Genomic DNA, 135,244 nt, shown 5'->3' with positions numbered 1-135,244 from the left:
AGGATGTATGCAAGAGACATGTATGCAAGACAGTTGGTTAGCTGAGTAGTTGTGTGGGATGAGGAGTCAAGAGCAATGATGCAGTTTTGAATCTGGGAGACTAGAAGGATAGAGAAGTAGATCCCGAGTTGAAAGAGCATGATAGTTTGCTTTCTCAATGATTTCAGTGCTGAGCTCTGTCTTTTTTTTTTTTCTCCTCCAACTCCTGCCCTCATATTAAGGGACTTCTACATATATATTGTTAGCTCCTCAAACATCCCAATTTCTTCAACTTGATCATTTCTTATTACTTACTTTTTTCACCGTGCCTCAATTACATATGATATTCTAATAATAATAATAATTACAAATTCAACCCTGGCCCTTGTCATCTTGCCATAAGTGTTTGCTTTCATTTTCATGAACTGCAAAATTCTCTCTTCTCTGTCTTGCAACCCATTGCTTGTTTTTCATTCTCATTCCATTCTCTAGTTCCTTCACCCTCAATTCTTTCCCAGGTCACATAATTGACTACGTTCTCCACACTTCCCATTTTGACCCCTTCATGAACCAGGTCAACTTCATTTTATCTTCTTCTCTTGCATCTCTTGCACTCTTCTCTTATTGCTGATTTTGCCCTTACTAAGTGACAATTTTGGATTACCAGTCTAACTCACAGTGCTGGTGATTTATTGAATTAATGAATGAAACATTTATTAAGCACTTGCTATGTGTTAAGCATTGTGCTAAGTGCCGGAAATATAAACAGAAAAACAAGATTGTTCTCAAGGAACTCATGCTTTAATGGGGAGACAGCATATATGGAAGATTTTGACATATTTTTATTTGTTTTGTTAAATATTTTCCAGTTACATAAGAAATCTTTCAATATTCATTTAAAAAAAATTTGAGTCCCACATGCTTATTCTCCCTCCTACTCCTCCCCTACCTTTTGAGAAGGCAAATAATATGATATCGAATATACATGTGAAAAAGAAACTAAAGAAAGTACTCAGAGTTTATTACTTCTCTCTCTGGAGATAGAGAACATTTTCATCCTGGGTCCTTTGGAATTGTCTTGGATCATTATATTGATCAGCATAGCTAAGTCTTCCATAGTTGATCTTTATATGTTACAATATTGCTGTTTTTATCCATGATATTCTCCTGGTTCTGCTCACTTCACTTTGTATGGATTCATATAAGATTTTCCAGGTGTTTCTGAAACCATTCTTCTTGTCATTTTTTATAGTACAATAGTATTTTTATCATAGTCATATAATACAAATTGCCCAATTATTCTCCAGTTCATGGACATCTGCATAATTTCCAATTCTTTACAACTATAAAAAGAGTTGCTATAAATATTTTTATACATATGGATTCTTTCCCCTTTTCTTTGATATCTTTGGGATACAGACCAATATACCAAACTGACTTCATTATCTTTCCCCCAAGTCCTCCTTTTTCCCCAGTTTTCCCTCTACTTTCAGGATCAGCACCATCCTCCTAATCAATTCAAGCTTGCAACCTAGGAGTCATCCTCAGCTCCTCACTCACCCCACATATCCAGGCAGTAGCCAAATTCTGTTAGTGTTCTATACCATCTCACATATGCCCCCTTCTCTCCTCAAACACTGCATCTACCCTGGGGCAGTTGCTCATCCCTTCATGATGTGGATAATTGAGGTAGTCTTCTGTCTGTCTCTCTGGTCCATGTCTCTCTCCACTACAATCCATTCTCTATTCAGCTGTCAAATTTATCTTAAAGACCATATCAGTTCCTACTCCCACTTCATTTCAAAAAACTCCCTGTTACCTTGTGAAATGTAGAATCCCTCTGTTTGGCTTTTTAAGCCCTTCAAGACCTGGCTACTTCCAGCCTTCCATTCTTCTTATACCTTATCCCTCTTCATGCCCCTTCTGATCTAGTGACACTGGCTTCCTTACTATTCCTTAAACAAGATGCTTCATCTCCCTCCTCTGGGATTTTGGACTGGCTGGTCCCTATGACACTCTCATTTCTGCTTCTTGGATTCAGCCTCAGATAAAAATCTCGCCTTCTATAGGAAGCCTTTTCCTATCTTCCTTATTACTAATGCCTTCTTTCTGTGATTACCTTTAATTTGTCTTGTATATAATTTGTTTGCAGATACCTATTTTTAAGTAGTTGCCACCATTAGATTGTGAGCTCCTTTTTTCTTTCCTTTGAATCTTGCTACTTGGCATAGTGCTTGATATATAATAAATATCAATAAATTCTTATTGATAAGGAAGAAGAGAATAAGGAGGAGAAGGGTAACTAGCTCTCAGTGTTTAGTAAAGAAAAATAAAGCTGTGATAGCTTGACTTAGAATAGCTCAAAAAAGATAACCAACAATGTTTTTTACTAAAATGGTTCTTCTTGTGCTGTGGAGCCCCCAAATAATCTGTAATTGAATAGAGGGAAGAAGACATAGGGTACTGTGTCTGTCAACACTCCATGGTTCTTACCCAGATTCCTAGCATTTGTATTCAGGGTTTTCTAAGCTAATAACCTGGTACCAAGGAACAATATCCATATTACCCAAGGATGCTTGAGGCAATGGAGAGGGCTCTAGAGAAGGAGTTAGGAGAGCTGCCTTTCTGTCACATCTTCACTATTTGCCAACTGGGCGATCTTGAGCAAAGAACTGCCTTCTCAGAGCTTTAGCCTCAGATCTATAAAATGAGAATATCAATGCCAACTGTGCATGGTGATTATGAGGATTAAGTGGAAAGATATATGTTAAAAAAAAGTACTTGGAAAAGTATAAAATGCTTTAGAACATAAGGTATCATTGTTATCATCTCCTTGAATCCATGAGCCCACCACGGGGTAGGGAGTCCCCAGAGGGAAAATCTGGGAGGGAAGAACCAGCCAGCCCGAAGAGTATGTATCTGAGTCACCAGGTGCAAAGCTTTAATTAATGTAGCAGCTGGCCCAGAAGCACAGCTGGGACTCACACAGCAGCCACCTAACTGGGGGTGGGAGGGGAGAATATAATCTATATTTGAGAGGAGAAAATCCCAGCATTTGTGTGTCTTAAGGAAAACAAGAGACTTTCTCTGGTAGGGTGCATTTTTAACCATAACTCTCTTAGACAAATGATGAAATCTGTTAGGAGAAATTATTTACATTTGCTTTATACACTAGAATTTCTTCTGGTGTTGAACCAATACTAACTGAGATAACATAGAGACCTCTGGAAAAATTAGGGAGTTCAAGACAAGGCTAGATGAGTTGGGTTTTTTTTTTTTGGTCTTTTGTTTTAAAGATCACATTAGTATAAGTCAAATTCTGAAGTAAAAGTTATTGATCATCAAATTCAAGGCCAAACAGTTTAAAACAACATGAGCACGTTTCTCATCTAGCAGCCTCCCCACTGAAGCTCTACCTAGTTTGTAGGCCATGTCAGTGATATCTTGGGATTTTTGTACTGCTAATGGATTTCTTTTATTTCTTTCTCCTTTCCTCCTATTTACACTGAAAATAAAATAATGAATCTGAGATCTCATAAAGTTCTCTCTAATTTAAGCTCAAGCTCCCCAGTGACTAAATGGGTATCTTGTTGATTGCCCCCTTTGCTTATCTCCTCAAGCTTTTCATATTTTTTACCTGAAAACCTCTCCTACTTCACTGAGAAGATTAGACCATTTGCTGATAGTTCTGTTGTCAACTTCTCAAATACTTTGACAACATCTTTCTTTCTTCCTTTATTTCCCTCTCCAAGGAAGAAAATCCTTCTCACTAAAGCCATTTTCTATATATGTCCTTTATTCTACCCCTTACTATTTCTTCTGTCAGATTCCCTCAATAATTATACCCTCTTGTTCTAATCTTTAATCTATTCTTATAATGCCTTATTCCATGCTGACTATATACACTTGAAGTTTCCCCTCAATCTTAAAAAATCCTCACTAGGCCCTATCATTCGAGGGCGAACTATCACCCTTTATCTCTTCTTCCTTTCACAGCTAAACTTATAGTAAATGCTACCTACTTTCATTGTGTTTACTTCTTGCATTTCTTTTAAAAATTTATATTGATATCTTTTATTTTTACATAACCTGGATTTACCCTCAGGTGCTTCTCCCTCCCACCATCTAGAAAGCCATCCCTTATAACAACTAAAAAAAAAAAAAAGAAAAATAGGAGAAAAGAAAAAAGTAATTACCAAAACCAATCAACATATTAGCTGATGTTATATACCATGTTTCACACCTATGGTAGAAGGAATCTTTTCTGATCTTTTTGGAGCAAGTTTGTTTTTTGTTTTATGTTGGGACATGGTGCCAAATAGTTCCCCTAGTTACTAGACCAGTTCACTATTCAACCAAAACTGCATTTAGTGCCTCTTTTTTTCATAGCTTTCCTACATTTGTAATTTTCCCATTTTATAAACTTTACTAATCTGATGGGTGTGAGATGGAACCTCAGAGTTGCTTTACTTTACATTTCTCTTATTAATGATTTGGACCATGTTTTCACATGATTGTTGCTAGCTTTGATATCCTCCTTTGAAAAGTGACTCTTCACATCCTTTGATGTATTGGGAAATGACTCTTATTCTTTTATTCAAATCAGTTCCTTACATATTGATGAGAGCTTTATCAGAGAAACTTGCTGTGAAGATCTTTTTCCTTTTGTTTCCCTTATAATTTTAATTGTATTGGTTTTGTTTGTGCAAAACCTTTTTAATTTTACACAATCAAAAGGATCCACTTTATTTTCTGTGATCTCCTCTGTCTCTTCTATGGTCATGCACTCTTCCATTAGTCGTAGATCCAGAAAGTAATTTCTTTCTTGCTTCTATAATTTGCTTATGATATCACCTTTTCAGATATCCATTTGGAGCTTATCAGATATGAGGAGTCAGTCTATATCTAGTTTCTCCCAGACTGCTTTCCAATTTTCCCAGTGCTGTTGTGTTTGTTGAATTGTGCCTAGTAATGATGCTCTTTAGCTTTATTGCAGTGCTTTTTTTTTCCTTATGTGTTTTGTACCTAATATGTTCTATTGATTGACCTCTCAATTTTTTTTTAATCCATTATCAAATCATTTTGACAATTACCAATTTGTACTATAGTTTGAGGTCCAATATTGCTAGATCCCATTCTTTCCCACTCCCCCCTTCATTATTTCCCATGAGAATCTTCACCTGCAGATAAACTTCCTTATTATTTTCTCTAGCTCTGTAAAATAATTCTTTGATGGTTTGGCATAGCATTGAATAAATTAATTTAGTAGTATTTTCATTTTTATTATATTGGCATGATCAGTGACATATGAGCAATTAATTTTTTTCCAATTATTTAGGGCTGTCTTCTTATTTCTGTAAAGAAAATTTGTAGTTGCATTCATATTATTCCTGGGAATGTCATGATACATAGATTCCTAAATATTTTTTAAAATCTGTAATTATTTTGAATTCATTTTCTCTATTTCTTCCTAGTGGGTTTTGTTAGTAATATAGAGAAATACTGATAATTTTATGAATTTAGTCTATATCCCAAAACTTCACAGAATTTATTGTTTCAATTAATTTTTTCATTGACTGTTTTAGGTTTTCTAGATAGACCATCAAGTTTTTTTTTTCAAAAAACTTTTTTTGATTATGTTTATTCTTTTGACTTCTTATCTTTTCTTTTTGGTTTCATATGTAGCATTTCTGGCATCACATTAAATAATAGTGATGATATTAAACATTCTTACTTTACCCTTGATCTTACTGGAATGGCTTCCAACACTTCTCTATTACATAGAATGGTTGTTCTTAGTTTTATGTAAATAATAATTATCATATTAAGGAAAAACCCATTTATTCCTATTTTTTCTGGCATTTAAAAATTATAAAGAGAAATTATATTTTGTTAAAAAAACTTTTGAGCATGTCTGCATAATCATGTAATTATTATTTATGTTATTAATATGACTTATTAATATGTTTATAGGTTTTTTACTATTTAACCCACTTTGCATTCCTGGCATAAATCCAATCTCATCATATTGTTTATAATAATCTTTCTGTCATATTGCTGTAGTCTGCTTGCTAATGTCTTATTAAAATTTTCTGTATCAGTATTCATTAGGAATATTGGTTTAGAATTGGGTTCCTTAACCTTTTTGTGTGTTTATGAGCCCTTTTCAAAGTCTGGTAAAGCCTGTGAATTTCTTCATTAAAGAATACCTTTTAAAGGGGCAGCTAGGTGGTGCAGGGGATAGAGCACCAGCCCTGAAGTCAGGAGGACCTGAGTTTGAATCTGACTTCAGACACTTCATACTTCCTAGCTGTGTGGGCAAGTCACTTAACCCCAGTTGTCTCAGCCAAAAAAAAAAAAAAAAATACCTTTTAAATAATTGAAGGAAATACTAAATTTCAATTAGAGGTTAGTGAAAATAGAGATGCAATTGTTTCCTATCCAAGTTCACAGACCCCATGAAATCTATCTATTATCTATGTAGCACAGGATTTTTGTCAGGATCAAATGAGATAATATTTGTAAAGTACTTAGCACAGTATTTGGCACATAATAGGTACTTACTGTTCATTCTCTTTTCTTTCTGTCTCAGCAAAATCTCTCATATAAGTCCTCTTTTAAACTATCACTTTAGTTCAGACCCTTATCAGTTTTTGTCTGGATTATTACAATGACTTCCTAATTGGTCTTTCTGCTTTAACTCTCCATATCTTAGTTTATCCTTCACAGTGCTGCCATTCATCATCTTCCTAGAGTACAATGTAATCTCAAACTCCAAAGAAATTCTCCAAAGAGAATTCTCTTTTAAATAAATATCCATTTTTAGCTCTAAAATCCCTTTATAACCTGGTCCCAATCTACCTTTTCAATTTTCCAATAGGTAATTCTCCTTGTTGTACTCCTGCCACCTGGTTTTTAGACATATCACTCCATCTTCCCTCTCTAGCTTTCTCCCATGGTTGGAAAGTCTATCCCTCTTTCCACAGCACCACTTTGCTTCCTCCTTGTTAGTGATTTTATCTTCCTTAAATTATTTTGTTTTATTTGTATTCATACTGAATCCTCCAAGTAGAATAAGTTCCTTGAGAGGGATGCATTTGCATCTCTATCTTTGTATCCTCAGATCCTAGCATTGTAAACTGATACAATATCAATGGTGACTTTTAATAAATGTTGAATTGAACTTAAATGGCATTTGATCTGGACTTTCAAGAATAGGTAGGATTTCAGAAAGGCAGAGAAAAAGCAAAAGGTATTCTGGGATGAGTTAAATGTCATCTTGTTGATAACTGGATTATCAAATGTTATATTAGATATAATATAAGAAAAGTATAAGTGAGCCTAGGTGGGGAAGGCCAGTGTTGCCACATATCTGATTCTGGGAGTCAAGACCCACTTTACTTTCCAAGCCTTCCACCCCACTGACTGCAGTGCCTCTGCTCAGTTTTGTTTACTCTGTCTCCCTAATCTAAGGATAAACCTAATAATTCTACTTTCACAATATCTCCTCTTATAGAACTTTCTTTCCTCTTATGCAGGAACAATATTGCTCATGCCTCTTGCCTGGACCGCTGCAAAAGTGTTCTAAATGGTCTTTTCTGCTTTAATTTTGCCCCTCAAGTGTATCTTCCACTCATTTGTTAAGATGATTTTTCTCAAATATCAGCCTGATCACATCACCTCCCTGCTCAGTGAACTCCAGAGGCTTCCAATTACCTCCAGGAATTGGATTTCAGTGAGGCAGGGCAGTGCAAAGTCACCTGCTTCCCTTTCTCCTCTGGAACCATCTGGGTCAGAGGACAAGATCAGGACAACTAGAGGTAGTAGCCTTTGTAAACTAAAGTCTTTTAACAGGTCTGAGGCAAGGCCCAATCAGTGACTAAGGCTAGGTAAGAAATGAGGCAGAGATGGCATGGTATTGCCTGTCTGATGTCATGGTCCTCTTCGAGACTAAAGAATAAACCACAAACAGTGGTAGCCCGTTGGGCAACACAGCTCCTTTCATTTTTCTTTCATCCTTTCCTCTCCCTTCCCATCCCCTCTCCTCTCTTCCCTCTCCCTCCTCTCTCCTTCCCTCCCCTCCTCCCTCTCCCTCTCCCCTCCCTCCTCTTCCTCTCTCTCCCTCTCCCTCCCTCTTCCTCTCTCTCCTCTCCTCCCTCTCCCTCCCTCTCTTCTCCTCTCCTCTCCTCTCCTCTCCTCTCCTCTCCTCTCCTCCTCTCTCCTCTCCTCTCTCCTCTCCTCTCCCTCCTCTCCTCTCCTCTCCCCTCTTCTCCTCTCCTCTCTTCTCCTCTCCTCTCTTCTCCTCTCCTCCCTCTTCTCTTCTCTTCTCTTCTCTTCTCTTCTCTTCTCTTCTCTTCTCTTCTCTTCTCTTCTCTTCTCTTCTCTTTTCTCTTCTCTTTTGTTCTCTTCTCTTCTCTCCCTTTTCTTTTTCTTTCTCTTTCCTTTCCTTTCCCCTTTCTTCTCATTTTCTTTCCTCTTTCCTTTCCTTTCCCCTTTCTTCTCATTTTCTTTCCTCTTTCTTTTCCTTTCCCCTTTTCTTTTTCAACTAGGTAAAAAAGTCAGTTCTTTGCCTCATTTCTTATTTAGCCTTAGTCACTGATTGTTCATTGGCTCAGTCAAATTGAGGCTTGTTAAAGACTTTAGATTTCAAAGGCCAAGGTTTCCTATAGCATACAGGGCCATCTCCAGTAATCCTGACCTTTATCTTGCCACTGGACTCAGATGGCTCTGGAGGGGAAAGTGAAGCAAGTGACCTTGCACAGCCATCCCTTCCTCAAATCCAATTTATTTGCATGTCTAGCATCACCTTTCTCATGTTATGGTCCTTTTCAAGAATAAAGGATAAACAACAATTACCTCCAGGATAAAACACCAAGTTTTTTGTTTTAAAGCTCCTCAAAATGTAACCTCTTTTTATCTTTCCAGCTTTTTCATACTCAACTGCTTCCACAAACTCTACAATCATCCACAGTGGCTCACTTGATTATCCTCACACACAGCATTCCAACTCGATGCTTTGGACTGGCTGGCCCCCATTCCTGGAATGCTCTGCTTTCCAACTCTCAGTTTCCCTAGCTTCCTTTAAGATTCAGCTTGCTATCTCTCCTATCATATGTGTTCCTTAAGGGTCAAAGCTGACTTTTTTTGCTTTGCTTTGTGTCCCTAGCACATATAGTGCCTGGCAAATGGTAATCACTTAATACACTGCTTGTTAATTGGGTGACTCACTAACTAAATCTCTGTAAAATCCCTGACAAGTTGTCATCCAGCCCCTGTATGATTAACTTGAGTGATGAGGTCACTCTCAAATGAGATAACCAATTCCATTTTTGAGGAGATCACATTGGGAAGTTCTTTGTTAAATTGAATGAAAACTGATTTTGTTGCTTTTATTTTAGTTCTTCCCTCTGGGTGCAAGCAAAATAAGTCTTATTTCTCTTCAATAGGACAGCCCATTTAAAATAAGTATGATCCCTTCAGTTTGATGAGTGTCTGTGGTACAAACACGCAGAATCACAGATACTAAGAAGATAGAAGAACCAATCCCCTAGATGAAAAGCTAGAGTTCTGAGTGGGAATCAGTTGCTCCTCTGGTTACCTTCCATAGAAGATTGCAGAGTTCAGATGCCAAGGGTTACAGGTTATGGTGGTTCTGGGCAGCAACAAGGGAGGGAAGTGATGCAATATATCACAACCACAGAGTCAGCAAGAGAAATGCCTGTCTGTTGTCTTAATTAGCAGCCTGTCCTGTTCTAGCTGCTGACTTGCAACAGCATGGAGCAAACCACACCACATCAAGGAGGCAGAGAGGGCACCTCTGATGTATACAAAGCATTGAGAGCACAATGCCTTTTAAAACTGTTTTTCCAGACTCAGGTGTCTCTCTGACCCACATGGTGGCCAAAATCTGACAATTGCTGGAGGGGCAGACTATAAAGGCAAGCTGAATTTTTGGGGTCAGTTAAATAAGTAGGAAGCTCTAAAACAGCATTATCAGGATTTTTTTTCCTCTCTTTCTTTAAAACAGTTTCCTCTCCCTTAATTGGGTCTCCAAGGCAATGTGAATAACATTGGCACCTCTGAACATTACTCTGTGAGAGTAATTATCCTAACAGGCCTAGAGTGGGGGAGGAGAGGCTGAGGCTGTCTTTGGGTTTGGAAGGAAAAGCCACATCTGATGTACCTGTTCTGCTTGGTCCTCTAATTGATTTTGAGAGTAATTACTGATGTAGGTTTTCTGAGAAAACACCTTGTCCACAGTTTGTACAGGGAGCTAGGAGGTGACTGATAAGAAATGGTTAAGAGTGAACACATCCCACTGTGGACATTATGAGTTCCTTAACCATACCAAAGTAAAAAGATCTGGGGAGTTTCTAGAGGTCCTAGAAAATCAGGAAGTGATTTTCCTGAAGTCATATAAGGAGTTAAGAGGCAGAGACAGCCCTGGAATTGTAGTCTCCTGATTCTTGGTCCTAGTTGTTTTGTCTTTGGCCAAGTATTGAGCTTCATTCAGATCTTCTGGCTTGGGTTAGACTCATTACAGAATAATAGAATCTCAGAATGAAAGAAGTGCTATAGTTCACATAGTCCAACCCCTTACTCAAAGCCTGAATCTTCTCTTCAACATTTACAAATGGTTATCTGGCCCTTTTGAGCTCATCTAATAATAGAGAACTCGCTACTTAATGAAACAACCTATTTCATCATTGGATGATTGGTAAGGAAGGTTTTCTTGATATGAAGGGGAAATTTGGTTCCCTGTTACTTCTATTCATTGATATTTTTGTCTTCCAGTTCTTGAATTCATGCTTTGCCATTTTTCCTCAACTTTTGTTGCCTAGTTAGATCCATATTACTTAATCTAGACTTGCCTGCCTTAGGGTATATACCTGTTCCTCTTTTAGCAACCAGATCAGACCCAGCTGAGTGATAGTACCTGCTGCATGCCTCCATCCTCTTCTGGTAACTGGTCCCCTCACCCTGGCACTGAATTTCTGTCTCTTAAAGTCTGATGTGATTATAGGAAACTTTTCTCCATTCCCCTTCTCTTTTTTCTTTTTCTCTTCTATCTTTTTCCTGCATTTTTTTCCTTCCCTTTCCCTATTCCTTTCTCTATTTCTTCTAATCCTTTATTTTTTCTACTTCCTTCCACTTATTGTCTCCTGTGTATGAGACACTGTGCTCAATACTAGAAGCTAAGAATGCAGAGAAAAAAATGAAAAATAGTTCTTGCCTTTAAAGAGTTTTCTGTTTCTACATGCAACATTTAAAAGATAAAAAGAATGAATATCATATAACAAAAGAATAAATGAATACAATGTATAACTTGATGATGGAACTAACATTCATAACTAGAGGGACTAGCAAAATCCCTCTAAACAAAGATCCTAATAGGCAGATATGGGGAAGGAATATATTTTAGGAATGGGAGTTGACTTTTACAAAGGCATTAGAATACTGAGTCTGGAGAACAGTAAGTGGACCAATTTGGCTGGAAAAGAGAACCTATGAAGTCTTTTCACAGGTTGGGTTTAGATGCACATGCAGTTTTTTTGTCATTTTATTTCCTGTTGACTTTGTAACCAGTTTAGAAGGTTTCAAGTTAAGACTGTATCATAGGCACCAGAAACCAGTTCACCTTTATGTAGCAGATATTGTTAGGCAACTGCTTTCCCCATAGGGTTTACTTTGGTTTTCTCATAGGGCAAAGTATACCAACTAAGCTCCAATGTGATCTGGGGATGTGGGGTCAGCTCAGTCAGTGAGAATTTTCTGAACATCAACCATGTGCTTATTAACACTATTTTAAGCATTATTAGGCCCACCATAGGAGACATGGTACCTGGCATCAAGGAACTCTCAGTCTAAATGAGAAGCCAAAGTTAGCTGCAATGAAATAATTAAAGAACTATGTGCTAAATATGCGATTCTGTTTATAAATGTAGGAAGATCTCAGAAACAAGATCCTAGAGTACCTAGTATAACCTAGAGTATATGGAAAATGTGTCTAGAAGAGGAAAGAATTGAACTAAGCTTGAGAGAGGAGGATTTGTACAGGTAGAAATGAGGAGGGCAGACATTCTAACTGAGGGAGCAAGAAGAGTAAGAACAAAAATTCAGGGATAGGAATGAGCCTGGCATATTCAAAGATAGCAAGAATACCATACTAGTTGGGTCAGAGATACATATTAAGGGGTAATGAAAAGTAATGCTCAATAAATAGAATTTGGCCAAGTAGAATTTGTGACAAGGAAAGGAATTTGGATTAATTCAGTAGGAAGCTATTTTAGATTCTATTTTAGGGAGTGATAGGATTCATGCATATTTTAAAGAAAAAATTAGTACGTTAGTAATATATGCTGGGTAGTTTAGAGGAAGGCAAGACTTGAGGCAAAGAGGATAAGAAAACTATTGCAGTTATTCAGGTATTGACTTGGTGACTATGTAAATAGAGAGGAAGGGAAGAAATAAGAAATGAGAAGAAATAAGGCTTGAAAACAATTTGTCTTTGTAATGAAAGAGAAGGAAAAGTCCAACTTTTTTAGTTGGGAAGAATAATGGTAGCATTGAGAGAAATGTGTTGGTTAGGGAAAGGGTTCCAATTTTGGGTAGATCATGGATATAACATGTTTGAATATAATGAATTTAAGGTAATATTTAGGTCACCCAAATGGAGATGTGCTGTAGGAAGTTGTAAATGTAGGACAAGTGTTCTTATTAGATAGGATTGGAGGTAAACTTTTGATATATTTGAAGCCTTGAGATTGGATGAATTCTTTCAGTGACTGAAGGTAGAGTACTTAATTTGGGGGATTATTCCTAGTTAGATTTCAGAAATAGGAAGAAGAATCAGCAAAGTTGTGATGATATCAATACAGCAAGTAAGTCAGAAGCAGGAAAGTTCAGTGTCTCGGAAACCAGAGGAAGAAAGTGTTTCCGTAAAGAAGGGATGGAGATCATTGCAGAAAGGTTGAAGAGGATTTCATGTCTGTTAACTAATGCTTTCCAAGTTTCCGTTTTCATACTGAAAAATGACTTTTGGGGGGAAATGGGGGGGCAGAATACTATTTGGGCAAAAAGTCTCTTCTTTCTGATGCTATCCAATGATAGCTGCCCCATTTCTGTTGTCTCCCTAATGATGGTTTCACAAGCCTTAGGATCGTCTGAATTTAGAGAACAGCAAATATCTGACCTATGTGCTGGTACATAGTTACAGCTTAGCAAGTGCTTGTTAACTGACTATCTCTATTCTGTCTTCCCTTCTTTTCTTTCTCCTGTGTATGCATCCATGAATCCCTGGTGCTCAGAATTGACAGCTAAGGGAGCCCAGGACCTTTACTCTTAGAAATTTGTTCCCTACCTTGCTTAAGTCTTAATCCCTTGCTTCTGACTCTACAATTGGTTGCTAAGGAAACTGGTTTTGACGTCACAGGATGAGGACTTCAGGTGAAGAGGCAGGAGCAGGTGAGTCAGTAGGAGATAAGAGATTTTATGTAAACAAAGGAAAGGGACTTTTCCTGTCATCCATATATGTATGACAAGTAGACAGTACACAAGATTTTTGCAGCTTTTGTAGATTTTTTTTTTTTTAAAGATGAAACAAGGTTATGATGTTTGTCATCTTCATGGTCACAGTGTGAGGCTGGCAGGGGTAGAGTATACCAACTTGATCTCTAGCTATGCAGACACTGTTGTTTGAGTCCTGTTATTCCATGTTGGATTGCTATTTAGATACAGAGATTGCATCATCCTTCATACGTATAAACAGGGAATCTCCAGGGCTTTGCCAGCTCCTCATTTCTCCACCTACAGTGTTGTTATGATGAACTATATTTAAACGAGCTGCCTGAAGCCTTCAAGTTCCAGCAACAGATGAATATTGTCATTTTTTGGTAATATGGAAGATGATGGCTTACTGGGAGCTGATCCTGCAATACTGAGGGAGGAAACAGCCTTGTGAGCTAAACAGAGAGCTATAAACAGAGTTTCCTAAAGTTAAAAGTCTTGTTTTCTTCCTCTTGAGCATCCACCACAAGTTACCCTAAGGATTTAGAGAGGAGATACAGCTGGAAAGAGATATATTTCTTTAAGACTGTTTCTTTTGCCGATCAGTTTGGGAATATTGTTGTTGCAGTGCTTTCAAGATAAACTCATCCAGGATGACTCACCAGAGGCCTTCCTTACAGGAGTATCTCAGGTGAGAGTGGGAGAAGAAGGGGTTGACTCCTCATCAGCAACCTCCCCTCCTCCTACAGCTAGGAATGTTCCCTGATAGAAGAAGGGCTGTTTTCTGTAGAAAGGTGTAGTGAGCAGAAAGCCATACTCATTCCTGGCAGTGCTGCTGACAATTAACATACAGAAAAGGCTGTTTCCAGGGAGTAGGCTGTATGTGCCCTTTTTGCTTAGTTACAACCCATCCTCTTGGCTGACAGTAAATTTTGCCTGTCCCTTTTCCTGGCCCTCCATCCAGGTGGGCTGCTTTAGCAACAGGGGACAAAACACAGGTAAGCAAAGGAAGATGCTTTGGGGAAATTTGGTGAAATTATGGGCCAGGAACATTCTGTTCCTCTTTCAGTCTGAGTGTTTCTATAAGGGGACAGGTTAAACAGGTTAAAGCTTCTGTTCTGTTGCTATGATTTGGGTCACATAGATGGGAAAGGGGTACATTATTTTGTTGGTTGGTTGGGTGACCTAGAGACCTTGTCTGCTTACCCTGGGAATGTCTAACAGGTCTGTGGAACTGACATCTCAGTCTTGAGCCTGTTTTATAATCACTGGAAAGAGAAACCAAAAGCAGTAGAGAAGTTTTTGCTTTTCAGGGATGTGATAGTTGTTAGTTTATGTGCCATGTGCTTCTGACCTCTTATTTCTGTGATCCATGTGCTAGTGATATTGGATAGCAGGACTTTAAGGAAACCAGGAGGTAAACCTATCAAATAAGGTACTGGGAGTTGTAGATTTTGTGTCTTAGCTAACAGTAGCTTTTGCTATTTCTACTTTATGCACAGAAAACTGAGGCATGGGAAGATAATGTGACTTAGGTATGATTACAGAGGAAGGGAATTGCCTCAGAGTCAATCAGACAGGCTGTTCAGTGGTCTTTGGGGATAGGTTTAATTTCTAGATGAATTTGGGTAAGTCATTTTTACTTCTCTGGACATGAATTTCCTACCTATAAAATGGGGTAGAATAAAACTGAGGTTGCTTATTTCACCTTTACCATCCTCAGAATTGAAAATGATGCCATAGGTTATCTAATATAATCTTCTCATTTTATAGATGAAGAAAAAGTAAGTACCTTTGATTCATAGTCACATGTAAGTGCCTGACAAGTGGTAGAACTGAGATTTGAACACAGTTCTTATGACTTCAAATCCAGGGTTATTTCTCTTTCTTTATGCTGCCTGTTAGGTACCCTATGCAAAGGGCCATTTCAGCAGGTAAAAAGCAAACTGGTCTTCCACAATGTTGCATAAAAATTGTTCAACTGATTCATGTTCCACAAGCTGAAGTTAGAACTTTATTTAGTGGCATTTTGTCTTTTGTGTTCCTTGACCTTTCATTTGTGTTCCTTTGACTATTCCGCTTCTTCATCTCAGTATTTTGTTACTATAATCCTACTTGGAATACAAGTTCCAAGTTTCATCAGCGCTACAAGCCAGCTTTACCTCCTTTTCAATATGGTTGGGAAATGCTGTGTCCAAGATGGTAGTAGTGGTAGCAGTCATCTTGGGCTGAGTCCTCATTAAGGGTTTCTTCCTCATGGTTAGCCAGAAATTTTAACATCAATAGCAGTAGCAGTCTCATGAGCAAACAGCATTACCTCCCTTTTTCTGAAATAGAAATTCCCATGATTCTACTTGGGCTATTCATAAGAAGACCCTTATGTTAATCATAGGGATTTTATTACTACTACTCCATGAATCCCGGGACTGAAGGAGACCCACAAGAGTTTTCTAAGCCTTTCTCCCTTTTTTTCTATTATTTTTAGTTTTTTTTTTTGGTCAGCTGGCTTTTGAGAGAGAAAGATAAAATAAGATTCTGTCGCAAAAATCTCCCTGAAAAGCTACCGATGGAAAAAAAATTGTTTACTTATAAATTCAACATACAAGTGAAACCTAATATAAACAAACATAAAAATCAGATTGTGTATAGTCAGTGCCCCTAAATATAGTCTATCCCAGTTTGGATGAAATTATAGGTCTGCTAATCTTCAGGCAGGATTACCTAAATCATCCCTAGCAGATGAGAAACTATCCTGTGGAAAGATCTGTAAAGTTATAGTTAACCTCAGCATTACATTTGAGAATTGAACATCGAGTCAGGACTCTTCCTTCAGTGGGACTTTCTCTTGCCATGTCTGTATCTTCATTTTGTTTTGGCCTTGTTGGAAACAGAGAACTGTTGGTCATCATGCTGAAAAGCTTTAAACTATTTGTGGCTTCTTTCTCCTTTTCCTCATCCTTGCCTCCCAAACTTTAATCTTACCTGCATCTCTTCTGAACCCCTTAATTTGTTCCATGGAGCCCTCTTTAATGGATGTGCCTAGAGCTCATCCTAAAACTCTGATTAGGGTCTGACCACTGATTGTGGAAAAGTAAAATTCTTGTCTTTTTCCACCTCAAAGAATTCCCTATAAATACATCCAGGAGAAGGGTTATATAGCAAGAGCAACAACTTCGTTGAACCTCTGTGAAGCTCAACTGTTGTCTTCCGTAACCTAGCATCATCTTACTTTTAAAAAATATTGTTGTTTATAAAATGTTTATTGATATATTTTGTTTTTACAATAATACATACATTGTATTTTGTAATGATAACAACATATTATTCGCATACTTTCTCTAGAGAGATATTCATTATAACCAACCTTTAAAAAGAAGAAAAAAAGAATTGATCTTTATAAGGAAGGGGAGATGCCTTCTCATAACTTTTTTTTAGGCCCAAGTTTGCTCATTTCATTTGATTTCATTGTGCTTTCTATTTTCATTGTGATTACATTGTTTTTCTGGTTTTGCTCACTTCACTCACTTCACTTTATATGAGTTCTTATAAGTCTTTTCATACTTTTCTGTTATAGCATAGTTATATTCCTTTATATTTGTATATCAAAACTTGTTTAGCTATTCCCTAATCAGTGGGCATCTATTCCTCCCATTTTTTGCTATTATACAAATCAAGATTTTGATGCATAGGACCTTCTTGTCACTGACCTCTCTGAGGTATATGTCCAGCACTGAAATTTTTAGGTCAAAGGGTATGGATATTTTTGATTACTTTCTTTGAATAATTCTAAATTGCTTTCCAAATTCCAAATTGCTAAATAGAATTAGTGCCTAAATAGTTGGACCATTTCACAGCTCCACCAACAGTGTATTAGTATATCTAACCCTTCTAACATTGACTATTCCCATCTTTTACCATATCACATCATGATCTTATATTGCTGTCTTACATTTATTTCACACTTCAACCAAACTAAATATTCTGTCCTCATTTTTTTTTTACATTCTGTATTCTCCTTTCTTTGTCTTTGCTCTCATAACTTCCTGTGTTTGGAATATCTTTTCTCTATCTTTTCATCTGTTGAATTTTTGCCCATCCTTTAAAGCCCAATACAAGTTTCACTTCACTCATGAAATATTTCCTGATCTCCCCAGTTGGAAATGATCTTTCCCTTCAGACTTCATATGGCACTCAGCTCTGTACCCCTCATATAATATTATATACTACAGCAATTTGTATTCGTGTCTTATCCTATTACTAGAACATAATCAGTGAGGGGATGGACTATGTTCTACTTAACCTAAGATCCTTTCTCTGTACTTATGTCATTGATCTATATAAAACATAAAGCTCATAATGTTTGTTGAATGAGTGATTATGTTGAGAGAATAAAGATAGCATGGAAACTTGGAATGAGGAGGAATATGATTAAGGGGAAAATTAGCAAACAGTATAGGAACTAAGTATACTTTTTATATTCTAATAGATTATATGTAATTTTCATTTTAACTCATTAATATCCATCCTCTATCCCTAGTAACACATGGTATTTTACATATGTGTATACATATATTATATACAGATTCACATATACTTGTCTTTTATTTTTTATAACCCTACCCTTAATTAAACCCACTAGGTTCTTTATAAAAATAGAGATAATAAGACCCTGAATATTTATATATTGAGGACTATTTTTACCTTGGAATTGAGGGGGTAGAGGAATTGTCTTGCATTGCCATGTTGTGAGGCAGATGGCCACAGATGGCAGTTGTGTAGAGGACAGTATGATCGATCACCAGGCAGTTGTGCTGGAAAATGAAGAAGTCTGAGCTCTCTGTTTTGGAAAAGGAAGGCAATCTCTTATAGGGACACTATAGAGACTAGTGGGCTGGGTAACTGGGGTCACTGGATCCCTGGTGTAGAACTGGAGGTGAGATGAAATAAGATGTGAGGACAGTGGAAGGAAGTGCAACCTTCCAGATGTTGGGGCAGTGCCTCATTTCCCCAATATTGGTTATATCTTTGTACACGTTTGCTAGATGTAAAAATCTAGACATAAGTTTAGACATACAGCTTGATGTTACTCACCATGACCTTAGATCCTCAAATCTATAGGCTCTATGAAAATTAGGACCAATGAAAATAAGAAATTATTAGGACCTTCATCTTTGTATTCTGAAGCTATGTTCTAGTTTTTTTTGTCCCATTCATTCTTCTCCAAAAGGAGGCCATCTTTATAAGCTAAAATATGAAAAATCTAAAGATTTCATACAACTACTAGCTCAGCATTTCACTGAAGCCAGCTGGCTCATACCGGATCCTTGATGGTTTTGCTGTACTTAGATGTGAGAGACTGTTCAGTAGCAGGTGACCAGGATGATGAGGAGACCTAAAATACTGCCTTGTGAAGATCAATGATATCTCTCTTCAAGTGTCTAATCTCTCAGCTGTCACATAGATAAGGAATTAGATTTTTTTCTCTTTGGCCCCAGGGGCCAATGCCTGAACATGTTCTATATAGATAGAAGTTGTAGAGAGTTAGATTTTGGAGCATAATTAAGAGAAAACATCCCAACAATCAGAACTTTCCAAAAGTAGAATGGGCTAGTTCTGCCATTCCCAGTGGTCTTCAAGCAGAGATCGGATGACCATTTGTTGGGAGGTATTGAAGAGGGGATTTGTGCTAGATGGCTCTTTCAATGAATGCTGAAAAGTCATGATTTAGATAGGACTGAACTCAGGCTGTGAATTTAGTCTTCATTTTTAGAATTAGTTCCCACAGTATCTGGGTAACCAGACCCCTAAACCTAGCCCATCTTCTTAGGGCCTGCAGTTCCAGTACTCTGAAGACACAAATAGATAGCTTAGTAAAAAAAAATATAACCACTCAGTAATGCCAACAATATAATTTATTGGATTTCAATTTTGTAGAAAAAATATTCTCTGTATGCAAAATAAAAGCAAAAGAAAGACAGATGAAGGGTTAAGGAAAACATGATGAGAAACAACAATATTTGTTGCAAATGAGAAATAAAATCTGATATTCCTCAATGTCTCTATTATTGGAGCTGGATCAACCCTGCTCTGCCAGACATTCCTCATGAGGAAGGACAGGGTTAGCAGAGATAACTTTATTCCAATGATAATTCCCAAACCTTATTTTAGCTATTGACTTTAACTTCCTCTCCCTTCAGACATTTTGGCTGAATTTTTGATGAATATTGAAGATATCTCCCTAGGGCGTCTGCTGTAAACATTTTCTGGTGTCAGTAAGATTTTTGCTCTCACACACTTACCTCAGGTGTCAGAAATCTCCATCTATTCTCCACTTGAACACTTCTAGGATGGAGGAGCTCACCACCCCAAGAAGAGGCCCATTTTATTTTCAAATGTCTCATATTGTTAGAGTTTTTTTTATACTGAACAGAGTTCTTTAATTTGAGGCCCACTTTATTTCTCAAGGACTTGCCCTGATGGAGGTGCTGATAAATGGCAGTTTAAAAGAAAGGCAATGGAGGACAGGGGAGAAAGAAAAGGAAGGAAATAGTCCACAGAGTAGGTGATTATTTCATGGATAATCAAGAATTGTCCATACTTCAATTACATACTTTTTCTATCAAATGTGCTCTAAAAAGTTAAATAAAAATGATAATAGAACAACTGTTATGGTGCTTCTACAGTCACAGTGGGGTCTTGAAACATTATTCTTTTTCCTTGTACTGTGCCCTATGGAATCTGGAACAGAGCATTTTTTTTTTTTTAGTCTCCCAGTCAGTAGTATCCTGCTGCCAGGTTAGCAGGTTAGGTCCATGTTAACTTTGAAACAGTGGAAATTTGGTGTGCCTTTGTTCAAACTGATGATAAAACAAGTTCTGAATGAAACGAATTCTCTGCCCCCTTCTTCCTTCTTTCCTGAGAGCTTCCTTCCTCATCTCAAAGGACCTCAACTTTGGAAACAGAGTTAGGCTGGAGGAAACTGACCTTTGGTGTTTGCTGTGAAGCACAAGGAAAGCTCTCCAGGAGAGCCAAGCTAGCTTTGTAGCTCCAGCATGGCCTGACTCAGCCACTGATTGTGTCTGTGAAGTTCTGGGTCCTTCCCATGTGTCTCTTGTCCCACTAACAAATGAAGGTTCTAAACACTAGGGAGGCAGGACCATGCACAGCCAGAGCTCTAGAGAGCAGCTAATGTCAAGCCTGTCATGCCCTACCTCTGCTTTGTGGTGGGTGGCCTGTTCTTATTTTGTGAATTCCTTTTTTAATTCTTTCATCACAACTATTGTAATGGATACTTCAACATCCTCAAATTAAGTTAGGACACCAGTATTTCAGATGAGGAAGCAACCAATATTTATTGAAGTTCCTATTATGTGTCAAGCACTCTGCTAAGTGCTTTGTGGATATCTATTTATCTTCATGATAACCCTGGGAGGCAGGTACTCTTGCTATTCCTACTTTACAGATGAAGAAATTGAAGCAGGCAGAATTCAAGGGACTTGCCCAAAGGCATATGGCTAGGAAGTGTCTAAGGCTAAATTTGAATCAAGTCTTTCCAACTCCAGGCCCAATGCCCTTTCCACTGCTTCATTTAGTTGATCGTAGGCACAGACATATAAAGAGACATAAGATGGGTCTTTACCCTTGAGGAACACATCATCTAGTTGAAAAGGAAAGACATATGAATGTAAAAAAAGTAATTCATAATACCTTGGAGTTTGTGTATAATGAATCTTTGCCTTTCTATATATCCTCCACAGAAGATCTACTCAATGACTTTGGTGCTAGGCCCCAAATTGATTTTGGTTTTCTTTTATTTGTGCAGGAGAATGGTTAGATGATTGATAGACTGACAAAGAAGGCCGTACATTTTAGAAGGATCTAGGGTTCTGTTTCACTATGAACTCAGTCTAGTGCAGTGCTGCCTGGATATGATTCTTTCTTAGTGTCATCCAGCTTGCCTTTGGAGTTAATGACTTCTTGATCCTTGGAGAGGGGGATTGAGAGGGGAATTGGGACTGGATCAATGATGTTATTCATATAGGTAATTCCTAGCAGAGGAAATTGCCCTATCCAACTCTGCAATCTATAGCCTTAGTTTAGGGGGTGGGAGGAGAGAGAATTAAGAAGTTAAGTGACATGACAAAGTGCATGCAGCAAAAAATGAAATCCTATAGCCTGATATTTCCAGTGATGGGGAATTCATCGTTTCCAAGGCAATCCAATCTACTTTTGAATAAGTGGTTATTAGGAACTTTTACCTTTTCTTTTCTGTCACTTGTTCCTTCTCTCCATTGCTTTTCTCTTAAATTTGTCTTTTTTTTTTTTGCATGATACTTTTTTTCTCAGAAACTTGAATATACCAATCATGCTCCCCATGCTCCCCACTATTCTTTTCCAGACTGTACATCCTTAGTTCTTTCAAGCAGTAATTTTATGGAATGCATGATCTTCTTATCCTCTTACAAATTGTACTGTTCTTCTTTGGGCATACTAGACTTTGTCAGTGTCATTTTTAAACAAATCTTTTGATCACAAACTCTGTTAATAACCATCAGGGGACTTTTCAGTGCCTGCTGCCTTAATACCTATAAGCATTTCAATCTGACGATGGATTTTTTTCATACTTCTTTACATGAACTTCTTTTCTCTTGATTGCCACAACAACTCCATGGGGTCAACAGAGCAGGAATTAATAAATATATTTTCTAAATGACATATGTGTTGTGGAGAGAAATTTCTTTCCCTTCCCAAGATCACTCACTGAATTGGAACTTGTGATGGAGCTATAATCAAGGAATCCTAATTCCAAATCTAGGGCGATTTCCACTTTCTGCATCATACTGCCCTGATGTGGCCTCTAAGTTTATGTTGTCAATATAATAACAAAATCCTACATAAAATAGAATATGGAGATACTTTTTTGTATTCTAAAGATTTTGTGTACTCTAACTTCTAGCTTCCTAAGCTCCATCAAGATATCCTTTTCTTTTCCTGACACCTAAGACACATCCTGGAATTCAAGGCATGCTTGCACATAACACCATAGAAACAGTCCCACATGGAGGGAAGCAAGATGGGATGGAGAAAGGAGATGTGCTTCCTCTCCACAAGTTGAGGATTCTCAGAGTCAGAGAATGCCTCCATTTCCCAAGTCTGTTTCTTCTCCCAAGGCTTCCTTATTAGCTTGACTACCATTAGAGGCCAGAAATGGGGTCTATAGCTTAGGGAATAATATGGGATAAGGAGTGTGGGGAATTCTGTATCTCTTAGGGAGGGGTAGGTATACAGTCACTGCTAGTCTGTGGTGTCAGGAAAGCTCATTAAATAGAAAGGAGCAGCTTCAAGGAGGTGGGCCGGGGAAGTCCTTTGTGGAGAATGAAGACTTCTAACTGCCCAGCCTACAGCCTTATATCTCAGCTCTCTGAATGAATCATAGAATTGTCATTTCTAGGCACAGTGAGGTCTAGACTAAGAAGAGCAATACAGAAAATCAGGACTCCCAAGCCCTTTGTTTCCTACTTTTGTCAAGACCAAAATGTCTTGGGATCCAGCATCTCCTCTCAAACTTACAAACTCTGACTCTTTAGGATCATAAACTCCAGGAATCTGGGGTCTTGGCATAACAATAGACTTAAATTCTTTGGCCAATGATAACCACAATTTATATAGCACTTTAAGGTTTGCAGAGTAGTTTATAGTCACATTTGATTGTAACACTAGCATTATGTGGTAGCTTCTCTTGGTATCATCTTTATTTTATAGATGAGTAATTTGAAATTGAGAGACATTAAGTATGACTTGTCAGTGGTCACCCAGTTAGTAGGCGTCTGAGGCAAGACTGGAAACCAGACTTGTCTTGAGTTTTTGTCTAGTGCTCATCTCTGGATTAAGAGTAAACTTGTTTTGGTGGGCTCTGGAGAAAAGAACTAGGAATAACAGATTAAAAGTTTTGAGAGCATATTTCAGCTTTGTGAATGGGGAAAAAAACTGTTCAACAATTAGAATTATCTAAAAATAGAATGAACTCTTTCTCAGGAGTTGAAAAGTTCCCCTTCACTTGAAGTCTCCTAGGTAAAGTCAGGATGTTACAGGAGAGATTCCTATTTAGTTATGACCAGAACTTGATGGTTCCTTCCAGTTCTGTGATTTCAGGATTCTGAGAGTAGTGGGAGTTATTGGGATTATTTGGGTGATTTATTTGGGATGGAAATATTGAGTGCAACATTAGTTGCACTGTTTTAATACTTGGGCTATTAAAAGAATCAGAGGAAGGCTTCTATACACTTGCGTTGTTTCTTTTAGAGGCAGATTTATGGAAAGACATAGACAAAAATACTGCACAAAGTGAGAAGGCATGGAGGGGTTTTGATCTGCTATTGATGGAGGTCATATTCATGCCAAGGAGATAATAGAGCCATTGAAATAAATCCATTTGTGCTACATTCCTAACCTTTCAAAGGGATGACTTGGAAGATCACTTTGATCTCCCAGGAGATACCCTTGTATCTATTGTCATAGGAGAATACCTTCTTTGGAAAAGACTTTGGATAGACCTAACATGACATTTCTTATCTCAAAGAGTCCTCTTCCCTAGTGGCCAGTTAGATTTCTCCCCCTTCCTTCAGAGGAGTTATCATTCATTCATTTTTGTTTCGTTTGTTTTGTTTTTGATTACTATAGTTGTATTTCAGGTATGCATGAAACAAATTTTGCTCATCTGTGAGGTATCTGCTGCCAGAGTTACTCAATTAGACAAAGAATTAGTGGGTCTTTTGGGAGACTAAAGTTTTGAAAACACCCACAGTATGAATCAACAGTGTGATGTGATAGCCAAGAAAGTAAATGTCATCTTAGGCTTCATTTAGATATGTTGTCTAAGAGTAAGAAGTCTTTATCTATGCTGCCTTGGTCAGAATAATCTAGAGTTTTGTGCTAACTGGGTTCTGCTATTTGAAAGGATTCTGATCAGCTGGAGAACATCGAGAGACATGTGAACAGTATGGTGAAGTTCAGGTCCTATGAGTAATGAATATTACGCTTGGAGAAGAAAAGGGTTTAGAGAAAAGATGCTAGCTAACTTTTAGGGTTTAATATTTGAAAAGTGTCACCTTTAGAGGAATTGCAGCAATTTTTATTTTTCTCCAACAGGTAGAACTAAGGACCAATGTGTGGCGAAGAGGTAAATGTAGGCTTGAGATAAAAATAAATGGCTTCCTAACATTTGGAGTTAGTGGGTTTATCTTCACTCAGGGGCTTCGATTAAAAGCTAGATGGAAGGATGCCTTAAAGGGGTTTCTTTTTCAATTAGAGATTTTACTTGATGGCTTCTGAAGTCCTGTCCAACTCTTAAATTCTCTCATTTTTTTTGGTGAACTAGCACATTCTTGGGAGGAACATTGTGGAAAAGCAGGCATTTGACCCTTCAAATAATACCCATCTTAGGTGATAGAAGGTTGTTATCATTGAAAGCAAATATCTGCTGGATTGAATTTGTTTAATTCAATGGTGAATCCACTTCAGCTAATTCTATACCTGATCCAGATGCGCTTTTGAAATAAAAGCTGATGAAGACAATACCTCATGGGAGAATAACTGCGTATATGCTATCTTCCCGAGGGAAACTGGAAAATGAGTCAGGACTACTAGGGAGGATGACAGTAGAGATTCAGTTGCATACATAATCTCTACTAATTTCTTTTGGTTTTAAGATAATGTCTTCAAAGCATCCAGTATTTATCTGGCTAGTTTTTTTTTGCAATTGTTGGACCTGAGATTATCAAGACAATTAATAGGAGGAATCTTCAAAATAGTGGAACCTCAGAGAAATTCTGAAAAGAATTAGGTCTATTAGAAGCATAATGGAGAATTTGACATTCTATTAGTTTTGCACAATACTTTCTCAAACAATACTTTTAGTGGAGAGAAAATAATCTTTGTTTTTTTCTAATATGAAAGTTCACTTTTTGATTAGGAAAAAGATTGAGTTTAATTTTGTAAAGAGCTGAGACACTAAGAAAAAAAATGTTATGAAATGTCCAACTGTTGCAAAAAAGTCAGATTCTCCCTCTAGAGTTCAGCCCAACATGCATTCTCTCCTCCTGATAATATTATCATGTGCCTGAAATTTTGCCAGATATTGATCACAGAGGTATTATTCTCTTATCTGGGAAAATCTTTTGCCACATCACTATGTCTCAAGTCAGTGGCAAGGTTCAGTGGCAAAGGTTAACATTTTGTAGATGAAGAAACTGGAGCCTAGAAGAAAGAGGCTTTCTATGAGTTACTTTTCCAGGTCTAGCGATGGTTAGTGTCAGAGGAGAAAGAAGAACCTAGGCTCTCTGACTCCTACCCTATACTTTCCTTTCTATTGAGTTTTTGCAAAAACTGCTATTTAGGAGCTCAGACTTTTAAACCACTTCTAGGAAACAGTACACAAATTGTAAAAAGTTTGTTTTCCACCATGTTCCTCTCTCATCCCAGCAGACTTACCCACAACTACCCCTAACTTCTAGGTGTTTAGCCCAAAGATGGTAGAAGTATTGGGAAGGGCATATGATTGATGAAGCATGAGACCAATGGACAAATCACAGGATCTCAGGGGTGGAATGGACTTTAGAAATCACCTAGCGCAATTTTCTCCCTTTACAGAAGACACTGAAGTCCAAAAGACCAGATCTCTCTAGTACCTAGTGGGAGTCCAAATATAATTAAAATTCAGATCCCCTATCTCCCTCCTGTGATCTTTATGGAATATAGCAAAGACTGTACAATACTTGCACAACCTTGTTATATTGCCCAGTCAGAGTGACTGGGAAAACAGCTGTAGTGTCTCTAACAGATATGATGATTCAAAAAGATGGCTGATTTGGAAAAGGAGTATAGTTTTAGATGTTGTCTGGTGTAATGTTCTGGTTAGCTCTTTGGAGATCCTCCAAATGGGCCATGGTTTCAGCAGAATAATCACCATAAGAATAGTCAGGAATAAAATCCAAAGTCTTTATTATCTCCTTCACAGTCTTTCTCTTCCATCTGGGGCCGAGCTAGCTTTCTGGGGGACCTTCAGATGGGCCTTAGTCTTCTTAGTGGAGGAATGCAGAAGGCAGGAGAGCCATCAGGATGGTGGGAGATGGAATATCTTCTCTTCCACTACTTGTTGGCTCTTGTATACCTTATTGTAATTACATCATTATAGCATACTGATGATGTGTGAACTTAGAGAACCATTACATCACCATGCTAAGTATTAAGTATATTTGTAAACTAGATAACCATTGTCTCATCAATTCCTCTGAGTTAACACCTTGTTTCAAGTATACTTTTCCAAAGTTCTGGCTGTCTACAATCTAGGATAACAATTTATATGTGAATGATGCCCTGAAATTTGCAAAAATACTTTTATCTCATTTGATATACATGACAGCATTGTAAAGCAATTTTTATGGAAGGAGAAACTGAAACTTAGAGAGGTAAAATGATTGCTCAGTCAGTATTCACAGTGAGTAATTGTTTGAAGTGGGATTCAAATGCAGATCTTTTAAACTCTCCATACAGAGCTCTATCCACTATACTCTCCTGTCATCTCTCTGAGATGACTGGTGTTGTGTTATCTAACCATAAATGTCTAGCAAGTATTTGGAAATGAAGCTTTTAAAAAGAGATCAGAGGTGGAGATGATTATTTGTATGATTAAATGAACACATTAAAAAATAGCCTGAATTGATTATTTTCTGAGTCTAATTCTGCTAACTGCTTTTGTGATGGGATTACAACTTGCCTTCTGAAACTCTTTAAGCCTTTAGGGGGACTAATTAGAATCACATTTCCACCAATGATGACCCCAGAGCACCAACCAGGTGATCTTTTTCCCTCCACATTCAGTGGATAGCAGGGAGAGAGTCAGGATGCCAGTGAGGGTGTTTTGATGAGTCTTCCCAGCATATCCTTTGGACACTTTAATTTTGCTCATTAGTTTCCAGAGGGGTTTAGTTGTGATTCCTGATTCATTCCAGGATTCTCTTTTCATATAGTATGAGACTGCCTACATATCTCAGAAAATTAAGAAGAAAAATGTTTTGTTGTGGAAGGAAAAATGTTGATGAAAAAAAACTTTTCTCACCACTTCAACAGTAGATACTCAGTGGCCATAGTGACCACATAGGCATAGATGATTGGAGCTATCCATCATAACTTGGGACCAGTCCAGTTGTCTCATTTTCCAGATGGAGAAATTACTTGCCTGTTTGTTGAACTATTAAGTGGCAGCTCTGAGATCATCAGATCTTTTCTCCAGTGCTGATCCCGCTGTACTCTTCTCTATGATTTTTAGCTTCTGCTCTTACTAATAAGTGCACTTATTCAGGACGTGTACTCCTTGAATAACTCCTGAGCATCCTCCATATATATATAGTATGTATCCCCATATATACAATGTTTATGGGAAGTAATCTTAGAGAAAGGCACTAGTATTGGGATTAGGGGATGAGGGAGCAGTGTAAAGATGTTCTGATTTGAACTGAATCCTGAAAGGAGTCAGGAAAGGGAATTGGGGAGAGAGAATATTCTAGGTAGAGAAGCCAGACAGTAAAAAGGCATGGAAATCAGGGTGTTGATCATCATATTGGAGGAATAGTGAGGAATGAAACACGGGGTGCATGGAGGGGTATAAAGTATAAGGTATAAAAAGACTTGAAAGGTAGAAAGAAGATAGGAGACAGATTATGAAGGACTTTAAAAGCCAGATGGACAGTTTTATATTTGATCCTGTAGCAAATAAGGTAACGATTGGAGTTTATTGAGTAGGGGGAGAATAACATGGTCAGATTGTACTTTGGAAGTTGAATATAAAATGGACTAGGGAGGGGAGGGGCTCAAACCAGGGAGACCAACCAGCAAGCTATTGTAATAATCTTTCAGTATTGCAGTTATTGCAATGATATTATAGCAAGGTGATGAAAACCTCCAACGGTGTCTTGGCTGTGTGAGAGAAGTAAAGAGGACATATATAAGAGTGCAGGCAGAAATGATAAGATATGACAATAGATTGGCTATGTGGGGTCAGTGAAAGTGAGGACTAAGGAATGCACAGTATCTGAGAGGATGGTGGAAATTTTGACAATGATGAAGGTGTTAGGAAGAGAGGAGGATTTTGAAAGAAAGATAATGAGTTCAGTTTGCAATATCTACAGGACATCCAACTTGAAATGCTCACTTAAATATGAAACTAGAAGTCAGGAAAGAAATTAGGGCTGGATAAATAGATCTGAGAATCATTTGCGTAGAGATGGTAATGGAACCTATGGGAGTTGATAAAATTTTTAGGCTTGCTAATTTAGAGGGGTTAGAAAAGAGGGTCAAGGATATTTGCTGGGGAGGGGGAAAACACCTGTGGTTGATGTTCATGGACAGGAAGTATACCCAGCCCACAGGACTGATAAGGAGATAGGAAGAGGAGAATCAGGAAGAACAATGTCATGAAAATTTAGGGAGGAGAGAATATTGAGGAGAAGAGGGTGACCAATGTGTTAGGACTCTGGAGTGATCAAGAAAGAAAACCCATGCCAAGGACTGTCAATGTAGATTCTCTGGGATTATCCATGTCTTTTTGTCTTTTCTTAAATGTGTCTATTTGAAATCTAAGTGGAGAAATAGTCTCTAGTGATGATAGTTCACATTAATATAGCACTTTTAGATTTGCAAAACATTTTCCTCTCTGAATGAGGTCATACTAATAATGATAACAATAATGATAATAATTAGCATTTAATAGCATTTTAAGATTTGCAAAGCCCTTTACAAATAATCTCATTTGATCCCCACAACTCTGGGAGATAAGTGCTATTATTATCTCCATTTAGATGATACATATATTATTATTCATGTTTTACAGATGAGGAAACTGATGCTGAGAGAAGTTTTCTTTTTCATATCAAACAAGCTAGAAAATCTCAGAACTGTCAAAGCCACACTCCCCCCACCTTTTTTTTTTTTATCATATCATTGCTACCTTATAAGACAAGTTGAGTGAAGAGGGTGGTTATCAGTCTTCATCTCACCAAATGCTTTTGAGAGTTTGAGACCTTATTATCTCTTTTCTGGGCATGTAAAAATAGATAGGGTAGTATAGGAGAGTCACTGGACCCATGAGGAAGGCCAGCCCTTTTTTGACCTTATGCCTAAGTATAATTCTCACGGAGAGTTGTGTGTTAGTTTAAAAAAACAAACTGTACTTTGGTGAGTGTGTGTATTCACCTAGCTCAAACCCTTGACCTTAGCAGATTGTGTCTCATAACTTATGGTCAATCAGCATTTTCCCCTTTGTGGCCAGTCATCTGGTGAGGAGTGTCTCTGCCTTTAAAGAGGCTGATCCTCCCAGTCCATTGCTGGATCTTTCCTATTTGGGTAGGATCTGCCAAAACTTATACTATGCTACCATAAGGCCTTGGGGTGACTGCTCTGAACTTTAGGTTATTAAAACTAGAGGACTCTATTCAAAAGCTATCTCTACTGCTTACTATCCCTGTGTTCTCCAGCAAGCTATTTAGAACCTCTGGCTTTAGTTTTCTTATTCATCTCATGAACGATTTAGGCTTAATTTCTCTGAGCGTCACATACCTCCTCTGTAAAATCAGGTGGTCAGGCTTAGATGACTTCAAATGTCTTTTCTAGCTCTAAATCTGTGAGGTCCCTTCTGTCTCCAAAATCTGTCAGCCTATGGATGGACTTTAGTGAAGGAAGTGACATCTAAGCTATTTCCTCTCCCTCTATTAATGACACTAAATTACTGAAAAAAGATTTAGAACTTGAAAGAAATTATAAAAATCTATTCACTAAAAAGAAATTATAAAAATCTACTCATTTAAAAAAGCTACTCATTTTGTGTCAGAATGAAAGGAAAAAAACTGCTGTCATGGTCTCAGCTTTTGCACATTCTTCTAGGTACTCATTTCATAGGGTTATTGCCTCTTGCTAACAACAGGATGCCAAGTCAGTTTTCAGGTACTTAAAAGATAATTGTGAGATGGGAAGATAATTTAGAATCCCCACATCCCCTCTCTACCTCACCATCTCTCCAAAATGTACAGATAGGGCAAGTGACAAAAGATGAGAATTCTGGGGAAAGGCTTAGCAAGCTGGAAAATATTGATTGCAGTGACATCATCTGTATATTTGTATTACCCAGGTTTTCTCTATTTCCTATTATCATGGAGAGCTGGATATAAATGACATTGGAGCTAATCTCTTGAAGAGAATAGTCAGAGAAGAATTGCTCTGTCTCATCAGGTGGGTTTCTTGTTGTTCCATGTGGGTTTGAAGGAGTTTTCTTTCCCTGAATTCTTGGAGTCACCTTAATTGTCATTCTTGATCCCTGTCCCTTTCATTATAAAGTCCTTTTCATCACATTGGCCATCAAGGGTTTGAAGTCCCTGTTAAGGTCTGTTCTGTGACCACGAAAGTGGCTATGAAATAATATTTATCACATTATATCAGCCTTAAGTGCTATGTAAATAAATGCTAACTATTACTTGTAGTTGGAATCAAGGTCAGGGGGGCGGAAATTATTGTCAACTGCCAGAGCTAAATTCTCTCTTTGACTTTGTGCCAAATACAAGCTCCTGATGTCCTACAATTTTGTATGGCATTCTGGTAATTTTTAGATGCACAGAAGTTAATGTAGTGAGCCTGAAATGCTCTCTCTTTTCCAAGAGAATCAAGTTATTATTATTTATTATATATTTATCAATCAATGGGAATCATTATCTGACTTGTTACCAGTACTTTCTAGAAGCACTATGAATGACACTGTTGATGCCCCATAGCTCAAGGACATGAAAGTACCCCAGAAAATACTGCGGACCATTACATCTTAGCTGACCTGTCCCCAAGGTGTCCTGCTGACTCAGCCTAGAAAGGTGCTGTTCGCAGGGAGTGACAGTGAAATTGTTCATGGAATTTTAAAGTCAGGCTCTTGGCCCAGAGTTCATAGCACAGGAATGATCTTGCCTCTTTTTAGGTTCTCCCTACTCTACTTTAAACTCTCTGAGGAAAGAAATATAAGAAGCAGTGTGGTATGGTGATCAAAGCACTGGACTTCAGAAAGACCTGGGTTCAAATTCTGATTCTATTGTTTACCAGCTCTGCAACTTTGAACAAGTTCCTTTCCCTTTTGTGGGTCTTAGTTTCACCTGTAACTTAATGGAATTGGGACTGCATTTTGGCTGTTCCTACTAAATCTAAATCCAGGGATTTAGTCCTGCTATTTTTCTCCCTAGGTGCTGGACTTTGCAGAAATTTTGTACAAGGAAGTCATTCTGAAATTCCTTCCACTGGCTGGCTTGTTACCAGTCACTATAGGTGAATAGTGCTGACCCGCTCTTGCCTTTCTGCAGGAATAAGAGTTCCCATTCAGCTTGTAGACACAATATAAAAAACCTCTGTGTTTTTGCCTTATTTGTGACCTGGTGCACTGCCTTGACTTTTTCTATTTTTCCTTTACTCAGGAATCACCTCCTGCTCTGTCTGCCTATGGACCTGCATTACCAGAGATGTAGCTGAAAATTCCTTTCTCCAGAGTTTCTCTACTACATATCCCATTATGGCTAGGGTAAGTGGGGATCCATGGGAAAATAATAACAGTTGTTTTATGTAAGGTACATCTTACAGTTTACACAATTTTATTGTATCTAAATTCATCTCAAAAACTTTGAGGTTAGTGGGGCCAGCATTATGATCCCCATTTGGGAGATGAGTACATTGAGGTTCAAAAAGATTAAGCAGTTTGCTTAAGACCATGCAGCTAGTAAAGGCAGAGCTAAAATTCAAATCTGTGTTTTCTGATCCTTAATCCTAGGCCACTTTGCCTACTCATATATTTCAGAAAGTTTATGAGACTCTGTTCATCATATCTAAGGTCACTTAAACATGTGTAAGCCAAAGCATGATATCCAAGTGACTGGTGAGCATATTCCCATACTTGTCCAAGGGATAGTAATTGTATAGTCTGCCTTTGTAGTTGGAGGTCCTTTGGGGACAATATTAAGGCATTTCCTTTATTGCCTTGTCAATTCTTGTATCTAATTTGCTTTTCTAACTCATGAAATTCTCATACCCAAGAATATTAGTGTTGGATTTTTGATTTCCCTCATGGAAGCTCATTTACCCATCTGACCAAACCCACGACCCCATTCATCTTGCTTGTCTCTACCAATTTCCTTTCCCTGTTGTTGTTGGAACTATTAAATTGACCTGAAATGTACTAATATGTCTGCTGCCTCATTTTTCACTATTGAATTTCTTATTTTGGATTTACAGTCTCTTCATTTGTTTTCTTTTGTATGTTTATTAGATTCTCAGACACTGAAATAGTCATTTAGCAAGTAAGATGTTAAAAAATTTGCATAGGCTTAAAGACCCATATTGCAAAGACAAAATTTGGATAATAAGATTTTAAATAATAGTAGACATTTATCATCTAACATTATTTAATAGTTACATAAAAATCAGTAACTTAAAAAAAGAAATGGCCGTATTTGTGCTACATAGATTGCATAGCCTGTTTCTTTAAAACAACATAGGTGGATTTTGTAGCTTGGTAAATGGAACTTACCAAATGGGAAAATAAGCCTCCTAGATGATTCTCTATCACTAACTCAGACGTCACTAAAATGGGTCTAAGTGTGACTGAGTCACTTGCCTTTAGTTACATAGTTAACAACAACAATAAGGTACTCTTTATTTGCCAGGCACTATGTTAAGTGCTTTACAATTTACAACTCTAGGAGACAGATGTTATTATTATCTTCATAGAGGTTAAGTGGCTTGTCTTAAGTTTACATAGCTAGTATGTGTCTGAGACCCCATTTGAATTCAAGTCTTCCTGGCTCCAGTTCTGATACTCTATTCATAAGTGTCAGAAGGATTTGGATCTATTTTCCAAATGGAATATATTCATTGTTCTCTTTACTACACTTTGTTTTCTCTCCGGAATCTTCTTCAGTTTTGCCATATGGCTTTTGTCTTGAAAGACATCTCTCTTGGAGCATCAGAAGCCTAGTCTTTTTTGGGCTCTGTGTATTATTCATATTCATGGGATATTAATTTTCATTCCAGGATTCAATAAGAATAAGAAAGTCAAGGTGCAACAGGTTAGAAAATGAGTGATGAAACACCCACTTCTTCCTTTTAATATATATATATATACACACACATACTTTAATTCTTCAGAGGGAATCATCTGAAACAGAAGGGTAACCATCACTGGAGCTCCAGCTCTTCATGTTGGTCTTGTTACTCAAACAGAGCACTTTGGGTTATAAATAGAAAAATTTTTTTTTTTTTTTTACGAGAGCAAAAATTCGTGTTTATCCTCTCTGGTGCTTTTGCATTTTGGTTGATGGCCATCTCTATTTATTACAAAAGTTAAGTGATTTTTACCAAGTTTAATCTGGAAAACAAATGGTTGGTCTAAGAGCTGACTAGAACTGGTCAGCCCAAAAAACTTCTCAAGGATATCCTAGGTTGTACTACCAAATAATGCTATAACCTGAGTATCCAAATGAGGGAGGTGATAGTCCTTTTGTACTGTATCCTGGTCAAACTTCATTTAGATGATTGTCTTGTGGTCATGAGAGCTGATGAGATCATTGAAGGATTATAAAGAGGGAAGAGTAAGAAGGTCTAGATCAGAAATTTGGACAAATACCCATCAAATAGGGGAGACATAAGTAGCCTATGTGGATGAATGTTCATAAAAGAGAGTAGCACAGAAGGCTGTCAGCAGGGTCAAATGGATCAAGGAGTAAGGGTGAAGACTGAAAAAAAAATCAGATTTTTTGGTGAACAAATCATTGGTAACTTTGGAGAGAGCAGTGCTGTCAAGTGATGGTATTGAAGCCAAATTGCAAAGGTGAAATTGTGTGAGAGGAGAGGAAGTGAAGGTAGTGAATGTGTATGGCTTTTTTTTTCTGAGGAGTTGAGAAAGAGAGGACAGATGTAGGACAGTAATTTGAGGGATATGGTCAAGTAACGATTTTTTAAGGATTTGAGAGATTTAAAGGCAATAGGGAAGAGCTAGTAGCTAGGGAGAGGGTAAATATTTTTAGCAAGGGAGAAGGGTTGATTGAGACTATGATATCCTGGAAAAGAAAGATGGGCTAGCCTTGACAAGGAAAAAGGCCATTTCATTGTTAGAGTCTGAGGGAAAAGGAGGAGAGAAGAAGAAAATTTGAGATTAAAAAGGACAACAGGGACCTCATACTGAAGGGCCTTAATTTTGTCAGGAAAGCAAGAGGAAACATCCTCAGAGAATGGAGGAAGAGTGGGGTGTTTGGGGGGGAAAATGTTTTGGAAAAGCTTTTGTAGGAGTTGAGATAAGGCATTAATTAGGAAGGAATGAAAGGATTGTCTTGCTACAGTTAGGACACATTTAAAATCACATAATCTGTATTAATAATGTACTTTGGTAAGAAGAAAGAACCAGTTGGCACAATTGTGCTTGCCTCTTTCTCCATTCAGCAGGATTTGAGGAGGAATGGAGGATGTAGATGGTGGTAGTAATCCAGAATTGAGGTTTGGCAAGTGATGAGAAGCAGTAGAATAAAGGAGAAGAGAAGATGGTACACCGTGAATTAGCTAATTATAGAGACAAGATTGGTGATGGAGAGAAGTAAAATTAGAGCCAGACAAATGACCTAAGGGTAGTAAGAGGTTAAAAGGGGAGAGCTCTACAAAAATGGAGTAGGCTACCTCAAAAGTTGTGGGTTTCCTTTCTCAGGAGGCTTCAGACAGAGGTCAGAAATGACTTATTGAGAATGTTGGACAAAAAGTTCTTGACCAAGTAGCAGTTGGACTAGATGTGACTCCTGAAGTTCTTCCCAACTCTGAAGTTCTATTATTCTGAGGTTTTTCTTTCCAGATGTCAATCTTGCAAGCTGACATAACTTTATACCTAGTTTGTCCTTCTTGTGCTAACTACTCACATTGGGAAATGGTCTCTGACAGACAGTTATCAGCTGTTGATTCTTCTCTTTCCAATCTTTCTGTGGTTGATGGTCTTCTATTCAGTTCTTGCTTTAAGGGGAAAAGTTAGGACAAAATAATGTGGTTTTTGGCACATCCAAATTCTTCTATGGTATTCCCCCATATCATATGGCATAGTTACTCCCTTCTGAATATTGTCCAGTTTATCAGTATCCTTGTTAAAATGTGGTTCCCCAGCTATAGACACAGCCTGATTAAGGTGAGTGCATTGAGATTGTCCTCCTGTGTTTTGAGCATTGTGCCACTTTTAATGCAGCACACAAGCCTATTAATCTTTTTGTGTTTTTGTTCTTATTGATTTCTGTTGAATTTCCAGGCCATTTATAAACTCCTCTCCCACAATATTTTTTTTTCAGAAAACTGGTATTTTAGCCATTTTGTAATATTAAGTTCATTTTTTGAAGTAGGACTTTACATTTATCATGCTTATATTTCATTTTCTTCTATTTGGATAATCATTCTAAAATGTTGGAATAATTTTGGATGCTGATTGTCTGCTGTAGGCAGTCTTTTTAGCTTTACATAATTCTGAAATTTTGTTGAGTGTTCCATTTCTGCCTTTTTCCAAATCTGGGGTTAAAATGTTAAGTAGCATAGAGTGAAGGTCTGATCTTCAGTGGGCATTCCACAAGATCGTATGCCCTGTTGACATTGATCAGTTTAGTCTACTAGCTTTGAGTCTACCATATTGGAATGATAGTTGGCTCACTTCTTTTTATTTCCTTTATGTGGTTAACATAAGATTCTTGTATTTAGAGCCAGAAGGAAACGTAAGAGGTCTCTGGCCCTAATTCTTCATTTTGCAGATGAGGAAACTGGGGCAGAAGTCAAAGTGACACACAGGTCATGACAGGAAGTATTTGAACCTATGTCTAAGACAGAGTTCTTCAGAATTCCCATCATTTGTATTTCAGAAACCAGTTTTTCCTTATTGATCAGAAACAGATCTAAAATAGCAGCTCCTCATTATTGCTTCACTTTTTGAAGTATGAAATGATCACTGACAGTTCAAGAATTTTTTAAGCTCCTTTGCTTTTGTCATAAGGGGAGTTCCCAAAAGTGTCAAAGGAAGTGGAAACCTTCTTTTGCCCTATCCTTACAATACATGCCTCTGTTTCCCAACTAAGGGTTATTTCCTCAGTTGGGAAAATCCTCCTTGTTTCTTTTCTCCTTATGTCAAGTGGTCTGTAGTCAACTCTCCCAATAATGTCATCTCCACTTATAATCCTGACAATTTATTCATTTGCTAATGTTTTATTCATATTTATTCAGATGTTTTTTCCTTGTGCTTCTGATTACCTTATGTGAATATATACTCTTAATCTACAATGCTATGTACCTAAATACATAGGTCTTTATATCTTATCCCCTTACATCTTTTGACTTTTTAAATTTTTTTTTAGAAGTGATATCATTTCAGAGCCACATTCTAACCAATGTACTAGGAAGTATATATCCATGGATCTCAATTTTTATATGAGGTAAAATTTACCTTTTTATATTAAGAATTTTTTTTAAGTATACTTTTCTCTCAGGAAGATTTAAGAAAATTTCACATATTTATCCTTCTTTGTGGTGGAAATTCAATACATATCTCCCTCCATGATGGTCTAAGGCCAGAAATTTCATGTTTTATCTTTATGTTGTTTTTAATATTTGCAGGCCAGGGAATTCAGATATATTTGTGGGGAGCACTCTCAGGTTACCTATGTACTTTTACACTTGCGATTGCTTTTTGCCTGAGAAATTTTTACATGACTGCAGGTATATAAAATAGATATATAAATCAAACATTTACTGATAATAAGTTATAATTTTGTGACCTCTCCCCATTCAGTTATTAGACACAGACATTCCCCCCCCAATACACATACAATACACATATATAAAGCCATACTTTAAGAAGCTGGGAGCTAGAGGATAGACTTTAGATTATTATTTTCACCTTGAAGATTTTGACTCTGAGTCAGAAACAAAGACTAGACATTAGAAAAATGTTGCATCTTTCCTCTAATCTTTATTACATGGCCCTACAGATGCCAAAGGGATTTTCCTAAAGGATAGGTCTGATCACTTCCATTTCCTACTCATCAAACTAGCTCCCTGAGACCAAAGAAGTACTTTTCTGTTTAGTGTTAAAACCTTTATAAAGCCTGCCTCCAGCCTCCCTTTGTAGCCTCATTACATTTGAATCCCATCACGCATTACTCAGTCTATTCAAGTTGTCCTCTAGGTTCTTCATCCAGAATAACACTTCTTCTCCCACTTCCATGCTTTTGAATAGAGTGTTCCCCATGTTTGGAGCACTATTGCCCCTCACCTCTGCTTTTTAGAATCTATAGTTTCTTTCAAAGCTCAGATCAGGAAGCCTTTCTTAATATTCTCATCTTCTGGTACCTGTTTCTCTGCAAAGAAAGAATTAAATTGCGTTTATTTTGCATGTATATTTTCTATATACTTTTACGTGTACATGCCATGTCCCCATGAAGACTGTAAGCTCCTTAAAGGCAGGTACTGTTTAATTCCCGCCTTTTGTATCCCCAGCATCTCTCACAGTGCCTAGCATACACATACACTTAATAAATGCTTTGTGATTGCTTGAGAAACAGCCCATGGTAGAGGATGGAAAAGCTCCTCAGTCAGGAACCCTGGTCCTGGAACTGAAGGGCAGTGTGATCAAACCCTGAGCTATTGAGTATTGAGAAATACCCGGCTAACGACCCTCTAAGACAATGGAATCCCTCCACCAATGTACCCTGCCGACCAAGGGCAGAGAGCTTGTGCGTTGCCCTTCTCAATGTCAGTTTATGCTTCACTTTTTATTTATTGAATGAATGAATAAAAGATTACTGAGCTGAACTTTGCTCTATTCTAGAAAGAATTGGTGTGTTTTGGTTTCCGTGGGTTGGATTTGATCATTTTTCTTCCACCAGTTATACAGATGCTGAGACCCATATACTCTAATCAGCCTTCTCCCCAGGAAATGCTGCCCATCCATAGTGTCAGTGGCAGACCCCCAAACCCTAAAGCCTTTTGCAGACAGTCCCCATGCTATACAGGCAGACTAGACACCGCTATAGCAGCCTAGAGGTGGACAGCCACAATGATAAGGCCCTCCCGGTCACAGTCGCAGTAGACTTTCTAAGGTGTCACCCTAAATCTATAGCCTTATAATCCATAATATGCTAATGACCCCGTGGTACAGACAGCCCCAGTCTTTCAGTACCTCGCTTCTGCTCCTGCCGGGAGCAATACAGCCGCTGCCCCACAGCTTCCCACAGATGCCCAGCGCTGCCTCCCGGACACTACCAGGCACGACACAGCCAGCTCGGGAGCTCGGGCAGCCACGGCCCCACCGCAACTCTCTGGGAACTCCTGACACGGGTCTGCCCTGAGGCAACACCCGAGCAAGGATCCACCTGCCTCCTGCTGGGCCCTTCTGGGGCGCCTGGGCTCCCATCACACAGCCCCGCCTCCTTGGTCCAAGATGGCTCTTTGTTAATTAATGTACTTCCAACTAGTAGAGGACCCTGCAGACTCCGCGTTTGGTCTCTTCAGAGGGAACATTGTAGCTGTTCTTTGGAGACAGACACTTGTAATTATGTGGCTATTTAATTGCATTGTTTCCTTTCCTCTCCTCCCCAACCTCTTCCCCCCCTATTTAGAGCTGCTCCGAGTGCAAGGAGAAGAGGCCAGCACACATTCTCTGCACCTACTGCAACCGCTGGCTGTGCAGCTCTTGCACGGAGGAACACCGCCATGCCAAGGACCTGGCCGACCATTTTCTTTCCCTGGCGCAGAAGGGATCTTCAGGTATTAAAGCTCAATCTGCCCCACTGCCCCGCCCAGCGGTGACTGACCTAGTGACCCAAGGCCCTTTCCCTACAATCCTGTGTTGGAGAGACGTTTACCAGCTGTGTGATCTCTCTGTGGTTTGGTTTCCCCATTTGTACAATTTTGATAATAATAGCATCTCCCTGTTGGGCTTGTTGTGAAGATCAAATGAGTTAATATGTAAAGCACTTTGCAAACCTTACAGCTCTATATAAATGCTTGCTATTTGTAGAATATCTTATTTGTACATTTAAAGTTTGCAAAGTCTTTTTTTCCCCCACAAAGATCTCTTTGAATAAGTTACTACAGGTATCATTAGGTTTATTTTCAGATGAGCAAAGGAGGCTTCTGAAACATTATCTGAGGCAGTATTTGAACCCTGATCCTAGGGCCAGCCAGCACTATCATCACCACCCTACAAATTCCCCAGAGGCGTGGCAGTGTGTGGTTAATGGAATGTGGTCCAGGGTCTTCTCCTTGTGGTTAGGCCTCTCAGGGTCCATTGAATGAAAGACATCTTCTTTACCACTTGCCTGGCATAAATTATTCTTCTCACAGGGGGAAACAGGCTGTGGTTCTTTCCATGTTTGTAAATTTAATGACTGTCCCTTGCTGGGCAACCACTCCCTAAGCCCCATTGCTGGGGTTAGGCAACTACTCCTCAAAGATTAATCTTAACAAATAGATGTGTGAAGTACTGCTCTTGGGCTCACAGCACCCCCTTTTTTCCTTTATTTTTAATGCACATTTCTTTATGAATCATGTTGGGAGAGAAAAATCAGAACAAAAGAAGCAGGGGAGAGAAAAAAACACCAGAAAAGAGAAGTGAACATGGCATGTGTTGATTTATATTCAATCTCCATAGATCACTTTCTGGATGCAGATGGCATTTTCTATCTAAAGTCTATTGGGATTGCCTTGGATCATTGAGCCCCTGAGAACAACCAAGTCTTTCACAGTTGATCACTGCACATTTTTGCTGTTATTGTGTACAATGTATTCCTGCTTCTGCTTGTTTTGCTCAGTATCAGTTCATGTAAATCTTTTCAGGCCTTTCTAAAATCAGCTTGTTCATCATTTTTTAATAGAATAACAATATTCTATTACTTTCATATACTATAACTTGTTCATCCATTCCCCAGTTGGTGGATATTTACTCATTTTCCAATTCTTTGCTACCACAAAAAGGGCTGCTACAAACATTTTTGCACATGGGGCCTTTTCCCCTTTTTTATGATTTCCTTGGGATACTGACCCAGTAGTGACACTACTAGGTCAAAAGGTACATACAGTTTTATAGCCCTTTGGGCATAGCTCTAGATTGCTCTCTAGAATGGTTGGATCATTTCACTGCTCTACCACCAATGCATTAGTGTCTCAATTTTCCCACCATCCCTTCCAATACTTATCATTATCTTTTCTGTCATCTTAGCCAATTTGAGAGGTAAGAGATAGTACCTCAAAGTTGTTTTAATTTGTATTTCTCTAATCAATAGTGATTTAGAACATTTTCATATGACTATAGATAGCTTTAATTTCTTCATCTGAAAATTGTTCATATTCTGTGACCATTTATCAATTAAGGAATGACTTGTATTCTTATACATTTGACATAGTTCTTTTTATATTTTAGAAATGAGACCTTTATCAGAAACACTGGCTGTAAAATTTTTTCTCCAGCTTTTAATATTATTTCTGTTGGTTTTGTTTGTGTAAAACCTTTTTAATTTAATCAAAGTTGTTCATTTTGCTTTCATAATGTTCTCAAGTTCTTCATAAAGTCCACCCTTCTCCAAAGATCTGATAAGCAAATTATCCTTTCTCTTAATTGGCTTATGGTATCACTCTTTATGCCCAAATTAAGTACCCATTTTAACCTTATTTTGATATAGGGTATGAGATGTAGGTCTGTCCCAAATTTCTGACATATAATTTTCCAGTTTTCTCAGCAATTTTTGTCAGATAGTGAGTTCTTATCTCAGAAGCTGGAGTTTGGGGATTTATCAAACACCAGATTACTATAGGCCTTGATTATTGTGTCATGTGTATCTAATCTATTCCACTGATCCAATCTATTTCTTAGCCAGTATTAAATGGTTTTGATGATTGCTGCTTTATAATATAGTTTTAGGTCTGGCACTGCTAAGCCCCCATCCTTTGTATTTTTTTCATTAATTTTGTTGATATTCTTTACCTTTTATTCTTCCAGATAAATTTTGTTATTATTTTTTCTAGTTTTGTAAGATAATTTTTTGTCAGTTTGATTGGTATGGCACTGAACAAGTAGACCAATTTAGGCAGATTTGTCATTTTTATTATGTTAACTTGGCCTATATATGTGCAATTGATACAGTTGTTTAGATCTGACTTTATTTTTATAAGGAGTGTTTTGTAATTGTATTCATATAATTCTTGGATTTGTCTTGGCAACTTGACATCGAAATGTTTTATTTTATGCACAGTTACTTAAATGGAATTTCTCTTTCTAGCTTTTGCTGCTGGACTTTGTCAGTATTATATAGAAAGATAGCATCCCTTTCTTGAGAAGAATTGATGTAATATGTAAACTCCATCAGAAATGTTGTATTTGGAGATGTAGCCTCCTTTCTTTTCTTGAACCTCTTAGGTGTATTCCTGAGGGAGAGTTTAAAAACCCTATAATGTTAGAACTGAATGAAACTTTCTAAAAAGCAGCCGTGGAACAAACACACTGAATTTGGAGTCAGAGAACCCATTTTCAAGTCTTAATCTGACTAGCTGCATGTCTTGGGCAAAGCATTTGGATTTTTCTCTACTTCAGTTTGTTCCCTTGTGATCTTGGGGCAGGGTTATTAGTGCTGATAAACTTCACTGAGTTGTTTTGAAGATAAGCAATGTTTGTTATTTGTTTGACAATATATGTGAAAGGACTTTAAATGTTAGATACTATAATTGTGAAGGAATTAGGGCCTCAGCAAATAGCACAGGGTTTTGCAATAAGTAATGGTAGAAGGTCAGTCCTGGTTTGGAGATCATGGACTAGGAGAGCTCTAGACGTTCTCTCTACCAGGAGTATCAAATAAACAGAAACAGATCCCTGCTGGCCACATAGTGACCTAGAAAACCACAGATCAGCATTATCTATGTTGTATTGTATTTTTACTTATTTTAAAAATACATTTCCTTATTACTTTTTTTTTTTTTTTTTTTTTGAGGCAAAGGGGGATTAAGTGACTTGCTCAGGGTCATACAGCTAGAAAGTGTGAAGTGTCTGAGACCAGATTTGAAGTCAGGTTCCTCCTGACTTCAGGGCTGGTTTGCTATCCACTGTGCTACCTAGCTGCATTTTAATTTACATTTTACATTTTAATTACATTTTAATCTGACTCCACCACTCTCCAGAGTTTTTCAGTGAGGAATAGAACATCTCTGATCTAAATAAGCCCCTTCATTTTAAAAACAAGGAAGCTGAGGCCTAGAGATGTTGACAGTGAGCAGCCAAGGATTCTCTCCATAGCACCATAACTATTTGTGCAAAGTGACTTTCATTTTTGCCTATTTCTAGGAGTGAGAGTGGTTGCAACAATGACTGGCCACCAAAAATGTTTTTCCTCTGATGTACCATTATTGCAATTTTCCTGGCTAGCTTAATCCTGACCTTTATTTATTTTGTTATGGTTCAGTTGTGTCCAACTCTACCTGACCCCTTGGATTTTATTCATGGGGTTTTCTTGGCAAAGATATAGAAGTGGTTTGCCATTTCCTTCTGCAGTGTATTGCCATTTTACAGGTGAATGAGGAATTGAGGCAAATGGGTTAAGTGACTTGCCTAGGGTCATTAGTTAAGTGTCTGAGGTCAGATTTGATGTTCTAGTCACTGCATCCTTGCTAACCATAATCCTGATTGCTTCTCTCCATGTACTAGATAATAAACTATGTCCTATGGAGATGATCCTTTTAGATTTGAACATCCTTGAAGTCAGGGACTGCCATTTTCTGCTCTGTATCTTCTGTAACCAGCATAGCACCTGCACACAGTAGTTGTTTAATAAATATCTATCAAATTGAATTTGTTGTTGAACTTTTTTTTGATTCACATAATATCCAGTGAAAAGCATGATGTACATGGGTTCATAGTAAATGCTTTTGAGATCCTTGAAGGTGAATGAAATGCTTGATTACTTTTCTTGCCAAGGGGAGGGCCCTACTCTGTCTTGCCCCAGTGGGACCAAGTCCTACTCCTATTGAATCTTTTTTGACCTATGAGAATAGTTCTAGGTATGATCACCCATAAAAGCATTGCCAGCTGTCCACATGGTCAAATAAATGACCTTTGTTAAAGAAAGAGTTTTGTGTCTATAGGAGTTCAACTCAGCTAATTGGTATAATTGGGCTATTGCAGTTATGGAGGAATATCACTAAGCTATTGCTTTGACCTTGTTTGACCTTGGAAGATAGTATGATTCTTGAAGAAGACAGAAATAAACATATTGTCTGCAGAACAGTGACATTCCCAGAGCTAAAAAAAAAAAAAAAGACCTTAGAGAACATCTAATTCAATCCCTATGCTGTAGTCCAGTTTACTTGGATAATAAAAATAGCAGAGGCAAGTAACTTAACGTAGACCTGCCTGGAAGGTAGGCTGGGAGGCAGCTTGCTGCCAAAGCTGTTTGCAGGAAAAGGAAGGAAGCACAGCTAAGATTTTGTGGTTTCCTTTTGTATCTTTGTCATGAAGTTTGAGACACCATTGTACAAGTCATAGAGGCTTCTGTGGTTTTCTTGTCTTATATGTTGGTGTACAGACCACAGGAGAAATCGGCTTTCTTTTTCTTCTCTTTTCAGCCCCAGAAGAAAATATTTGTTTTTTCTCTATCTCCTGGCATTTGTATAGCTATTTCAAAAAAGAATTGGTATTATCTTTAAGCAGCTGCAAACTACGAAGTTCTCAGCATAGCTGTGATAGTGTGACTGTGAAGTTGTGTGAAAGAAAGCTGGATTTGGAATTAGATGACTTAAGTTTGAAGACTGCCTTTGTTACCCCTATGTTTGTTGATGTCAGGGCAGGGAATGTTTGGCTCTCTTAATTCAGTGTCTGGCACACTATTATGGTTTATTATCCCTTTAATTCTCATTCTAAAATTCATTATCATCCTGCAAAATAATAACTAGTACACAATGTTTTATAATTTGAATCTTTAACATATGTCATCTTGTTTGATCTTCATACTGTTGTTGGTCAGGTCACTCTTATTTTAGAATAGATGGGGAAGAAGAGGTTCAGACAAAAGTATCTTATGCAAGATGACATGTGCAGTGAATGCAAAAACCCAAGTCTTTGACCCAAAATTCCATGCTCACTTTTCATGGCATGTGTAGTCTCTCTTGTGTTGTCATTTTGTCAACAAGAGATACTTTGCTCTCTTTGCCTATACGACTTTGTTAGGGACAAGTAAATGGCCAACTATCATTTTCCTTTTTTTGTGAATACAGGCTGACAACATGTGCTTTCCTCTTCTTGGATGTACATATATATATATATATATATATATACACACACATATGTATACATACATGCAGATGTATACATATTCTCTTTAGAATTGGAATGCAAGTTCCCAGAGAGCAGGGCATTGCTAATAAAATAGCATCCCTGTTTTAATTTTTATCTTTGTATTCTCAAGACAGTGCCTAAGTGCCACAGTGCCACAGTGCCTAAGCACATAGTAAAGAAATATTATTAAATGATTGTGGATTGATAAAGTAGAATGTTTTTCCTTCATCAGCCGCAATGATTATTTAAAATCCATTAAAATGATTGTGTAATATCTGTAATTCCCACTTCACATACTTACTAACCACATGGTCCTGGACAAGTCAGTGGACCTTTCTGTTCCTCAGATTCCTTATTCATAAAACGGGGCTGGCCTTGATGGCTTCTCAGGTCTCTTCTAGTTCTGAATTTATAATTTTCTGTTTTTCATCAATATCTGTGGGACCAGTAAGAGTTTTTGAACTAATGGACAGAGGGATGGAGATTAATTGCCTTCTCAGACATAGGATGTATTTGGGAGTTGAACTGAATTCTCCTTGACCTCTCCTGGTCGACACAAATTTCTCCTAAAACTGCTCCATCTTCTGTTTCCCTAGTTGACACCAATCTCCCTTGAGCCACTGAGTCATTAGTCCTCCTCACCCTGACTTTTCCATTATTTTTCTCTACATTGAGCCTAAGGGGAGGTGGCGTGGTATTTTGTAGAAAGGTAGCCAGATTTGAGGTCAGTTTCTAATTCTGTGTGACCTTGAGCTAATGTTTTAACTTCTCCATACCTTTGGTTTGACTAGATGATCTCTTAAGGTTCCTTATAATGTTCTCCTATATGCCTATAGATTCCTTTGTGCCTATGCTCACTCTAACATTAACTATATACCTCCTAAATTCTTCATCACTTACCTTCTCTCCATCCTAAGACCTACTCACCTTGACTTTTACCTTCCTCTCCACTATATATTTCTAATTCACCTGTCACCTATTTCCTTATTCCATATACTTATCTCTAACTCTCCTTCTTTTCCTAACTCTCTATCATTCACATTAACCTCTAAATCTCTCCTATATCCACCTCTTCATTACACATACTCCTCTGCTTTTAGAGAGGTTTGCATTATTTATTCATTTACCTAACAATTTCATTCAGTGTTTGTCATTGTTTGTCATTAGTACTTCTGTTTGTTTTCCTCTTTCTGATTTTGTTGTTGTTGTTGTTAACTGTTATATGAAATGTAAATAGGTTTCTAATAGATATTTTCTGATTACATCATTGATTGTACCTGGTCCTGTATGAGGAACTGTCCAAGATTTCAAAAATTGAAGACTACTTACTTTTTTTTCCCCCAAGAGTTTGAATGTCTCCTGGGATAACTTTCACTGCTTGGAAGGTGAGCTAGCATATGTCAAAATTGTGTAAAAATAAACTGCAATCCATGGGCTTCTCCATAGTCATGGGTAGAAATCGCAGGAAATCTTGACAGTTTGAGGTAATTTTTGTTTGAATTTAGAGGATACTTTTCTCATTATATGGCAATAAATGTTGTCTTTACTTCTTTTGAAGCTCAATTTGGTTTCTTCCTGGGTGTACCTTTTCTATTCTGCCTTACAATTTGACCTATTCTTCCCATGTGTCATATACAAGCGTCCTAGCCATGTTTTCCAGGAGGAGTAGGACCCATATTTCCCTAATTCTTCCCTGAACTTCACTGTTCTAGTGGTGAAGAAACTTTTGTCTTCCTTTTTTCCCCTTTTTGGGAGCAGTTCTCTTCCCTCAAGCTCTAAGATTCTGGTTTGACTTTTGCAAGTTTCTTCATGTCGCTGAGCATGGGTACTTTTCACTGGTTAAGGCAGTTCTCTCTTTCTTCTCTTGTAGGAATGGACAGTGGGTCCAGTGATTCTTCCTCGTACTGCCCATTGCATGGTCAAGAGGTTCTCAAGTTGTTCTGCGAGACCTGTGATGTCCTCACATGCCATAGCTGCCTGATGATTGACCACAAAGATCACAGGTATTGATGAAAATGACACTGGACTCCTTAGGCAATCACTCTCAATTTTTTTTTTTTATTAAGACCAGGGAGTAACAAGCAATATAAATCTTCATATTATATAACTTCACATTTTATTTTCTCTATCACAACAGCTATTAGGAACATATACATAAAGAGTATAGAATCCATTAAATCATATAGTGTTGAAGCTAAAAATACCCCTCTAGATCATTTGGTTAGACTTCCCATTTTGTGGTTGAGGAAACAAAGTCCCATATAGATTGAGGGACTTGACCAAGGCCACACAGTTTCTCAATTCCCAATCTAAGTATCTTTCCATTTTACTATCCTGCCCCACCTTCAAATGGATTGATTAACATTTAGCCTCTTCCCCCTAAAGCAGTCTTCTGGTAGAGAACTGAAAATGATTACAAGAGAGTAAAGAGAAGAAAGAAAAAAATTGAAGCAAAGGACTTGGATGATCCTAAATCAAAGCATTAGGCTTTGAATACTCTTTGCTAGAACATCCTGGGAAATAAGGAAATACCTATAATCTGAGGAGAAATGAATCTAAGGGATACCCAAAAGGCATTTTTTCTTTCTTCAGATGCACTGTGGGGCATTCTACAATTCCCTAAGAGTCTCTTTTATTCAGGTGCAGACATGTAGAAGAGGTTTTGCAAAACCAAAGAATGCTTCTGGAAAGTGTGACCACTCAAGTGGAGCATAAGAAAACTGGGTTGCAGGCGTCTGCTAAACAGATTGAAGACAGGTACCGTTTTTTTGTTCATCCCATTTTAGCTTTAATGGAAGTGGTAGAACATTTCAAGTCACTATTTTCAGTTCATCTAACCCTAAATCCATAGGTCCTCAGAATTCATGCTTATCCAAAGGAAAAAGAATCAATGAATAGTATAGACCAGAAATTGGGTAGAATTTCAGTGAATCTGGATCTACTGTTGTACATATGTGTATTCTCACAGACTTTGTCTACACCAGACTTTCTTATCAGTTATGAAGTTAGAGGCTCTGATGGTGGGCAGCCTCTATCTCCCTCTTTTCTTCATGTCATTGTCCATGTAATTCACAGTTAGATCCCAACTTTAAAGAGATATTTATCTTCCTATGCAGCAACAACCTCATCATAATTCACATGTATGTAGCATTTCAAGGTACTTACCTCAGTAAAGTTTTCCACCATTTCCTCCTCATATCCTGAAGATGATCCTGAGTGGTCCTGGGCTCTTCCCAGGCCAGAAACACTGAGTACAAGGGACAGACTGTCTGTGATCCAAGGACTAATCCAGATTGGCATTATTATGTTGGCCACAACATGAGGAATACTTTCTACCCTGGAAATAGAACAGTGGCCATGAGTTTTCTCACTAAAGGAAACTCTTGAGTTGTTCTCTAATTTCCCACGAGGCAGGCGGCACAGTCTGTAAATTTTAGCATTTAATTTCTCTTGACTGATCCTTTGACAACTGATAGATGCCCAGGGAGAAACAAGAGATTTGAAGCACATTGTGCTATGCTTTGTTCTCCTTTGCAGGCTATTTGAAGTCAAGCATCTTCACAGGAAAGTGGAAAACCAGATCAAAATGGCCAAGATGGTTCTGATGAATGAATTAAACAAACAAGCCAATGGACTTTTGGAACAGCTGGAGGTATGTGTAGGGTGAAGATGATATGAGGGGCTGTCATCCCTGATGCATCTGCCTTCTGCTAATGATCACACTAATTCACATGCTTTATATACCTCCTTTATAATGTTTACTAATATTTGTACTTAAAAAATATCATCTCATTGGAAAATGAAGCTATGATTGGTCATAGGATCATAGATTTAGTTCTGGAAGCGACATTCAAGACCATCTAATCCAATGCCTTCATTTTATGGAGGAAAAAATTTAGGTGCATAGAAATTAAGGCTAATACATCTAGTTAGTGTCGGAGGGAGTATTTGTTCTTAAGTCATCCTGATTCCAAGTCCATGGTTTATTCACTGTGCCATTCTGATATAACCAGAACCTACTAACCCATAGAACCTGGATTCGAATCCAAGTCTTTTGATTATAAAGTTAGTGATTTATCCACTGCATTGTATTATTCATTTGGGGAAGAGAAGGGGTTAAAATGGCCCTTGTAAGTCTCCTTGAGGCTCCCTGTATTGTTTGGGAAACAAACATTTCAAATTTGAAATTATTAGAGAACAATTATAAATGTGACCCTGTGACGTTACGGTTGACAAATTGTGTGGGTCAAAAGAATCTGGAGAATAGCTGGCTATGAAGCTTTGGAGGAGGTGATTTTAAAGCTATATATAAAGGACATACTTGATATCACTGCTGTAGAGGTATTAGAAAGTCTTTGTCATGTAGATGAAGGCAGGAATCACTGAAATGTTTGCAGAAAATGACTTGTCTCAATTGGAGCTTCCATAAAAGGAGTAGGGAGAGAGATGTGGGCCTTTAGCTTCTATACTGATTCATTCTATAAAAACAGAATTGGGTTGTGGAGATGATGCATGTTTCTACATAGGTTTTGTTTTCTCATAGACATGGTTCTTGTAGGGCTAGTAGACATCTGAAACTCAATATGTCTAAAACATTATCTTTCCCCACACCCTCTCTTCCTCCTTTCCTGCTACACTAGAGGAAAATACTCTCCTCCCAGTCCCTCAGGCTCAAAACCTAAGGATCATCTTGGACTCATCCCTAGTTCTTCTCCTCATCCAAGTTGTTGCCAATTCCTGTCAGTTCCATCTTGGCAACATCTCTCCAATAGATCCTTTTCTCTCCTCTGATACTATCTCCACTTTGGTGAAGGTCCTTATCACCCCCTCCTGCATTATTGCAGTAGCTGATAGTGGATCTGTCATCCTCAAGTCTCTCCCCACTGCAGTCCTTGCTCCATTCAGCCACCAAATGATTTCCCTAAAACTCAAATCTGATCATGCTACCCTTGCTACTCCATAAATCTCAATACCTCCCTATTGCCTTTAGGAGCAAATATGAAATGCTCTGGTTGGCATTCAAAGTTTTTAATAACTTAGTGCCCTCCTGCCTGTCCAGCCTTCTTAGGACTCCATCCCTGTCACGTCCTCTTCACTCCAGGGACATTGGCCTTCTGGCTGCTGTATGAACAAGACACTCCATCTTAGCTCTGGACATGTTTTCTGGCTGTCTCCTGGAGAGTGGAGATGCTTTCTCTCCTCTTTTCTGACTGCTGTACCCCCCCCAGTTTCCTTTTAAATTCCAACTAAAATCCTTTCTTTTATTAGCGTCTTCTTCAACCTCTCTTAATTCCACTACATCCCTTCTGTTAATTATTTTCTATTTGCTTTATACAAATTTGTTCGCATACTGTCTTCCCCATTAGATTTTAAGCTCCTTGCAGGTAGGGGCTGTCTTTTGTCTCTTTTTTGTATTCCCCACCTCTTATTACTCACAATAAATACTTAATAAATGCATCTACAGGAGGACATTTATTAAACACTAAGTCCAAACCATATGCAAGGTATTGGAGATAAAAATAACAAGAATGAAACAATCCTTACTCTCAAGGAGCTTATGGTCTGACATAGATAACTTATATTCTCTCATTCCTACTCTTCTTCCTTTTGGTACATACCCTCATCTCTGAACATTTGCCCTTTCCTTGTTTACTCTGCACATCAATTGTTTGTCAGTAATACTGGAATGCAACTCAATTATCTGCTGTCTGTTTTCTCTTTTAATGCCAGGGACTCACTAATGAAAGGAAGCAGAAACTGGAGCAGCAATTGCAAAGTATCATGGTCTTAAATCGCCAGTTTGAGCATGTGCAGAACTTTATCAACTGGGCAGTCTGCAGCAAGAACAGCATCCCCTTTCTCTTCAGCAAAGAACTGGTAAGGGAGCCTCTGCCCTTGCCCCTGTCCCAGGCTCTAAGAATCCCACTTCTCCTATTCATTTTAATTCTATCTTCTGGGTTCAAACAAAGCAAATCTAGTCCTAGCCACTGAGCTATCTGAAGGCCCTGATTATGTCCGCATGTGGAGACTGTGCTGTTCTTGTTCATTTCCAGCTTTCTGAACATCATTTTCTTCATCAAAGGGCTTCTAATGCCTAGCCCAGTGTTTTCCTCACTATGCCACACTGCCTCTACTGGTTTCCTGGGAAGTTTGAGACTAGAGAGTTATTACAAATTTAAGGAATTTGGGGGATATACAAGTGTGGGCATATGTGGCAGCCTTTCCAAGAAGTCCTTCAAGTCTTTTCATCACTACTTAGCTAACTTTCTTTATCCATCCCTGGACAAAACAGGATGTCCCACTGCCCTGCTGGTTACAGTGCTTGACTACTCGCTGGAGCCCTCAAAATGGACTGCTTGTAAAAAAACTGATTATCAGGATAGTCTTACTGCTCACTTTAGCTAGTCCAGATCACCCACAGATTGACTTTCACATCCTAGCTTCTTCTCACTACCAGCCCCAGTCCAAATTAGAACTTGCCTGGTCCACCAAAGTGGCATGTTCTCTGTTGGACCCCCTTGGCTTTTGATGGAAACTGCTTTCAGCATGCTAACATGATGCCCAGTCTGGTGTTTCTCTGACATTCTAGCCATAACACTTCCTGAAACCAGATTTGGAGGACAAGGTCCAAGAGAGGCTTTTCTTATCCCTCTTTACTCAAGCCTTTTTCAAGCTTTCTTCAGCCCTATTTGACTGTCTCTGCTTTTCTTTTGTCACTCTGTTACCTTGGCTGTATAGTATTCACTAATCATATTTCCAGGCCTTATTGCTTTCTCAGTACTATGACAAACAATATATTTAAAAACCAATTACACTGTGATTATTCTGATTGCAGGAAATCTCCATATTTCTTGTGGAGGAATTAATTTTTTCTGAAACAGAGCAAAAATGGGAGATTTATGGTACACAGCAAAGAGAAGCCAGAGGAGACTTTTGAAAAAATGAAAAAAAAATAGAGAAGTGGAATATCAATCCATAATCCCTGAGTCTTTGCATCTTGTGTGATGATTTCAGATCAGAAAAGATATTTCTTCAAACATTTCTGCTGAGGCAGAAACCCTTTATTCTGAGCAAGGATTCTAGAATCATAGAAATTAGCACTGAAAAGGACCTTGGAGGTCATCTAGCTTTACTTCTTTATTTTACAAGAATGAGGTTGTAGCCTGGAGATAGGAACACACTTGCCCAGGATCACACAGTAAATTTATACTCAGACTGAAGAATCACAAACTTTTCATGTTGGGAGCAGGCCAACCATCTATCCCAAGCCTTCAGAATCTCCCCTATGAGAAATTTCATAAGTGGTCATCCAACATTTGTTTGAAGACTTCCAATGAAGGGGAACTTGGAATCCCCTGAGTAGTAGGTGTTAGGGCAGTTTTTTCCCCTTGAGGCAGTTGGGTTTAAGTGAATTGCCCAGGGTCACACAGCTAGGAAGTGTTAAGTGTTTGAGACTAGATTTGAACTCAGGTTCTCCTGACTATAGGGCTGGTGCTCTATCCACTGCACCATCTAGCTGTCCTGGATTTCTTTATATCAAACCTACATTGTCTTCTATTTGTTAACATTCCTTTGTTTCATTTTCCCCTAGGAATTAAAGTAAAGTTTCTTAACTTATAGTTTGCATATTTGGTTTCTTCTTTTCTTGAAAAGTGAAACAGCTTTCTGACCTTTTGGGTCAAGGACAGAGGATAGAGTGGATGGAGAACTGACTTTGGAGCAAGGAAGAACTGGGTTCAAGTCCTGCCTCTGACACATATTGGCTCTAGAATGCCATACAAGTCACTTAACTTCTCATGTTTTAGGCAGCTTTAAGACCGTAGGTTGAAGAGAAGGTAGAAAAAGCCCCTCACCTGGACTTCCCCACCCTGATAACATCACAGGTTTAGTCCTTGTGCTCCCCCTCCCACCCTGTGATGCCTTCTTGTTCTCCACAGTCATGCAAAGATCTCTGACTTTAACTCAACAATCAGAGCCCCAGGAAAACTCACCAAAGAAAAGTCAGTATCTCACTTTCTTCCCACTTATTTTGGCATTAGCACTTTATTCATCAGTTTTGTTCTATCTTTTCCTCTTTTTTAGGATTTTATCCTAAAAACTTTTTATTCTTTCTGGGCCAACTTAATGCGTAGAATTTTAGTTCATAGATCCTATTTAACTTTTCTTTTCTTTTCTTTTCTTTTTTTTTTAAGGCTTTATTGATTCTTTTTATGTTGCAGTTATTGCCTAGTCCCCCTGTTATCTCCTCAGTTCCCAGAGAATGCTCACTTGTAACAAAACTCCCAAAATGTCAGACCAACATATGGGCCATGTCTGACAGTTCTCTGTGTATGTGCGCTTTTCTAAGCAGATTCAATTTATTTCCTGATTGGTTATCTTTCCTCCAGATCTTAAGAGTTCAATACTTTTGCTTTGCTCTTGCATTTGCGTCCTAATTAGTCAAAGCAATGAACTTCCTTTTGTGATCCAGGACTCTCATGAAAGTTGAGGATATTCATTTGTGTCTGTGATGCTTATGAAAATGACCCTCTGGTTTTTTGTCAGATTGTATTTCAGATGCAGCGTTTGCTGGAAGCAAGTTGTAACACAGATGCTGGTCCCCCGTGGAAGATCAGGTTTACCTGGGAGCCTTCCTTCTGGACAAAGCAGCTGGCAACTTTAGGTCAGTCAGAAGGAGACAAATTTTGTGAAGAATGTCTTTGTGCCCCATTAAAGCAACTTTTCTCTCTCATTGACCTCTAACAGTTGATCAATTCACCAGTGGGGCATTGCTCATAAAAAAAGGACCCTTGATTTGGCCTAAGAGTCAGAAAGTTTCTAAAACACTATGACTAAAAATAGTCAAAAAGTCTCTTTTTGAGTTGATGGATTCCTTATTCAAAATACTCAATGGAATCTGAATATTCTTTTGGCACCCTGGACCATTTTGGTCTCAAAATCCCACTAGAAACCAGAAAGCAACTTGGTTCTCCCCGTGAATGACATAACTCATTCTCTCTCTCTCTCCCTCTCCCTCTCTCTCTCTCTCTCTCTCTCTCTCTCTCTCTCTCTCTCTCTCTCATACACACACACACATATACATATATACACACTAATATAGCCTGTTTACAAAAAGGCACAAATATTTACAAATGGGCAGAAGGGTTTTGCCAGGATTTAAAGTTCTTCCATCATTTCCCTATCAGCAATTTTAATATGGAACCATAGGCTTGTGTTTATAAAATTTTGGAAAAAGTTTTCAAACTTTTACTAAAACCTTGATGTTTTTCTTTATTCAGAAATTAATGGAAGATATTTTAGGTTAGGTCATTTTTTTTCTTTTTTAAAGAATTTGATCTTGAATTTTTGTTGTTTTTTTAGATGCCTGGGTAGATTCAGGGTAGTGAATTGCTTGGATAAGCTATGGGGTATGATAATGATTTTGGAAGACCTATTCTGAATTTTTCCCTTTTTAGATATGTGGGGATAGGCATGGAAACAGGGAGCTCTTGGGTGGTACAAATTAGGAAAAATTATCTGACATTGGTTGGCTCAACATATAGTGCTACTGATCTAAAAGCCTCTACTTGGAATTCTGGCTTAGAGGATAGGCTGTTTGTTTTAAAGACAGATTGTTCATTCAAAGAAAAATAAAAATCATGAACTTTTAAAAAGGCATCCTAGTACAGTGGAGGAAGTGCTATTTTTTGAGTTGGGTACATGTATTTAAGTTCCACTCTGCCATTTTCCACTTGTGCCATCTTGGGCAAATTATTTAACCTCTTCAGATTCTAATTTTCAAATCTATAAAATGAAGAGGTTGAACATAGCAGTCTAAGTACCTTTGAACTCTAAATCTGTGATTTAGTGACAATCTAAGAACATATTTATGTAGGTGTATGCATATGAACACATGCATAAGTACACATGCATGTACCTATTGCACAATAGGTACATGCATGTGTGTGCAAAATATTTGTCTATATGAGTGTGTGTCTGTGTACACAGGTGTGCATGCATGTATGTGTGTGATTGTTTTTGTGCATTTGCAGCACAATAAGAGCTGCCGTGAGCTTTAGAGGGTATTTTGTCTGATTCATACCTGAGCAAGAATCCCTTCTCCAGCAGCCTTAATGAGAAGCCATCTGGCTTTTGCCTGGAGATCATCAGAAGACTTATGGAGGACATGACCATTGCCCACATAGCTTGAAGGATTCTCATAAAGAAGAGTTAGATTTCTTCTGGGTAATTTGTTTAGATGTAGGAACCCAAAATAGTAAGTCAGAGTTAATGGGAGGCAGATTTCTATTCCATAAAGGAAGAACTTTCTAACCAATGAAATGAGCTACTCAGCAATTAGTAAGCTTCCATTTTTTCTGGAGTCATTTAAGGAGAGGCTGAATGAGTGTTGTAGAGAGAATTCCTACATGGCAGGTCAGACTAGGTGACTTCAAAGGTTCCATCAAGATTTAAGGTGGTCTATGATTATGGGATTATGGATTTATCTCTCATATTGCTTACATGGCTAACATACAGACTGAATTAAAGCTTAGATTAACAAAAAAACAATTTCTGAACTTGTCTTATCCCATATGCACAAATTCAAATGACTTGTTTTATTCTTGAGACTTTGATACCAGGCTGGCTGTAAAATATGTTAATCTATACAGTTCTAATTTTATCTAAATTGAAGATTATCTTATAAAGCAAGCAAACAAATTGCATACTTTCCTGAAACAGATTTCAAATTGGTAACTTTGGGCCTTCTAAGCAGCACTTTGGGAGTTGAGCTACATCAAAAGCAGCTGTCAGATAAGTTTTCCTGGCTTGTACCATACCAGTTTTCCTTGTCATATTCTTTTGATCTTTGTCTTTTCAGTCACTTCAAAGAAAAAGATATTAAAGACAAAGTTACCAAAGTAATCCCCCATTAATAGTTTTAATATTATAGATTACATTGGTCTAGCACCTTCCAAACTTCCTCTCCCCTGACTTGGGTTCCCAGAGAGTTCATGCTACCATCAAGTTCTCGGTTTTTACCCTGTGAGTGCTAGCCATATGAGCACTACCAGTAGGCTTCCTTTTGACAATCACCAAGTGAACAAAATGATTTTGGAGAAAAGCCACTGACCATGATGATATGGAGTTACAGTAGAAGAGATAAATCTTTGCCCTCTTAAGCTCAGGCCACATTCTTCCACAAATGCACAAGGTCCTTGGGATTAGGAGGATTGAATTTATATGAGGCGCATGTGTAGGATGCAGGTGTGTCAGAGGAAACTCACGAGTCCTGAGACTTAGCATTTCTTTGCCTTCTTCTGCGGTCTTTATTTACACAGTTGTCTTGGGTGCAGTGTCTCTACTGGACATACTACTCAGCTGAACCGTTCTGTGGCTGGCTCACTTTGAAGTTGCTCCCTGGATTGGACTGTGGTGTGGGTTTCTGCTTCTGACCCTCTTGCTGGTTGGATATCTCCCCTTCAAAGCCACATGGCCATAGGGCTAGGAAGGAGAGACAAATTACTTCATTCTTTTCTTTGAGGGGAAAACTTTCAGTTTTCAATCTCTCCCACATTTCAGCTGTATTAAAATGTAGAGGTCCCAGGGGCATGGCTTATTTGTTTGTTTGGCCGATGTTGTTCCTTCTGTGACTCTGTTAGAGAAGTGCCCAAACCTCAGAAAAGTATTATTGGATATGGCTGAATTTTAATACTTAGTTTAATACATCTTTAATATTTTGTGGTTATATTATGGTCTCTCTGGAGAAGGGGTGATTAAAGATCAACACTCCTATATGAGCTTTACAAAACTTTGAACACATATTATTTCATTTGATGTGGAAATTATAATGTCCCTATGATGTAGATAATGTAAGTTGTCATATTCCCATTTTCCAGAAAAGGAATCTGAAGTTCAGAGAAATTTTTAGGTCCTGCTAGACCAAGGCCACACAGCTGGAAGAGCTAGGATGCAAATCCAAGGCTACTTTCCCTGAAAGGCAAAATGCCAAACTTGTATTAAAATTTGAAAAATTTTCTTAAAGATTACGAAAACAAACCAGCAGTTCCACTTTATACTGATGCAGTAACACATTGCCTAGGGAGTCCCCATCAAACAGATCGTAGTTAGGTAAGGCTTTTCTGCCTATTTGCAAATAGATACTTATCTATCTATATGTATAACTCACATAAATAATGTACATATATGTCTATAACACATGTAACTACATATCACATGTACATACAAATACACATATCTTAGTATAAAGATCAATTCCATGGGAAGAATAATAGTGTGTCCTCCATTTGCCCTTCAAATGTTAAACACATTTCATGGACTGAGGGACTTGGAATCAAGACTAACAGCATTTAAATTTTGTCCCTGTTGCATTTTGACTGCTTGACCATGGGCAAGTCTAAGCTTTAGTTTCCTTATCTGTAAAATGACCCATATGAGAATCTAAATGATGGGATGGATAACGAACCAACTTCACAGTCAGACACATGGAATCCGGTCCTGCTTGTGCCGTATCCTAGCTGTGTGGCCCTGCCAAGGCCACTCTTTCTAAAGACTAGAAATTATCAATGAGTTGTCAAACTGTATAAGTCCAATTTCTACTCTTTGTTTTGCTTTTGGGGTTGTTTTTCTAGCCCTTACCTTCTTTCTTTCCCAGGATTCTTTCCAAATGTTATCAAGATAGGCTATTTTTCAATTTAAGCATTGGGCTGCTCTCATTAGAGAAAGGGTGAAAGAGGATAGGGGAAAGGAAGGTATTCTATATAAAGGGATATTGATGAGGTTGATCTGAGTTGACATTGCATAACTTGTAAGAGTATTTCTCTTACAAGTATTTCTCTATATGTCTTATTCTTAATCATTCAGTTGCAAACATTTAAGTATCTGCTGATTGTAGGTATCTAGAAAGGTACAAAGACAAAAAAATCCCCAGGAATTCTTTAGTCTTGTAACAGATAGTTATAATAAAGCATAATTAAACATAATATGTTATAACTTAAGACAAATTTTATCCCATGTCTGGGTTTCTATTTTTCCAAATTTAAAATGATTAGAAAGGACTTCTGCTGTCTGAGGACCCTTCTAGATTTAACATATGTTCTAAGCTCTCCCAGCCTGGGTATTCTGTGTTCTAAAATCTTTTCCCTCTTTGATGCTCTATGTTCTAAGGTCCCTTCTATTTCTGACATTCTGTGAGTCTGTGAGAAGTACAAGCTTGGATGAGGGAAAGATCACTTCTAATTAGGAGCATCTAAAAAGTATTAAGTCACACATTTTTATACAGCTATGATTTTCATGTTTAGGGAAGAGGGCAAGAAAATAATTTTAATGAACTTTTCAAAGTGATTCAAAGTGATTCAAAGGCTAATCACTCTGACCTTACAGGCTGCATAACAACGGAAAGCGGACCACTGCCCCGTCCAGAAGCCCTCAGCTATGGAAATATGCAAGGGTCATCTTTCTATCATAGTCACCTCTCCCCGGTTACCCAGCAGGATCCTCTTGGCAGCCAGCCCCATAAATTCCAAACTTCAGGCCCGTGTTCCACACCAGTCTGCTGTTCCCACTGTCCCCCTGCCCTCCATGTGCACAAAAGCCAGGCCCTGCACCCGAGCGCACACCATCCCCAGAGCTTTAGACAACCCTCGGAGATGCAGCCTCCAGCACACACGTCTGCCCAGTATACGCCGGCAGCACCACCCAGTGAGAAAGAGCAGACCTGCAGTCCCCCTCCTGTGAAGCTGATGCAGCCCTGGCTGGACCCTCAGCTGCACACCGAGCCAGAGAGCACGCCCCAGGGATTGGGCAAGCTCTCTCATGCACAACCCCTGCAGCAAGGCCCACATCCGGCCTGTGCAGGGGCACCACCAGCACACACCCAGCACACTCAGTGTCCCCTACAGGCCCCCTCCGTCCAGGTCCAATTTGGTCACCATCAGAAACTAAAGTTCAGCCATTTTCAGCAGCACCAGCAGCTGCCCCCGCCTCAGCCACCACAGCCACTGCCCCCACAACAACAGCAGCAGCAGCAGCAGCAGCCGCCACCACTGCCACCGCCTCCACTGCCTGCGGGTCAGCATGAGAGTGCCCATGAACCTGTTCTGCATCCCAGTCTGGACATCATGCACCATAAGTTTGAGCTGGAGGAAATGCAAAAGGACCTGGAGCTTCTTCTTCAGGCTCAACAACCCAGTTTACAGCTCAATCAGACCAAGTCACCTCAGCATGTACAGCAAACCATTGTGGGCCAGATAAACTACATAGTGAGGCAGCCAGCCCCACTTCAGCCAGTCCAAGAGGAAGTCTCTCAGGTGAGTGATCAGATCACTGGCCAGGCCAAGCGAGTGCCAGGTGTGGATTTGAGCTGCACTTAGTCTATATAGCTTACTATGTGGTCAGGGCCAGATAACTTGGCTCTTCCATGAGCCTCACTTTCCTACTCTACTACACGGGGATAAATCCTGCTCTATTTCCTTCTGGAGGATGTTGTGAGGTTCAAAGGAGATGATGGGTGGGAGAATACCGTGGTAAAACTATAAAGTAAGAATTATGTAGAGCATTTCCAAGCACCCTAGGCTGCTCTCTTGGGAAAGATTACAGGGTCTTGACTCTAGAGCTCTGAAGGACCTTTCTCTGAGGGTTAAGGAGCTTTTGGATTAGGCTCAAGGTGACTGAGACAAGCTTTAGAGCCAGAAAACCTGTGTAATAAGAGAGTTGCTTTAGAAGAGCAAAGACATATTTTTCAAATTTCTCTCCTACTCTACACTCACTGCTTTTCTGCTCACAGTATCAGTTCTGTGGTTCTATAGTTCTGTGATCTTTGTCCTAAGTAACATGGAGTTATGAATAATACATATTTTTTCTTAACCTGTTATTTATTTATTAAATCTTTAAAGTTTCTCTGAGACTCCCTAATAAAACAAGTATAACTGGCTACTTTGGAATGGGAAGAATTATTTTAGATCTTATTTCATCAGAGAAAATTCTCTGTAAGAGGATATCTTGTAGGGAAAATTTGAATAAGGGGAGGAATTTGATTTGGGGAATTGGAGCCAATTTCAGAAAAGAGGGAATAGAGGACATGCCCGTTTGAGAAACGGGAAATGAGACAATGGGGTTAGGTCATCTTTAGACTCCCTTCTTGCTCTAATCTGTGGTCAGGACTCAACTTTCTCTCTTTTAGGGAAGATAGTTTTCCTACTACTGCTAAAAAAAACTTGTCCAATTCTTCAGCTACCAGGATTAGTTTCTCTCATTCATAAGGAGATTTCAGAATTTGGCTGGTCTTCATGTTAACACTTCTCAGTGTGGGTGATGAGGCAGCTATTAGGAATTTGAGTTTTTCCTTGTCTAAGGTACTTGGGAAAATTTACACTCCAGATAAGGTTTATCAGGAACATAGTGGGTTCTGTTTTATATTGTGCAAGCTTTTCCCAGGAAGCAGTGCAATCTTCAGTAAACAACTCAGATTTCAGAGAATTTCACACACCACATTGCCTGAGCAAGGCTGGCCTGATAAAAACCTGAGAAGTGGATTAAGCTTTGAGAGGCAAAAAAAAAAAAAAAAAATGGCAGAGTAGAAAGGAGAAATTAATTTTCAAAGTTTAGCTCCTTATTACTTATAAGATCACAAGCAAGTCACTTTTACTTTATCAGCTTTCAATTTGTTTTGTATAGAAAGAGAAACTAGATGAACTCTCAAGTCCCATGGCCCTGTGATCCCAGAAGTGTATGGAATGGAATGGAACCTGGGCTGGTTGTCCCAAGGTCTGGCTCCCAATGCTGGCTTTACTACTCATCCATTGTGTGACCCAGGCTTCAGGTTCATTATCTGTATAAATAAGGGGATTAGACTCTAGGAACTCAAATGTCCTTTCCCTATTATGTGATTATATGTTTCTTGGTTCCTATCCCAAATGACTCATCCTCTCTAGTCAGTACTTTCTAGGTTCTCATTTACTATTTCCCCCTTCCATCCATATGAAAATATGCCTCTCATATTTGAGCTTCTCAGAGCCAAAAGAGCCCACTAAGTTGCCCAAATAGATTAATCTATAGTATCAGGAGACCATAATTCCCAAGAAGCTTAAGACCCTTTATTTCAATTTAATAAACATTTATTAAACAGCTCTTACTGGCAAAGGTCTAAGCTCAATGTTCAAATTCGAATTCCAGCTCAGTTTCATATTAGTTGAATGACCTTGGGCAGCTACCTATGTTGAAACTCAGTTTCCCAACTGGTATAAGGTTTGATGAGGATGCCCAGATCTTCTTCAGTTCATCTGAATATCTTTTGAGAAGGGTTTTGGTACAGCCTCAAATGAAAAAAGTGAGTTTCTTCACTAAAAACAACTTTCCAAGCTTTAGTGCTATCATCTTTGTGCTGGCTTGCTCATGGCAAGTGTTTTTGCTTCATAGCGATGGTAGCAGCTGGTTTTTTTTTACTTCAGAAAGCCTTACGCCATATTGTAGAGAAATCAATAACAATCCCTTTAATTACCAGATCTCTCTGAAGGTCTTTGCTCATTTTCTGAGAAGTATAATATCAGATTGTTTTGGAGCAATAGTTTCTGTTCCTGATGTTAATTTTTTCTTTCTTTCTTTTCTTTCTTTCTTTCTTTCTTTCTTTCTTTCTTTCTTTCTTTCTTTCTTTCTTTCTTTCTTTCTTTCTTATCAGCTTTTACAAAGAGATGTTTTGAACAAAAATTTTTAAATCTCCCTCCCCCAACATCTTTAGGGAAATTATACACTTTTCCCATACAACCTGGGGACAGGATGGGGAAGAGGTGAGGGGAATAGACTTAAAATTTAGTTCCATTCCTACATGGTTCTGGTCCTACCAGTTTTAATCTCCAGATGCTGCACAACTGCCAGATAATTCCTTGTGTCTCCTTCTGTGAGCCCAGAAGGTCACTCTCAAAAGCCACTCCTTGCTCCACAGAACATCATACTGCTCTAGTTCCAATATTTTAGTTTCCCATTCCAATTCCTATGATTCCTATGGTTTATTCTTCCAACCTTTTGAAACTCTCAGAGCTGTAGACTTCATTCCTTTCACCTACAATGGAAAAGGACAAAGGAAAAATTGAGGCCATATAGACAGATACAGACAAAATCCTAAGTGCTCTTATAACTTGGTCTTTCCCTGGATACTGTGAGGGAAGGAGTTACTAAATGAAGACAATGGAGATAATCAAAGTTGACTCCAGTCTTTTTGGAGATGCTGCCAATTTTAACTGTGTAGCCAGTTGAAAAAGATTCCACCCAATCATGTTATAAGTTAATCAGAACCAATTGCCAAATGTCTATGTGTGGTCCAGTCTATCTCCTCATCTGTCACTTCTTGTGAGCATTTACCCTATCCTTTCCATAGAGTGAAACATTTCAGGTGTGTCATGTAAGTGCCCATCTCCAATTACATTTTCAACTCTACCTTTCTTGGTGCTTCTGTGTAAAAGATGTTATTTTATTGTGGACTTGAATAAATGTTAAAACACTTAAGTTCCACATACCAGTAGCCTCTGAAATGTAGTAATAGTCATTGAAGTAGGTTCTTGAAGAGCTACAACTTTTGCATATTTCCTTGGGATAATATCCAGTTTTCCACTGAGTGGAAAAGCACAAAATAGAGCAATAACAGTCTGTGTGGTATGAAACTCAGTACTCAAGTGACAGAGAATTAACTAAAGTTGGAGAAACTAAATCAATCTGGTTTTATCCGGTCCAAGTCAGAGGGTCCACATAAATCCAGTGTTAGTAGGAACAAATGTAAATAACCTTTACTATTACTATTTGAAACCACATCAAAATTACTGCTTCTTTCCAGTAATTTGTACAACACTATCACCCAAACCAAGTCATTCCTCACCTCTCCTACAGCATTTCAATAAATGTTCATATAGGTTTTGATGAAAGACCACCATTATCAGGGAAGCTCACTTTCTCTGGAAACTACCCATTTCATTTTTAGACTGCACCTTTTAAGATATAGGTCAGGAATGAGATTATTTGTTCCCACTTTGTTGGGCAAGAACAAACCTGCCATCTCTAATTCCAAAGATAACTTCTTGACTAGTAATGAATTTTGTCAATAAATCTAGGCCTGGTTTGCACTTAGCTCACTTGAGACATTCTTAAAACTAAGTCAGACCCCATCATCATGGAGAATACTTCGGCTCTGATCTCAGTACTTCCTCAGTACCCTCATTTGTCTCTCCTATCTGTTTGCAAAGCAAAAAACTCTTCCCCAAATGTTTCTTTATAGAGATCTTGGAATTTTCCAGACACTTCTTCATTTCCCACCAGCTGCTATGCTTGGATTCAACTCCATAAGAATTTAATCTTCTCTGGCAGCTCCCACCTCTTTTCTTTCTCAGCTTCCTTTTGTGTATTTCTTTCTCAATTTGATTGAAAGTTCTTTGAGGTGTCTTCTTATTTGTATCCCTTGTATGTATTTAGCATAGTGCCTGGTACTGGTAGGTGCTTATTAAATGTTTATTGATTGAATTCTATAGATCCCCACAGCCCCACCCCTTCAGGCCAGACCTGCCATATTGAACCTTTCCTACCATTTTCAATGTATCCTACCATGTTTTACTCTCTTTTCAGGGAATGGAATAATTTTGTTTACCATTTTTCACTAGTTCCCTTGTTCCTATACTACCTTTATTTGATTGCAATCACATCATCATACTCCCTTACAGTATCACCTTCAGGGCTATATAGTTTTCATCTGTATTTTCTATCCAAGTCCTATAGGTATATATTCCATCTTAAAGAAAACACTTAGGACCTTACATCGATGTTTTAACAGATAAAATGAACTGTTTGATCCAAATTTATAACCATTTTGAGAGGAGAAAGAGCTTTCTTCCCCAGTGGCAGGAAGGGAGCATAGTGAACTATAAGCTGAAGACCAGTCAACACTGAGTCTGCTGTTATGGCCAAGAAGACAAATATCACATGCTCCTTTGAAGGTTTCCCTCTAAATAGTTTCTACCCCAGGAGGCCATAAACTATAGGGGCAAGAGCACGAATTTATGGCATACAAGCCTTGTTTAGAATATTGAGCAAGCCCTTTGGCCTCTTTAGGTCTCAGTTTTCTTATCTGTAAAAAGAAGAAATTGGACGAAGTGATCTCTAATATCTCTTCTAACTCTAAATATAGGATCATATGATTTACGCTTTATAATGACAAAAAGGATAGTTCCTTAGCTCTCCTCTAGGACCTATGTTTTAGAAGAACTTGTCCAAAGTGCTTTACTCAATCAATCACTCCCAAACATTTGTTAAGTACTTTCTATGGACCAGGCACTACCTTAAGCAATGAAATAAAGAAGTCAAACCACAAAAATGACCCCTGACCCTCTGTTCCAAGGGGGAAGGGGAAGCAACATGTAAGTAAAAAGGTGTGTGTGTGTGTGTAATGTATATAATATATATGCCTAGGGAGGAAGGCTGAGCGAGGCTTCATCTTTTGCAGAGGGGCCATGAAAACTGCATCTTGAAGAAAGCCATAATGCTAAGAGGCAAGTGAGAGGAGAAAACATTTTAGGTCTGGAGGATAGAGAGCATGGAGACATGGGCAGAGGTGGGCCCATTAGTGGGTCTTTGAGTGTGTGGAAGAAAATAAAATGTGAGAAGAATGGAAAAATAGCAAGGGGTCTGGTGGTTTAGAGTCTTTTAAGTACCCAGTACAGGATTTTATATTTGATTTGATGGTAACAAGGACCTGCAGGGTGATGTCATCATCATATCTGTGCTTTAGGAGAATCACAGACCTCTGGGTAAAGATGGATTGGAGGAAGAGACTTGAGTCAAGGAAACTAATTGGAAGGCCATTCAAATTCTCTGCTACGGGGCAACTAGGTTTTGCAGTGAATAGAGCACCAGCCCTGAAGTCAGGAGGACCTGAGTTTGAATTTGACCTTGGCCATTTAACACTTCCTGGCTGTGTGACCCTGGGCAAGTCACTGAACCCCATTGTCTCAGCAAAAAAAAAATCAAATTCTCTGTCACAAATGATGAGGGTCTGAGCTGGCGTGGTGGCTGCATGAGGAAGGAGAAGGGACCTAAGAGAGAAAGGCAGCAGAGTATCTGGGGACGGTGGGGAGAGTGAGGAGGTGCAGTGGGGCTTGCTCTGAGGGAAGTTTGAAACCTGTCTTTTCCCTTTTAGGCTTGCGATGAGCCCAGTGTGCCTGAAGGCCCAAAGCCAGTCCCACCTCTCGACAGAACTGTCATCCCTCCCCTGTCCCAGGCCATGGCAGAAGATGCCCCTATCAGCGTGCACCCTCTGGACAGCACCATGCAGCCCTCTTCTCCCAACCCAGTGAGAAAGGTACTGATGAAGTCAGCTTCCCTGGAGCCAAATGACCCACAGTCTGGCTCTGGTGGTGTAGCAAAAGAGTCAAGCATTTTGTGGGGTCATCAGGGTTGGACTACAGTAGAGGGCAAGCAGGACCTGCCCCAGTGGCCAGCAGCTTCTGCAAAAATGGATGACGGGGTTTAGTGCTAGTTTAGGGATTGTTTTTGTCAGCATTTATGGACTGCTTTTCTAAAGTGTGAGGAGTGTCCTGTATCTGGCCTGCTTCTGATTAGAGAGAGGAGGAATCAGAACTGGAAGGAAGTGGCTTCTTGGTTCCTTTGGAGTAGATTACTGTCTGTAAAGTAGTTGCAGGAAACATAAATTTGTCAGTGTAGACACTTTCTGCCAAGGCAGATATTAACACTGCATGACTTCAACTTGGTGAAAAGTTACTAGCTGTGTGGTCTTGGGCAAATTCTTTCACTTCTCTGAGCCTTGGGGATCTGTCAGCAAAATTAAGGGATTAAACTCAGAGTTCTGAGGGTTCTCAGGGCTCCACAAATCTAGGACTTCTGATGAGATCAGAGATTAGTGTTTTTCTCTCCCTCCCCCAAATTCTTCTTCTTCTTTTTTTTTTTTAGCTTAGTTCTGCCCTCTTTCTCCCATCTCCATCATTTGTCCACCGTTTTGAGGGCAGCTGTGATGTTGTGGACAAGGCCCTCCCTTGGGGGTCAGGAATTCAATGATCTAAAGTTCTGTGTTGTTACTTAACTTGCTGCATGATTTTAGGAAGGGTCTTCTCTGGGCTTCTGGGTTTCACAGGCTATAGAATAAGGGAGACAGTGATTTCTGAGAGCTCTTCCAGTCCTCAGATTTTGAGTCAATCTTAAATTCTATCTTGTCTGATTTTAGGTTAGAATCAAAATTTCTAGTGGAGGCACCAGTTTAGTGAGTAGAAGTAACAGAGCATTCCTGTGCCTTCACTCCAAATTCATATTAAAAAAGCTCCATTTTGATGGTCTCAAAGGCCAACACCATTTTGGTCTGATGCTTTTGTCTTCCTTTGTCCCATCTCTTCCCATTTATCTACTTTAGCTCTTTGCCCACCTTACCCCAATTTTTATCAACTAATTGACAGTCTGGGAGGTATCTGTGATAAGAGTAGAAAGAGTGCTACCTTGGGAGTTAAAAGGGCATCTTACACAGGCTGGCACTATCCTTAGAAACCATGTGAACCCTGAGAAGTATTATTCAGCAATCTGATAATAGTGGGAATTGGCTTGTTCTGCAGCTCAGATATGGTTCAACCCTAGCAGTTGTCCAGAGTTTTGCACCTTTATGGCATCTCAGGGACCTTTCACCCCCTCCTAAGTTTTCCTGAGTATTGTACCCCATCTCCTTTTCCTCTCCCCTTTGCTACTCTTCCACTCTGCCTCAGCATGGCTTGTCAGGCAGGGTTATGATGCAGGGATCTGGCTTGCTGAGGATGCTGGAGGCGGAAAACGAAGGAGGTAAAAAATAGAACTTTAACTAGAGAGATTAAGGAAGAATTATGTGTGTACTCTGCAAATTGAAAATAATTTTAATGCATATTCACTTGTGTCTGTACCATGTTATGCATCTCAAGGAGCCAAAAAAAGAGTTTCTGATCCCAGGAGCTCTAGACATCAATATTCTTCCTGTGAGGAGTCCAGCTTCTACACTGAACCTTCATGCTGGGCTGGGGTGTGGCTGATATCCCTTTGCTTCTTTGTACCCTATGACCAGAAGTTTAGCGATAGATTCTCATCTCATCTGGGCCACCAATGAGTAATCTTGGCAAGTCATCAGCTCTCGGTCCCTCACTGGAGCTTCATTCTCCTTCTGTATGAAATGAAGGGATTGAAGTAGGTGAGAGGAACCTGGGGTTGTAGTGAGAAAACCAAGGCTTGAATTTGTAGCTGTTTGTTTTTATGTTTTTGTGATGTAGGAAACTCGCTTTGCCTCTTCAGACCTAGAATTCTGCAAATAGAGCAGAACAGGCAGATGATCCCTAAGGCCCTCATAGCAGGGAAAGGCTTGGTTCTGGGCTTTTTAAAGCCCTTTCTAGCTCCAATGTCCTATGGCACTGTGTCCACGTTTCCATCTTAGACCATCAGCCTCAAGATGTCTCCATCCAGCCTTGGATGAATTTTGGCTCCTAAGCGGGGAGCTCACAGTGAGCAGGTCCTTGATGCCAGTGATGGCCATGGAGCCTTTTCTACATAGACTCTGGAGTCAGCAAAATCATGATGGTCTAATGCAGTGGTTCTCAAAGTGTGGTGCAGTGAATCCTGGAGGGTCTCTGAAATCCTTTCAGAGGGTCTACAAATTCAAAATTAGTTTTTTTTCTATTTATGATATATATCTATATGTAAACCATATAAACAAAAATCCTATGGACATATTCTCAATAGTTAATACCATAAAGATACTGAGAAAAAGAGTTTGAGAACCACTAGCCTAGTGGATACCATGAGTTGTATGCTTGTAGGCAAGTCACTTTAACTTTAAGCAACTTCAATTTCCTCATCTTTAAAATAAGAACAATAATACCCAGGACACTTGCCTAAGGCTTGGAGTGAGATTCCAGTGAATCACATATAGAACATTTAGTGCAAACCACTAAAGTGTGGTGCAAATGCCAGTTATAGGTGGTGAAAATGATGATTGCTGCATAAGCTCCATTTGGGTGCCCCTGCTTGCCATGACCTACCAGCTACTGCATCTCGATACAGGGAGGATGGGGCTGGCATCTCCACGAGCATGAAGATCATGAGCTGGCGTGAATTTTGTCCCTGACTGACAGCCTGATGTCCTTGAAGCTCAGCGTGGCTGGGAGTTAGGGAACCTGGCTCTGAGTCTTGACTCTTATTCTTGTTAGTTGTTTAACACTGGGCAAATCATTTCATCTCCCTATTGTTCATTTTCCCTACCCATGAAGTATAGATAGAGATACATCTCCTACCTATCTTGCTGGATTATTGTGAGGGTCAGATGAGTTAATATTTTCCATAGAAAGAATGGGAGCCATTTTTGAGAACTTCCTTTCTTATCTCATATCACTCAGATGTCTTCTATCATTATCCCCTTCTTTATCTCTGTCTCACATAAAGAGGTGTCCCTTTTCCTTGCCAAGGCAAACCCCTCTACATGTACAAGTGATTCTGTCCCTTCCCTCCATCATCTCCATTCTTCTTTATATTCAGTGTTCCTCTCTCTACTAACAGTTACCCTATTGCCCACAAATTTGTCCATGTCTCTCCCATTCTCAAAAAAAATCTCACTTGATGCATCTATCCATATTAGTTCCCCTAACTTATCTCCTTTTTGTGGCTAATCTCTTTGAAAAGACCACCTATAATCAATGCCTCCACTTCCTATTCTCTCACTCTTTTAATCTCTACAGTCTGGCTTCTGACCTCACCATTCAACCGAAGCTGCTGTCTCCAAAGTTACCAGTGATCTCTTAGTTGCCAAATCTATGGGTTTTTTTTCCCAATCTTCATCCTTCTTGACCTCTCTGTAGCCTTTGACATTGCTGATCACTTCTTTTCTCTCTAGGTTTTGGTAACACTACTCCATCCTGTTTCTCTTCCTCCTCCTCTCCTTTGCTGGATTTTTACCCAGGTTATCCCCTCTGAAGATGGGTCTCCCTAAGGGCTCTGCTCTGGACCCTTTTGTCTTCTCTTTTCTCTCTACAGTAATTCACTTGATGATCCCATCACCTCCTATGGTTTAGGATCCATTATCATTTCTGTGTTGGTTATCCTGAAATCTAACTCTTACTCCTGATCTCCACTCTTGCATTTTCAACTGCCTGTTAGACATCTCAGATTGGATGTCCTGTAAATATCTTATAACTCACCCTGTCCCAAATTGAACTTATTATCTTTTCCCCAAACTATTCCTGCTTCTGCGTTTCCCTATTATTGTCAACGGTGCCACCATGGGGCAGCTAGGTGGCACACTGGATAGAGCACCAGCCCTGAAGTCAGGAGGACCTGAGTTCAAATCTGGTCTCAGACACTTAGCACTTCCTAGTTGTGTGACCCTGGGAAAGTCACTGAACCCCAATTGCCTCAGAAAAAAAATGACAAAAGATGTCACCATTCTCCTAGTTGATTAGGTCTGCAACCTACTTTACATTCTCTACTCACTCTCTTTACTCCCATATTTGTTGTCAAGTCTTGTCAATTTTACCTTTGTAACATCTCTCACTTGTACATCCCCTTAAGTCCTCATTACTGCATGCTTAGACTATTACAGCAGCTTTTTGCTAGAGTTCCCTGCCTGATCCCTCCCCAAAGTCCAGACCATCTTCCATTCAGCTGTCAAGTCAACTTAATCTTCCTAAAGCTAATTAATATCTGATCATGTCAATCCCACATTCAGTAAGCTCTAGTGGCTCCCTATCACCCCCAGGATCCAATAAAATCCTCTTTTTGACCTTCAAAGTTCTGCTCAATCTCATTCCCCTTCACCTTTCAGTCTTCTTACACCTTACTTCTCTCCCTGCCTGTTATTCTGAGATAAAGTAATACTGGCCTCCTTGCAACTCTTGACACGAAACATTTCCTCTCCAGACTCTGGACATTTCCCCTAATTATCCTCCATACCTGGAATCCTTCCCTACTCATTTCTAGGAGGGCTAGGGCTTCCCTAGCTTTTTTCAAGTTCCAGCTAAAACCCTACCCTCTATGAAACCCCCTTCCTGACGTACCTTAATGCTAGTCCCTTATATATCTTGTACATAATTTCTTATCATGTCATCTCACCTATTAGGCTGTGAGGTCTTTGAGAACTGGAGCTGACCTCTGTCCTTCTTTCGTCCCAAGAGGTTAACACAGTGCCTGGAACATAATAAATACTTAATACATGCTTATTGATTGACTGAGTGACATACATAGAAAGTACTGGGTAAAGACAATGAATAGGAATATCTATGAACAATGTTGTTCCTGAGTTTTTATGATTCAGTGTTCTGCTCAGAGATTATGGACAGCAGTTTGTTCTGGGATATAGTCCAATCCCAGTACAATAATTGGCTGAGTTCTTCAGGCTATTTGATGTCTCTGCACCATGGAAACATCATGTCAGTCAATGTCACTATTTGGTAGGTGACAAACTTTTACAGCTTGTAACAACATATCATGCAATTGCTACCATTTATTGCACAATCTATATTGATCCCCAACTCTGAGCTCCAATGAGCTCGTCTTTAATTAGTCTACAATTCAGGGGTCCTCAAACTATGGCCCACGGACCAGATGCAGCAGCTGAGGCTGATTATCCCTCTCACCCAGGGCTATGAAGTTTCTTTATTTAAAGGCCCACAAAACAAAGGTTTTGTTTTTACTATAGTCCTGCCCTCCAGTAGTCTGAGGGACAGTGAACTGGCCCCCTATTTAAAAAGTTTGAGGACCCCTGTAACTCTACATGATCAGATAGATGCCTCTCCTCTTCCCTCTCTTACTCCTTATGGTTGTGGCTTAGTAGATAAAGGGATAAAGAGCTGACCGTGAGGTCAGGAAGACCTGACTTCGAATTCTGTCTCTCCTGTCTATTGGCTATGTGACCTTGGGCAGATCATTAAGCTTCTCAATGCTTTAGGAAACTTTCCAAGTTGCAGAGGAGAGAGAACTTTCTCATTGGGGAAATTTCTTCTATCACTGGAATCACCGAGTCAGCCCATAGCCCTATTAAATTTCCTAATGACCTGAAAGGCATAATATGCTATAATATAATAGGATCACATCTGACCCCTTTCTTCTGGCAGCAAGTGCTTCAAATAAAGCTCAGCAAATGTTCTGATGTTCTCCCCACAAAGTAAGAGCTCTATGGCTGATATTGGGTTGCATAGGACAGTTGGATGGGAGGAGAACATCCACTTACCTACCCTGTAATGAGCTGCAATGAGATTTGTTGGACTTCCTGCTGGGGCCTCTTATTTCCCAAAGAGTCTCAAATTCTTACTTAGTCCTTTTCCAAAACTTGTGCATAGTTTTAGCTCTGAGCCAAAGTAATCCTGAAGGCCTGCTCCCTCCCCTAATTTACAACCATAGAATTAGAGACATCTCCACTGCCTTCTAATTTGGAGGAGGGGGAGCGGCCTGAGTGTGTCTGGCAGCTGTTGTGAGACAAGAGGCATTAGGTGGTGGTGTTTCATTACATCCACACGGGACATTTGCAATTCACTTATAAGCTTTGGAGGTAGAATTCTCACCTTCCTGAAAGGTGGGAGGTAGGAGATTTGGGTCCTAGGCCAGATTCTAGCATTACAGGTATGACCTTTGGTAAGGTCTTTTGCATTTCTGAGCACAGTTTCTCTATTTGTAAAATGAAGGGTTAACAAGATAATCTCTAAGATACCTTTGAATGTTTACATTTTATTGTATTATTTCAACTGACTGTTGTAGGCACAGCCAAAGGGACTAGGAATACAAAAAATAAAAAAAAAATTAAATGGTTCCTACATATTTTTTTTTCAGATGAATTGCTAGCTATTCCTTTCCCCAGCTTTTACTTGGGAAAGGCTTTTTTGTTTTTGTTTTAAAATTTGAAACCCTGTAGTTTTTGATCTCACCAAATAGACTCTATTTCCCCTCAGTTGGTGAGATATTGGTCTAAGAATTGGGCTTCAGAACCTTTTCATTTCATATATAGTTCTCCCAGACACTGCCTCTTCAGTGTATTAAGAATTCACCATTAAAGAATGGTGAAAATGTTTTCTGGTTGTAAATTTGCTATTGTTATAAAATAAAATGAAGATTCTCAGCACATCCTTGATACTCACGAGGAAAACTAGAGAGAAGTGATTACAGTCAAAAGTGACACAAATGTATTTACTTCTGTCAAATGACACATTAAAATGTCAAAGGCCCAAGACACCTGGAGCCACCATCTGCCCAGGAGCATCATTAATGCTTTCTGATGTTCAGTGATTGTCCTGTTTTTAGTCTGTTCAGAGTTTTGTCAAACCAGATCTGTTCTTTGAATGTGTCTGCTTTGTTAACGACAGCTGAACTGCCAAGGAAAAGGAGATAATGGCTAACGAGAGAAAAGATGTAGGTATTTTTTTCATAAGTGGGAAAAGTCTTCTTTTCATAAGGAAGACTTTGTTACTTTGTCCACTGTAAGAGAAGCAGATCTTTAGCAGACAGAATTTCTCTATGCTTTGGGAGTTACTTGGATGTCCTGTGAGCAGGGATCTGCATCTCATTGAAGAAGGCTACATTCAGTTGCTGTTTTGTTGCCTTTTGGAGTAGTAATACACAATTCTATAAACTTTGTGGCAGATAGCTAGAGTATCCAGAATGCCATGCCTGAAGTCAGGAAGACTCATCATCTTCATGAGTTCAAATCTAGCCTCAGACACTTATTAATGTGTCATTTGGGAGGTGGGGTGGGGATAACTCATTTAATCCTGTTTGCCTCAGTTTTTCTCATCTGTAATATGAGTTGGAGAAGGAAGTAGCAAACCACTCCAGCATCTTTGCCAATAAAACTCCAACTGAGGTAAAAAGAATCAGACATGACTGAACAATAGCAATAGACTTTCAAATGTTATTTCATTTGAATATCATAATAACCAAGTGAGGGGAAAAGGTAAGTATTAGTTCAGTACTTCAAAAGATATATAATTTCATCTAAAGAGTGGATTTTGAACCCTTCATATTTTAGCAAGGAGTTTCATGAATTGCCCAGAGACCCAGAGAATTTGTCACTGGTAGCCAGCCTTCTATGAACTCAGTGAGGCTGGCAGATATTTTTGCTGCCTTATATTTCAAGAATTTCTAGTTTGGTAGGATTTGGTCAACCTTCATTGTCTTAGAACAGCATCAAAGATTTTGCCTTTATGAGTGAAGTAAGATGTCAGGGGATAGACATGGGTTTTATTATTCTGGGGAAACTGATTCTCAGAAAAGTGAATTGATTTGCTCAACATCACACACAGCTTATATGTGGCAGGGCCAGGATTTAAACCCAAGTCTTCTGATGCTGAGTCCATTTCTTCTTTTATTATACCATGCTTCCTTTCAAGAAGGCTCAGTATAGAAGAAGACAGACCAAGTGTGAGGCAGTCTTCTAGTAAATGCCTAATAATATACCAGGTGCTGGGGATACAAAGGCAACCGTGGAACGGGTCCTACCTTTAAAGAGCTTGTGTTCTTTTGGAGAAGACAATGTGTATATCTGAAAGCATGCATGGAATGAGTACAATTTAAGTGCAGAATAGTTTTGGGAAGGAGGGCCTGAGCAGGTGACAACCTAAGGAAAGTCTTGATTCACCTAGAAGTTGACTCATGAACTAAGTCTTGGAGGAAGTAAGAGATTCTCTGAGTACGAGGGGAGGAGATGGTCCATCCCAGGCAAAGGAGATAGTAAGCATAAGGGCATTAGGAAGTGAACTGGAGTGTCATATGTGAGGGAGCAGCAAGAAGGCAAGTACTAAAGGGGATAAATACTTTGAATAAATACCTCAGGTTATGTCCCTGGCTCTGTTCTATTCAATAATCAGTGAATTCTACGAAGATGTAGGTGACATGCTCATAAGATTTTAGGATGATACAAAGGTGAGAGAGATAGTTAAAGTGCTGGATAAAAGACCGGAGAAATGAAAATATCTTGATAGGCTGGAGTAATGGGCCAAATCTTAACAAAATGAAATTTTGCAAGGAAATTGTTAAGCTCTACACTAGTATTTTAAAAATCAGCTTTACAAGTAGAGGATATGAAAGCCATGGAAAGACAATGGTCAGTGTGAAAAAGAAATGTGTGGTGCTATATTTGGAGCCAAATAATGACCATCGAATCTCTTCTCTAACACCTCTGTATCAACGTGGGCACTTCACTTCGGTTTAAGACACAATTTGCTGCATTCAGAGAAAGGAGAGCATTGAAAGTGATAATGATGAAGATGAAAAGATGTCAAAGGAGGTAAAGGGCTTGGAATGAATCCACTGACTGCCTGTCTTCATTGACATTTCTCCGGCCATTGTCTTCTTTCAGATATTATAGACTTCTTCGATCTCTTGGACTTCTTAATAGTAGCAAAGCACCAACAAGTAACCCTCTCAGCATCATTATCTTGATTATAAAAAGGACTAGAATAGATGTGTGTTTGCTGGTCACAGACTTTAAAGGGATACTAATTATGGAGATACTGTGGTTTCTCAGAATAACTAGGATAATGTCACTCTTCACTCTGTTATATTATTATATGGTTCTATGATTCAGTCTGGAAGGCAAGTCTTCTTAGCCTAATAGCTAGAGTACAGCTCCTTCCCAGCACAGTCTTATAACTCTGAGAAGTCTATCTTATAGGTTTTAACACCATTTTTATTTCCAACTCACAGTCAGGCTCTCCTGGCTAAATAAACAATTATCTTCAGATTGTTTTCCCCAATTCCTAGCCAAGCTTGGGCTACACATATATTGTTTCATGTTCTTAAAGAAGTCTCCATCTTCTCTGACTTCTAACTTTTACTTTTTCTTAATCTACTCATTCCTCTTACCTTTTACTTTTTGACTCCTGTTTTTTTTTCCTTTTTTACCAAGACCTGAGATGACAGCTCATATTTCTTATATTCATGGCAAAATATGGCTGTGTATGATTTTCAGCCTAATCCATTCAATTTAATTAATTTCAATTCCATACATATAAAATGTCTTTATGTACAGAGCACTGTGCTAGAAATTGCAGGAGACATAGATTTTAGATACGATGAGTCCAGAGTCAGGGGGAAGATTTGAGATAAACAGAAAACTACAATTAAAAAATAGATGATTTTATTGAGTGAGTAGGCTGTAGTAGGCTCTCACCCTGATCGGACTGTAGTCACCCTTCATGCTGTGGAAAATTTTCTCTATGCATTACTGTGAAAAAATTTGTCATATGGTGACCAGCCTGGCTGATAGCCTCTGTATCTTCTGAATCCTGTCTTCTCTTCCATCTTTTGACACTAATATTTAATATCATCCAGTTGGCACATTCAATGACAACCCCTTCCTTTGTTAACACAAGAGACAACTTCAGAACTTGTAATGGGCTGAGGTTTGAGTTGATGCACTGAGGTCCCAAGCACATGAGGCTAAATAGTAATTGGGCTATACTCTATTAATATACATGATTGGATAAAGAATGGTCCCTGCCCACTCTCTGTGCAAGTCCTGATGTGTTGTATAGGAAATGACAATTTTGGTGGGTGGAGGCAGAGAGACAGGAAGAGAAGCTGGGAGAGATTGGGCCTGGGTTCCATTCTCCTAGCTGCTGGTCGTGTGGCTAGCTTCTTGACTCAGCTACACACATTGCTATTGCCCATTCTCTTCCACCTCCGATCTTTCTTCACTGAGAATAAATACTGACGATTTTCCCCTAACCTGAATTCCTGACTCTGGCTGATTTTAAAATACGTGGTCTTCACAAGAATTGGTAAATGAAATTCAGCCAGAAAAAGAGATTCCTTCAGTTTTCTAAGCCAATATAAATTTCATATCAATATTTTTTTCTCAAAAGTAAATAGCCTCGTCAAAAAGCCTGGGAACCACCAGTAATTTAGTGATTGAATTTTGCTAGCTTATTCAGTTCTCTTAGCTCATCTTTAATTTTCTTCATTCAAGAGTAGTCTAGTATTAATATAGGACCTTTAAGTATTTCCCATATTCAATTTCCATGTCACCTGTTCTTTTTCCCCAAATAGGTATGATGATGTTAACTTTTATTCAACAGTCAGAGTTTTGGCAACTTCACTTCAGAATACAGAAATAAATAAAAAAGCTTCTAACCATCAAGGAAAATAGCTGCCTCAAAGCCCTAGTGCATTTTATCTTCTACAAGAGTCTTCAGGCCAGCCTTCATGTCTTCATCAAAGCTGATGTCTTACAATGGTGGATAAAAAGCATTATACTGCAGTAAATGCAGTTTTTTTTAACTGATTGAAGGGGTTAGTTATCTGGTTTTCCTTGGTATCTCTTGGATCTTGATAGATTATCACAAGGAAAAGATTTGGGGTGGTGATTGACACTGCTAGAATATTGTGAAAAACAGGTGAAGAATGGAAAGACAATAGAGCCATCAATTAAAAAGAGAACCTCTTTGGGGCCATTTAACATCTGAGCAAATTTCTCTTACACTAACAGTCCCTGAGGGTACCCTTCTGTTATAGCCCAATCATAATGTTAGCCCTGAATTATTGAGAAAAGATTAGCTAATGCTTTGTCTTTGTTTAAAAATATACGAAGGAATTCTATCAAAATGGCAATTTTTTTTAAAGTTTCAGTACTGAGAGGGGTATGTTTTAGCTATCTGGAAAATCAATTATGTGGAATATCTTATTCTCCAGAAGTTCCTGTGACTAAGTCAAACTCAGTTTATATGCACATATAATTTGTTTATTTTCTTCTTGATCATTCTTCCTTACAGCCGTAACTGAGTAATTAACAGCAAAAAGATAGGGTTTCATTTAAATTTAAAAGATAGGATTCATTTAAATGTATTAATAGTTCCCATCTCTATACAATTGGTAGAGATGTGGCAAGTAGGGTAATAAACCTTTTTTTCCCCCTCTTAAGAGCCACTCAAATCAGAGATCATATACAGGCAAAAAAAGTTTCTATTAAGTAGAGAAATATAAGAGTTAAGCCATTCTTAAAACTGGAGATACAAAATTCTACTTAACAAATTAACTAAAACTTTAAAGCACTTTAGGTCTCTCTAGCACTTGTATTATACAAGCTAGTTAAGGCAATAACATAGAATAGAAAAAGACAAAAAAACAAACAACTTCCAAAAGTAAATGAAAGAAGAGAGAGCAGAGAGAACCAGAGATCCAGGATAGAAAGAAAGGATGAGAAGAGAGAGAAAGGAGAGCCAAAAGAGGTGAGAGGGGGAATGTCTCTTATCGCTGCTTCTTGTCATACATTTTAGAAGGCATAGGAATAGGAAATTTTTTCACTTGTTATCTCTGTTCTTTGAAATGTTCATTAATAGCTCTTTCTGTACAACAAAGCAAGCTTCAAAGTGTAATTTTAAAATAAAGGTTTGTTTTCCCTTGGAATTCTGAAGACTTTGCGTGTGTGGAGGGTTATCTTAGGTTTTAAATAAATTTACCCTGGAAATTTAATACTACCTCACATTATTTAGCATCTTCATATCCATTATTACTTCTGATCTCACAAAAACCTGGGACCTAGGACAGCCCCTTGTCGTCCCCCCTCACTTTGGAGGTGAAGAAAGAGACTCCAGAGATGTGAAGAGATAGAGCTGAGATTAGAGCTCAGGTCATCCTCAGTGTTCTTTCTCCTGGGTTGTGACAATCCAGGTAAAGAAAAAAGAAGGGGGGGGGGCCTTCAAATGAAGTGGGTTCAATCCTGATTGCTCCATTTACTTGCTCTGCAACTTTGAGCAAATCATTTTAGCCCTAGTTTCCTCATGTATAAAAGGAGAATATTTACCTTCCCTTTTGTGGGGGGACAATAAATGGTATAAAGAGGCAATGTCATAGAAATCTACTCTCCCATGTTGTCCAGAGACTGTGATTAAGAGAGAAGTCAAGTCTACAAGCACTTATTAAACACCAGATGCTATGTAAAGTACTGGGCCTAAAGGCAATGCCAGCCTTCCAGGAACTCACATCTGATGGGGGAGACAACATGCAGACGACTCATGTACACGTGAAAGTTAGACAGGATGAATTGAAGATGGTTTTAATGGGAAGGCACTGCCCTTATCTTGCAGAAGATGATGCTTCAAGAGAGACTTAAAGGAAAACAGAGAAGCCAGGAGGGAGAAAAACACTCAGCATCAGGGATGGAGTGTCCCAGGAGCAGCAAGGGGTGTGTGTGTGTGTGTGTGTGTGTGTGTGTGTGTATGTGCGCCATTGGATGGGAGACTCTGTCTCAAAGTTCCCTCTGGCTCTGACTTAATTCATCTTTATCATATATTAACAAACCATCTGATTTCTTTTTTTTTGCTTTGGTCTGTGTGCTTAGTGTGGACCAGGCATTGTGCTGTTTTCTAACAGCCTTCTGAGGTAGGAGCTGTTATCTCCATTTTATAGATGGGAAAATGGAGGCAAACGGGAGTTAGATGATTTGCTAATAAATGTCTGAGGCTGGGTTTAATTCAGGTTATCCAAACTCCAGGTCTAGCACTCTGTGCACTATGTACTACCTGGCTACTTGTGGGACTCGTGAAAGATGGCAGAACAGATTCAGTAAGTAGTGGGTACAGATGATGGAACTACCTACATCGTGCAGTTGGAGAAGCAGTGCAAGGTGCCATCTGCTTGCCCCAGACACTACCTACCAGCCTGCTAAGCACGACCCTTTTTTCCCCAGAATAAGCAAATGGTAGGCCAGACTTAGAGAGATCTTGTGGTCAAAGCTACTTCCCATTAAACAGACGATAAAACTAAAGTCCGGCGAGATTAAGTGACTTGTCCAGAGAAATCAAAGTAGGAAGCAGCAGAACTTGTATCTTAAATTAGTTTTTTTTAAGTCATTTTTTTGGTGGTAGTGGTGATGGGAAGCACAGATGACAAAGATGAGAGGATTTTCTCCAGAAGACAATTTCTTTTAAGTCTATCTATGTAAGATTACTTTAGGAAAGGTCCTTTCGGCCCTTCTCTTGAACTGGGATCTGATCAAGGTCAGGAGGTGTCCGTGGGTCACTGGGTCAAGGAGGTGACCGTGAAGCTACTGGCCAGGAAGGGAAGGCCTCAGGATTATGTACACCTGAGGCACAGAGAGGGGTGATATAATTAGAGCTTTGTTAAAGTCAGACCTTAGTGATAGAGTTTATTTTAGAGCATGTCTTCATGTAGGGAGCTTCCATGCCATAAGATCCAAATTTGAAAAAAAAAAGTATTATATTCTGCTGTGTCAGGCCTGGGTGACCAGATAGTTTGATAGTGTCAGAAATGCTCCAGTGTATAATGTGAAGATACTAATCAAAGACCAAAGAGATATGTGTAGAGAGTGTCTCCTACATTCATGAGCTAATCCGTAGTCCAGAGGCACTGAGAACTTTTTTTTTGGCATAAAGAACAAATGTTCAGTTAAGGATCCCTGATTCCCAGAAAAAGATCTATCATTTGAGGGCCATAAAATTCATTCATTCATGATACAGACATTTATTAAGCACCTACTGGTTGAAGGACATTGTGTTAGGCATAAAAATAGCTACATATTTTAGATAATATTGGATTCCTGTACTCATGGAGATTACATGTTGGCAAGGGGATAAGACACAAATAGAGATCACTATATTCCACCAATATCACATGTTGAGTAAAATCTATGTGGAATCCTAGGGGAAGATTTTTATCATCAAAAAGTCAGGGAAGATTTTATGAAGAAGGTGCTAGTTAAATTGGGATTTAAGGGATGAGTAGCTATGCATCGGGTTAACAAAAGAAGGAAGGCCATTCTGTGTAGTGAACAAGGTAAGCACAAGCACAACACTGGTCCAGTGAAGGACATGTTCTAGGGGTCCTTTAGTCTATCACTTCAAAAATTTGTGGCTTCATTAATATGTTATTTTCATTACCAGTGCAATTACAACTCCTTTTCATGCCTTAATAGATAGTCTTCATGAGTTTAAGTATATTTCCCTTTTAATCAATTGATCAAATATTTATTAAGCACTTATTGTGTGCTGTGTACCACACTAAATACTTGAGATACAAAAAGAGGCCATGAATTTCTTCAAACTATGCTAAGTTGTTTCTTTGACAAATTACATACCTTTATATTCAATAAAAGACCTGGAATGATGATTTTTAATCTTTTCTTCCAATTTTTAACGTCAAAAAATTCAGAGATCCCCTAGAAGACAATAGTAATAATACTAATGTTAATAATAAACAGTTCCTTTAAAGCCCAATCTATTGCCCAAGTTGAAGGTGTGAGGGGCAACAAAATAAGAAAATGCTGAATAGGATAACATAAAGCAGGGTTCTGTGGCTCCTAAGGCAGTGGTGAATACTTGGAAAAAAACCCTGAAATGTAGGCCAGTTCTGATGATACCACTGAGTGGCTTAGTATTATAGCAACTGTGATGAAACTTTTCCTGTGATTCTAAGGAATAGACAGGGTGGTACAGTGTTGTAGGTTAGCCTATCTTGAAAATCATCATGATGAGCAAATTGATATGGAAGACGATGAAACAAAAGCCTCTTCTTCATGTTCTGGTACCACAAGAAGACAAGATAAATCAGAATGAATTAGAAATACCAATATCTGACCTCCTGGAAATGCTTTAATTTAGATGACACTGCTAAAATGGCAAATCATGTATATGTACATATAAAATGGACTTAAAGATATGAATATTTTCATTATGCTCAAGTATTATAACAGAAACTAGAAACATTTCACCAATTATAAGCAAGTGTTTCATATTGTTTCTTCTCAATGGTATTTTTAACTCTAGTCACATGACAGCATATTTCTAGCCAATTATTTAAAAAAAAAACCAAAACACTTCACCACTCAGTTTACACAAAACAAAGTTAGAGATGAAATTGAGGAGTTGCTAAAATCTGAAGAGAGAAAAAGTCTTAAGCCTTGAGTTTTTATTGCAAACATATGAAAATTATTTTACCTAATAACAAAACATGACAAAATCAGCACTATTATCTCAAATGATTTTGAAAAGGATATAAATATATTCAGATTCAAATCATGAAAAGTCCTTTTTGATTTTGATGGCATGAATCCAATAACTAAGAAAGTTCAGTACTTGTTAAATCATCCTGAATTTGTATCTGATAGTGTAAAAACATGCCAGGGTTTGTACAGTTATTTGTGGCAGATACAAATATCTCTCTATCATAGTAAGACCCAGAGGAGGAAAGATGGCCCTATCAAGGATACTCATAAGGATAGTTTCCAAACACCAATGTGGCAGAGAGAATTAAGAGTCATTAAAGATTTTGGGAAAGACCTTAGAAGTACAAGGGAACTTTTTGACCAATTCCCACCTCCACCCCAAGGAAAAAAGGGGGCTACATTACAAAGTTAATTTTAAAGCCATGCCTATGTCCTGTATTCCTTTACAAAATTTGGAAACAGTTTTCCTTGATGGAATTATAAGGGATAATGCTATTGACTGAGTAAATATTGGCTGTCCCTCTCATGGCACCCAACATGTCAGAATGAACTGAGGAAGAGTAATGTCCGAGGAAGTACTACAGATAATGACGTTGATGGCTAGCTGGTGTATGCAGTAGGAAATATGAATACCATATTATCCAATTTAAGCCAAGAAAAAAAGAAACAAGGAAAGGAATATGAAGAACAAAAATATATCAGAAAGTCTATTCCCTTAATTTGCAATTGAAAATATAAATAAAAATGTAATGCCACCTCAGCTGAAAGAAAAAAAACAAACATTTTAAAGGTTTGAGAAGTAAAAAAAAATCAGAGGCAAGAAAAACCCTTAGAGAATTAATAATTAGCAAGTATTTATTAAGTACCTACTATGGACTAGATTCTGAGGATACAAATACAAAGAATAAAACCGTTCCATACTCACAATAAATTTGTATTCTAATGGAGAGGCAACAAGTACATACCAAATATTTAAATCATAAATCTAAAGTTAATAAACACAAGTAGCATTTATAATAAAGTAATTAAAATTTATAATAAAACAACACATGTAATTTTATAATAAATATTTTATATTTATTATGTTATATTTTAAAATAAAATAAAATTTAATAATAAAGTAATTAAAATTTATAATAAATTTTATAATGAAGTTAAAAACAAGATAGCATGGGAGAGAGAGTATTAGCAGTTAGGGGGATCAGGAGAGAGTCATCATGCAGAGAAAGTGCCTAAGTTGCATCTTAAAAGAAAAAAGCTGAGTTGGAGATGAGAAGTAAGGGGTACAGTCAAAGCAAAGGCAGAGATGGGAGGTGGAGAGTCATATGTGAGGAGCAGAATCTCAAAAAGGAGGGAGAGTAATAGCCAATGAAACTGGAAAGATACACAACACTGGTCAGGTTGTGTAGGGTTTTAAAAGTTAAACAGAGCAGCTTATATTTTATTCTTGGGTAATAGGAAGCCACTGGAGTTGATTTAATAAGGGAAGATATGTTTGTAAGTAATTGTCTATTTTGGCAGCAATGAGTAGGATGGCATTGAGAGGTAACTGCCTGGAGATAGGGAGACTGTAGTAGTCTAAGTGAGAAGTGATGAGGGCCTGAATTAAGATGGTAGTTGTTGAGTAAAAAGAAAGGATTGAATGGGAGAGATGTTATGTTAAAGGTAGAAACAGCAAGAATTGACTGACAGATGATTTGATAAGAGGAATGAAGGAGAGAATGAAGAATAATGGCAAGATTACAAACCTAAGTTACTAGAAGGATGAATAGGAATATTGGGAAGATTTCTGGATATCTAAAATGGTCACAAGAAATTTCACCACAATAAAAATGCAAGTTAATTCAAATGAGAAACAGGAGGCATTTACATCTTTAATGAATGACAGATGGTTTTGTTGATGGACATGACTGAAATTCTAGCCTCTCAGTAAAACTAGAAGGTGTCAGGAGCAAATAAGACCCATAATTAGTGACTCAAAGGCTTCACAGCGGTACATTAATTATTAGCAAAAAGCTTTACCCGCTTCTTCTCATACATAAGCCTGATTCCATGTTTTAATAGAAGACAACATGTATTTACTACCAAAAGATAACCGGGTGACCACTGCAAATATAAGCCAATTTCTTGATTATGTACTTTCCACAAAACAATCCATAGCTTATATTATTAAAACTCTATAAATAGAAGAAAATAGTATTGTCTGAGGTACAGAAAGTTCCAGGACTATAAAAATCAACATTTCAGTATTTATTGACTAAGCAGATTGTTCAACATGCAATAAGTTATATAGTCTTTAATGATTATAATAAAATCTTTGACTCAGTTTCAAATTCAAGGCTTATTTTTATACTATAAATATCTACAATAAATCCAAGTATAGTGAGCATACTAGAGTATTTGTTGCCAATATGGCAGATACTTTTAAAAAAAATCCAAAATCATATCACCAATACAATGTCAAGAACAATTAACAGGATATATGGTATTTTTTTCAGGGTGACAGTTTAAACCCACTAAGGTTCTGTTTAGCCTCAATTCCATGATAATTTTTCCTAAATAAAGTATATACTATATATTTTTCCTAAATAAAGTATATATAAGTATTACTTATAAATTAAAGAAGCTATCACGTATAGACACTATTAAGCAAAACATTAATCACTTGATGTATATAGGTCACATCAAGTATTATATGGTTTCAGAACATCATTTGAATTTGATAAATGTACAATTCCTATTATACATCAAGAAAAACTTAGAACTCAAATCCAGAGATCCCATTGAATCAATGAATAAAGGTAATAAGTACAGATACTTCCTCCTGGGAACACATATTGAACATAAAGATATTAAAGAAAAGGATATGGATAATTAGGTTTAACATCCTGAAATCCAAATTGAATGGGAAGAAAAATTTTAAAGTAATTAATACTATAAATAATAATCTTCACACATCTTAATCTTTAAAAACTATAAAATGGACCCTAATAGATTTGGAAGGCATCTTAACAAAAATCTATATAATATTAATGAAATATAAGATTTTTTTACCTTAAGGAAGCTATGGAGAAATTAACAGATATTAAGGTTTTTTTTGAGCACATTGAGTTTGAGATTTACATATATTATATCTAGGAGTCAAGTTCATAGAAATGGTAACTGAACCCATGAGAGCAGATGAAGTCATCAATAGAGAGAATATATAGAGAAAAGAGAAAAGGTCTTAGAGCAGATCTTTGAGATATACCAAAATGAGCATGACATAGATGACAATAACAAAGGAGTGTGAGAAGGAATAGTCAAACTGACAAAAATCGTTCAGTCATTTTTCAGTTGTGTCCAAGTCCTTTGGATCCCATTTGGGGTTTTCTTGGCAAAGGAGCAGTTTTCCTTGTCCATCTCATTTTACAAATGAGGAAACTGAGGCAAATAGAGCAAAGTGATTTGCCAAGGGCCACACAGCTAGGAAGTGTCTGAGACCTGATTTGAAGATGTATATTCCTGACTCCAGTCCTGACACTATCCACTGGGCTAACAGCTGCCCATTAAAAGAATTATCATAATGAAATTCGATCATAAAAATTTGTATCAGATTCAGCTTAGCCTGACTGTAAGACTTCCTCCAATCCTAATTATCGGCCTATGAATAGAAGCAAAGGAGAATCAAAGTAGGTGTAATAAATCAGAGTTGGGGGTTAGCAAGGTATGAGTGAAAGTTAGAAGATTGTGTAAAGTTGGATGGTTCATTAAGGGGTAGATATTGGGAAGGGAGGAGGGTATCAAGGGAAGAGTAGAGAGATTGTAGCTCATGATGAGGAAAAAGAACAGGTTTGGAAGGAGTAAATCACAGAAAGAGAGAGAATGATAGGAGATTATGATCAGATAAAGGAAGTGCAGAATTCTCCATCATGGAAATGAAGCATCTGTGGGTGATGGCAGATCAATTGCATGGCCATCTCTATGAGGTGGAAGAATTGCCGAACTTGAGCAGACTGAGGACTGGGAGGTTAGGGTATCTGAAGGAAAATCAACATGCATGTCTCTTATAAGGGCATAATTTTGGGTGGAGAGAATACTGAGAACTAGGTATAAAACAAATTGAAAAAGAACAGAGAATGTTTGGGGGCTTGGTAAGTGATAGCCAGCAATGGAGGTTAAGGAGCAGGCCAGTGACTCAAGGGAGTATGAGAAAAGGTCCAATCAGTGTATCAGAAATAAGAACCTGGGATGTCATGTTATCAGGGAGGAGCTAAGTCCCTGTGAGAGCCAGAAGCTGGAAGGAGCATGAGAGGAAGTGTGATCTAAAATGAAGAGAAGTTTTACAATTGTAGAACTAAGTATTCCAGAAAACACAGTGGAAGGGATGGGCTGATGGAGTGAGGCACTGGAGGAGGGGACCAGATCAGGGGCACTGAGATGTGAGGCAGGCAGCTGGAGTTGGGGAAGAAGCCTCAATAGGCTGGTGCTCAGGATCATCAGAATGGGGAGAGTAAGAAAGGGTGAGAGTTTCTTAACTCGTGGGAAACAAGTGTAGGCAGAGTTATCAGTAGATAGAAAGCACTTCTGTAATGAAGGCAAGTGAGTAGCATATCCTCTGTTTGGATTACAGACCAGAGCATTAGCACAATTGCCCAGACATAACATTGATCTATAAAATCTTTACAACATTATTAATAGATGTTCCCATCTGAAATATGCATTATCTCCCAGCTCCCTGCAATTGTGGTAATATTCCGGTTTGTTAATTATAAAAAACATCTAAATAAATCTGGAAATAGTAAATTATTTATCTTTGAAGCATATTATTTATTTAGGCTGCATGGATTCCCAGATTCTCTTGCAATAACTCTTACCAGAGCCCCTGCTAAAGATTGGGAACTCCCCAACCAGAGGATGAGTATATGATCACAGGTAGAGATCCAGAAGGTACTTTAGAGTTCATCTAGTTTAAACCATCATTTTCCATGTGGAAACTGAGATCTGGAGAAGATTCTTCTAAAGTCATATAGGGAATAAAAGTGACAGGCCTGGAATTTGTGCCACCTCCACCATTTTGAATAGATTCTCAAAGGATATCTGGGCAAGAATTCCACAGGATTAGAGGATATAGATGGTTGTCATCTGCACCAGCAGAAGAAATGCCAGTGAAAGGGAGGTCACAAATCCTCCAGAGTAGCCATAGAACATCCAGTTATGTCAGACATGTGGACAAAAGCCACATGATGGCGAGTGAGAAAGGAGGGGGTAAAGAAAGCAAGGAAGATAAAGAAGTGTGTGTGTGTGTGTGTGTGTGTGTGTGTGTGTGTGTTTCTATATGTATATGTATGTGTGTGTATGTTTCCTTATTGCCAAGGAGGATGGATAATCATAATACCTTCATTAGTGGAGAGAGTGTGATAAGAAGCCTGAAGTTCTAATTCTAGCTCAGACACTTAATACCAATGTGAGCTTGGACAAGCCCCTTCTTACCTCTGCTTCTCAACTTGCTCATAAAGAAAAGCTCAACATTCTTTCTTTCATCAGTGGTGAGAGGGATGGTCTGGGATTCAGAAGAATAAAATTCAGATTCAAGCTGACATTATTAGATGTGTGATCTTGGGCTTCATAGAATTATGGATTAAAAGGGCCCTCAGAGACCATCTGCCCCATCTCCTCCCTCTCATGTTACACATTAAAGTTCAGGAAATGAATGAAAAAGTATATATTAAGGGCTAATTATATGGCAGGCACTGTGCTAAGGACTGGGAATCCAAATATATGACAAAATAACCCCTGGATTCAAGAGGTTTATATTCTAATAGGGAAATGTAACACATATAAGAGAGTAGGATTGGTATTTTGGTTTGGGAAGTGACGGAGATGGAAGGTGAAGTGCCTTCTTGATGCATCCTTTCCAGGAATGGCAGTGTTGACTTGGTTTATTATCCCTAGAGCAAGAAGTCTACATTAGTTTTGTTTGTACAAAAACTTTTCAATTTGATATAATCAAAATTTTCTATTTTATGATCAGTAGTGATCTCTAGTTCTTCTTTGGTCATAAATTCCTTCCTCTTCCACAGGTCTGAGAGGTAAACTATCCTATGCTCTTCCAATTTATTTATGATCTCATTCTTTATGCCTAGATCATGAACTCATTTTGACCTTATCTTGGTGTACGGTGTTAAGTGTGGGTCAATGCCTAGTTTCTGCCATACTAATTTCCAATTTTCCCAGCAATTTTTGTCAAATAATGCATTCTTATCCCAAAAACTGGGGTCTTTGGGTTTGTCAAATTAAGGTTATTGGCTGTTTTGTCCTTTGAACCTAACCTATTCCATTGATCAACTAGTCTATTTCTTAGCCAATACCAGATAGTTTTAGTAACCGCTGCCTTATAATATAATTTTAGATCTGGTATATCTAGGCCACCTTCATTTAATTTTTTTTTCATTAATTCCCTTGCAATTCTTGACCTTTTGTTTTTCCATATGAACTTTGTGGTTATTTTTTCTAGGTCATCAAAATAGTTTTTGGGAAGTCTGATTGGTATAGCGCTAAATAAATAGATTAGTTTAGGTAGTATTGTCATCTTTATTATGTTTGTAGAGCAAGAAGTCTAAAGTAGAATGGGTAGAAGAGTGTATATGTATATTCCTGCTATGGGGACTCATCTATATGTACATATGAGTCCTGGTAGCAGGAATATGGTTCAGATGGGTCTGGAGCTGTTAGACCAGATACCACAGGTAAGAGTGAAGGCCCCAGAATAAAAGCTGCTGTGTTATATCTGAGGCAGAGGATAATGGTCCAGAGTGTCAATGATCAAATGTGTTTGTAGGTTGCCTCAACCTTGGTTTCCCCTGAACGGGAATGGGTAAGTATACTCGCACTTCCTCCCAGGGCTTTTGTGAGGGTGGGTTTTGCAGCTGTAAATCCATATGAACTTTTAGTATTTTTTTGGAAGCCGATTCAGATTTTGTCTCTTCCCCAGCGCTCAGCCTCAGTGAGTATAATGGGATTCTCCAACACGCTGGAAATGGAACTGTCATCCTCAAGAACAGGGAGGTCAATGGAGCCCCAGATCCAGAGTGTGAGCAGCCTGACCCCTAGCTCCTGCTCCCACAGCGTGGTCCCTACCTCTGACTCACAGCCAGAAACAGTGCCCACTTATGCTCCAGCAGTCACCTGGGTCCTGCACCCTGGGGAAGGGGCCAGCCACTTGTCTTTGGGAGATGTTCTCTTGGGTAATGCGCCCTGCAAGGTGAGTCTCTCTGATGTGTGGGCAAGGGGGTAGGGAACCCACAGAAATGCTATGCCTCAGTCTCCCCATTTGTTAAGTGTAAGGATTGGACTGGATAATATGTGAGGGCCTTTCTGATTCTTCATTTTGTGGCTCCATAATTCCTTTTCTGTCTCTTTTGCCATGTTGGTCATCCCTCAAAATTTGTTCTAGCCCCAGGCATAGTGGCGAAAGGCCCACTAATGGTACCATTTTTCCTTCTCTTTTTGTCTTCTTTCCTTTTTTTCAAGATGGAAAATGAGGATTCCAGGCCTATTAATGATTCTCTGGGACACAACACAGCAGCTGCCTGCCCAGATGCTCAGGAAGAATTAGTTCTTCCTTTACAAAAAATTCTGGAGGAACCGATTAATCTCTCAGTGAAGAAACCCCTGCTTCTTACCTCTCCCCCAGTGCCAGCCGTCAGTGCCTCTCCCCTGCCATCCACAACTGCAAAGCCTCTTTGGCACACAGAAGGTACAATAGGAGGCCCCTTCCATTCCCGGGGGGGTCCAGGCCCCTGCAGAGCCCCATTGGGCAGACTCTCTCCTCCCTGTTGGCCCACAGTGTGACTGGGTCCTTTAGGAAAACACATCAGAGAGAGGAAGATCGGCAGAGGTTTTAGGTGATGATCTTCACTTCATATTTTTATAATGACTTATGGGTCCAAAGCCTTTATTTGACTCAATACTTGTAAATGAGCTTCTGAAATGGGAATATCCACATTCTACAGAGGAAACTGAGACTCAGGCAGTGGTCTGCTTAAAATCACACTGGGTAAGAATGCAGGTGCTCAGTGTGCTTATCTTTATGCTACTTTGTCTCTCTAGAAAGGAGGGGCCAAGTCACTGCTGCATTAAAATGTGTGGAGAGACCCAAGGCTGGTTCCAGTGGAACACTGAATGGAGACTATAGTAGGTAGAAAAAACCTTGGTCAGTTCCCTTATTATCCCTTGCTGTCATTACAAAGGAAGAGATCAATCATTAGGCTTGTCCTGAGAAGCATGTTTTCACACTCATTTGACTAACTTCAGGCCTTCCATCTGGGCCTGTTATCATAGCTCTGATCCCCTGATGGGTTTACTTAGAATGTACCTGGGTCTTTTTTAGGGGAGGCGGAAGACTCACTTAATGTTTAATACTCAATCTGAAGAGGTTTTTTGGGGGCCTTCCCCAGAAGAGCACTTTTGGATATTTCAGCCTCTCCAGCTTTTGAACACCTGTTTTCTGATTACTGGAGGGCCTTCCACTACTTTGTGGGATTTGAAGACATCCTGGCATATTTTCAGCCTTTCCTCACCTTCTTTGGGGACACTGTGAAGTGGGGAGGGGTCTTTTAGGGGCCATGAACTCCAGGGGATAGGTGTGCAGTAGACATGTAGTTGGGTTATTACAGATGGACTTTCTTCTTCTCTGTCCTAGATTGTGGCAGTTCTGAACAGGAGCCATTTGAGACAGACACGAATGAGAATCCAAATATCAGGTAACAAATAGTCTCTCCTTTCAGTACATGAAGGAAGTGTCATCTGTGAATTTCTCTAAGAGAAAAGGTTTGCCCTTTTGCTACTGATCCCAAATGATTTAGATAATGATGCAGCTATCAAATGTCTGACCCCCCATCCCTCATTAATCTTTGCCCCAGAAGACACAGAGACTCTCTTTATGGCTTTGGCATTTTCAATAATTTTTAGAACTGCAAAGTTCAGTGCTGATGATGCTAAAAAGACCTTCTTACATGAAGATTTCTGTCTCCTTAGCCAGACAAAATGGGCAGAGGCAATGGGTAGCTCATGATGAAGCCCCCTGTTGCAGCAGAAGCTTGCCTTTCAGTTTTATTATTCAAAGAACCCTTCCTAAGTGACATTGTTTAACTCTATGAGAGTTGAATTGAAATCCCTTGAGGCTGACAGGATCAGGTTAAAGGCAGGAGGAGTTTGAGAACTCAAACTTTTAGTACCTTTTTATTACTCCAGGGGACTGGGAGAATTCAGCAATGTTCAATAGCCCAAGGAATTAATTGAAACTCATATCTCTGAAGCTCAGGCCAGTTCTATGGAGATCTGTCCTTGAGGGAGAGAGAGACAACTCACAGGGATTGGGAAATTCTGGAGGCTCTTACCCAACCCTCATAATATTTCATTGATTTTAGGACCTACCCCAAAGAGCTGAAGATTCCCTACGTACGTCTAGAGCGCCTCAAGATCTGTTCAGCAGCCTCGGGCGAGTTGCCTGTGTTTAAACTGCAGAGAGAGCAAGATGGGACCCTCCTGCTGGTCATTGAATGTGGTGCGGAATCGTCTAGCATGTCCATCAAGGTACCTCCAAGCCAGAGTCATACCTATCCAGAGACATTGCCAGCCCATGAATGGATGGAGAGCTCATTATCATTCATTGTGGAGCCTGACATGTCATCATCGAGGTTACATTCCTTTGGACTGAGCATTGCCCTCGGCTTGTAACCTGTAAAAAAAATCTCAATTCTCTGATGAGGGGTGATATATTAGACTCTAGCACCTTAATTAGTCATTCAGCTGGAATTTATTTGTCACCAGGGAGGGGCTCATGAGACTTGAGTTTGGACATTAGGGGAGAGGGGCAAAAAGAAGCCCTCAATGACTCCCTCAGCTGCTCTTACCTCGTGATATCACTTTACTTTGGCTGTCCAGGGCCCAGTCAATTCATGGCATTTTCTAGGTTCTTGCTGCTACTATTTCTCCTAGTTTTCCTTCTACACAGAATTTCTGCAGTAGGAAGACCCTAGGATTTCCTCCTCTCTTCCATTTCTTCTGCTTCTCATTAATAAATCTATCAGCCATTTCATTCAAAAGGGGATTTTCTACCACGTAGTTCCTAAGGGAGAACATGAAGGGGCTTTTTATGTAACAAATTTTTTAAGGCTTAATTCTGTTCTTATGTATGAACAATTCAATCCAAATCAATTTGATGTTCTGCATTCATTCTAAACTCCTCACTTTCACCTTTTGGAATCAGCTTCCTTCAAGACTCAGTTTAGGCCCCACCACTTCCACGAGCCCTCTATCGATCTCCCAGATACTGGTGCTTCCCCATCTTTATCCTTACTTTGTAGTTAATTGTTTATACTTTTAAGTGTACATGTTATTTCTCTGATAGAGTGCAATTTCTGGGTTTCAGTTTTTTTTCCTTCGTGTGTCTTGTGCCCAGCACTATAGTCACTTAATTGATTGTAGCTTGATGATTAAAAAAAAAACAACATTAAGCAAGAAAATATAGAGAAAGAAATGAAATGTTTAGGGCAATTGAGAAAGAAGAGATAGTGGGAGGGGATAGAACATGTACAAAAGTCAGAAAATATAAAGTATATACAAAGGAAAAAGTAATGTCAAGTACTGATTACTGAAGGAAACTCTGGATATAGTGGGAGCGATGAAGAAATACATTCTTGGTATGAGAATGACCATGATGTAAAGACACAAATGCAGGCGCAGATGGATGGCCATGTTTGTAAGTCAATTTGGCTAGAATGGAGAATGTGCAATTATTTCCTAGATTACTGAGAAATAAGGCTGGAAAATTTGGTGGTAGCCAAATTGTGGAGGTCATGTCAGGTTAAAGAGTATGTATTTTATTTAGGGATCTATTATGCAACATTAAAGATGTTTTAGTTAGGAAGAGTGGTATGGTCAGATCCATATTTTAAGAATACCATTTTGGCATTGTTGAAGAGAGAATTGGAGAGGAAGTACTGGACATGGAGAGAAATCCAGAAGTTATTATAATAATCCAAGCAAGAAGTGATTCAATCTTAATCTAGATTATAATCAATTTTAGTGGCAAGAAGTGGGTAGAGGCAAGAGATGTTGTAGAGATAAGATTGGCAAGACTTAGCAAGACAAGATTGAAGAGGGAGGTTGAGGGAAAGCTAAGAATAACTCCAATGTTACGAATTTGGTTGCTTGGAAGAAAGATGGTGTTATCAACACAGGGAACTTTGGAGGAAGGAAGAGTTTGGGGAGTTCTGTCATGAATTTCATTTTAGACATGTTCAATTTGAAATGCCTATGGGACATTAAGGTAGTGATATCCATTAGGCAGGTGGCAATTTAGTACTTGAATTTAGAAGAGAAATTAGAGCTGGAAATGTATATTTTGGAGCCATCTGCAGAAAGAATAATTGAACCCAAGGGAACTGATAAAAACACCAAAGGAGAGAAGGCAAAAAGAAAAGAAAAGAGAACCCAGGATGAGCCTTGGAGAATTCCCACATTTGGTGAGTGGGAGGAGGATATCCATCCATGTGGCAAAGAGACGGAAAAGGGCTGAGTATAAGAACCAGGTCCCCCCTTTTTTCTGCCCTTCTCCTGCCAAGTCGTTTAAATTGTGTCTGACCCTTTGTGACGCCATTGAGGGTTTTCTTGGCAAAGATACTGAAGTGGTTTGCTACTTGCCATTTCTTTCTCTAAATCACTTTACAGAAAATTGAGGCAAACAGGGTGAAGTGACTTGCCCAGCTAGATCCTTGATATTGACTTGATTACTTTGTATCTGGTTAGTAAGCCTATCTTGTTCTCGCTCTTCCTGAATCTTTCCCAACTTTCCATTATAATAGTCAAAACTTAGGGCCTAGAAGTGGTCAAGAAAATGATCAAGAAGGACTTTTGCTTCAGGTAGACCAGCTAAAGGAAAGGTCAAAAGTGGTAAAAAAAAAAAAAAAAAAGTGATTTCCAAGTCACCAGAGGCTAGGAATCTCTAAGGGGTAAAAATGCCTGAAATATGAAGGAAAGAGACCATTCCTGAATGATACAATTGCTTCTTCTACCACAACTGTGGGTCCTGTGGCCAGGCCACTGTAGGCCTCTGTGTTATTTCCTTTCAAGAACTCATTCCATCCCATTCCAGTCTAGACTTTTATTCAGAACTGTTCCTGCTGTGGTCTCCCCTTCCCTTCCCTTTACAACCAGGGCTGAGCTGGGGGACTTGTCTTTGGATGTGGATTTTCCTTGCCATCTCTGCTTTTTCTGCCTGGCCTGTGGTATCTAAAGTAAAAGTAAAAGCACAGGTTGGGAAAGAGGAGAGGAAAGGTTATTATGTCAGATTTGGAGGTCATTTTGTTCACCCATTATCTGAAGCTTGATTTACACATACTATATCCCCAGTGTTCAGCCTTCTCTTGAAGGAGCAGGATGGCCTAGTGTCCAGAAGATCAGCTGATCAAAAGTCCTAGATTTAAATTGTGATTCTGCGGCTTACCACCTATATATATGGCTTTAGACATTTCTTCTTTGGTCCATATTATCCTTCCCTAGAAAAGAAGGGGCTCGGGCCAACTGACCTCTAAGACTTCTCTTGACTCTCAACTCCATGAGCCTTGAGTGAAAGGGAGTCCTTAATTCCCTCTTCCATTTTTAATGCCTCTACTATATTATTTCTGATTCCAGATTGCAAAGATAACATATTTTTGACATTCTTAAAAATCCTTAAACATGCATTATTCTACAAGAATGTTAACACATTCTCATCATCTTATTGCTTCTTCCTACTCCTAAACAAATAATCAGGGAAGGGCTTTTCATCACAGATCTCCTATCTCTAAAAGGGAGGACCTAACACATCATGCTATGGTGACTTGGGTATTGCATCTTGTGGAAAAAGGAAAGGTGAAAGGCCCTGGAGATCTTCTGGTCTGACTTTACAATTTCATGCTCGATTCATGGCTTGCTTCTTTCTTTAATGTGATTGTACTTCTCAGATTCCGGGAACTCTGGGTTGCCTTGAGTAGTTGGGTTCAGGGTCCCTTCTGTGGTCCTGCAACTAAGACTGCTTTTGATCTTGCTTTGGGTTGTGCAGTGAGCAGTATCCTGTAGTGTATGTATCTGAAGCCTCGAGGCCCTATGAAATACCAGAATGAGTTCATGTGCAGGAGGGCTATGGGAAGAATGACCAGTAGCAGAGTGGGATGAAGGGGAGCATTCTGCTCCAGTCTTCTCAACCCTTCCTTGTCTTTTGGAGAGTTTAGATTGAAAAGTGGTGTCAGGAATTAGTCAGTGCTCCTCCCACCAGCCAGGCTTCCCAGGGAATGTGGGTCTGTTCAGTGACTCTCCCGGTGGTGGATTCATATGAGTGTCGCTGTCTCTGTTGCTGACCCCTCTCAGCCTGTTCTATCACCTGTAAGGTCACCCCTGCCTGTGATCCTCCTGCAGGGCCCCAAGTAGAAGTGCACCAGAGACCAGGTTACTAAGACTCTGCTCTTCTTTTCTCTCTAAAGATCAACCAGGACAGTTTGCCAGATGCTCTGAAGCCGACCATTGACAATGGAGGAGAGAGAAATGTCTCTGTAGGCTTCCCTGCTGGACAGAAACTGCCATTGTTTGGAACCCCCTCTCCTGGGGAACAAAGAAGCCACTGTAATCCCGGAGCCAAAAAGTCTCCCTCAGTCCCCAATACAGACCCCATTGAGAATGAGGACTTCTGTGCTGTGTGTCTGAATGGAGGGGAGCTGCTTTGTTGTGACCACTGCCCCAAGGTGTACCACCTCTCCTGCCATGTTCCTGCCCTGCTCAGCTTCCCCGGGTAAGGAAAAATGCCCATGAAAGTCCTTGTGAGGTCTCTGTCCTGCCAGAAAGGGTAGAAGGGCTGGCAACCATGGACGTTTAGGCTCTTTCTAGACTTTCTATCCTGAGAACGTTGTCCCCTTAATCCAGCCCTCTTCCGAGCTCCTCTATTATTGTTGTAGGCCCCACTATCCTTAGTTCTCCAGTGTCATCCTTGACTCCTCATTCTCACCGACTCCAAACATCCAAGTAGTTGCCAGATCTTTTTGTTCCTATTTCCACAGTTTTTCTTGAATGTTTCCCCCTTGTTTCTCCTTGCAGAGTCACCACCCTCCTTCTGGACTTCATGCCCAGATTAGAAGGGCTTCCATCTCTCCCATTTCCAGCCCATCCCACCTATAGCTGCCAAAATTATTTTCCTAAAACATAGCTCTGACCGTGTCACCTCCTTATTGGCTTCCGGTGGCTCCCCATTGTCTCAAATTTAGATTCTTCTGGTTGGCATTTAAAAGCTCTTCCCAGCCTGGCTCCATCCTGCTGTTCCAAGCTTCTTACCTACCTTCCATGTACTCTTGAGTCTTCCCTCCTGAAAAACTCCTTAAGGAGCATGGCTTTTTTATTTCCATGACCCCAAACACAGGGTCTGACACATAGTTTAATAAACCCTTGCTTAATTGATTTGTAACCAGAATGTAGCCCTGTGAAGTATGTAGGAGCAGACCTCAATCCACATTTAGTAGGGGCTTAGTAAGGTCTGAACACAGGTGATAGATAAAAATGAAATAGTCCTCACGTTCAAGGAACTGACATTCTGTTGGGGGAGGGAGGGACAGGAAATGCAATGTGTACAGAGAAGCAGATGCAAAATATATGCAGTTATGCAAATCATTTTTGAGAAGGAGCTCTAATTGAGGACTTCAGAAAAGTCTCATTCAGGAGGCCCTATTTTTGATAGTTGAGTTGTGTTTTGAAGGAAGCTCCAGGTGGAGCTGGGGATGGAACACATTGCAGCTGCGCACAAGTGTGGAGGCTGGAGAGAAAGGTCCCATAGAGTAGGGCTTCTTAAATTTGTTCCACTCCTGACTTTTCACCTGAGAAATTTTTTATGAGTCTATGATTCTAATCATAGGTATGCAATTTACTGATTTATTTATTGATAAGTATAAAGAAATTTATATTAAAATAATTCTTTGGTATATAGACCATTTATTAAAAATGAAAGCAAATTTGCATGCTAATGAAATGGATGTGCTTGTTTGTTTTTACATCAAGAATTAAATCTTGGTTAGAATAATTGATACCTTTTTAGTATTGCCAAATTTTTCATGATCCCCATATTCAGTTATGCAACCCCATATAAGGTTGTGACCCACAGTTTAAGAAACTTTGCTGTAAAGAATGAACTTGCAGGACAGTCTGTGAAGGGGAATATTCCAAGCTTTATCTTTGTGCCTTTCGTCAGTGCATTCTATCTTCAAGTGATCATATATAACCTGACCTATTTATATCTTCTACCTTGTCTCTCTTCAGTTGAATGCAAACTCCTAGAGGGGGAAGACTTTTTCATTTTAAATTTGTATTCCAATACTTTCCTAACTCACTGCTTTGCTCCCAGTAAATGCTTAACAAATGCTTGTCAGCTTAGATTGTTGAAATATTATGTAAAAGTGGAAGAATAGGTGGGAGCAATATTGATTTGCTTTCAAATAAGAGATCTTCCCCAGAACTGGATGTCTAGAAAGTATTATCTGTTACTACAAGAGTTCTTCTTTATGTCTAAATATTTCTGCAAACATACATGAATGAGTTCTATAGCAACCTATAATCTTCTGCATTTGTACAAGTCCATGCTAGTGATCAATAAAGTCAGCACTGATATTATTACTTGTGGTGCAGGGGCGAGTGGGTATGCACCCTCTGCCGGAGCCTAACAAAGCCAGAGGTGGAATATGACTGTGACAATACTCGATACAGCCATGCGGGTCTTGGAGGACGTGTACTTCCTGGCCTGAGCGAATATGACCAGAAGGTGGGTGCAGGTGTTTCTGAGGACCTCTGACAAACAAGTTGGGCTTCCATGGACTGGGATGGCACATATACCACTTCAGGAGAAGTTCCCTTATCCTGAATTAGGTTCCCAATTCTACTTACTGGAAGATTTCAGAAGGGAAATAAATGATACCTTCTCAGTGTTTTTTTTTTTTTTTTTTTTTTTTTTTTGGTTGAAGCTGTTAATGGTTCCCATAGCCAATCACTGGGGGCTGGTTTCCTTTCTTTTATTTTTATTTCAAACTTAAGCAACACCAAATAAAATAAGCATTTGCATGTATATAGCAGGGCAGAAAAAATATATACTATACTGCACATCTTTTTATGGACAGCTTGCTTTTCAAGTATATAATAAATTCAGCCTATAGCTTGCCTATCTCCCTTCTCTCTCTTTCCCCCTCCCTCCTTTCCTCCTTCCATCTCCCCCCACCCCCCTTTCTCTCACACACACTCTGTTAATTTCCAAGTGTTTACTACTACAAATAGTAACTACCACAAACAGTTTTGTGAATATGCATCCTTTTCCTCCTCCTTTGATCTCTTTGGAACACAGGCCTAGTTAATGGCATAGCTGGGCCAAAAGACGGGCACAGGTCTGTGACTTTGGGGGTAGGGAGCCATTCTGGCCAGGCCCATTCACAGCCTTGCCAGGAGTACTTAGTGCCTCTTGGGCTGATCTCCTTTACTAGGTAAGGAAAATAAGTCACATGAGGAAAAAAAGGCAAACATGGGGAATCTCTAAGGGCCTTGCTTCACCTCTGGTTCCTCTCCCAGACTAACGAAAAACAGTGTTCTTTCCAACTGTGCTTTTTCTAGAAATGCGAAAAGCTGGTGTTGTCCCTGTGCTGCAGCAGCCTCAGTCTCCCTTTCCATGAGCCTGTCAGCCCTCTGGTAAGTCCTAGTCCTTCCCAGTGAGTGCCTGCAGGCCCCCGGAGCACTCCCATTCCCCGAGGATCGCTGTGGTGTGCGGCCTCTCCTCGGGAGCCCCCGGCCCTGGCCAGGGAGGCGGACGGCAGGAGGAGGCTCTTGTTCCTTCTTCCTGAGAGGAATCGCTTTGGGCTGGGTGCGGTGAGACGGAGACGGCGTGGCCTTGTTCTCCCGGGCAGCCGGGGAGAGCTCGCAGATGTAGCCCATTCGCCCATCCTCTCATCCCCCGCTTCACTTTCTGGCTGTCCCTCCTTCTGTCCTCTTTTCACCTGACCTTCCGCCCCTGCTCCTTTTCTTTTCTCCATATATATATATTTTTTTGCTTCCTTCAGGCTCGGCATTATTATCAGATCATCAAGAGACCCATGGACTTATCCATCATCCGGAGAAAGCTCCAAAAGAAGGACATGGCCCACTACGCGAGCCCGGAGGAGGTGGTGGCTGACGTCCGCCTCATGTTCTGGAACTGTGCGAAGTTCAATTATGTAAGTGCTGCCCTCCCCGCCTCCCCCCGGCCGCGCTCACGGGCGGGCCGGGACTCCGGGCTTGGGGGGAGCGGGACACGGGGACAAGCGGGGGGGCGCCCCCCCCCCCCGCGGGGGGGGGGGGGGGGGGCGGGGGGGGGGGGGGGGGGGGGGCAGGGAACTCGGCCGCTGCCCGATCCGGGAGCCTTCCCGGTGACCCGGGGGCCCGTGCCAGGGCTAGCGGGCTTCAGTGAAGCCTTCGGGAGGGGGAGCCTCGGGCCCCCGCTAGCGGGGAACATCCTGAGCGGTGGCGTCGGAGAAACGGCCCGCGGGGCCCGGCGGGCAGAACGGGGCCTCGGCGGCTGCGCGCGGCCTCAGGCCCGGGCTCCCTCGTCTCCCGCAGCCGGACTCGGAGGTCGCCGAGGCAGGCCGATGCCTGGAGGTCTACTTCGAGGGCCGGCTCAAGGAGATCTACCCGGAGAGACTCTTTGCTCGGCCGAGGCAGGAGGACTCGGACGCGGAGGAGGCCGAGCACGAGCGCGGCGGCTCCCGGGCTCCGCAGGGATTCCCGTGGCCCGCCTACGGGCACGAGTCCGCGCAGCCCAAGCGGCGGCGGCGCCACACGGTGAGGGAGGGGGCTAGGCAGGGGGCGGAGCATCGCCGGGCCAGGGGCGGAGCATCGCCGGGCCAGGGGCGGAGCATCGCCGGGCCAGGGGCGGAGCATCGCCGGGCAAGGGGCGGAGCATCGCCGGGCAAGGGGCGGAGCATCGCGGGGCGGGGGCTGCCTGCGTGGCGCGGGTCAGGCCTGGGGAAGGCTCGCACGTGAGCGCGAACCGTGCCGCAGGCTTCGGGCTTGGGGAGGCCGCGGGCAGCCTTCCCTCTTGGGGAGGGCCCGGACTTCCCCTGAGGAGCGCAGGGCCCCTCGGGAGTCACGCTGACGTTTCCTTTCCAGGAGAGCGAGAGAGCCAAAAGGCTCTCCTTCCGTCTGGCCGGCGGCTTCCCCCAGGTGTGACAGGACGCGGGCCGAGCTCCGGCCTCCCCGGCCCGGCCTCTCCCCGCCACCCTGCGGGCCGCGCCCTCTGGAGACTTTGGATCCGCCAGTGTCCCTGAGCAGCCTCCGGGGGGCAGCCGCGTGCGAGCCCTAGCCGTGAAACGGGGGATCCCGCCGGGGCCGCCGCCCGCGGCCGTCCCCGAGTCTCGGGCCGCGCCCCGTCCCCTGGCCGGCGGCGCCTTGTGCCGTGTTTGTCTGTGCGCAGGCGGCGCGAGGGAAGCGGGGCTTTTGGCAGAGACAGCCGCTGGTCCCCGGCGGTGTGGGACCCTCCCAGGGAATCCCGGGCACCTTTGGCCTAAGACGCCGCAAGATGGCCTCCTTGCCCCGTGCTGCCCAGCGCCCCGCACAGCCCCCTCCTCGGGGTAAGCGGACGGGAGGGAGGGAGGAGGAGGAGGAGGGTCCTGCCCCCTTTGCCTTCGGGTGTTGTGCCCGCTGTGTGGCCTGGTGAGGGCCGTTAACGCGGATGCTTAATCTCTCTCTGGTGCGGGGAGGGCAGCCGCGTCCGCCCTTCTCTCCCCCCCCCCCCCCCCCCCCCCCCCCCCAGCCTGCCTGTAATCTCCCTGGATCAGTAAATTTGTTTTTTGTGGGGACAATTCTCCCAACAAGTTGTTGTTTGTTTCTATAGCGGCGGCTTTGCTTTTTCTCCCCCGTTTAAACCGTGTTCGGCCTTCCACTGTCCATTTCAGATAAAGCCACCGGGACACTGGGCAGAGCCCACGAGCACGATTTTTGGGCTGCTCCTGTGATCTGTGTCCTCGAGCCTGCGACGCTCGGGCCCCTGCTTGTTGGTGGAGGCATTGGCGGGAGGGGCCTTCGGCCAGGCTCGTGGGCCCAGGGCAGGGGCTGCAGCGATGCCTTTTTTCCTGTCACCATCGTGAAGAGCACGTTTGGAAGGGACCCTCAGTGGGACACTTAACGAACACTCTAAATCTGTCCAGGAAAGAGAGAGCCTCCATCTTGTTTCCTTTCTGCTTTCCTTCTGTGTCATAAAACCATAGAATCTCCGGACGAGGGGGGACCCCGGAGGCCATCTAACCCGACTTCCTCTTAAACAGGAACATCTTCTATCGCGTTTCCAACACGCGGAGATCCAGCTTCTTCTTGAAGCCCTCCGGTAATGGAGAGCTCACTACCTCCAATTATGGCCCTTTCCACCTCTGGAGAGCTCTGATTGCTTAGAACATTTGCCCCTGGCTTTCTGTGACTTTCTCTAAGGATTTAGAGCGGGAAGGTACTTTGCAATCCTTTCACATTATGAATGAGGAAACAGACTCGGAGAAGGACAGCCCGTCACTTGCCCAAAGTCAGACAGCCATTGAGTAGTGTGACCAGCACTTGAATCCAGCCCCTTGGACTCTAAATATCCGCTCTTTTCACACCTCACTACTGCTCAACTATTGGTTTCTTAGCAGTGCCCACTGGGGCCAACCAAAATAAGTCTGGAGTCTCTTCTATATGGCAGCCCTTTAAATACTCAACAGGAAGCTATCATGTGAGCCCTTAATTTTCTCTTCCTCAGCCTAAGCATGCCCAGTTTTTAGCTACTCATCATATGATTTTCTGGTCGACCCTGTCTAGTTATGGTTCAGTCTTTCCTAAAATGTGGTACCCAGAACTGAACACAGTACTCCAGGGCAAAGGATAGCAGGACCATCCTCTCTCTTATTTTAGACACTGTGCTTCTGGTAATTCAGCCCAGGATTTCCTACTTTTTTCTGCCATGTCACACTGTGGATTTATATTGAGCTTGCAATCCATTAAAACCTCCAGGTCTTTATTTATTTATTTTTTTTATCTTTAAGATTTTAACTGTTTAGTAGTTTAACTGAAACTATTATGTAGTATACTCTATCCCTAATCCTACACTTATATAGTGGATTTTTTTGGTGCAAGTTTACAGTTAATCACTTTTAGATTTCATCTAATTAGATCGTACTCATTTCTCTAAACAGTAGAAATCTTTCAGAATACTGGTCCTTTCATCTAATAGGTCAACTGCTGCTCCCATTTTCATGTTATCTATGACTTTCTGACAAAAATGATAAGCATTACTACAGTTATTTTTCATGGTTCTGTTGAAATATGCTGACAAAAACAGGACAAAGGATAGAGTCCTGTGATGTTCCATTAGCAGTATCCTTCCAGGTTGACACCAACCCATTACTGATGGATTCTATTACTCTGTTATTCACGGAGTTGCATCTCTTGGAACCTAGTCATTCAACCAATCCTGAATTTTCTATGTAAACTGTCTTATTAGTGTCACTAAATGGGCCTTGTCTTGCCCATGCAATTATACTGAGAAACTCTGGCAAATGTCTTGCTGAAGTTCAGGTATATTTTGTCCATGGGATTCTCCTTGTAAACTAATTGAGTAATCCTGTCAGCAAAGGAAATGAAGTTAGTTTTTTGCACCTACTTCCTGATGAACTGAGGCTGCTTCACTGGGATCAATTTCCCTTTCATTCAGTCAAAAGGATTCATTAAGTGTATTAGGCCCAGTTGCTCAAAGACAAATGAAAAACAGTTTGTGTCCTTAAGAAAATTACATTCTAATGGGGGAGATGACCTGCTAATGTATATGTGTACTCTTCTACGTGTTATACACACATACATAGACACACAGAGGGAAGGGAAATGGCTTTTATACAGCACGTGCTAAGTGCTTTACAGATAAATATCATTTAATCTTCACAACTACCCTGGGAGGTAGGGTGCATTCTTATCTCCATTTTACAGTTGAGAAACCCAGGCAAACCCAGGGTCCCACAGCTAGATATGAATTTAGGTTGTTCTGTTCCAGACCTAGTGCTCTATTCATTGAATCGCCTAGCTGCCTCTGCACATGCACATGTAGGGCAGAGAGCAGGTGATCTTGAAAGGGGTCACACTAGGTGAACTTGGGAGGGATTGCACTAACAGCTGTGGTGATGCTTGAGCTCAGTCTTGAAGGAAACCAGGGATTTCTAGGGACTCAAAAGCTTTTTCTTTAAGTATTCTAGAATTAAACTCATTGACCTCTAGCTTGTTTTTTTTCCCCTTTATTTTTGAGATTGGCTTTCCTTATCTCGTTCAGGCCGGAAGTGCAGGGCCATTCATAAGCCCAGTACAATACCGACTGACACAGAAGTTTAACCCGCTCTGTTTTTATGACCTCAGTTGGTTCAGCCCTCCTCTGGCAGCCCACTGTCCATCTGCTACTGGGGCTTAGCATATTAGTGCCAAACTTAGTGTAGATGCCTGATTGATTTGAGTCTTACTGCAGCTCAGAAGGTCAGAGCCCAGATGATCCATCAACTTCAGGATCCCCAGCATCAGGGACTATGGGCAGCCCTACCATGCCTGGTCTGACCCATTATTTGAAAAATAAAACTCTCCTTTTTAAAAATCTGGATATTAATTTTTTTTTCTGTCCTGTAGCATCTTTCCCATTTCTTAGTTTTTCAAAGATCACCAATACATTTCCTAATTCATCCAGGCTTGATGACTTAAAACCATTGATGACAGCTAGGTACGCTCTTATTATTTCTTCAGTAACTTTGGGTTTGAATTACCTGTCAATTATTTTTGTTCTATATTCCTTAGCATGAGGCTCATTCTCCTTATTAGAGAAAAAAAACAAGATAGGATTTGAGTAATTTTGTTTTCGGAGAAGTCCATATCAAGCCCAGCTGATCTGTTTCCCCTCTAGCCCAGGAAGATTGTCACTTCATGCAGTGTTTGAAAAAAAAAAAAAGATCCACTGTTTGAAAATGATTTTGTCCCTGGTGATGCTGTAGGAGAAGTAGATCCAAGAGAACTTAGATTATTTTATTGCTTTTGGACCAAGAGATACGACTGGCCTTTTAACTAACTAGGGAATAGCTGGATTGTGGGGTGAGCATTCATTCATTTTCAAAATGGATCAAGAACAAAGACCTCAATACATAGGTCAGTTCTGATCCTAGGTAATGTTCCCTCCTTCTCTTTGTGAATTTGTTTCTAATATTTTATTCTTCCTCCATCCCTTCTGCCTTGGGATAGGATGACACTTTTGCTTTAAGGTGAATAGAATCTAGTTTTGAAACTAAAAGAGTATATTTAAGAAGAATCAGGATTCAAATATCTTTTTCTTCTGCATAACTCATTAATCTCTCCACAGCATATGCCAAACACTGCCATGCTGAGGAGCCTCAGTATCATGATGAAGTTCCTTTTCACTTTTTCCAAACCTTGTTTTAGCAAGGTCATCCTGGTGCTTAACCCCTATTCCAGGGACACTTTGCTCTTTGGTTCAGGGGCCCATTGGATAACCCTGTGTGTGCATGTCTGTCCCTGAAGAGCACTCTTTGATCAAGACCTCGGTCCTGACTGCCATCCTGGAATGAACTCAAGATATTCAGCCTTGCTCCCAACAAGCTCAGCTTCATCTAAATGGATTCAAACCCATCTTGGCACCTAGTGGCAGCTGCTACCAAGCCTTTTCCCAGGACTGAGCCAGAGTTTTTGGAGCAAATTTTGAGCAGGAGATGCTAGACTCAAAAGATATCTTCTCTCCAAGCACCACGCCTCATATAGGCAGCCCCATTCGCAGCTCTGGTAGTTCTGGGGCAGGGGAATGAGTGGAGAAGAGGAGCCTTCCTGGTCAGCCCATTGAGTGTCCTAGAAAAACCCATCAAAGTTCAGTTCCCCACCAACGACCTTCCTGGTCTTGATAGGAAGACAACTATTCTTGATTTCACTTGGGCACCAGATGGGTGGTTAGTAAAGATAATAAGAAACCTCACCTGAAGGCAGCCCCAGGATGTGACTGTTGGGGGAGGTGAGGGCAGTATTTGTTGGTACCTAAAACCAAGGCTCACATAGGTCATAAATGGCATTGCACAGCAGAGCAGCTCCCCAGTGACTGAGAATAATTCTCACAATTATCTGATAGAGCCATCTCTTTATTAGCAGTCCAATAAGTTTGTGTCTTGTGTTTTTCTCACTGCTGTGATTTGGGGGGGGAGGGCTCTTGATTTAAAAAAATGTAAAATAGAGGATTAACTGGCAACATTAAAAGAACCACTAGCCCCAGTGGCTTTCTTCAGTGTGCTGATTTTGTAAAGTCTAGCCATCACTCCAGCATCACTCCAAATGTCACTTCCTAGACCCTCCCCATTGTGAACAGAGCCTGACTAAAATGGCGGAGAGAATTCAGCCCAGAGGAAGCATCATCTGGCTAGCAGGAGTGAAGACAGCCTGGCCAGAGCCAAAGTCCTCCAGGGGTTGGCCATTCCTGCCCTCAGCCAGGGATGACTTCTGGGCCTCTAGGCACTGGTGCCTATCTTTGAGCAAGTGTTCTTCATTCAGCAGTCCTAAGAGCCTGCAGTAGGAAAGAGGAAGTACAGATCAGACTTTGTTGGTTTATCTTAAGTCATTCAACCAGGCAGAAATTTCAGAATCGAAATGTTATATTCTCTCTTGTCTCCTTGAATTAATTTACAGTACTTTCCAGAAGCTAGATGGATGACTGGAAGAGGCTCCCTTCTTCCAAAGGATTCTGTGTTTTTCTGCCTGGAACTATTAGCTTAAAGGAAAGGCTAAGCCCCTGGTGAGCTTGGGAGTAGGGCAAGAGGAAGTTGGGCTGTGCTGTGATTAGGGATGAGGGTCTGTCAATCATGGCAGTTCAAAAAGGACAGAATTCATGGCTCTTTTCTGTGATACTTGGAGCCAGGAAGCTTGGATCCTGGAGAACTACAGCACCTGGACGGAACTGCATACACACACCCTTGCGGGTCATTTCTCCAAGGAACTCTCACAGAAACTCCACTCCACTCAGCAGTGACTGACAGAGGAGTCCAGCCCTATCAAAATACATTTAAATATAGTTGCCATTAGTTTCAAAGGGTCATAGATTTAGAGCTAGAAGGGACACTAAAGACCATCTAGTCCAATGCCTTTCATTTGATGAGAACCTGAGGTCCAAAGAGAGTAAGGTAAAGAAAAAGGAGCAGAGTTGGCTCTGAACCATGTCCTATTATAAAGTGCCTTCTCTGCTGTCCTGAGTCAGTCTGCACCCCCTCCCCAAATTCTCCCAAACCACAGCCTTCTAACTCTGCTCTCAGCTCAGAGCTTTCTGTTCAAAAACTTTTCTGTGCACAAACTACAAGTTAGAATAAATCATACCTCGGAGGGGAGGCTCTGGGGTTGCAAGGGACTGGGAAATGACTTCTGTAGGTGGTGAGACACTGGCTGAGACTTGAAGGGAGCCAGGGAAGCTGAGAAGTAAGAGAATCTTTCAAACATGGGAGACAGTCAGTAAAAACACTGGGTCAGGAGATGGAGGGTGGGAGGAACAGCCGGGCGGCCAGTGTTACTGGATCACAGTATCTTGGCACAGTAGAAAGGGACCGGCTATGAAGAGCTTTTAAAGTCAGGATTTTGTTACCTGGATGTGATAGGGAGCCAGTGGAGAGGATTGGGGAAGAGCCAACATGAACAGATCTACATTTTAGGAAGGTTCATTTGACAGCCTAGTGTAGGATGGGCTGCAATGGGGAGAGCCTTGGAGCAGGCGCACCAATTGGCTTGATATGGAGGGAGTTTAAAAAAATTTCTGGGAAGTGGCTCATGGAAGAAGCAATCCCTTTGCTGGACCTTGCTGGGAAAGATTTTAACCGGCTGTGATGCTGAATTCAATGATCTTGAAGCCAGAGTAAAGCCAGCAGAGTGAAGGCAGAAAGGACAGAGTTGGTAGGGCAAGAATGGAGGAAGGGCAAAAAGTCTCACTCTCCTGAGGCTAACTTACTCTGGCGCTTTAAGGGTCGAGGCTCTCACCAGCATGGACTCTGGCCACTGAAGCAGAACACAACATAACCTGGGAGATGATGAGCGCTCCTAAATCACAACATGTAGGGTTTTAAGCTTCCTCTCAACTCCTGCAAAGCTATCTTCCCCTTTCAAAAGCCTCATGTCCCACCGTTTTCCTTCCTACAATACTGGCTCCCTAAAAGCAGGGACAATGCATTCCCTACAACTTTTGATTCAATGACAATAAATCAGTGCCTATGCTTTATAACATATAGAAATGAGATACTATCCATTATCTGATTTCAATTAAACTCCGGTTTGGGAAGCTTTCTCCGCACAAAAGTCAAAAAGGGCCTTTTCAGTAGAACCTGGTTTTTAGTATTAAAAGATCTTTAGGAGATAATCCATATGGTTTATGGATCCTAGTTAAGTGCCTATTCCCCTTGGGAAATGTTGTAGACTGATGAATCTTTTCCGCTGGGACCGTGGAAAATGGTTTGAGTATTTTGATGGAATCTATGATTAGATGAAACTTAAGGGACTTTGTGATTCTATTTTGAGGTTTATGTGGCTAGACCCCATAGCTGCTGAAGAATTCTGAGGCATGAGCCTCTACCAGATGTCAGCGACAGGCCCAGTATATCTTATCACATCCTTTAAGGAGATAACTATCTCAGAAAGACATTGCCAGACCCTTAAATTAAGTAGATCAGAGTTTTGTTTCATCCCTGCTGACCAAGAAGCATGATTCATCTGGGAAACATCGCATGAGGGATGGAGAGGGGAAACCTAGGTTATCTTTTCTATTACTGATAACATACAAAGCAACTCTATCCATATGTCCCCTTAGAGGCTCGTGTGTGGTCTTAGACATTTTGACACCCAGACTGAGGTCAACTTGGCCCCCAGTAATTACAGTTATGCAGGGGACACCAAAGCCTTTAAGCCTCCACGATGGGAGAAGGAAGAAAGTCCCTCTTAGATAATGTCATTGAAATATGAATTGGGAGTTTTCAACTGGTATAAGAAAAAGTATTGTCCTTAGACTTGACTTGATGGTCCCTGAATTATATGTATGTCTCTTCTTGAGCTGCATCCACTTAGCATGAGTCAGGGAATCTTTTCTGGTTTGGGAAGCTTTCTCCGCACAAAAATGAAAAGGGCCTTCTCAGCAGAGCCTGGATCTTAGTATTTAACAGGGCAAATGACCTTTAGGAGAGAAACTGTGTGGTTGGTGGAGACGGTGTGATATGCCCATATGCAAGGGTTTGTGTGTGTGCAACAAGTTCGGCACTTTGAATTTCAGTTTCCTCATCTCCAAAATGGGGTTAATCATACTGCCTTCCTCATAAGGTTATCAGGAAGGTTCTTTTACAAGCTATAAAGGAATTATGTAAATTCAAGATTATAATTTCTGATTTTCTAAGGGAAAAAAGAGAAAAAAACCTTCCACAAATAACAGATATACTGATGTTTTATCATTATGGAATAATTGGAAGAGTCAGTGATGACTTGCTTTTGAGAAATGGCTTAAAGGATATCATGAAGAACAGGGCTAAAAAAGATATGTACCATTGGAATTTTCTGGATTTGGTATGAGAGAGTTGGGGTTTAAATCCAACTCTGCTATTGATTATCTATGTAACCCTAGACAAGTCACTACACGAAACTTTCTAGATCTTAGTTTCTTTATAAAGTGCAAGGGTCAAACCAGATGACTTCAGAATTTTTTCTTCTTTATGTCTAATGATCACATTTTGAAGGTCTTAAGTTTATTAGGCGGATCTTTTATAGAGGATCTATGGGGACAACATGGACGATAATCCCACAATATTATGTATACCTAATGCCTGCCATCAGGTTTTATTCTCTAGGGATGGGGATTGGGATTGGAATTGTAGAAAGGAGCTGCATCCACATCCTGACCACAGCCTCATTAGTACGAACTTCTCCTGTTTTGATGCATAATGTGTATGGATTCTGGAACAAAAGCCCTGATCCTTGACTGACATATTCAACCACCACCATCCTGATTCACCAGCATGATGGTGCAAGGGGAGAAAACCTAGATCCAGATGCCATTGAAATTGTAACCGTACCCACTCTCAATCAGCCTCTGCCCTCTTTTACATTTTCACTACATAATCTTCACTACAATAAAGTTGATTTGATAAAACATATAACAGCCCCATCTTCCCTAAGATGTGAACAGAGTAAATGAGAAGAGGGAGGAAGGAGGGAAAAGTTAGTGTAGAGGGATAAGTGCCCTCAATAAAGGAGGAAATCACAGATCTAACAATACTCAATATGGGAGAACAGATGTAAGACACCAGGATTCTGAACACTAAGAACTTGATATTCTGGGATTAAATAGGAAGCAAATTGGAAATTTATAAAAAGGGAAATTAATATCATCACACATTAAGTAGAAGCTATTGAAATAAACTTAAAAGAAACCACGGGATGGATCATATTGCTCCTCCAAGCAGCAGAAAGCTGTTGGTGATACTTTGCTAAGTCAGGACTCTTGGAGTGAAAGAGTCATTTCTCTCATCTCTTTCTCATCAACGCTTAAAGCTCAAGTAAAATTGCCAGTGAGGATTTTCCTAATTTGGCTCAGGGTCCTGTCTCAAAGCATTCGGCCAGGAGAGAGAACGTTGGTGCTGAATTTCTGAAAAAGTCTGAATGTCATGGAGATATCCATTTCTCCCAGCACCCGCTACAGTTGGGCAGCCCTCCAGCAGCAGGAGGCACCATGGGGAAGATTTGGCCATTCCTGCTATTTAATAAAACACTTTTAATTAAAGTACCAGGCACACCTGGAACAAGCTAGTGAGACCATTTAAAGCTGCTCTTGGGACTTCCAGCAGCAAGGGGCCGAGCTGAACTTGTATTGAAGGTGAAGACAGGCTCTGGTTCACCAGCAGCTCCCGGATGACTTTCTGACCACCAAGGGGTCTAGGATAAAGATGAACAAAGGAAGTAGGGAGGTCAGTTTTAAGTTTTCCCATTCCAAAAAAGTTTCTTAAGAAAGGCAGGGAAAGAGGGTAAAAAGAAGAGCATTTTCTTCAGAAAGTTCTGAAATGTCTCTTTGCTTCTGATTCTCTAAATCTCTAAACTAAAACTCCCTGTACCATCTCTAGAAAAACTATCGCTAAATGAAACATTTGGGGACAATCCAGTCCATCTCTTACCTGAGACAAGAAAACATCCCCTCCAACATTGTCCATAAATGATCATCCAGCTTCTCCATGAGGGCTTCCTGTAAAAGGATATTCACTACCTCCTGAAACATTCCCTTTCCACTTCTGGACACTTCAAATGGTTAGAAAGTTTGACAAAAAGGAGGGGGCAGCTAAATGGTATAGAGGGTAAGATACAAGTCCTAGAGTCAGAAGGATTTGAGTTAAAATCTGGCCTCAGATACTTAATACTTAGCTGTGTGACCCTGGGAAAGTCACTTAACCCCGATTTTCTCACTAACCCCCCAAAAAATTAAAAAAGGAAGAAAGGAAGTCTGGGGATAAGACTTGGTGAATTTTTTATTTTCTCTAGGAGTGAATTGTGGGAGTGAACCATGTTCAGGCTGAACAAATAATCACCATACCTATGAGCTCTGTTATTCCAGAAAATAATCTCCAATGCATCACAAGGTTCCCAGGAAGATTGGTAAGCACCACAGAATCACCTGCTGCACTTGAGTTTGTCTCCAGTCTGAGTTGAAACGACCCTGTCTTTCACTGTCTAAACACTTAACTAAAATACAAATTAATTAACAATTTATTCCCTCTCAATTACTACCACATTATTTTGAAAAGCAATAGAAATGTGACTAAGAGTAATTTAATAATTAAAAATAATTTAAAGAAAAAAATTAAATTTGGAAAGGAGATGAGATATTCTTTGTGCCTGAGACATTTCCTTCTTTCCCACTGGAGTGTTCTCTCCCAAATTCCCTGCCTGTTGACACTCTATCCAAACTTTAAGGTCCAACCTGAATGTCATCTCCTCCAGAAAGGCTTTATTGATCTTTCCCAAGTAAAAATCATCTCTTTTCTTTTTCCTTGGATATTTCATCCCACTTTTTGGTACTTTCTAAGTCTTTTTATAAAGCCACAGTTGTTTGTAAACATTTTTAGCACCTCCACCAAACTGGGATCTCTGTTGATCAAAGGAACCGTGTTCATTTTTGTGCTCTAAACAATGCCTTACACATAACAGGATCTATACAAAGTATTAGACTCAAGAATTCTAGACTAGAAGGGGCCCCAGAGAGTATATAGTGAAAGTAGTAGCTAGGTAGAAATCCCCCTGAAAAATGACCATTTAGCCTCCATTGAAATGGAATTCGAATATGGGAAACATCACTTCCTAAGGCAGCCCAGTCAATTTTTTGGACTGCTCAAATTAAGAAATTTAAGCTGAAATTTGCTCATTGGCAACTTTTGCACATTCTTTCCAGTCCTATCCTTTGAGGTCAAGTAGAAATCCAATCCTTCTTAGATTTGACAGTTTTCCAAATACTTGGAAACGATGATCATGACTCAGAGTCTTTTCTCCTCCAGGCTAAAACCCCCAGATTCTTTAATGAAGTTTGTTGAATCACAGTACATTTTCTTGGAGGTGAGCTTTGGTCTGATCTCCTTTTCAGCCCTGACCATCGTGAGAAGGCTTTCTTCTCCTGCCATTTAAGTTGATTTTCAGATTCCAGGTCTCATGAATTTTTTGAGTGGTATGAAATTTCACTGATAGTGATCAACAGACTTGGAGATGGAAGAGGCTGCAGGGATAGTTCAGTTTTTTCATTTTACACATGAAGAAGTTGAGATCCACAGAGGTTAAGTTATTACCCAGCGTCACCCAGTAAGTTGTTAGAGATAAAACAGAGATTAAAATCCACATCCACTACATTGGATCGCGTTTTTTGAGTAAAGCATTATTCTTTCAGTCTCTTTTTTCAAAGTACAAATACTCTTGGTCAATACCCACACACCCACCACCCCAGCAATGTCCAGCTCTATATTATCAGCTCTACTGTTCTTCCCCAAGGTCGGACACCTCAAGCATTCTTAAAAAAGGAAGTTCTGAGGCTGCAGTGTGTTCACAGAACCAGCAGGTGGTACTCTTAACCCTCATTTTGACTTAATCTGGAGCTGTCCAGGGAGAAAAGCATAGGGAAAGAGCTTTGTTAGGTAACTAGTGGGTGCTGGATTTCTTAGTCCAGGGATGTCTATGGAACCATCCACAAGAAACTGAAGGTTCATTTGTGAAGAGCTCACGCAACCTACACCATCCTGCTGGACGATCTTCCATGTCTGAGTCACAGAATTTCAGAGTTCCTCTATTCTAACGCATTTACTACTCAGGAATCCCCACTGCAACATCCCCAGTGTTTATCAGCTACCTTCCAAAGCAGCTCATTTCCCTTTTAGGAAGTGTGTTGTTCCCACCACACTGACCAACTGATCGTTGTTCTGCCCCCTAATAGCAAGCAGACACAGTAGAATCTCTCTTTCCCAATGGTGGGTCTTCCAATACTTGAAGACAGATACCATGTTTTCCTTAGAGCTTCTCTTTTTTAAGGCAAAATATATCAAATTTCTTTTATTTATATACATAGGGCTTGATTTTCAAACACTTTACCATTGAGTTGGGGTTATTTATTAGGAAGGATGACCCTAATCTCAACCAAAAACCCAGGCTTTAATTGGCTATTGGGCCCAGAAGTGGCTTTTATCTCTCAATAATCTGCTGGATATAGAGATAAACCAGGCACTGGTCTAACTGTGTAGACCTCTGGGGGGGAGGGGCCAAGGGACAGAAAAGGAGCAAAATCTGCTAGCACATTCAATCCAGAGTAGCCACATGTTAGACTTCATAGTCTCATTTTTGTGATTAAAATAATTAAGCAGACACACATTTTTAGTGAGATTTATTTTCAACATGGTTATTCATACCAGAATAAAAAATGTGAAAACCTCTCAAGTTTCTTAGGATATTTACATCTAAGGCTTCAGGTTACACTGGAATAATAAGATAGAATAATACCACCAAACTGTTTACAATTATAGAGTGTGTTGAGGAGAAGGTCCTGTTTTGTTTGAATTCTAACCCAGAGAAGTAATCATATTTTTTAATGGACTTTTTTAAAGCTGAAAAGCAGAACAAAGTTAGAATTGGCTTCACAAAAGCTTTTCAAATAGCTGAAAAAGAGCTGGTAATCTGTCTAACTTGGCACTAGGTTGGCTGGACATTTGCAAATATCTTTCTCTTCTTAAGGTTCAATAAAAATTATTTGTGCCAGGCTTTTTATGTTTACCTGTAGGAGAGATGCAATGATAAGGTACAGCTGTTGGCCTCAAGATGATGCTTCAGAGAAAGCCAGTTTCCCTTTCTTGTCTGGTAAGCGAAAGGAGTGAAAGGAGAGGCTGTGAACAATCTCCTTCTTTGGTCTGGTAAGGGAGAATAAACTCAGAGTGAAAGGAAGGGAATATGTTTGAAAGCTCAATTGGAATTTAAGATCACTACATGTCCATTTGTATAGGTGAATGATATATTTATGTTAGCAAGCAGAGATCTTGGGATTTCAGGGGAGAGATCAGTGGAAACCATTTCCATTTATATTTAATGAGGGAAGACATGTAAGGAAAAAAATCCCAGGTAGGAAAGGAAGTGATTCTGGAAATGAAAGTTACATAATATGGCATATAAAAAAGTTCAAGAGACATAATTTTCTAGTTAATTAATCACTTTATTAATTATGGCTCGCAAATAATAAAGATGGTCATTTGACCATTTCTCATAAGCCTTCGTGGAGGCCCCTCAATGCGAATATGCTTTTGGAAGAGTGACTATCCTAGACAGATAACAATAAACTCTGATTGGTTAACAATTAAATGAGAGAATGAATATTGTAATGAGAGATAGGCTTATTCTAATGAAGGGCTGAAAGATGACTCTGATCAATCAGTCCTGGACACTGACACTTATCTCTTCTCAGCCCATCCCAGTCTAGGGCAATCTAGACAAAAAGGAAAATCCACTTTCACTCACATCTTTCTGACTAAAATACAATGGGCTAGAATTCACCAATTCACCTAGACTAGAATTTCTTTATCTTTTGATCAAATCTAAGTTTTCTCAATTGGACAAGTTTCACCCAAGATTTCAACTCATTATCAGCCCTGCATTTCAAAGTCTGGCTGAATAACCTATAGGGACTGGTTTCTGAATGAGGAAATAGAAAGGAAGAAAAAACCCTTAGTCCTAATTCAATAATTGGCTATTAATGCAAGAGAGAAATAATAATTTCTCTCAATAGGAAAGCATTTCTATGCCTGAGCAAACTGATCCAATGAAAATGTTTGTGTCTTTTTGCCTTAGTGTTTCTTTCTTTCTTAATTTCCCAGAAAAGTTTTTCTTTTTAATCTCAACTGTGTGTCATGGATTAATTGATTCTACCTGAATTAGGAGTGTTAGAGACTTGGAGAGATTCATAAGATTATAAATTTGGATCTGGAAGAGATTTAAGAATCCATTCCATTCCTCCTTCTCCTGATGAGGAAACTGAGACACAAAAAGCTTCAATGACTTTCCCAGGATCACATAGCTAGGATGTATCTGGAGAAGGATTTGAACCCATCTTCCAGACTCCAAGGCCAGTACAATATGAGCAAGAATGTGACGTATCTTGCTAGAGGTGGTAGATGTAATCCGAGCCTTCCAGAGAAGAAGCTAGAGTATGAAGGGACAGGTGTCTTGGCAATGTTCCTTTCCCTGGTTTGGGTCTTCTACACTACATTAACTCTTCCTTTAAGACTTGGTTCAGAGGCCAAGAAAGTTGGAATTCTTATATTCTCTGCAGAGAGAGTGGGCTTCTAAGGAATTACTCAAACTAGAAAAGATTACCTCTTTACCTGACAATTGTCACTTCTCCTAGATCCTAGTCTGTCTCCTAAATGGGAGTAAGTCACACACTGGAAGAGCAGAAAATATCTTACCTCTCTTAAGAGCCAATTCCTTTCTCCTCTTTCTTTTATATGCTTAGTTAACAATGAGCATCAGGACTCCCAGATGTATGCTAAGGTCTTTAACAGGTCTCATTTTCACTGAGGCAACCATTCAGTGATCAAGGATAGCTAAGAAAGAAGGAAGGCAAAAAATGGCCTTTTTATCTAGTCAAACAAACAAACATCCATGAACATTTCCAGGCATCCTGATCTATATCTGGCTCCTGTACCTGGCTGGCTCCAGAAGAGAAAGGGAAGTTGGTGACCTTGCATGGTCCTCCCTCACTTAAATCATCTCCCTGATGTCGTGCTCCTTTTTGAACAACCCCTCAGATTTATAGTTCAATGGATATATAATAATGTATATTATGTATGTAATATCTAAAATTATATAATAATTTAGCAAACTTTAAAGCACCATATAAATGCTAGCTACTAAGTATTTTATAAATATTTTAATTTGATCCTCACAACAATTTTTTTTTAAACTGGGAGATAGGAGCTATTATTATCCCATTTTACAGATGAGGAAACTGAAAGACCACATTTAACCTCAGGTCTTTCTGACTTGAGTCTGTGTCATTTAGCTGCTGATGTACTCCCTGCCTTTTTTTTTTTTTTTTTTTTTTTTACCAACATTGTATTGCATTGTTTTTATAATCCCTTTGGTTGCTCTGTCATGATGTGAAGGGAATCTTAGGTTCTCAATGGCTAACCCAGAGGAACAAAACTGTAGTAAGTTGTACCATGCAGGAAGATTTTGGGATTAGATTTGGTAAGTCTGGTCATTTGGTAATGTCTAAGAGCCAGCATCAATAATTACAGTGAATGACCATCCCTTGAGGGTTGTCTTCCAGGGGGTGATTATCATTATTCATTTTTTGGTCACAGAGGTTTTCTACCTAAAGCATGAAAGACCTCCAATCAGCGTTGATGGAGAAATAGATCACATCAATGGGACCAGTGGGACCAAGAAGAATTATTTATGGTCCACAGCCATGTTGAAGTATGACATGGTCAGTATAAGGAACCATGAATTTCTCTATGTGGCTATTCCTTCCCACTATGACAATTCCTCCCAGCCTTAATAGTCATATCTTGATTTTCTTCGGCTGAGAACATCGATCCATAGCCAATGAACAATTGTTGTTAAGCTTCTATGCATTTGATGAAGCTTGTTCTTGGGTGACAACTAAGTGGTTCTCTGCTAGCCCAAATACAGGATTTCTCCCAATGGATAGGACCACCATGGCTAATCCCTCCCCTGACATTGCCTTTGACACTTCAGGCTCACCTTCCTGCTGTGATCAGGCATTGGGAGAGATCTTTATTTGTAAAAGCTAAGCAGGAGAGCTCAGCATTTAGGCAAGTTTTGAACTATCAGTTTGGGACCCAAGATTAATAGTATAGAAAAAAAACAACCATGTATTTCAGAAATCTCCCTCTATTTCTCTTTCTGGAGAATAGGAACAATGAATAGCAGAAAGAAGAAATAGGATTTGGAGTTTTGGACAATTTTGGAGTTTTGGACAATTTGGGTTCACCTCTTTGCCTTTTTATTTATATGAATGAAATTGGGTGAGTCATTTAACTGTTCCAGGCTCCAAGAAAATGACTGAAGGTAGGATTATATGGCTGTAGGAGAGGCAGTATCCTTATTCCCATTTCATCAGCGAGAAAACTATTTATGGCCATATAGCTAGTGAATTTTGGAGCCAGAATACAAATTCAGGTCTCCTAACTCTAAGACTTACCTAGTTCAAAGATCTATCACAAGATCTAGAGAATTAGTTTATTTCAATGAGCTAATCAACAAGGATAAATATATGTTTTAAAGAGATGCAGGCTACTTAAAGTCCTTGCTCCGAGCACTTTGCAGTTTCCTCTTAGTAACTTTAGTTCAAATTCTGGGTTTTCCAACCAAATTCCCCAAGGGACCTCCCCTCCTCCATCCCTTTGGTAACTCAGAATAACCACATCATCATTCTGAAAATAGTGGGCACTTAACTGAAGCAATGTTGAGCTCATTTGTACATGGGTGTTGTTTCTATATTAGATGGATCACTTTGAAAACAGGGATTGTTTACCTTTCTGTGTAGCCCCAGTGCCTAGCACAGAGTAGGTACTTAATACATGCTTTTTGACTGGCTGAATAGGTGAATAATTGGATCAGGGTATCCCCTCCCTCTGTGTCACTCTGTTGTGTGGGGTGTACTTGGAACTGATTTATTCCTCTATCTCAACCTAATCCTTTTTAATTGGGTTTGGTTTAGAACTATAGACTTGTGGACTTTCAGATCTGGAAGGGGCCTCAGGGGTAATTTAATCCAACTTCTTGCTCAGGGCAGGAATCCCCTCTATAGAATCACTGGTGATTATTCATCCAGCCCCTGCCCCAATATGTCCAGAAATAGGAACTCAACACCATAATGATTAACTTTAATTAGCTTCCCTCTCTCAAGCTGCTCTTTGGAGTTTGTTAGGCTGGGATTGAGTTGTTTTTACTGGAATAGATGGCATTTGTTTCCCACATTCTGGAAAATTGTGATGTTGGGACTTTATTGGCAGCCATTTCAGAGGGTTCCTATGGAAAATATACAGGTTCAGCCTCTCTCATAATTTCATTGGAGAATTGTCAGCTGCTATGGACAACTAACATATATTGTGTCTGAAGAGAGGCTGTCCTGCTCCCCAAAATACATCTTATCTAAAACTTGAGTGTGCTCAATTTTTCAGTGTATATAGGGAATGCTTATCATTACCTTTTCCTGTCATTTTAGCTAATCTGAGAAGTGTGTGGTGGTACCTCAGAATTATCTTAATTTGCATTTCTCTGATCAATAGTGATTTAGAGCACCTTTTCTTATGACTAGAAATGGTTTTAATTTCTTCATCTGAAAATTGTCTATTCATATCCTTTGGCCACTTATCAACTGGAGAATGGCTTACATTCTTATAAATTTGAGTCAGTTCTCTAGTATATAGGGAATAAACATTTATACAGCACCTACTGTGTACCGGGCACCACATGTACTAAGCACTTTACAAATATTATCTCTTAATAACACTGGGAAGTAGTTAGGATTATTATTCCACTTTACTTGTTCAGGGATATGCATCCCAGTAAATATCCGAAGCTGGATTTGAACTCAAGACTTCCTAATTCTAGATTCTGTGCATTGTACTGGTTTTGTTTCTTTTCAAAGACATCTCATTACAGGACTTTTCTACAGTTTTGTGTTCCCAAAAGGCCTGTATTATGACTAGTATAGCACATATAAATGGTAACTCGTTGACAAGTTACCAGACAGAAGGTACCTATCTGGCTCCTTAATGAAGTTTAATTTGAAAGATTATAAATAAGGATCTTTCTGATTCCAAGCTTGGCATTCTATACATTATGATACCACCTAGCTGCCCTATACCTTAATTAATTAATTAATCAAATAATTAATACTTACTTCTTTAGTGACTATCCCTCATGATTGGAATTCTCTTCCTATCTCCATCTCCTGGTTTTCCTGGTTTCCTTAGCTAATGTCTCACCTATAAGAAGCATTTCCTGATCACTCTCATAGAGTCTTCCCTCTAAGATTACCTTCAATTTATCCTGTATACATCTTGTTTGTACATACTTATTTGCTTGCTGTTTCCCCATAAAACTGCAATCTTCTTGAGGACAGGAAAAATTTTTGTCTTTCTTTATATCCTTAGTGCTTAGCATAATTCCTGGCACATAGTAGGTACTTTATAAATGCCTTTTGTTGCTTGCCTGACTAAATCACAGGTTCCTGAACTGTTGAAATAGTAAACAAGCACCAGAAGTGATGTGCTGCTAGAGTAGACAAGGAACTTAGGTCAGTTTGTAGGTAGAAGCAGATTGGGACTCGAAGAAAAATCTGGGTTTTTCAGTCTGGCAAGCAGAAGAGAAACTGAGACTGAACTAAGGACCTACAAAGAGGTAAGCTAGCTGTGGGAATGCCTTAAAAATTACACGTCATTTTTTTTCATGTCCTGTTATTTATCAACTCAAAGAGGGTTGTTCCCACCTTTACTTGCATTGATTTTAGAAAAGTTACAGATTCAATCATGGAACATTAGAACTGAAAAGGATCTGAGAAATCACCTGGTCAACAATGTCATTTTACAGATGGGTAAACTAAAGCACAGAAGAAGAGATTTGTTTAAGGTGACACAAAAGATTAGCAGACTCAGGGCATTGGTAATAGTAGCTAAAGTATTTTCTCTGTCTATCTCTATCTCTCTCAGTCTTTCTCAACTCTGTCTCTGTCTCTATCTCCTCTATGTCTCTCTGTGTTTCTGTCTCTCTTTGTCCCTCTATTTCTCTGTTCCTATCTTTATCTTTCTCCTTCCTTTTTCTGTTTCTGTGTCTTTCTCCCTCTGTCTCTGTCTCTCTCTCTCTCTGTCTTTCTCTCATTTCTGCCTCTCGTTATCTCTGAGTCTCTCTTGCATTCTTTCTGTTTCTGTGTCTCTCTGTCTCTGCCTGTCCATGTCTCTGTTTCTCTCCTTCATTTATGTCTCTCATATTTCTGGGTCTCTCTTTTTCTCTGTTTCTGTGGCTCTCTATCTCTAGCTGTCTCTGTCTCTGATACATACACATATATTCTACATATAGGGTGTTTCAAAAGTTTTATGAAGCTTTTATAGCTTAACACTTCACTAAAACTTTTGCAACCCCCTGTGTCTATTACTTTATAGTTTGTAAGATGTTTTATATCTGTGATCTCCTCCAAGTCTTACTATAATTCTGTGAGGTAGATGGTGTAAGGATTATTAGCTCTATTTTAAACTTATTATTATATTTTTTCCAATTACATTTAAAAATAGTTTTTAACATTCATTTTTGTAAGATTTTGAGCTCCAAATTTTTCTCCCTTGCCCTCTCTTTCCTCTCTTCCCAAGACAGCAAGCAATCTGATATAGGCTAAACACCTACAATCATGTCAACCCTATTTCACACTAGTCATGTTGTGAAAGAAGACTGAGAACAAAAAGGAAAAGTTATGAGAAAGAAATAAAAGCAAAAAATGAAAATATTCTGCTTTGATCCGTATTCGGACTCCATCAGGAGTCATTGGAATTGTCTTGGATCGTTGCATTGCTGAGAAGAGCTATTAGCTCCATTTTATAGATAAGGAAACTGAGATCATGATAGCCACAGTATTTCCTGCAGTCACATAGAAAGTAACAGGAAATGTGCTATTGTGTGAAGGACTCTGGCTTCGGGGTCCTGAGACCCAGGTTCAAATTCTGACTTTGTTACTTGCTATCTATGTGATCTCAGACAAGCCATGTCCTTTCCCTGGAGCTAAAGATCTGCAAAAGTAAAGTCTCTTCCAATTCAAAATCCAATATTAGCAGAGCTGGAGCCTGAAGCCATGTCTCCTCAATCTAAATCCTATTTGAAATTCTTATTTGGAATAAGCTATTTCCACTGGAACACAGTCCCCCTAGTGAGATGTGATTATAGGGGTTCATTTGGAGGGGGGACATCAGATGAGAGAGTGTGGATAATGGCCCATGTTCTTGGTTTGCTTACCTGCCCCATCCATACCTTCTCCCCCATTTGAAACCTAGGGCATATTATACACTAGGGTTTTCTTTCAGGCACCAACACGGGATGAGCTTGGGAAAATCTTTGAAATTATTTACTATGGATTTAGTTTAGGAAAGTTGGGATGAGGAGGTAGATTGGGAAAGGAAAGACTGGGTGTAGAGGCAATAGATTTAATATTACTATTGGGTTATTATCTAAACTGGCCTGATCCTTCTTTTATTATTTATTCCTTAGATTTTTTAATTTAAAAAAATGGGGTTAGTGTTGCCTAGTGTTGTCTTATCGGAGAGTCAAAGAATCATAGAATTTTAAGCCTTAAAACATGTGTTAAAGATCATCTATCCAACCTATAATTCATCAAGAATGCGCTGTTTTTTTGGGTGAGGGGCTGCAAGATCCAAACGGGATATCTGGGTTCCCGCTCCCCCATGCTATCTTTGTGTGATATCCCCCTACTTGCAACACCTGTGATTCTCCCGCTTCTTCCTGGGTTATTCCCTCCCAGGGTTAGGGGGTTGGGCCCCAGTTCATGCTACATCTTCATGTGGCCTGTTGTGTAGTGCCTCAAATAAATGTTAGTGAAGTCTAAAAAAAAAAAAAAAAAAAAAAAAAAAAAAATGTCTAAACAAGCTCGAATACAAGGTGCTTTTAAGATGTAAGATTGTGAGATTATTCCCTGCATGTTTACTTAAGGCGTAGTCTGATTTAGGATATATTTGTTTACCAGTAGAAGGAGCCCTGGATAAAGAAGTAGAGACTCTGAGAGGAAGAGGCCCTTATATTTCATCTGGTCTCCTTCCCCTCTTTTGACAGATGATAAAGTTGAGGTCCGGTTCTACATGGAGTTCTGGAAAGCAAGGATTGTCTTTTTCTTTTTCTTTGAATATCCAGTTCTTAGCACAACAACAGACACATGATAAGAGTTTAGCAGTTATCGATTGGCTGACTGGACTAGATCATCTCAAAGTGTATTTCCAGTTCTGGCTTTCTATTTTCCTAGTAACTTTGTCTAGTTATCTGCCCACCACATGGAATTAGCTTTCGTCTAGTAACTTAGGGGGAAAAGAAACTTTGCCAGACACTGATAAATGGATGAGAAGAAAGTCCTTGAAGTGATCTCCCCACATTTTCCAGAGAAATTAGAAATCTCATTAATTAATTGGGGAGATATTTATATCTAAGTTTGCACAGGTTAGCAAGACATCTACTGGAATAGCAAGGGAGAAGAGAAATGGCCTGGGGGATGAGGTCTTGTCTCTACCACTCACTAGCTTGCTATGGCCCCTAGGCCAGCCCCTTTCTCTTTTGGGATCTTAGTGACATGAAGGCATTGGATTGGATGGTCCTTCCAAGCTTTAACATTTGATGATCTATCGCCTTTCAAGAATCCAAACAGCTGCATGTTGAGATTGTGGAAGGTGTTGGAGCACTCGCATTCAAATACTTGTGTACACAGAAATAAATCCTCTCATATATCTAGCACAGAGAATGGTGCAGGGAGAGCCGGCAGCTGGAGTCATTATTTTTGCATGTAGTTATTAATGCTAAACATTGGAGGTCCCGGAGGCCCCAAGGTGCTTTCTCTTCTACAGAAGCAAGTGTTGCTATGAGATGAGGTCCCCGGGTGGTTTTATTACCTCTCGTCTTCAGAAAAACACATGCTGGGGGCTATTCAGGAAAGAAATTGTTAGTTAGATTAACACAACTATATTAATTCTGTAGCTACTAATGTCAACCGTGTTTGCTGAGTTTATATTTAACTTATTTTCCTGTTTCATAAACAGAGAAGTAGCATTTAATACTGCTTAAACTCTTTTAATAAGAGCAGTGAGCTGTTCTATACTCATACTTGCTGGGATGCAATTCTATTGTTAATATCCCAGAGAGGGAAATGGAAGCCCCTCAATTCTGCCTATGCTTGTCTTTTTCTAGAAAAATGCTTCCTGGGGGCTATTTTGGGAAGAAATTATTTGCTAGAGTGACACAAGTATGTTAATTCTATAACTACTCATGTAATCTGACAGCACTGAGAGACATCATGGCCTAATAGAGGTATTGTTGGGTCAGCACTCAGGAAGATCAAGTTTGAATCCTGCCTCTAATATTTCCTAGCTGGGGTAACTTCTGGTAATTCAGTTCAATTCAACAAGTATTTGTTAAATTCTTTCTCTGTGCTAGATACTGTCCCAAGCAATTGAGGTATAGATTCAAAACCAAAGCAGTCCCTGCCATTAAGGAGCATTCATATGTAATACAAAATATATAAAAAAATGCAAACATAAAATACAAAATATATACAAAATAAATATGTAATGATGCAGAAGGGGATGGAGGGAGAGAAACAGAGAGAAAGAAGAAAAGAAAGGAGAGGAGAGGAAAGAAGAGAGAGAGAGAGAAAGAAAGAGAGAGAGAGAGAGAGAGAGAGAAAGAGAGAGAGAGAGAGAGAGCTCTTTAAGCTGATTGCTAAAAGGATCATCCATGTATAGGGTACTTGCAACATGTGTAAGAAGATGAAGATGGAGAGTGAAATATATATAAGGAATAGTAAGTAGGTCATTCTGGTCAGCACAATGAAAACATGAAGTTGACTTAATGTAATTAGCTTGGAATAAAAGGTTGGAACCAGAATAAGGATAGATTTAAATGACAAACAAGTTTTTATTATGTTTTAAAGTCAATCCTAGTGAAATTTCTTGAATAAGAGAGTAATATGGTTAGACTTGATCTTAAGAATATCAATTTGGTAACTTTGTGGAGGACAAATTGGAGAGGAAAGAAGCTAGATGTAAGGGGGACATTAATGAGACAATGACAATAATCCAGATGAAAGGCGGTGAAGGTTATTAGTTAAGATGGTAGCTGTGTGAATAAAAAAGAAGGGGATGGATGTGAGAGGTATTCTGGAGGTAAAAATGACAAGATTTGGCAACTGGTTAGATATGCAGGGTGAGTGAAAAGTGAGGTCCAGGATCATACAAGCCTGTGAACTTTGGTAGGGCCTTCTATAGTAACAAGAAAGAGGGATATGTTTGGGGAAAACTCTCTCAGAATGGAAGGTCAGTCAGTTGATCAATAATATTTATTGGAAAGAAGAATAATCATTTATATAAGGTCTAGAAAGAGTCGTGGTTTCAAGTCTTTCTCCCTTTGGTAGGACAGAAACTTCAGCCCTTCAAAAGGACTTTCTGGGACAATTGCACCAAAGGCGTGGTGATGGGCACTTCTCTTTCTTATCCTGCGAAGTTGATCAGAGCTGGAACTTGGCCAGAAATGTAATATATACATAATTCGCATTGGTCATAACAAAGAAATTTTCTACCCATTCCCCGATTCAGATTCACTGCACAGATGCTTTTATTCTCAATTGGAAAGATACTTAGGTCCAAAAAAGCCTTCTTTATAGGCTCAAACTGCTTCCCCAGGAGATGAGATCTTAAACAATGAAAATGTCAGCTCACCTGGAAAACCTCATCTCTCCTATAGTCCAGGGCTTCTTAAACTTTTCCCACTGGCAACCCCTTATTTTACCCAAGAAATTTTGATGTGCTCCTGGTTATATAGTATATAAGATAGTTATACAAATCAAACATTAATATGATAAATCATAATTTCACAACTTCCATATTCAGTTATGAGACATAGTATGGGTCATATATCATAGTTTAAGAAAATGGACTCTAGAACCTGAATCTTAGGCAAACTGTCATATTTACCTATGGGGAGAGAAGAGCAGATTATTTTTCTTCTAGCAACGTGGTCTCCAGATTATTTCTATTTAGAGTTCTGCAGGAAGATCATTGCCATGAATAGTCTAACAGAATCTAGAAATTGCAGAGAGGGGGCAGGAGACAGTGGCACTCCATTATATGTATGTGGATCCAGTGAGGGAGAATGAACAGATCCTACATTCCCTAGAGAGCCTGGTTGGTAAAAGGAGCATTGCTTGACTTCTGATGCTTTCTTTTCAGACATCAGGGAGGAGTTCACTCTTCCTTCCCCCTCCCCAACTTCTGGTAGGGAAAACTTAGCTCAGCAGAAGGCAGACCTAAAGCATCCAGATGAAGTTGGAATTGAGCTCTGCAGAAGAGTAGATTCCAGGAGTTCTCTTAAGACCTAGGAGGGCCAGGGTTAGGGCAGGATGAGAAGAAGGGCCAAAGGGTCCTGAAGTGCCAGAGGCAAGAACTGCTTTGGGCATATGTATGCCTTCCTGCTGCTGTTCAATGTGCATACATTTGTTTTTTTGTTTTTTTTGTTTTTTCTATTGATGTTGTGTGTATTTATAGGAAAGTATATCCTAGGTTGATGGAGGGAGTTTTTTATTATTACCATTTCTGCTATGTCATCTGAATGAGTGCATTTATTTTAAGCTAATTATGGTAATTTATTTATTAGTAAAGGTAAACACATTAGTGGGAGTTTGTGAGTAATAGTTTTAGAAATGAGAATGCAAAAAGTATCTTGTTTCTGAGGTAGTCATCCTCCAGGGGACCCAATCTTGGAGTTTGAATTGGAGAGAAGGGGTTAGTTCCAGATGTATTCTATTTTTTTTTTTTTTGATAGTGAATCATTCTTTTATTTTTCAGGTTTCAACAAAAGAAAAGTAATATTTCTCCCATCCCCAATTTTCCATCAGTGAAATAAGCAATGATATATATCAGATGCTATTATTGTGTAAGAACTAAGGAGGTTTTTTATTAGTAGAGACACCAGTCACATTCAACTGAGATTATCTTCTTTTTTTTTTTTTTTTAATAACTTTTTATTGACAGAACCTATGCCAGGGTAATTTTTTACAACATTATCCCTTGCACTCACTTCTGTTCCGATTTTTCCCCTCCCTCCCTCCGCCCTCTTCCCAAAGATGGCAAGCAGTCCTATACATGTTAAATAGATTGCAGTAGATCTTGGATATAATATATGTGTGCAGAACCGAACAGTTTTCTTGTTGCTCAAGGAGAATTGGATTTAGAAGGTATAAATAACCTGGGAAGAGGAACAAAAATGCAAGCAGTTTACATTCATTTCCTAGTGTTCTTTCTTTGGGTGTATCTGCTTCTGTCCCTCCTTGATCAATTGAAACTAAGTTAGATCTTGTCTTTGTTGAAGAAATCCACTTCCATCAGATGTATTCTATTTTTAAAAAGAGATTTCTTGGGGGCAGCTGGGTGGTGTAGTGGATAGAGCACCAGCCCTAAGTTCAAATATGACCTCAGCGATTTGCCACTTACTAGCTGTATGACCTTGGGCAAGGCACTAAACCCCAATTACCATCTCCATCCCCTCAACTCTGAAAAAAGAGAGAGATATCTTGGTTTTTACATCACCTTCATTTCTAATTATATCTCCTTTTATCTCTTATCACCTAGAGGTAAATGATCCAGCCTCAGAAATTTCTTAGCTCTGTGACTTTGGCCAAACCACTGTTGGGTACTAGAGAAGAAATGACAAAGCACTCTAGTTTCTTCACCAAGAAAATCCCATGGACAGAGTCCCTGAGGTCGTGAAAAGTCCGACACAACTAAAATGACTGAACAACAACAAAATCTGCCCCTAATCCAGAGAACCAAAGTTCAGCTGGCTGGTATAGTGGATAATATGCCTGGTCTGGAATGAGGAAGACATCTTCCTGAATTCAAATCTGGTCTCTGAGACTTAGCTGTATGATCCTGGGCAGGTCACTTAACCATATTTGCCTCATTTTTCTCATCTGTAAAATGAGCTGGTAAAGGAAATGGCAAACCACCTTACTATCTCTGCCAAGAAAACCCTAAATGGGATCAGAAGGAGTCAGACATGACTAAAAAATGACTGAACTGAATCCAGAGAACCATTCTTTATAACAAAGGATAAAAAAGAAAGAGAAGAAAGTTCATTTTAAAATTTCTGATGTAATATTTGTCAGATCATTTTTTAAAAACAATTATTGTCTTTATAGAAACAAATTTCCTTTTTATTATATTATTTATGTACCTGTATACATGAGAAGCAATGTGGTATACTAGGAGGTGGTGGATTTGTACAACATCAGAAGACCTGGGTTTAAATCTCTTTTGTAGTAGTGATTTAGTAGTAGTGCTCCAACAATATATCACTACACTTCACAAATAAGTTTCCATTTCTTCATATGCAAAATGGTGTACTGATACTTTTACAGGGTTGTGAGGAAAGATCTTTATAAACTTTAGAGCACTATAGTAATGTGAGCTGCTCTTAGGAAATGCCTTGTCCAAAGTCACACAGACAGTAGGATCAAATGAGATAATATATCAAAGCTTTTTTAAAGCTTGATCCAAATGTGAACTACTCTTATTCTAAGCAGTGGTATGCTCATTATGTCCATAAGGTATTCTCAAAGTTAAGAGCATCAAATACATGAACATTTGACCTTGCAAAAAAAGCTAAATTGGGGGCACTTATTCATGAAGTGCAATACTTTTTTCTCTAAAAATTATTGATGACCAAGGAGAATTCAGTGTTATTACAGTTTAAACTAACTGTAGCCCAACTTAAAAGACAATTGAAGCCCAATTCTTGATAGAAACTTGACAATTTTTTTATAAGCAGAGTCGGCAAACTTCAGAGCACATTGTGTTCAGTTATGTCAGATATTTACAATAGTATCAGGCTTTACTCGACTGACAAACTTCAATTAGACTTTATTTTGTTAAGCAATTAAACATTACGCCATGACTACAAAAGTTACCATTAAGTATTTCAGTAAACAGCATACAATACTTTTTCTGGGTCACAGGAGCAATTATTGGAAAAGAATGAGAATAATGTAATCCAGGATAGATTAAATGGTTTACCCTCACATTGTCTTAAGGTCATGGTACTACGGCCCATTATTTCATAGATATTTGATATATCTGGGCTGAGAACACATGAATACCTTGGGGGGAAAAGAAAACAGACTCATCTTACCATTGTAGGACAAACATTGAAGCATTAATACTTAAATGTTTTGCAAGAAAACTCAAAACTTCCAAATATACTTTCGGTAACTCAACATGTCTTTTCTTCAGCAGATAAGACTTCTGACTATACCAGCAGTGAAGGATGTGAGGAAGGATAGTCTAATTTGTCTAAAGTATCATAGCTAGTAAATGACAGAGATTTAAACTCAAGTACTTGAATCCTGGTTAGATAGAATGCTGGGCAGAATGTTAAACTTGGACTCAAGAAGAAGGCTTATAGTAAAACAAAATAAACAAACAAAAAGTTCCCAACAATTAAAATTATCCCCAAATTTAAAAAATGTATCTAAAGATAAAGGGACTCCCTTACTGAAGTCACTTGCTGGGGATGTTGTAGAAGTAACCATAAAATAGGTACAGATTAAAGTAGATGCACTTTGAAGTTCCTTCAAAATTTGGTATTCTATGGTAACTACCATACCATGATGTAGCAAGAAAGGGTTTTTTTAAATAGAAAGATAATACAGGGACTTTTATTCCTATGTTTTGGAATTGCTACCCAGAAATTTTTTGGTGTGGATTTGTTTTGTATCTTGCTATTATTATTCAAATGATCTTCTTTGTTGATTCTCTAGGGTTTTCTAAGCACGCCATCATATTATCCATAAAGAAGAATAATTTTGTCTCCTTTCTGCCTATCTTTATGACTTTAATTTTTCTCTTATTGCTAACATTTCCAGAATTGCTATTCTATTATCAGCTATGCTAATTTTGAATTTTAAGTATATGATTTTTATCATATTTTAAATGGCTTTTTATGGCTATGTTTCATAGGATTTAAAAAAATTTGGGGGGGGGGGTTATCTTCTGTTTTAATATCACCTACATTTCCCATGATATAATCTCCCAGAGGGAAAAAAGTTCAACAAAATTTACCAATGTATTGAAAAAGTCTGAAGTTATTTGCTGTGTTCTACTATGTTTCTGTTATGTCTTCTCTTTGCCTAGTGTCCTTGATAGGGGGTAATATCTTTTCATATCTCTCTTTGGAGCCACGCTTAATCATTATAATTTTGCAGCATCAATTTCAATTTTTTGTTGTCATTGTTTCTTTCATTTACATTGTTAGAGTCATTTTGTAAATTGTTTTCTAGATTGTGCTTAATTTACTTTGCAGTTCATATAAATCTTTCCATATTTCTCTGTATTCATAGTCATTTCTTATGGTACCACAAAGTTCTATAGTGTTTATATCACTTTTTTTGGCCATTCCCCAGTTGGGAGGCATCTACTTTGTTTCTGGTCTTTTGCTAGTACAAAAAGTACCGCTACAATTAGTTTGGTATATTATGGAGGCCTTTCTTTTTTTATCTTAAAACTGTTCTTGGGAAGGGTTTATATCTAGTAGTGGGATTTCTGGATCAATAATGGTGGACATTTTAATCACTTTCTTCACATAATTCAAATTGCTTTTCAGAATGGTCAGGCCATTTCATAGCTATATCAGTAGTAAATTAATGTCCTCACATCTTTCTACAACTTCTCTAACATTGAATATTTCTTATATCTTGTGATCTTTGTCAATTTGTCAAATAAGTTGAAACCTCAAATTTACTTGGATTTGTATTTTCATTCATTTGGATTATTACTTCATGTGGTTGTTAATAGTTTGTAATTATGATTTTATTTTATTATTTTTGTGAGAGGTAATTGGGGTTAAGTGATTTGCTCAGCTTCACACAGACAGGAAGTGTTAAATGTCTAAGGCCAGATTTGAATTCAGATTCTCCTCACTTTAGGGCCAGGATTTGTAATTATTTTGGAGAAATGTTTGTTTCTTTGATCATTTATCTATTAGAGAATGACTTTTGGTTTTCTGCTAATTGGCTAATAAATCTTGCATGTTAGACTCTCATCAGAAATATTTAGTACAAGGAGTCCTCCCTGTCCCATATCTGATTAATTGCTTCCCTTTATATCCAGTTTCATTACTTTTGTTCATGGATGTGTTTTTCAATTTTATGTTTTCAAAATGATCAATTCCAGTTGTTATATTGTTTGGTTAAGAATTCATCCATACATGTATCTGTAAAAAAGGACTATGATTTCCTTCTTTTCTGCTTTCTAATAGTGTGATATTTCAGGTGTGACATTCAGATCACAGATGCATTTCACCTTAATTGTGGCATATATTGTAAATATTGGCCAAAATCTAATTTCTTTCAAACTGCTTTCCAGTTTCCCCAGAAATTCTCTTAAAATAAGAAGTTCTTTTTAAGGTAATTTGTCTTCAAGTTATTGAACAATAGACTACTGAGTTCAATCATTTCTGATTTTTCTTTGGTCTATTCCATTTGTCTTTTCTATTTTTTTTTAACCAGTACCAAATTTTTTTTTTTGATACTTATTGGTCTATTAATATAATTTGAGGGTTGGAAGTACTATTTCTCCTTCATTTCTACATTTTTCATTATTTCTCTTGATAATTTAGATAGATGGTTCTTAAACATTTTTGGATGTGGAATGCTATATTACATTTTTAAAAAATATTAAAAACTACCCCAAAGAACTTTTGTGTATGTGAACAATATATTAATATTTGTCAATTAGAAATTAAAACTTTTTTTTTATTATGAAGATAGTTTTGGCCTCATGGATCCCCTGAAAGGATCCTCAGGACCCTCAGTGATCTCTAGAATATACTTCAAGAACTGTTACTCTAGAACTTTTACTTCTTCAAATGAATTTTATATTTTGTCTCCCATAAAATATCTCTTTTGTTAGTTTGTGATAGCTCCAAATCTGTAAATTAACTATGGTTAAAAATTTGTCATTTTTATTTTATTGTCATAGTCCAGTCATGAGTACTGAATACTCTTCTAGGAATACAAGGTATTCTTTACTTTATTTTTTTAAGAGGCACTTTGTAATTATATTTATGCAGATATTGATTGACTCACACAGACATATGTAATTTTTATTTCATAAAAAATATCAAGCACCTATTTTATCTTCTTTTCACCTTGCTCTCATTAAAAAAAGAAGAAAAACTAAATCCTAATCAAGAAAAACAAATTCTTGTTAGGATGTAAGAAACATGCTTTATTATTAGTTTTCTGTAAACATGGTGGGTCACTGTGTTGATCAGAATTATTAAGCTTTTCAAGGTTGTCTTTATGCTTTTTTTTTTGTTTGCTTGTTTTTGTTGTCTAAATGATTCACATTGTTCTAAAGTTGACTTTACTATATATCAGTTTATAGAAGTCTTCCTAAGTTTCTCTGAAGCTATCTCCATCTTTTTTTTTAATAGTGTAATAGTATACCATTATATTCACACATTATAATTTGTTTGGTTATTCTCCAGTTGGTGGATGCTTTCTTAGTTTCCAGTGCTTCGCTATAACAAAAAGAGGTGCTATAAATATTTTTGTATATGTATGTGCAATTGTTCCTTGTTCTTTAATTTCTGTAGAGATATAAACCTAGTAGTAGTAATGAATCAAAATGTATGCAGTTTAGTGGCTATAGTTAAAAATTTTCTTATAGAATAGCTCCACCAACAGTGATAATGTTTCTGTATTTCTGCAGTCCCTCCAACAATAATCATGGATGTTCAGTGGCACCTCAGAGGTGCTTCAATCTATATTTCTCCAATTGTTAGTTATTTGGAACATTTTTTTTTCTTGTCTATTGATCATTTAGATTTTTTTAAAATCAATACTGCCTGTACTTTCCTATACTTTCACAACTGCAAATGCTTTTTTATAGTTAATTGTTTCCCTTTTAGTTTTAATGCATTTTTTGTTTGTTAAAAAAAAAAACTTTAAAATTTTATGTGAGGCAAATTATCTTACATTTTTTTGTAATAATCTACATCTCCATTTAGACATGAAATCTTCCCTATGCATAGATCAAAAAGGTAAGTTATTCCTTATCCCTGTAATTTGTCCATGATATAACTTTTTATATCTAACATATGTATCAATATGAAGCTTATTTTGGTATACAGCAGTGTGAGATGAAGGTCTATACCTAATTTCTGGCAGACTGCTTTCCAGTTTTCCTAATGTTTGTTAATAATGAATCTTTTACCTCAGTAAATAAGGTTGGGTTTAGTAAACACTAGGAAATTCAAACTAGGAAAATTCCATTTTTGTGTATTTTGTGCTTACTTTCTGCCACTGATTAATCTATTTTTTAAGCATTACTGAGATGTTTCCATGACTTCTGTTTTGTAATATAGTTTGAAATTTAACCCTGCTAGCCATCCTTTCTTCCCACTATTTTTCATTATTTCTCTTGAGATCCTTGGATTGTCATTCCCTCCTGATGAATTTTGTTTCTGCTTTTTCCAGCTCTATAAAAATCCTTTAGTGATTTCAGTAGATATGGCACTGAAAAAGCATCTTAATTAAGATAGTATTGTCTTTTTATAATACTGGCTCAACTTACCCATGAAAACTAAGCTTTTATCAATTATTTAGGTATGTCTATTTCTGTAAAGAATATTTTGTAGTTGATTCATATAATTCTTATGTGTGTATTGATAAGTAGTTTCCTAAGTATTTTATAGATTGTATAGTTATTTTAAATGGAATTTTTAATATATTCCTATAGAGGCAAGTAATATTTGGAAATGCTGATGATTTATTAAGTTGATTGTTATTAATAGTGACTTTATTATCCTGTAATTTTCCTGAACTTGTTAATTATTTTCATTATTTTTTTTTAGTTGACTCTCTAGGGTTTTCCAAGTAAAACATCATATAATCTGCAATAGCTCCCAATTACTGCTAATAATGAATTCCCTGAAGTGGTCACATGTATTCAAATTTATGCTACTTAAGAATTTTAATTATGTAAAATATGGTAATTGATTCCAGCCCAATGAAATAAGCATTATAAATTTAAATAATGCAGTCATTTCAGGGAATTCATTATTCGCACTAATCAGGACCCAATTGTAATTTTGTTTCCTCTTTGCCTATGTTTATGTCCTCAAATTCTTGTTCTTGTGTTATTGCCATAAATAGCATCTCTAACACTATATAAAATAATCGTAGCAATAATAGACATTTTTGATTTACCTCTGATCTTATTGGAGAAGCCTTTATCATCATTATATATAATACTTACTCTTGGTTTTTAAATAGGTGCTACTTATATTAAGGAAAGGTACATTATTCCTAAGCTTTTTCATATTTTCTCAATTTATTGATATATTTAAACTATTTATATTGTTAATATGATCTATTATATTTAATTTCTTTTGAAATAATGAGCCAATCCTATATTCCTAATATAAATCCAATCTTCTTATCGTACACTTTTGATGCTGTAATTTCTTTACTAATATTTTTTTTTATGTCAATGGTATTAGAGACTTTGCTTTATAGTTTTTTTTTGTTGTTGTGATTTTCCTGGTTTAAAATCAAAATGGTATTTTTATCATAGCAGGAATTTGCTAGGGTTGCTTCTTTTGTAAGCAGTTTGTACAATATTGGAATTAAATTTTGATTTGATATTTGATAGAATTTGCTTGTAGAAGCATCTTATCTTGGCTTTGTAACAGACTTTAAAATTTTTTTTTCTAGTTATTTTAAATGGTATTTCCTTTTCTATGTTTTTTTAAAATTTTATTATTGCAATATGAAATTGCTGTTTTTTTGTGTATTATCTCCAATAATTTTGTGTTGCTTTCCTAGAATTTTCTAAGTAAACCATATAACAGAAAATAAAGATTTATCTCCTTTTTGCCTGTCTTTATGCCTTTAATTTCTTTCTCTTGTTTTATTATTGCTAGCATTTTTAGAAGTCTGTCAAATAACAATGGGAAAAGAGTGCATTTTTCTTTTCCCCCTATATTTATTGGGAATTATTCTAGCATTTCCTTAATTAATAAAATGCTAGCCTTTAATTTTAGGAGATATTTTTAAAATTGTGTTGTTTTTTTTTTTTAAATCATTGATGCCTCTGCTGTGTAGGATTTTTTTTTTTTTAACAAAAATCAGTCTTGCATTTTATCAACTTATTTAACTTTATCAATATAATTGTGTGGGTAAGGATGTTTTTCTTTTTAATGTGATTAGTTAGTTGAAATGTTTTTCTAGTATTGGTATAAATTCAAAGCTTGAGTGTCCACCTCTCTGGTGATTTACCTCTTTAGATTTAGCTAGGCTGGCTTCAGAGGACAAACACATAATTATTGAATCATGTAGTCAGAGCTAGAACAGACTTTAGAGGCCTCCGAGATCATCTAGATCTATTTTACAGATAAGGAAACCAAGGTCTGAAAGAGGTTAAATGGTTTGTCTAGGCACAGATAACAAGTGACAGGATCAGTATCCAAATGAAATGTCTCTGAATCCAAATTCAGTGTTTTTCCCATTATAACACAGTCCATTTCTGAGATTGTACTTGAATTCTTTACTGTTCCAAGTAGGATATGCCAAAGCTTGTGGTCCACTGGTACTGTCTTTGAGAGGCAATGATAACCTCAATGTCATGATGGAGCAGTGGAGGATACACCAAGGAACAACATTGTAATAATGAAGTTTTAATTAGTTGCATACTTAAACTGTTGCTTGCCAAGTTGTTTCCTGATGAAACTGAACCAAGGAGACTAACATGATTATGCATTGGCCTAAGGTAAGCAGACTACTGGTTCTCTGGCATTTACAACTAGCAGATACTTTAATGATCATCTTGTCCAAATCTCTTATTACACAGATGATGCATAATGGAAAAAATTTCTTCAAAGATTCTATTAAATTCTTTTCACCATGGAAGAAAGCATGCTATCATACTTGGACTCTACCATCAAAATTCCAGATGTGTTTAGTGAAGTAGTAGAAATAAGACTAACAATAGGACTAGGCTGTAAAGGATTTTAAAAGCTAAAGGGAAGAGTTAATATTTTGTCATCTGGGCAATAGGAAGTTAATTTAGTTTATTGAGCAGGGGAGTGACATGCTGGCATCTGTACTTAAAAACATTCACTGTGTGAAGGATGGATAGGAGTAGAGAGAGAATTGAGGTAAGGAGGTAGTCTGAAAGAGAAGTGATAAAAGATTAACTAAAGTGGTGACTGTATGAGAAGAAAGAAAGGGCAAATGTGACAGATATTATAAAGGTAGAAAGGAAAGACTCTGATAGCTGAGAAGATATGTAGGGTGAAGAGGTGAGGAAGTGGTTAAGGACAATGCTTGAGTTATGAATTTGGGAAATTGGAAGAATAGTGGTACATTCAATAGAAATGGGATTTTAGAAGAAAGGTGGGTTTTGGGGAAAAGAGAATGAGCACTGTTTTGAATATATTGAATTTGAGATATCTCTGGAAATATAGTTTGAAATATCTAATAGGTATCTGGTGATGTATGACTGAAGGTCTGCCCAGGTACAAGAACTTGAGAAAAAGATTTCTGGAATCAAGTATAGAGATGATCATTAGACCTTTCAGAGTTATTGAGATTACCAAAAGAATGCAGAGAGAGAGGGAGGGAGAGGGACCAGAACTGGGCCTTAGGAACACTCACAATTAGGAGGCATGATAATGCCACTTGCTCAAAGGTGATTGAGGAGTGGTCAGGTTGGTAGAGGGAGAATCAGTAAAGAATAGTGTCATGAAACTGAGATCACAGAAAGTATGCTAGTGGAGAGGGTGGTTTCAAATGGAGCAGAAAAAGTAAAAAAGAGAATGAGAACTGAGTCAAGATCACCAGGTTTGGTAACTAAGAAATCTTTGGTTGCTTTGGAGAGAGGTTTCAGGTGAGTGATGATATTGGAAGGTAGACAATAAAGAGTTGATGAGTGAATAAGAGGAAAGGAAGTGGAATCAGGATATATTAGAATTTTTTTTTTCCCCTAGGAGTTTGAATGAGAAAGGGAGGAGATGAGAATGGATGAGAAGGGAATGGTAGGGTGCCCTAAAAGTGGTTTTTGTTCTTGTTATTTATTTAATTTATATTTTGCTGAGGCAATTGGGATTGGATTAAGTGACTTGTCCAGGGTCACACAGCTAGGAAGTGTTAAGTATGAGGTCACTTTTGAACTCAGGTCCTCCTGACTTCAAGGCTGGTGCTCTATCCACTGTACCACCTAGCTGCCCCCTATTTGTTTTTAGGATAAGAGAAATTTGGGTATGTTTGAAGGCAGAAGGGAAAGAACCAATAATTTGCCTTTGTGATCAAGGAGCTAATTGAAAAAAAAAATTCCTCCCAGATTCTCATTTGTAGATGACAATGGGCTGAATACCTCAAGCTCCTGAAAGAGATCTATAACGACTCAAAGGGATTTGGCAGTCTATCCACACAGGAGAAGCCAAGTGGATGAATATTTTTCTTCAGATGTTAACAGGTATTTATATGGATGTTTTCTAGAACTTACTCATCAGCATGTCTCTGTGGCACAGAAAGTGGCGAGATGGCCGCCAGGTAAGGATCAGGCAGATTTGAACAGGTGGAGAAGAGCCAGCTGTGTTGTTTTCAGGAAGCTGCAAAGATCTTTTAGACACTTCAAGTTTCTTATGAAAGCAGAGGCTTATCGTTTTAATATTAACAGTCCACCAGTATTGCAAGATAGAGTATTTATTAAGTGCTTATTATGTACCATGTACTCAACATATGGCAGCAAGACACGAAATATAATTACTTAATGAAGAATTTTAAAAGGGTACCATCCATAGGGTTAGGGAGAGACGTGATAGTTATCAATAGGTGGCAACATATAAGCAATGAGAAACTCTGAACAGCAGCAATTGAAAGATTAGAGAAGTCAGAGGAAGGTCCCTCTTGTGAGGTCCACATATTGGGAGGCAAGTATTGCACAGGATGGATGGGCATGGAATGGTGCTAATCTGAATTAGAGAGTAGC

At 39.1% G+C, this 135,244-nt stretch overlaps 1 protein-coding gene and 1 long non-coding RNA gene across 3 annotated transcripts in view; one reads left to right on the top strand and one right to left on the bottom strand.

The window, feature by feature from the left end:
* Window positions 1-30,614: 30,614 nt before the first annotated feature.
* Window positions 30,615-99,697, top strand: TRIM66 (tripartite motif containing 66). Its single transcript, XM_031941558.1, has 21 exons — window positions 30,615-30,765; window positions 31,983-32,086; window positions 39,186-39,333; window positions 46,755-46,887; window positions 47,525-47,641; window positions 48,422-48,536; window positions 50,615-50,761; window positions 53,429-53,546; window positions 58,265-59,190; window positions 65,055-65,216; window positions 87,790-88,059; window positions 88,329-88,554; window positions 88,908-88,991; window positions 89,500-89,560; window positions 90,227-90,392; window positions 94,322-94,626; window positions 96,504-96,636; window positions 97,473-97,547; window positions 97,916-98,068; window positions 98,451-98,672; window positions 99,000-99,697. Exons 2-21 carry the CDS (start codon window positions 32,078-32,080, stop codon window positions 99,057-99,059), a joined length of 3,630 nt encoding a protein of 1,209 aa, XP_031797418.1. The 5' UTR covers window positions 30,615-30,765; window positions 31,983-32,077; the 3' UTR covers window positions 99,060-99,697.
* A 20,365-nt stretch (window positions 99,698-120,062) lies between these two features.
* Window positions 120,063-135,244, bottom strand: part of LOC116420144 — a 16,605-nt gene continuing 1,423 nt past the window's right edge. For both annotated transcript variants that reach the window (XR_004230417.1, XR_004230416.1), the window contains exon 3: window positions 120,063-121,124. This is a non-coding gene — a long non-coding RNA (uncharacterized LOC116420144). The remainder of the gene's footprint in view (window positions 121,125-135,244) is intronic.

The sequence above is a fragment of the Sarcophilus harrisii genome, chromosome 6 (assembly GCF_902635505.1).
Source record: "Sarcophilus harrisii chromosome 6, mSarHar1.11, whole genome shotgun sequence".
NCBI classification, from domain to species: domain Eukaryota; kingdom Metazoa; phylum Chordata; class Mammalia; order Dasyuromorphia; family Dasyuridae; genus Sarcophilus; species Sarcophilus harrisii.
The sequence above is the reverse complement of the archived record's forward strand: the minus strand, read 5'-3'. Positions and strand labels throughout refer to the sequence as shown.

Coding starts and splice junctions, on each gene's coding strand:
- TRIM66 (XM_031941558.1), top strand. Junction 88,992..89,499: donor AACACTGAATGGAGACTATA/GTAGGTAGAAAA, acceptor TCTCTGTCCTAG/ATTGTGGCAGTTCTGAACAG. Junction 97,548..97,915: donor ATGAGCCTGTCAGCCCTCTG/GTAAGTCCTAGT, acceptor TGCTTCCTTCAG/GCTCGGCATTATTATCAGAT.